This window comes from Mixophyes fleayi, chromosome 2, assembly GCF_038048845.1.
Source record: "Mixophyes fleayi isolate aMixFle1 chromosome 2, aMixFle1.hap1, whole genome shotgun sequence".
NCBI lineage: Eukaryota > Metazoa > Chordata > Amphibia > Anura > Limnodynastidae > Mixophyes > Mixophyes fleayi.
In genome coordinates, this window is record NC_134403.1 from 134,806,037 (window position 1) to 134,950,215 (window position 144,179).

Genomic DNA, 144,179 nt, shown 5'->3' on the forward strand with positions numbered 1-144,179 from the left:
AGCTACTTAAGGTGTTAAAAACTTCCCACTGTCACCCCCGGCAACCACCAACCACTCCCAACTGTCACTTCTCCTTCAAGAAATATATAGGTCAGTGTATAACTCTGCCCAGCAGGTGGCGCTGCAGCTTGTTTTTTTTCCCCACACACGCCACTAGGCATTTATATAGTAGATATAGAAGACACTGACATTATTTTAAATGAACATTCTGCATTAAAGGCAGACAAAATGTAGAGGCATACTGTACAGTTTACTAAATGTGTAATGACTTTTATTTAATGCAATTTCTGCTACAGTATCTGTTGTATGCGTCATATGAGACTATGGTGGGGGTGGCCATATGCAGAGGACTGCAGACATCAATCCTACTGAAGTTCCCGTTGCAGGAAATCATTTTTTGCAACTTTTGTGAATGTGACCTATGGCTGTTATGGTGGTTTTTACCAGTCAGTAAATTAAGTCTTCCACGTTCTATATCTAATTGTCAGCTTCAGATTTGCACCACTTATTGAGTATTGGTAATTATAGCATGACTGTAGTGTTGTTATAGCCTATCCCTAAACAAAGTTTTTAACAACCACACAAGCAGATGACAGCCATTAGAATCTTAATATATGTATGTAAATATTACTTTACCATTTACTACTTCACACACTGTTTGATTTTTTTATTATGTTGGTAGAAGCATTGTAGCCTGTCAAAACCCATGGAAAACGTTTATATAACGTGCAATATATACATGTAATTTGTATTTTTCCAGTGCCGATCTCATGTGACAGCAGTCTTGCAAAATGTACAACATGGTGACGGCTGGCTCTCTGTAACTAGTAGCTCAGACTGCTGTACACTCATTTGAGCACTGCATGTGTTACATGGCTATGTAAACAGTACTGCAGCATCAGTGGCTTGGTTGAGCTTAACCTTTTTACATACTGACTGCAACACAATTGTTTTTGTATTTGTCATTAGTGCCAATAGCTATCTAAGTAGTAATACACAGGGAATTTATTATATCAGCCAGTGCCTGTATTAAAATGCTAAACATAAAAATGGGAATCCTTGTCGCATCTGAAAGGGAATGCTGGCATATTGCCAGAAAACACGGGGTATATTTAATATATGGTGCTTTGATGACATTTTCTTCAATTCTGCAATTTTATTTTAATAAAAGTGCCGCATAGTAAATATACCCCACAGTCATTCATATAGCAAGTAGAGGAAATACGGTAGGGAACCCCCCCCCCCCCCTCCCAAAAAAAATTGTTAGTGTATTCACGACAAACTCATATAGATGGTAATGAACATAATAATGAAATTTAGCATCCTGTCAGCGGCAAATTATTATGAATCTGTTATCCCTAAAAATATGGAAATGAATATATAACCCCAATATTTACACTCTTTCCCCACAGGAGATTCACAAGATCAATAAGTGTGTGATTTATGTGCATTTGAATTTGCTGAATGCATCTAGGGTTTCTTCCATTTATAGCTCATGTGTATGTGTATGGATGGTGTAATCAGCCCCTAGAGATGTGAGATAATGATGTTTATATATTAGCTCTCAAATTCTAACTACCAGCTTTTGGGTAGGGGGGGGAGCACATTATGGTGCTAGTCTACAGTTTTTTGAACCAGTGTGTTCGCACCGGAGAGAGGTGGCATCTGGGCTGAACTGCTGCCTTGACCAGCATTAGGACCAAAGACAAATTGGACACGAGTGATGGGGATCAGCAGCCACAGAATATAGGTCACCGGTAACTTCTCTCCTCTTGCTATTTGTTCCCCCTTACTGTCTGCACTGCGTTCAGTATGATTGCTTCACTTTATCCTGAAAATCACCAAATAAGATATTTATGCAAAATGTATCTCTTTATCCATGCTACAGTGTGTGCCTCCATTGTGATCTCTTGTTAGTACAGTCGGAAGAAGTATCTCTTAATAGTCACTGGTGGCACCTTAGTTCAGAAGGATGGCCAAGAAGGTCTGTAAAATCACATCATAAACAAGTACATATTTTCTTTAATTGATTAATAACTAATTCAAAAACAACTGCTAAAAAGCAAATTGACTCTTGTATAACTTGAGTATATTTTGATTATATAACTAGTGCATTCCAGAGTAAACCATGAATACACAGTGTTTACTTCATTCTGTTGTCAGATGTGCTCTTTCTAAAATCCCTAGTCTAGCCAGAAGGGGTCATGTTCTCTTTCCATCACAGTGTTATTATTCCTGGCAGATGGCAGCAGTCCATGCCTTCACTTAGTCTGTGTAGCAGAGCACAAAGAAACTTATATTCATGTGTTTTTGCCCTACCAATATTCAGAGAACTCTTAGCAATATTTTCCATGCTGTTTTTAACACTGTAAAACCTGTATAACAAATATTAGAATTATTAATGTATATGGTAAGAGACACAACAATGACAATAAAGGCTTTAATGAAATATTCATATTGTCCAGCCAGGTTCCTTCTCTCCTCTGTCTCTCTTGTAGCAAAACACCCAAAATATGGAATGAGTCACAGGAGAAGACATACCCATACCATGCTTGATGCTGGCAGTGCAGACAGGAGGACATAATTGCTACTGCCAGGTTCTGGATCTGTTATCAAGTAGTGCTATTATTGGCTGATCGAGCTTTGTTCCTGTCAGATAAGACTTGGCTGTATATACTAGTTACCAGACATGTCTTCTATTTATGTGCTAGTCCAGTGTTTCATAAACCTGGTCCTCGGGACCCCTAACAGTCATCTTTTCATATCTCTTTGCTTTAGTACAGGTGTATTCATTGCTGACTGACACAGATCCACAGATGGTATACTTTCCCTTGTCACCTGGATAACCTGCACTGGTCCTGAGGACTGGGTTTCTGAAACACTGTGCTAGTCATCATATGGGTCAGCTTTGTATGCTAGATACTAGATAAGATGTTTTATACCACAGTACAATTCTGGTTCTCATTAGATCCTTGGTTTCTGTGGATTCATAAAGATTAGATACAGAGATCATGCACAATATTTAAACCACCTGCCTAATATTGTGTAGGTCCCCCTCGTGCCACCAAAACAGCTCTAAACCATTGAGGAACCGATTCCACAATACCTCTAAAGTTGTCCTGTGGTGTTTGGCACTAAGCTGTTAGCAGCAATTCCTTTAAGTGTTTTTCCAGCACATCCCATAGATGCTGTATCAGATTAAGATCTGGGGAATTTGGAGACCAAGTCAACGCCTTGAACTCTTTGCCATGTTCCTCAAACCATTCCTGAACAAATTTTGCAGTGTGGCAGGGCGCATCGTCCTGCTGAAAGAGGCCACTGCCATCAAGGAATACCGTGACCAAGAAGGGGCCTATTTGGTCTGCAACAATATTTAGGTAGGTGGTATGTGTTAAAGTAACATGAATGCCAGGAACCAAGGTTTTCCAGCAGAACATTGCCCAGAGCATCAGACTGCCTCTGCCAGCTTGTCTTCTTCCCATAGTGCATCCTGGTGTGCATCATTTACCTGGGGAAGAGATGGCATGTGCCCACTGTCTACGTGATGTAAAAGAAAATGTAAATAATCAGACCAGTCCACCGTTTTTCATTGCTCCATGGTCCAGTTCTGGTGCCCATTATAGGTGATTTTGACAGTGGACAGGGGTCAGTATTATTATTATCATTTATTTGTTGGGCGCCACAAGGTTTCCGCAGCGCTGTACATAGTACAAACAGTAGACCGTACAGGGTTAAACAGTACAGAACGATAAACACAAAGTACCAATGCTTCAGTAACTCCGGGACAGCCATAAGGAGTAAGGACAGAGCAGAAGAACAGGTGTGGAGACACGGGGGAAGAGGGGCCCTGCTCATAAGAGCTTACATCCTAAGGGAGGGTGGATAAATCAGACACGAGAGGGAGCTGGTGATGCCAGGGGAGTGAGGGAATAGCGAGCAGAGTAGATGAGGGGTTAAGTGGACGGTTGATAAGCTTTGAGGAACAGGTGAGTTTTAAGTGCTCGTTTGAAGGAGCACAGATTGAGAGCGAGACGGATGGAACGAGGGAGGTCGTTCCAGTGCAGTAGGGCAGCTCGGCAGAAGTCTTGGATTCTGGAGTGGGAAGTGGTAATTAGAGTGGAGGAGAGGCGACGGTCATTAGCAGAGCGCAGGGACAGTATGGACACACGGACTGGTCTGCAGCTATGCAGCCCCATTTCCAGCAAGCTGTGATGGAATGGGTGTGCCGACACCTTTCTATCATAGCCAGCATTAACTTTTTCAGCAATTTGTGCTACAGTAGTTCTTCTGTGGGATTGGACTAGAGGGACTAGCCCTTGCTTCCCTGGCACATCAATGGACATCCATGACCCTGTTGCCGGTTTACCGGTTTTCCTTCCTTGGACTCCTTTTGGTGGGTACTAATCACTGCATACTGGAAACACACCACAAGACCTGCTGTTTTGGAGATACTCTGACCCAGTCTTTTAGCCATCACAATTTGGCCCTGTCACAGTTGCTCAGATCCTTACCACATTTTTCCTGCTTCCAACACATCAATTTAAGAACTGACTGTTCACTTGCTGCCTGGTATCCCACCCCTTGACAGGTTGTTACAGGACAATCAATGTTATTTACTTCACTTGTCATTGGTTTTAATGTTGTGACTGATAGGTGTATATAATACAATATGTGGGATGGGCACTCACCGTTGCTGAAGGCAACAACCTGGGTGGCTTGTATAGAGGAGATACCATAGGTATGATCCAAAGAGCACAGGACTCTTTAATCAAGCATTGTACATTTTATCAAGTCAAAAACCTGACTAAAACATAATTGTATATACACCCGCTAAGCAGGAAAACACATGTGAGCATCGCTAATGGTAACCAGGATGCTCAAGAAACCAACCCTTCCCCCATTTACCCACCTCCTTTGCACAAATGTGGCAATATTTTTTTTTAAAAGATTAAAATAAACATGTAAATATAAGCCAATGGGATGGATGCTATTATCTGCCCTACCTCTTCTATATTATGACTACTTAAATGCTGCCTATTAGGAATGAGGATTTCAAACACTGGTCTGGCAATATCAGACTAAAAAGCCTATGGCACAATTAGTTTTTTTATTGATCTAACCTAATTTGGGGTAATTAAGTATGGAACAGGGGTGGTATATTTTACCAATGCTCGCCTACTTTATGGTCCTCTCCTCCAGGAGGTCCAACTGGTACAGTGGTTAGCATTGCTGCCTCACGGCTCTGGGGTCACGAGTTCGGTGTGAAGTTTGTATGTTCTCCCAGTGTATGCATGGGTTTTTCCCACAATCCAGAGACATGAAAGCTGATTGGTTAATTGGCTCCTGACAAATTAACTTTAGTCTTTTTGGTAGGCAATAGAGATTGTAAGCTCCACTGGAATGGGACTGATTTGAATGATTACGTATTTTTTGTAAAGCGCTACGTAATATGTAGGCATTACATAACTAAATAATAAATATCAATTCTAATCACAATTGTTGGAAGTAGTCAGCAACTGATACATGTAAATAATGTCAAACATTCAATTTGCAAGAGTAAAATAAAATGCATGTTAGTTCAGAGTGATTTGTTTCTTTAAAGTTCCTGTGTGTTAGAGACAGAGATATTGTCCACAGTTTGAATGAATGCTTGTACAATTAGTTCATTTGGGTATAGGGTTCAATTCTTCTTGGATCATGTACAGCATTAAAGGGTATAATGATAAAAGGAACTGTCCGCTTCACATGAGGTAAATGTAGCAACCTACTTAAATTGCTTTTCATTGGTGTTATGGTGCACTTCCTTTAGCCTGGGATTGGTCTCTGATGAGCTGGTATAGCCCCCCCCTCCTCCTCTCTCCTGGTGTGCTGCTGCCTCCTGTGTTGTTTCCCGGCAGTATTGTATTGCTTTGAGTGTAGTACGGAAGCTGAGAGCTTCAAAAGTAGTTTAGTGATTTGTAAAGTTAGATTGTATGGGTTTTATCTGTGTTCATTCAGAAGTTTTTATCCTTATACATCATCATAAATATTCAACCTGTATACATTAAACATAAACACAATGGGGCTGATGCAGAGTTGGCTGCAATTGGGCCCTGAATCGCAGATGTATATTGATTTCGGTGAAAAAGCTGCAATTGCAGGCATGTACAAAGCTGCAAGATAGGAGCAGGTCTACCCCAGCAGCAGATGCTCCCAGTTTATGCTAGACATATATCACATGCACTTCTGCTCATGTTTATAATCATTTGTTTTGTTAGCAAAATATATATTTGCTATCAGGCATCAATAAAACACCCAGTCTCATACTCATAATAATCCTCTGATAAAACTACTCTCATAATTAAGAGGAGGAATGCATATGGAGACTAACTAATGCTGTTATTTTATTATCTTGATCCTTTCCCACATTCAGAAACTGGGTACACTGTGTCCAGACTGCAAATCTAACAGCTTGATGATACTGCTGCTTGTAATACTAAGCGGCAGATTCAGTTTTGTGGGTAGTAAGAAATATAAATGACCAGTGTACTCCATGTCATTTCTGTGTCAGTACAATATGGTACTTCTCCACCCTCTAGCTGAAAATTATGAACCCATATTGTCATATTTATGCAGTTATCATAAGGTGGTGTTCTTCAGTATCAAGCAATATAGGCCACATTTTCAGCAGTTGGTAAACAACAGTTCACTGCAATGTCTCTGACCATGGTTTGTATCAATGCAACCCCTTCAACTTCAGCTTCTCTGTGACTTAATAGTTCTTGCACAAAGCATCTTAGTACAATTAGTGTTTCCACAATGAATTGCGTACCATTGGGTAAATGTATCATACTCCGTTTTTTTCAGGTCGCCGGAAATCGGCGAGTTGACAGCTAAAATTTAAAGCGGCGCTGCCTTGTAAAGGGAAAAGCGCCGCTTTAAATTTTAGCTGTCAACTCGCCGATTTCAGGCGACCTGAAAAAAACGTAGTATGATACATTTACCCCCATGTGTTATTAAACAGTTTAGTTGGTTGCACACCATTGACGGTATAGGTGTGTATATCAGCATGTCCCACTCATTCTTCCAGATCTGGACAGCAGTCTATATATAGACCTCTTGTCAGATGTACAATTTGCAATGCAGAAATTTACAGGGTGTTCAGTGACTTTGCAAACAACCTTGGGTTCAATCAATTGGCTAGTCCCTTCTCCTCCTGTCTGATAGTCTGCAAAGATGGCTGCATTTCTGTAGCAAAAGTCCACACAAGTTCTTTATTGTTGTGTTGTACCAGAAATTGCTCTCTGTCTTGAAATCTCTACCAACATAGTGATGTACACGTCAGAGGAGGGCTGGCAAAGTTTAGTCCGGGGGCAAGAGTCGACTCAACAGCCTATTAGAAACTTTTTCAAGGAAAAAAGATGCAGGTGACCCAGCCCAGGTTAGCCCCCTATGAGACTGGCCCAGAGGGCAGATGCCCCCCTGACACCCAGCCCAGCCTACCCCTGGTACTTGTAGAGAAATCCAAGATAACTAGTTCTGGTACATTTGCCACAGTTCGCTTAGATTTAATTAGTCATGCAAGTAGCGGCGGTACACCACGTACAACACTTCTCCATTCATACGTCTCCTCTCCTGTGAGTACCATCTTCCATGTATTGAAGTCTGTGTCTGTGCCATGTTGCTGTGCACAGTTAGCATTTCTGCTTTGATTTGGCAAAATAACGTTGGCATGTATCAACTCTGTCTTAGTTACAAAAGTATAACATGCTACGCACAGAAAAGTACAAGAAGAATAAAATGAAATTCAGCCACCATTTTAATAGGCCTGTCACATCCATTACATACACATCTGGGGGTAAATGTATTATAAAATAAATGCAAGCAGAAGTCGGCGCAGGGGGATGGATTAATGGGAAACAGTAGGAATCAGACAATAAACAATACCAAAAATTTTCCAAAGTGTGTAAGTCCTACCCCACTCCTTTTGGGGAATGTCACTGACGTTATCAGTTTGAAATCACACAGTTCTATCAGAGTGTCTGATGGTGCCCGTTTCGTCACAGATTGTGACTTCATCACCCCCTGATGAAGTCACAATCTGTGACGAAACGCGTTGGGCCAATTGGAAACATCCACGTAGTAACCACGCCCCCCGGACGTCACAGGGTTCTCACCGGCACTCTGGGACTGAGGACGGCTGGACTCATTGACAACACGAGGATCCGTTCAATTGTGCCTCCCCGCGAGAATTTGAGGGTCGATTTATAAAGATACCTTTATGGGAACAAACACCTCTGCTCAATGTGAGCGTTTTAAATGATATTTTAAATAAATGCCGTTAATGTTTTTACGCTATGAGCAGATTTTTTTCTTTTCTTTCCCCATGTACATGCTAACCTATATGAGGAGGAACTGAAACACTTTCAAGAGTGTCCACGGGTACCATCAGACACTCTGATAGAACTGTGTGATTTCAAACTGATAACGTCAGTGACATTCCCCAAAAGGAGAGGGGTAGGACTTACACACTTTGGAAAATTTTTGGTATTGTTTATTGTCTGATTCCTACTGTTTCCCATTAATCCATCCCCCTGCGCCGACTTCTGCTTGCATTTATTCTGAATTGTTTTGTGAAGTATAGGCTATCCTTCACCTGAAGTAGTGGCAGCATCCCATTTCCCCTCCCCCAATCCTTGGAGTGCGCAGACCTATAACCTCTGTATTTGGGTAAATGTATTATACCCCGGTTTTGTCAACTCCCGCGAGTTTGGCGTCTTCGCAGCTTAAATTTAAAGCGGCACTGCCTTGTAAAGGGAAACTTCCCTACATCTTCAGTCGTATCAAGGGCAATATACCATTCATACCAAGGAAGGGAGTGCCAAAAATTCCCTTTGGCTAAATCACAAGTAATAGTCATGTGGACATTTTAAACTCTCCTCCTAGATAAAACTTGCTTCTCAGTTATGGAGGTAAAGAAGTCCGTGCCAGCCTGCCGTGGGTTCTGTTGTTGTTAAACCTTAATACTGGCCAATGTAATGGTAGGACTCATAATCCACCACCCTGGTATCTCCCTTAGGGTTGTCAGCTATACGTTACTCCGCCCTACCTATGTGCCGATGGACACCTAATTTAGGTGTGCTATTATACAGCCAAAATTTGAGGGTATCATAAACTCCCCTATGTATAAAGACCGGGTAATCAGGCCCATTAGGCAAGGTTAGGCACTTGCCTAGGGCGCCGGGCTCTGGAGGGCGCCACAGATTAAAAATTTCTTTAAAACTGTGCGGCGAACGCTGACCATACCTTTCACGGCCGCCGCACAGCTTCAGATACATCCACAGGGAGAGTGGGAGAGACTATTGATCATCACCACCGCCGCCTCTCTGCTCCGTCTCCTCCCCTCACTGACTGTCGGGCCGTGACATCATCATCACGGCCCGACAGTGTCAGTGAGTGGAGGGGAGCAGAGAGGAGGCAAGTTAAGGTAAGAAAAGACGGGGGGGGGGGCGCCGATTTTGAAAATGGTGCGGGGGGCGCCGATTTTGAAAATGTGCCTAGGGCGCCAAGCACCCTAGCAACGGCCCTGCGGGTAATAGCATTTAAATATGACATAAAATGTGTAGTGTAGGATCATGTAGAAGCCGTGTCATACTCATGGAAGAGGCGCTGTAAGTCATGCATCCTGTCGCTCCTGTACGTCTTGCTGCCTGGCGTTGGTTATCAGCTCATCGTTCCACTCGGACACCTAGGAGGCTCCTGTTTGCCTTTGAAAAAACTTCTCCGGCCCGTAGCATCTGTGTTACTGAAGAGGGAAACATGTTAGAACCGACTAGGGCAAAGGTGGTAGGGAGCAGTGGTGACTGGCTGAAAGGGGTCAGAGAAGGTAGGGCACAGAGGAAAAATTGGGACTTGGGGTGTCTACTGCTGCACCACGGGCCGCCGTCAGTGGTTATTATGTTGTTAGAGTGTACTTAGGTTGAGGGGATAAGGAATTTGCTTTTATTTATTTTTATTGTTTTCTCAAATTTATTTTTTTATTTTTTAAGTTATTGGTTTATTTCAATTGATTGAATGTACGCTTCAAGGTTCTTGGAGCGGGGTTTTTAAATGTAAGCATTAGTTTAAAGTGGACAATGTTAAATGAGGAACTAAAAACTTTAAATGCAGTTTAGTGGAGCACCAAAAATGAATAAAATTCCCCATTTTTAATTCCTCTTGTACAGCCTGGCTATTATAGTACTACATTGGTTTAGCATCAGAAATGACTAGTGACACAGGCGGGAGGCGGGGGGCTGCCTGTGCTACCTATGCTGGCTCAGTGAGAGAAGCAAGGGAATGGGGAAAGCAGTTTTTTCTGCAGACATGATGAAGGAAGGGGGGGGGGGGGGGAGGTGGATTTACTATAAACCCCCATTCATAGGCTGATGAACAGGGGTACACATTGTCTAGGCCCCGGCTCGTTAGAACTCCTAAAGGTGGCTCAAAATAAAAACAAAACTAAGTTTCTCCCCCATAGCAGTCTGACAGGGAAACCAGCTGAAGGAGGGGTGGGGAGGAGCACTGAAGGAGACTTGGAACGAACCAAGTATCTGCAGGGGGGGGCAAGCATTTCAGGCAGGATATGGCATTGGCAGCAGGGGGAGAAGCAGTAAAAAAGGGGAACACTGAGGTAAAATTTATAAAGATGAAAAAGGGAAAAAAGGAAAGAATATAGGTAGGAGGGAGGAAGATGCAGAGTGACTGGATAAATTGAAAACTAAAGAAAAAGCAGGGGAGGGATAAAAGTAAGTGAAAAGCTAAAGAGCTAAGGAAAAGAAAAAGAATCAGAAAACAATATGTTTAAGACAGTGAAAAATATACAGCAGCTTATTAAAGATACAGCTGCTCAGCAGCTCGTCTGCTCACACTGGATTTCAGTGTCGACATTTCTGAGGTAAAATCACTGGCAAACCAGAGAAAAGCAGCAGAGAGAGATAAAGTGAAAATGCTTCAGAGGGGAGATCATGAGGGAGAGAGATGGGAATATGGGGGGGGAGACAGGGAAACAGGAATGTAAAGTGAGGAACAGTAAGGACAGATATGATGTAAATTATGTCAGCAAGAACAGTTTAAATACAGCTCAAAGACAGTAATGTTATAAAACTGCAGCCACTCAGCCTGATGTCTGTGATGGAAAGGAAATCCCTAGTCAGTAGTATATCAAAAACTCCTCCTACTCCTCCCCCTAACATCCGGGAACAGCAATCCTCCCACATTTAACCCTGTAATGTCCGTGCCTGCTTCGTGACAAGCAGCTGCGTTTATCTGCATTCAGCTTAAGGGCTTCATTTTTTTAAAAAAGGTGACAGCACAATGGGTGAGAGAGCTGCACTGATGACACAGTTATTGGGTTTAGTCACAATGCTGTCAAACTCAATCACCTTCACCTGGATGCCAGCTTGTGATTGGTTCACTAAACTGTCACCAACACGCTGCTTTGAATGTCAATACAGAGAGCCACTCTTTGATTGGTTAGCTGTGCTGTCACTCCCCTAGGCCCAGCACTGCTGCAGGACTCCCGGAAGTGTCCTGATGCTCCTAGCCCGGAGTACGGCTATAGGTAAGACGCGGGGCGCTCGTCATGTCACTCACTGCGCTGTCAGTGGCAGCCACTGCGGGGGTCCTGACTGCAGCGCTGCTGTACTGTCTACAGGAAGCAGGTACTGGCGAGGACGCTGCCGCTAGGCAATCCCCCCAGCCCACGTGTACTGCTGAGTAGCTAGACCATCTTACTAATAATAAAGTATTACTTCATAATAGCTTCCATGACATGAACTTATGTTAGCATTGCCTAGTGATAATGCAGGTAATTATTGTAACACATAAATCGAGTAGCTTACTCATACCAATCTATACATCAGACCACGACGATGAACTTTGATAAGGATATTTAGTCCATAATGTGCAGTGATTTTGATCTGTTGTGGATAAAGGGATTTGAAATGATACTGCTAACACCATCACTCTGCCTTTTCTTCATAAAGCCTGCTTAAAACGCAGGCTAAAGCCAGAGTAGGCTTTATAAATATAGTAGCATAATGGAATTAATACATTTTAATGGAATTTTGTGATAAGAATATACCTGTGGTAATTGAGAGTGGTTTTATAAAGGAGTTTGTGTAAAGAGGGAGCACTTAATTTATTATATGCTGTAGCAATCCTTATCCTTAACAAACTTGCAGACATTAACCTCAAGTTCACTGGGCATGCTTTAACCGACAAAGTGGTATATTAACCCTTGCTGCTTAGGCTCCGTATCATCGAACAAGTGGAGTATCCTTCTGTCTGTTTGATTTTCTTTGTGCGTTAAGTTTTTAAACAAAGATTGTGTGTACCTGCAACTAAGGGGCACATTTATCAATATTCACATAAAGTGAAAAGTATTTTTCAATCCTTATCGCAATGATAAGGATTGAACTATTTCTCACATTTATGTACAGCCCTGCACAGAAACAGCAGTCCCGAAAAACTGCTGTTTCAGTGATAAAAAAAATCATACTTACCCCCCTCTTCGGAAGCGCTGTCTCCGGGTCTTCTCTTCACTCTTCAATTGCGCATGTCCAGTTCCAAGAACTGGACATGCGCACACAGATCCCCTCTCTGTCTCTGCAACGATAGTTGCAGAGAGAGCGCGCTGAGTGACAGGGAGGGATCATGTGATCCCTCCACACATGCGCTGTACAGCTCTGCTCTTCGGAGCAGAGCTGACAGCATTAGATTTCTTCAATTCCGATGATGTACGCCAGCTTCAGCATGACAAGTTCCCGAAAAAAATGTTTTTTTCGGGACTTGTTAGATTGCGGCCAGGAGCAGTCACCATTCTGTTGAATGGTGACTGCTCCCAAAAACGAAGCAGCAGATATCCATGATATCTGCTGCGATGCACCCTTAATAATTTTGCGGAGGAAAGGAGGACACCTTAATGACCCGTTAAAAGCACTATCGTGCTTTATTAAATATGCCCCTAAGAATCTCTGCACTAAAAAGCAGGCTCTCATACCTGCCCTGAAGTATGTGTTTCAGATTTACATGTGTAGAGCTGGACAAAATATGGTCATCCTAACAAATGAAAAACACAATCTTTTTTTTTTTGTTTTGTTGTAAAATGACATGTAGACACAGACCCCAGTCCTATAGATTTGTAGCTCTTTCCAGTGATCAGCTCATATTACTATTACATGTCTCTGACTACAGAGTTGCTGGTTCTAACTGTTTTAATATGAAGCCAGTTATAATGACTCCCAGCAAATGACTGCAGGGAAGGGAGGTGCAAGATGTCATTTAAGTGTCACAGCCTGGTGCAGTTTGCTGTGGAGGGCCCACAAGCTGGTCACTTAAGCAGTATAATGCCTAATGTATTGGCTCCTAACGTCTGTATTGATTGGTCTAGATCTGCACTAGTGGTACTGTTGGATGCATCGTTCCTGTGCCAAGTTAACACAGGATCATGAGCACAATACATACGGTGTAAGTGAGGTTTGACAGTTATTGCTCCAGCAATTAAACCTATAGAAAACTGCTCTTGTTTGTAATGGTGCAGTTTCCACATTTTGAGGTGGGCCATGAGAAAGTAAAGCACTTCCAGTATTTGGACTCCAGTACGTTTAACATATATGCTAAAAACGTTACCATAGGTTACACCATCAACAATAAATGAGAAATCAGTTAGCAGTAGAAAATAATGAAGAATTATTGCTGTTATTCTCTTTAAATATATTTCTAAATTCAATTTGTAATGATTTTAAAGACAATAATCTGTCATCCATTACTATTCAGCCTTTTGCTTTATTGGCATGTTAGCTGTGTCACACATACTGCGTTATTGGCTCTAAAATTTGGAAAATTAACCTGATTACCATTTGTATTGTTACAAGTATATGTATATTATATTACCTGATCTGATGCTGAATTATCAATAAATTGTTGTTTGCATATAGCAGTTTTTTTTTTAAACTCTTTATTTAAAGAGGAAACAACAGGAAAAATACAATCAATATATTTGACATAAAAGTATTAATATTCAAAGTGTCTCCTCTGTAATTTTATACATTTATATCGGTGGGGAATGGGGGCTAGGGGAGGGGAAAAGAGGAAGGAAGGTAGAAAGGCACAGGTCCTGTTAACAACATCGCTAATAAGTAAATAAGTAAACAAGCCAGCCTGGAACATCGCTAGGAAGAGCTAGAAGAATAGCATACAAACGTTACTCACCAGCAGCACGCCGATACCAGCCTGGGGGATCCGGGGGCGGCCCAAGATCTATATTCCATCTGCGGGTGGGAGAGCCGTGCTAGACAGACAGCTGTGGCTTTCTAGTAGAAACCACGGGGCCCACACCCTATCGAAATGATGTGATTTATCATGAAGGTAACACGTTATTCTCTCCATACTTGTGACATGTCCTATGTAGGACCGTAATTCCTGCATAGAGGAGGCCCTAGGGTCATATAGCAGTTTTTGCTTTTTAAAATGTTATAACTTTACTTAGGTGTCAAGCTAATGTTTAAAATGAAGACTATATCCAGGGCCGGATTAACGGAATGGAGGCCCCTGGGCTAAAGGGGGCCCCCATTCCCCCGTGAGGCCCCCCCGTTAGCAGACTGGCCCCCCTGTTAGCTGACCGCCCCCCCCCCCCCCAAGCGCTTACCTTCTCCTGTCACTGCAGTCCTCCTTCCGCGGTACGCTGTAAGCTGCTTACTGAGGAGATCTCGTGACACTCTCGCGAGATTTCCTCAGTAAGGAGATTACTGAGCGCCGGAGAAGGAGGAATGCAGTGACAGAGCTCAGCATTGATCGGGCCGGGGGCGCCCCCGCCCCCATCCCGATCAGTAATTCTGCTGAGCTCTGTCAAGGGCCCCCTGGATGCCCGAGGCCCCTGGGCTGTAGCCCAGTTAGACCTCGGGTTAATCCGGCCCTGACTATATCTAGTGTTTAGAACTGGTAGGCAGAACTAAGCTTGTGCGGAGTTTGAAAACGGTAACTATGAATACATACAGAATCAATATTCGGGGCTAGATTTACTAAGCTGCAGGTTTGAAAAAGTGGGGATCTTGCCGATAGCAACCAATCAGATTCTAGCTTTCAGTTATTTAGTACCTTCTACAAAATGACAGCTAGAATCTGATTGGTTGCTATAGGCAACATCCCCACTTTTTCAAACCCGCAGCTTAGTAAATCTAGCGCTCGGACTCTTTAAGCTGAGTCACATTAAAGTAATGTGGGGGGGAAATATGTGTAATATTACTTGTATGTCCACCATACTGTTGTTTTGTTTGATCTGTCCTTGTCAGGTGTCACAGTGCCTCACACTGACCATTAACAACATGCTAGATTTTGTGAAATGTTTGCATCCTTTGAATCGTTTTACAAATTATACTATGGTGGACTATTTAAGAAGCGGTGTAGAGCAAAAAGGCTCTATCGCCACCTTTTGCTATTTAACAAAGCGTAAACTCTGGCAAACTTAGGGATGTATCTAGCTTTAGACCCATTAGCTTACTGCTGTCCCCTTAGACCTCTATGGGGACAGTAGCACTAGTCAATCTATTAAGCAATCTTAGGGGTGCATCCAGCTGTGTCTTTACTGGATTTCTCACCTGTGAAAGTACTATGTGCATAGCATTTCTTCTACCTGCCATCGGCATTAGGCTGCTGGTAAATGGCAAAAAGACTTAATGGAGGAGATTATTCTTCACCGGGACTCCCAGAGCAGCCCCGGCATGGTAAATCACAGCGATATGTCATTATGCATTGTTGCGATTTGCAGCAATGCATATTGATTGTTACCGCATTCTGTTAATAAATGGACACATATGTCCTTTTTTTTAATTGGGTGTTACAACCTCTTATAATTCAGTGAATTTGTTTCACTTAGACATGAACTTACAACGAGTTTACGTTATTTACAATGACAGCTTACCAAGCATTTTGAAGTCGCTGTTGTCACTTGGCTGTCTCTTCAGTTTTACTAATCATGCAGTGCAAATCTGTTGAATGGGGATATTTACATGGATAATTGCTTTCTGTGGTATGCAAGATAAAATACACATGTGTTTTTGCTACATGGTCTATTTCTATGTGTTGATGTATATCTAGACTACATGTGTATTTTGGGGTATTTTTGTATAAGGACCTCTTTTTATAATTGCTATTACAAATATTCAATGTGCACCAAAGATGCATATAGGTCACTTGCATAGTTGGGTACAAGTTCTAACAGAAACTCAAGGTAAACGCCCACATCTAATTCTAGATGAGAGGCAGTGGTGAAGCACCATTTGTTAAAAATTCTGGGATATTAAGGTCATTGAAGTAGGTGAATTATTATTCATTAAGGGATTTGTTTGCTAATTGAAATTATCTAAGAGATTGTGTATTGTAATTTATGCTTACATTTCAAACTGTACATGGGAAATTCCAGTCTGCAGCATTTCTCTTGGGTTATAAAATGTGCAGTCTGCACCAACCAATCACACACTTCTTGTGGGGTGAGATGTGTCTATCATGTGCTAACCTGTAACTTGGCTCTGTCTGCCTGGCATTGATGCTATTTTTTTTCTTCGGTGTGCTCCCTTAACATATTTCCATGTGTTCTTCTGACAAGTGAAAATCAGTGTCTTTTTTTTTTTTTTTTTTATAATCTACTTTGTGTTTTAATAAAACTAGCAAAATGCTACTAACCAAAAATATAGCAGTGTATTTCAGCAATTAATTCAAATACAGGGTTGCATCCGTTCAGCTAGGGAATTGAGAGAGTGGAGTATATTTGTAAATAAACACAGGAGAAGTAATTGAAAGATGATACATTTATTAACTACCTGAAATCATTATAATCATCATGATCTAGCACCATCAATTCCGCAGCACTGTACAGAGAATATATGTCCATTCACATCAGTCTAAATTCCCTAACACACACAGACTAGGGTTAATTTAGTCAGCAGCCAATTAAGCTTCTCTTTTGTTTTTGGAGTGTGGGAAGAAATTGGAGCCCCCGGAGTACATATAAACTCCACACAGTGCTAACCACTTAGCCACCATGCTGCCTATAGAGTATTCAGTCAGACCATGCGCATTCAGAGCCTTAAAGAACTTGCAGTGACTTCCAATACAATTAGCTGTTAAGTACATCACCCTTGAAAATGTGGTTTGAAACTTATTGAATATTTCGTGGTCAAACATACTTTACAGTTTGTACAGTGCTGTGGAATAAACTCGGATTCAGACTATATGTAACTCGGTGTTAACATGACTTGAATAATCACTGACATACTTGTAACTCGGTATGTACGGAACTGTATAATAATATGTCACTGATGTATTGTTACAATATATGTAAAGGGCTGTGGGATAATTTCTGATTGGGATGCTGTATGTAACAGTGCAGCAGAGCTGCTGTATGTAATACTGCACAGTGTTGTTGGATAATAAATGCTGACAGAGATATTGTGTGTAACAGTCTGCAGTGCCTGTGGGATAATTACTGACTGATCTACTGTGTATAGCAGTGTACATGGCTGTGGGATAATTACTGAATGACATGCTGTGTGTAACACTGCAGTGCCTATGGGATAAACACACAGCATTTCAGTATTTTCCATTATGTTGAAAAGAAAATAAACTTGTACATACATCTAGCGCTCACTCTTGTAGCACATCAAAATGAATAACACTTCACCGATTATAGGAATTTCAGACAAATCTTCTTTTCTGATGAAGTCAATCACATTTCAATTTCAATTTCACACTCAAAATATAAAACACATAATAGTGTAATGTGTTACACATACTTCTATATTAGTTCCCAAATAACCATAAAGTACTGAAGAGGGCTTCTATTATCACAGTGGAATTCTTAACAGAAAACACCAATCACTCTTGTGTTCTTCAAAAACATCTTGTCCCCACAGGACTTGTGCTTACAGTGTTTCTGATGTTAATGAGCCTTCAATATAGACATCCTTTTTCTCTTCCTTTTTCCGTTCCAAACTAACGACTCCATCCACAGTAAATACAAAATGGGGAAAGGAGATCTAGTGCATTATCCTTTAATCATACACAATGCATAAAAACTTGTAACAAATAAAAAACAAGTGTAAAACATCCAACGGTATAAATCTAAAATGGACTCGTACCAGACTCCTCTGAATCACAGGCATAATTTAGGTCCCATTTAGATTCTCCAGTTATTCGGCCGGGTCCCAGCTTCCAGCGCGTTTCGACTCCTAAGCCGCTAGTACTTCATGGTTATTTGGGAACTAATATAGAAGTATGTGTAACACATTACACTATTATGTGTTTTATATTTTGAGTGTGAAATTGAAAGACTTCATCAGAAAAGAAGATTTGTCTGAAATTCCTATAACCGGTGAAGTGTTATTCATTTTGATGTGCTACAAGAGTGAGCGCTAGATGTACGTACAAGTTTATTTTCTTTTCAACATATTGTATTAGAAGAGGGTGGACCTTTTTTTTTTTTGTATGTATGTACGAGGCAGCACATTCTAAAGAGCGCCATATCGATCAGTGGTTTCCTGATTGTTTTCTGTTCAGTATTTTCCATTAGGCACAGTACAATGTTACACACAGCATCTCAGTCAGTATAGCACTATATGGCATGGAATAAATATGAACTCAGATGGTGTATTTAGAACTGTGAAGTACCTGTGGGATAATTACTGACTGGGATCTCCGTAGTTTTCCAACAGGCAGTTACACACAGCATATACAGCACTGTGGGATAATTACTGACTGAGATACTGTGTGTAACACTGTATGGGAGTGAGAGATAATTACTGACTGATATGCTGTATGTAACACTGTACAGTGTGTGTGGGATAAATGCTGATTATAGATGCTGTATTTTACACTGTACACTGCCTGTAGGATAGTTATTGACTGAGATGCTATGTTTAACACTGTACAGTGCCTGTGAGAAACACACATCATCTCCGTCACTATAACTGTCCGACGCTGTGTGATAAATACGGACGGAGATGTTGTGTGTCAGTGGATACACTGTATGTTAATGAGTGAGATACTGTAACACTGTATATAGGGGGCTGTGTAATAAGATGTACATGGCTTTTATTCAAAATAAATAATCAAAACATACAAAAAAAACTTTATTCCAATACACAGCAGCGGAGACTGACGCATGACGTCACTCATGCCTCACACACTCGTGATATTGTTTTTGTTTACCATAATGTTACATTGTTTTGACTTCCCGAAGCTTTATTGACAAGTGACAGCACTGACAGCGTGGAATGCTGTCCCTGTGACGCGGGTGCATTGCTCGGCTCCCCGCGGGTTCCTGCCAGTGCAGCCATGCATAAGTTCGGGATGTGCTCCCCGCGGCTGCCGCGCTGCGCTGTGTGACGGGGTAAAGCGATGTGTGTGTGCGCCCTGCTGACGCGCTGGGCATGTCTGCTGGCCGGAGCCGGGGACTCGCTGGGGACGTTGGCAGTGAATGAGTGACAGCATCGCCCACAGTTACGTGCAGTGCCCGGGCCACACACACTGCAGCTAGCGCCGAGCTCTCCGTTCTCTCTTCCCGAGCCGCGCTCTGTCAGCGGCGGCATGTCTGTGTGCATGCGGAGGCTGATCACCAACACCCGGGGGTTCCTGTGGTCCGACATGGAGACCCGGGCCCTGCTGAACATCTGGGGGGAGGCAGACGTGCAGTCCGCACTGGATGGTAATTTCCGGAACAGCCATGTGTACCGGGACGTGGCGGGGCGGCTGAGCGAGCTGGGCTTCGAGCGCACACCGGAGCAATGCCGCATCCGCATCAAGGGCCTCAAGCGGCAGTATTACCAGGCCCGGGAGGGCTTCAAGAAGAACGGCCACGCTCGGAAGATCTGCCGCTACTATGACGAGATGGACCGGATCCTCAGCTCTCGCTCAGCTCCGGCCACCAGCGGGGAACATGCCTACGTGCCTCTACCGGAGCCCCCCGGGATCCTGCTCCTGCGCCCGGACCCCCCCTGCAGAGTGGAGCTGCCCGGGGACCCGAGGGAGGAGGAGGAGGAGATAGAGGACGAGGAAGAACCCACCGGCTCCGGGGAAGGGGGACCCGAGTCGTCCCAAGACAACTTTACCGAGGACTCGGGGGAAGGGTCGTCCTGCTACACAGAGCACCCCATAAAGGTGGAAGATGGGCCCAGCTTCGCCATCCCGCTGCCCCCTAACGATGGTGAGTGTCCCTACACGCAGATCTCAATATTGTATTTATAGCCTGTACAAGCAGATAACGCATCAGGCAGTTTTTAAATCAATGGACATTGTGTGCTGTAAACCTGGCCATATAGAGTGTGCCTCAACAGTTCTACCTCTCAGCAAGGAAAATGGGACAATTATTATAGCTAATATCGCACACTTTGTCAGAATAGTGGGCATTTGAAAGGTATAAGTCACAGTAGAGCATTTCTAGACTTTATAGTAATTAATTAATATCTTTCTTTTAATTGAATATAAATCGACCACAATGTGGAAATGATAAAATAGAATGCCCATTGCTGAATGCACATAAGCATAATTCTGGCACTTATTTTGGCCCCATAATTTTTAATGTTTAAAGATAACTTTTAATGTATTTTCAACATGTTTCTAAAGTTTTTCAGTCCCACTACTTTATCTGCAAATTAATTAATTCTCGATATGAACTTTATATTCTTGACTAATATTTTTAATTTTCTATTGGAAAATTTAATGGGAAAAAATCACTTTATCACTAAAACTGTAAACAAATGTACATCTTGCAGGCATCTGTGTGGATTATGTTTGTTTTATGAAATTAGTTTACACATAGATGAAATAGACACCTGATACATAAATTTGGATAGTATTGCAACCCCATAGAAATGGAGACAAGCATGTCACAGGAGTTTAAATAAATTCATATATACTGTGATTCTGAATTTATATTACCTGAGTTTCTGCAGATAAACCAATATACATACGATTAGTAGTACTATTCCTTCTATAAAGTGGATTTCATGGTTAGCATGTTGGCATTCCTACAAGAACTATTGTTCATATCTGTTTGGAATTCCTAGTTAAAATCTGAAATACATGAATTTAATTAAATCTTATATTACACGTTTGCCTCTTCTAAGCTATTCTATAACTTGTTGATGGAAGAGGTATAACATTTATTGCATGTAACATTGTAAATGTACAGTCGAGCAGGCTCTTTATAAAACAGAAATCTCACTGGAGTTTTGAGACTTCAGTGTGGCACAGTGGTAATTACAGATGTAGCTAGGGAAGGATAAATCAGGATATTGAATACTTTCTTGTCCTGAGATTACAAAAATGTGACCTATTCAGAGGCACACAAGAGGTTCTCCGCTTGGAACTGGCTGGTGATAAAAATGGTTACTTTAATAAACATGTATTTAATTAAAGTGCAATAAAACCATTTTCTGTTTGCCTCATGATACTGGTCTTTGGTCTATACCTTCATTTTATTTAGTTTGTTTTAAGATTCTGAGATTTTCTGGTGTTTGTTTTTACAGTCAAATTGTAAATATTGTTGCATAAATAAACAGCATCTAACTTGCTTCCCATCTCAGGTTATAAACCTATTCATGCAAAGACAAACTCACCTCAGGTATCTCAGCTTAAAAAGTCTAAGAAGCGGCACTCAAGTTTGACTTTGGATAAGATGATGGAGCGCTTTCTGCAGCAGAGCGTGGATGCTGAAGAGAAGTTTTACAAATATGAGGAACAGCGACTGCAGATTGAGGACAAACGGCGAGAAGCTGAGCACAATCGTGAGATCCAGATGTTGCAAATGCTGGGCCAAATGCTTAATACCATATCCTCCACTTCTCAAATGGCTGTGCCCGGCCGAGTGAGCAGCCCCATCAGAGGAAACGTCAGAACGTATGCAGATTCGTTGCACTTTAATACGGCAACATCTTTTTCTCCTCCAATAGGTATAACGTCAAAGTCCCACCAGTTAGACACTTGAAAAATAAAACCATTACCTGCATCTTGTTCTGGGTAGAAGTTAAGTTTTACTTTTCTACAGATAATATGCTATTTTCAGTAAATGTTCTGGTAATGTTTTTAGGAAAGTTTATCTCTGTGGGATTATAGACATCCTATTAATACTTGGTTGTAAGGTAGCATAATTCAGCTTTGTGCTATGTATTAATAATAAAATGTTTAAGCTGATTCAGACAACATTATGGTCTCTTGACGTTAAAGTTTCACAATGGCTAAGCACATATGAAGAGTGAATTTAAGGATACAGGTCTATTCGTTTATAACATTCATATGTTTTGTCACTACACAGGCAAAATAAAAAGATAAGAAAACAATGTTATTCTTTATCTTGACAAAAACATTTTTTATATCTCTTTATTTAGCACTTGGCTGCCAGTAGAACAAATGGGAATTTGTGGATCAGTATACATTATATTAGAAGTATAAAATATGATGGATACTTAGGGGTCTATTTAACAAACTGGAGAAAACTGCTTTGTCCGGAGAATGGCCATCACACGACTTCACTCAGTTTGTGAAGGAGATTTCTCCTGCGTTAACCTACTTTTTATTTGCTACCGCTGTCCTCCTAAAACTCTAGGTATTTATCAAGCAGTGAAAAGCATTGGCTATGCTTGGTGTTGGGCTATCGTTTGCTAAGGGGCCCGGTGAACCCGGAAAGGCCTTGCTTGATCCCTCACTGTGTCAAATCCTATGCACATGCGTGGACCTCAGTGCTGGGCTGCTTGCGAACAGTAAAAACTGTTCGCATAGGAGGGGCAGTCTAGGAGTGGGAGTAGGAATCTTCACCGGGGCTCCTTGAGGAGCCCTGTTATATTTGCAGTGGTACAGCATTATGTAATGAGTGGTACTGCTGCATAATTGTAAATAGAGCCCTTTGTTTGTAGTACATGGTCTGCAAAAAGAGGATAACGGTAATCCTGCTTAAAGTTTTCTTTTTGGTTCTGTCCTATAGAAATTCTGTTATTGGAAATAAGGACAGTTGTGTAGTGGGTACGTTTTTCTTTCCCTGTGGTTCCGGGCTGTTGACCAGTACACATAAATTCAACTGCTTTATAAAAGTTGTGTAGTTCTTCTTTGGATTAACATAGGGTTGAGTCAGGGAGCCGTCTGAAACTGTAAATGGCATGTAGGGCTCTTATTATGTAGTATACACAGTATTAAAGTGTAATTCCACCCAACTTCGTTTTGGGTGGAATAAAGTAAGATATGTAAAGCAAACGGTTACTTTGTTGCACTCCTCTGATCCAGTGGGTGTAAGCAGGATATCCTGTCTCCTGCTCTGGGCAGTTTTGTTAAGGTTCCTCCTGAGCTTTCCATTTATCTGAAACTGAATCTCATAAGGCATGGGTTTTGAGAACTTGGCAAGGAGTTCAGAAAAGTCCACTTTAAGCGTGAAAGAAAATTTCCTGGTCAGCCTGTCATAAGCAGGTTTTTAGTTTTGGGTGGAATTATCCTTTCAGAGACAGATAAGCCATGTACACATGAACATATACATTGAATAAAAACACAGGGGAACATTGTAGTAAATTGGACCATATGAAAAAAAAATATATTAATACTGTAAAATGATGTACATAGTGTTATCTAGTTGTACAATCTTTGTAGTTTAATACATTAGTCACACACCAATCGCTGTGGATTAATGGAATGATCTCTTTACCACTGGGGATGGTTCTTTATACATTCTATTCTCAAGATAAACAGAGGCCCGAATTGGCCATTCATGTGTGGTATGTAAACAAATCTTTTTAAAAGTTTGTTAACATTTACAATCTGCATATCTAGCATTGGGGTATATTGAAGTGTAGCATCTGTCCTAAGCGATTTTTTTTCCTAGTGGACTTGGAGCCTGACTCAGAAATGAGTAGTTCTGAGCAACCGTTCAAATCAGAATTCAGTGTAGACACGCTATCCGAGGCCAACCTATGCATTTCATCCACTGCTTCATTAGGTGTCCTCATTAAGTGGCCTCTCATAATGTCTCCACTGAATTCTGGCTTAAACTTGAGCAGAGGTTTTTTTGTACCTGTGACTTCACTTCTGGGTCAGGCTCCTATACGAAAACCGTTCAGGACCAACATTGTTTTTCACATTGTCAAATCATTTGGGGTATAGTAAAGTGGGTCTTTGTGTATGTTAGCTGCTCATAATGTTGTTTCGAGCAACATTGGTCATGAGGGTGACTTTATAACACTGCAGACACTGCTAGTCAGCAGGCTCTGGCTGCTGTAGTGTGTGGAGGAGTGGGGACACTGGCTGCTATATTTTGTAGGGACAGTGCCCCGCAAGCTTGGTATATACTGTACAGATCATTCGGGCTGTATAAATATTTTTCACAATGGCCCTAATATTTCCTGGTCTATATAATATAGTAAATACATGCTATTTTTTTTATGCGGAAGGATCTTCACATAAGTCACCATAGGTCAATCTATATAACGTAACTTCTAAAGTTCTGAATGCTTTTAAGATCAGAACAAAACCTTGTTTGGAAAATGTGCACCTTCAAGCATAACTAGCTCTTGACTTTGCACCATTATGATAACATTTATTATAGACCCTGAATGATACCATTATGCCATTTAGGAGCAACACAATAGTTAACATTTGGTACAGTCTGCATATAATTGTGAAAGCATATGCCTATGCAAACCGTTAACGTTTTAATATTCTTATTTAGTTTTGGAGAGATCCTTCTCTCTGCGTCCAACACGCCCATCAAAGGACATGGAGAATATCTTCCAGTTAGTGAGGAATGTCATCCCCCCGCTTACTTCTAAAAAGCACAAGGGACAGGATGGAAAGATTGGTATTGTTGGAGGCTGTCAAGAGTGAGTACATTGTATGTATTACATCCTTACAGTGACATTGGTAAAATTGTATATGAATCATTTTGTCTATTTTACGTCTAGAATAACTAAATGACAAGCAAGTAAACACACATTTTTACACTCTAATTTCCCAGTTCTGCAGGCTTTACCAAGAAGCCCTGCTGGCTAGGCACAGTTCTCCACCAAAAGACTTCTCCATCCTCAGCTGAACTCCTTTGATGGGTTCCTGCAGCCGGAGCTTACTTGAGAAATTATGAGATGGGACCCTTGTGGTTCTACTATTTGGGTAGGGGGGTGGGAAAACTACTTCATGAAATGCACTCTTCAAAAATTCTGGCTGTCATTTTATATGATCCATTGCCACATTTAAAAGCTAGGGTGAGGTCATTTTATGAACGTAAAATATTTCCCCAATCACGACTTTCTGCACAGACAAATGCATCTTTCCATACATGATTAATGCTCAAGGCCTACCATGTTGCACTTTGTGGCAAGCTGATATCCCTGGGAGAGATTTGATTCTGTCCATCTGGACCCATGTAATTACGGAATTGAAAAAATATTTTAATAAACAAGGCCTTGGGACAGACTTTCAGAGAATCATCCAACTTTTAGAACTATGTATCATTTGTTTCTATTCCCAGACACACCTGGAACCATCTAGTTGCCTAAATCTGCTATTCCTCTGTCAAAATATAAGAACAAATTAACCTTAACTTGTGGCCCCAGCATCTCTGCCAGCCAGTTGTTGTTGCATAGAAGCCCTCAAATGCCAGACACTTATTAAATATACCCCATTCAACTGCCAGTTGCAGACCAACATCCCCCCCCCCCCCACACTTACCTGGCAATTGCTTGTCTATCAGAACCCCCCGTCAACTACCAGTGAAATCTTATTTGACTTCTAACTTGCATAAGTTGTAGAACTTTCTGACATTTACAACTAATGTAGCATGCCAGTCATGATAACAGTACTACAGAATACTAAAATCATTTTTCAGGGTTGGCAGAAAATACATATTACTTTTGTGGGCAAAAGATGTGTGAAGACAATAGCATGCAGCAATAGTTTATCTGACACAAAAATATATTTTGTGTGCATTAGTCAATTTAGCAGCACTGGGATATTAACCCCCAACTGTCAACCAACTATTGTAAAGAGACCATCTTACCTCCACAACTTACCAGTCTGTTTCTGAATTTCCTGGCCTCCTCTTGTCACTTTCTCGACATTCAGTGGTTATTCAGAACTGAGCAACTGCTCTTTGGTCCTAAATGCTCCCCAGAAGTGAAGTAGATGACCCTGGAGGAAGTGTTATTTACAGGACTATGATTGCTTGGTGTACATAGGCATAGAAGATTGTAATGTAGTAGAGTGACAGCAAAGATGGCTGCACTTGCCATTACTCTGTGCGCACGAAATAGAAAGTGACTTGATCTTTTGGATCTATGCGTGGCCTGTGCACCTGGATTTAATGTTCTGTTGGAAGTTCATTCGGCCTCAGCCATAGAAGACCAAACTGAATCCAGGATTCAGTACATCCTTAGAATCAACACTAATTCTGACAATACAGTTTAAGGCAGATTGTGTGATGTGCTACACATTGTCTCCACACTGTGACCTTTGTCTGAGATAAACTTGCTCCATTTGTGGCCATGATTCATTCATAGATCCTAAAAACATTTAAAGCATATTGCTGCTGATAAAGGTAGCAACAGATTGACTTCCATTACTGAGATGAACTTGCTTGTAATATCACATTGTTTTACAGATATACTGGGGCTCCATACTTTGCAGCAATTTCCGCTCTCAAAGTGGTAAGTACACTTCGTAAAAATGTTGAATAATTAGATTTTTGCTTATTTTCATTCTTCATTTAGGTGGTGTAAAACACAGTTTAAAAAATGCAGTGCGACATAGACTTCTTCTCCTAACTCAGATCACTGAAGTCCATGAAATGTGTTCTTTGCTGGCTCACCAACTGTTTCCAGACTGTCAGCTACTATATAAACAGCATTGAGCAGCACACGTCTCAAGTCAAACAAGACAAGTTGGCTTACATAGCATGTGGGGAAATTTCTAAAGTGAATGACTCCAAAATACAGCTGAAGAGTTTTTTTCTAAATAATAATTCTGTAATGCATTATTATTTAAAATGTTGGCGTTCTCTTCTATAAAATGCAATGGCATGGTTATTTGATCATAGTTGATTACTATAGCTGTGTAAAAACTTTCTTAAAACTTATTGCTACATCAGATGTCAGAAATCATTGGTTAAAACCTCAAGGGATTTACTAAAGCAGTATTATTAGATCTACCAAGTTTCTAATTCCTGAATAGTGATATCTTGCCAGAACACGTTCTCTCTGATCTCCTGTACTTTATTCTCCATAGGGTGCAGATTTATCCCAAGTATTTTGTACCAAAGATGCAGCAAGTGTCATTAAGTCGTACAGTCCAGAGCTAATTGTACATCCAGTTCTGTGAGTTTTACCTTTTCTGCTCAATATTGACCAAATGGTGGCTAGCCAAAATAACAGGTTGCTTATTAATACTTAGTTTTTGTTTTAAATAATTAATATACTGTATGTCACTGTCCTTCACAGGCTTTGAAAAACATTTTTCAGCTTTTTTTTTTTTTTTATCCTTACTTTTTCAATGACATTTCTATAAACATTGTTCACGCAGGGACCATCCGAATGCTTTACATGAGATAGAGAAATGGCTCCCAAGACTACATACCCTTGTAATAGGACCAGGGCTGGGAAGAGACAATTCCATACTGGAAACAGCAAAGGTAATGGAACTTAAAACACTTTACTGACATGAGGGGTACTTTACTTGAACCAATGGCGCAAAATAAAAGTATTAGAAGGGACAGCTGCATAGTGAGCTGATTACAGGACAGAAGTGACCCATGGTGTAGCAGATGCACTGGGACAGTCATCCAGCACAACTGGGCTGAAACAGCTGCTTGTAATACATTGAATAAAGCAAGAATATATAAAATTGGAGAACCAGTTTGATAATGACTTTAATATATTGGTTTGTACATGCCCTTCTTTATATTTAGACAAAAATAATAATCTGCCTGGTTGATGTAAAGACTTTGAATGCCAAAAATAATTTAGTTAAAGGATATCCGTTGGCATTTTATTTAGCATGTTTGAAATACATTCTTTAACCATGATAAGCAGCATATTCTAACTCTACAATAACTACCAAAATAGATATTTTGGCTGGGCGTGCATCGGACCCTGTGACAAATAGAAAATGTACTTTTACACATACTGTTTTACAGTAGTTTTCAGTTACATCACTGCTGTTGTTCCTGACGAAAATGCAAATTGAATCTACAGCCACAGCCAGGAACTGGAATAAGGAAGTAAAGGATGTGAAAACAGCTATTTTTATTTTAATATTGATACTTAAATGCTCAACGAGAAGAATTAAACTTAAAATATAACTGTGGATGTAGTTCATTAAGGTATGACAAGATATAGTTCTGCATGTCCTTCCAAATAATGCTCCAGATGTCTAGTGCTGCACTCCTGTTTCTTAGTATCTCTTTCCTGAATCAAACTTGCAGCAGAGCTGTCAATGCCCCTCACCCGTGAACTTCCCGGTCGTGTAGATAACACTGTGGCATTGACATTGCTGTGTTTGACATAGGCCGGCCTTAGTAGGAGAGGTGTGCAGCCCTGGACAAGTGAGGTTTTGTGGGACAAATGGAATATGAGAAAACCAGACTAAAGTTAAGTAGAACTGTGTATTTTAATGTGTCTTTGTGACCCCAACCAGACAGAAATGAATCTCTTTGTGGCATTACAACATGTAATTTTTTTTTAATTTTATTGCTTCTTTCACGTGATCCTAGAATCGGAAGCTTTTTTTTTTTTGGCTTTTCATTTTATATTGTGTAACTATCATTTCTGCTTAATTTGCAGGGTATTATTGAAAAAGCCAAAGCGAAAGGCATTCCTCTTGTGATAGATGCAGTAAGTATCTTGTTTCTGTTACTGGGGGATGTTATTGTGTTTAGCACAATACTAAGCAGATGTTGCCTTCCATTTTAGGATGGACTTTGGCTTATTGCCCAACAACCTTCTATCATTCAAGGCTATCAGAGAGCTGTCCTCACCCCAAATTTTATGGAATTCAGTCGGCTGTATGAAGCTATGGTAAATACCTGTATTCACAGTGACTATGTTATGTAGCTCTTGCTTGAAGTATGTGTCAAAACAGGTGTAAAAAGAAAGTCTAGTACAGAAATGTGACTTTCTTTTCCCCTTCCAGCTCACTGAGCCAGTGGACAGCAGTGACCAGCATGGAAGTGTACTAAGGCTCAGCCAAGCAATGGGAAACATTACTATTGTTCAGAAAGGAGAGTGGGATCTAATTTCAGATGGTGATAAAGGTTTGTGTACATATTGGATAAAACATGCTGGACATTAAGTTTATCTGCACTATACAACAGGCGGTGTTATTTTATCATATGTCTACTTCATATGGATATTATGATTTAAAAAAAATTCCTATGGGTTAGTTTTGTTTGAAAGAGATGGATAATGGATATTTCTGAAAACACAGGTGCACAGGAAATACTTATTACTATGGACAGCAAAATCTGTTAGAATTTGTTGCTTTTTTTTTTTCTTCTATTGTAGTTTGCACAATGAGAGTTAATGTCTTGTTGCTATGTATAACATAACATTGTTCCTGTGCACCAGTTTTCATAAATACCCTTCATTGTGTTTGTGGCTACCAATGACTGATGTTATGTGCGTATTGTCGCTAACCAATAACGATTGTCGAACCTCGATTTGTGTTTCCAACGCACAAAGATTTATTCGCAAATAGTAGAATAATATGTTCAAGCGAATTGATAATAAGTACAGCCGTTACTTATCGCAGGCGCTCTGGATCCAGTGTGCAGTCATTCAATCCTGAAGCCTGGGGACAAGATGTCTGAACACTAGATGTGAAGCTGCTGCTTATATACACACAGAAATACAGTAATACAATGAAGATGGTATAGCTTGCATCTATTGGTCCAGGTCTCAGGAAGGTCCAAGGGGTTGTCAATCATTGGCTAGTTCATCCTAAGGAATCCAAAGGAGGGGGTCACCTCTCCAGGGGGTATGCTCTGCTCTTCCCGCCAAGATTCCTTAGTCTTAAGTAGTTCATAATTCCCTATCATTCATAACTTGTGTATGCACTCTGCGATTCCCTCGCAGAGTGAACCAAACAGTAGGAAATGTTAAGAGGTTTATTATGATACCACTCATGATATGATTCCTTCAACCTGTTCTGTATATTTCACTAATGTGCATGTAACTTTAATATAACACATAAACACTACTATATTTCGACATAACTGACTATGTGTTGCAACTACCATTAATGTGTACTATTTTATAAGTATGCGTGTTTGTGCGAATGTATGGTAAAAGACCAATTACTGTTGCTGCCACGTGCAGTGGATGCGTACGCCCTTTCACGCCGTAGCGTGCCCTTGTACGTCGTAGCGTACCGTACGCATCTTTTCAGACAAAGACAACCAAGTTTGCTCGACTTTAATTGAAATTACTTTATCCAATTTGCTGACTTCGACACTGACGATGACAACCATGAACCCTATGCATTCAGTGAGAACTCCGCACTAGTGGCTTGTATGAAGGAGTTAATTTTTTATGATTCCAAAGGTACTGGTCACCCTTTAATTCTAAACTAATAAATGTAATATAACAAGATTTTGTGGGGTTAACCCCAAACTAGGCCAATTTCTATGATATTCCTGTGAAGCCATAAAGCATTTGTTTCAGTCACCACTTATCTTTCAATGTTTCTATAAGTTTTGTCATTAAGGGCTATTTCAGATAAGTGCTGTTAGCATGTTTTCCAACACTTGTATATGTTACTTTCTAGAGGACATTGCTGGACACATTTGCTATTCACACAGCATTTTAAGCTGCCAGAGAATCGGGCATGTGAGAATTTCTCACATTTTTGACCATGCCATTTTTGGGTTGCTGCCCTGTTAACAGCACCTGCATTCAGGGATAAACGATTTTTAGTCTGAAGAGATTCAACCGCAATTTACACATGGCTGCATTCTCTCCAGAATACAATGTGTCTTAAGTGAACAAGCCCGAATGGGCATATTCAGTTGTTGGCGAAAACGGCAAAAATCTTGCGGCGCGCACTATTACCAGCATTACGGTAATAGTGCGCGTAAATACCGTTATTACGGTAGTTTTCAGGGCTGGATTTCAGCTCGCGGCTCAGGGAGCTGCGAGCTGAAATCTGAGTAGAATTACCGTAATAACCTGTTTACTTTTTCCGCGACAGAAAAAGTAAACAATTGAATATTCCCCTAAGGGGCATATTCAATTGTTAGTTTTCCGCGCCGCGGAAAAACTAGTACCATTAATACGGTAATATGTAGCTGGATTTCAGCTCGCGGCTCAGGGAGCTGCGAGCTGAAATCCAGCGAGAAAATTACCGTATTAACGGGTTTTCCGTAATCGTGCGCGGACCGCGAGATTTTTGGTGTTTCCGCCGAGAATTGAATATGCCCCTAAGTGTTGTAAAGTGCTTTGTTTAAACAGTGTCAACAGTTATTAATCTTTTTTATATATACAATTTGTACTTCAAAACCTGTATCAAACAGGTTTAAACATTGATTCTCACATTCCACTCTATATGCAATATGTTGAGAATTTTAAGAATATACAGTGACATTTTTTTGACTGGGCCAGTAATTCACTTACCTATTTATGAATTAAAAATCTGATTGTTTGTTTGTCAATCCACCCCTCAAGTACCCCCAATCAATTAATTTAAAGGAAAAAGACAATAACTAAGGATGAAAAGAATAAGGTAAATATTGATAGATTTTACTCAGCAGTAATATTTGGATTCTAAACTCCCTGCTGTGCAATAAAATTACTGGATGGCTTCTCTTGTAGGGACTAGGTGGAGGCATCGTAAGGAAAGCATGGGGAGCATGGATTTGTGGGGGGAAAGAGAAATCCTGCACACGGCACTGTGTATACTGGCCTTTCCCCAATGCATTTTTCTTAAACCGACATTGTACATTATTTCTATACAGATATTGCTTGCTTTTTCCCCCCCAAGTCTATCATGCCCAGCTCAGACCTATGAGAGGTTATATAGTGACTCCTAAAATAAGGTTTCATTTCTTGTACTATTGCGGTCTCCTTGATGCCATCTCAGTACCAACATATGTTTCTATTGTACTCTACTTCATACAGTTAAACATAGGTAGTTGTAAGAGAGTTGGATTTCCTAATTAAACCAGACCTTGTTAATTCAGCTTAATTTGGTAGTTAAATTAGGTAATTATTTCATTTTTAATTGTGTAACTGTATGATATCAACTTAACTTGTTGTTTTCTTTCTTTTATATTGAAGTGTTAGTGTGCACTCATGAAGGGAGTAGCCGGCGTTGTGGAGGACAGGGAGATCTCCTGGCTGGCTCTCTTGGAGTCTTGGTACACTGGGCATTTCTTGCAGGACCAGAAAAGATAAATGGGTATGTTGAAACAAATTAAAACTAAATTCTAGCACTGAATGGACTAAGATTTTATTAGAACAATTTTTACAATAATGCATGTATTTCAGGAAAATAACAGCTAGAGTATACACTGTATAGTCAAAAGTATTCAGACGGTTGACCATTACACCAACAGGGACTGTAATGACATTGTGTTCAAATACATATACTTTAATATGGAGTTGGTCCCCCTTTTGCAGCGATAACAGCTTCCACTCTTCCTGGAATGATTTCCGCATGATGGTGGAGTGTTTCTGTGGGAATTTGTGCTCATTCATTCTGTAGAGCATTTATGAGGTCAGATACTGATGTTGGACGAGAAGGCCTGGCTTGCAATATCTGTTCCAGTTCATCCCAAAGGTTTTCGATGAAGTTTAGGTCGGGGCTCTATTCCAGCCAGTCAAGTTCTTTTACACCAAACTCACAAACCATGTCTGTGTAGTCCATGCTTTGTGCACAGTCATGTTGGATTAGAAAAGGGCCTTCTCCAAACTGTTGCCACAAAGTTGGAAGCATAGCATTGTCCAAAATGACTTGGTATGCTGTCTAAAAGTACTGAGAACTGTACTTTTAAATAGTTACAGAACATCTTGGTGCATTCTACTCTCTTTACATACAGATGGTGGACAAAAATTGAAAATGCCAATATAAAGTAACTTAATAGGGAACAGGGCCACCTTGTACTGCCTGTTTGCACCTTGACATTGAATACCAATATATGGTACAGCAGGGGCTCTCAAGTGATGGCCATTTGATGATTGTTCCTATAAATGCATGGTTTGGTATCACAGTTGGTGACCATGTTGGCCATAGTACTTGGATAACATCTATGTTATGCACATGAAACAAAGGGGCAGCCACACATGCTTTGTGGATGGGGGCATTGTCATCCTGTCAGAAAAGAAGTGCTGCACCATTCAATATTGATTAGTACTAACCTTGCCTTCTAAGTTAATGAATCTTACCAAGAATATTTCTGAACCACTAGAACTCTTCAAAATTTGAAACAAGCACTCTGGCTCTGTCATAAGTGCACTTGTCCGTTTGGTGAGAATATGTTAACAGATGATTAATCTGACCATATCATCTACCGCCACTGCTCAGTAGACTATTGCCAAGTGTGGGGAGTAGTAGTTTATGCATTGCAAGTCAACTATATCATGATCTGTGTAGTTCTTGTTAAATTATTTGTGATGACCCTGGCTGCTTGTGGCAACAGTTGAAATTTACAGTCCATCGGTCTGTAGTTGCTTGCCTGCTTTTACTTTGCACTTCAATTTAATGCACAGATATCACAATCCTGTGGCATGCAGTTTGCCCACTGTTGCCAATGATGGTTTACCCTCGGAGTTCCAGTCTGGCAGCTTGGATGCCGTTGCTTGTAAAACATCAGGAAGTTGAGCTGCCTCGGCCGCCGAAACTTCTGCCAAATGTGCTCCAACATTCAATGCTCTTTCTAAGTCTCAGAGTTCTCCTATGGCAGCCATGCTAAACATTATGATAGGCAACCAGAGCAGTCTAGTAATTTTATATATAGCCCTGACCATGCTGTGGTGTTTGCTTAATTAACACAAACGGTAATCCTGTGTGAAAGCCCCTGCTTTCATGCTCTTTAGTTTCCTTTATTTAGCAGGCGTTTTCTTTTATTCATTTTTTTTACTTGTCTTATATATGTGTGTCTACATCTCTCTGCTTGTCCCTGAACATATTAGCAAATGTTTACTAATGTAGCTTAGGAAAATCATTGCATAAGTATTCTACCCCATATAATTGCATTAATCTGCATGCAAAATAGAACGTTATTTATTCATTGTGGTTGTCCCTTGTTTCAGTCAAAATCCTTTTGTGGTGGCAGCATTTGGAGCCTGTTCTCTCACAAGACAATGTAATCACCAAGCATTTCAGAAATACGGACGTTCAATGACTACAGGCGACATGATTTCAGAAGTTGGAACAGCTTTTAACAAGCTCTTTGAAACCTGATACTACTGATATGGTTTATTGTGAACAATTGACTGTTTTCTTTATAAGATTTACACTAGGATGCACAAAAGACACTTCCTGTGCTGTAGCAGCATGTAAAATATGCAAGACAGAAGTATTAATTTTTTGGCTAGACAAAAACCTATTAAAGATTGTAGATACATTTTTAAAACAAAATATGAAATACTGGACTTTGGATATTGCTCAAACACAATCACAATAAAAGTGTGACTGAATTTTTTTTCCCCCTATCATGGGTGAATGCAGTACTTATTAGTAGATAGGTTTAACACAGTGAGTTACAAGCAATGGTACAATGTGGTACTGGTGCTCTGTGAACTTTATGGTAAGGCATTCCACTACAAAGGAGAAAGCAGCTATGGAAGTAACCAGGACATAAATAGGAGAGCACTCCTTGTGGGATACCTAAGTAAGTGGTCAGGTCACAATATTATCTCAAGACGAACATGGGTTTACTACTGTTTTGCCTCCTATTTTATTTGTCGGGCACTGTATAATGTGTGGCCTTTGATATATTCTTAATATATCATTTTTAGTTTGTATGACACAAAAAAATTCTGAGATTTTACATAAAGCGAAAACCGCTAGCTTTTAAGTAACTGCTAAATAAGCTTTATATTTCTTTACAATTAATCCATTGTTAGAATTTTATGCAGGTTTGCGCTACAAGTAAAACCTTTAAATATACACTATTTTTTAAAACCATTTCAAATGAACTTTTAATACAAATATAATTGATTAGGCTAGTCACATTGGAAGACAATACCAGTTTTAGGTGTCAAGTAATTTAAATTCGTAAGAGCTCAGTCCTATAATCATCATTGCAGGCTATTCTCGATTTAACAAGATCAAAAAAATCAGTTTTTACATTTATCCTCCTAATGGTTTGGGTAGAAAGAAGAAATCAGTTTCCACTACATTTAACACTCGGATCTTGAACATATAAAAGCTTTTATTGTAGTTCTTCTACTTTATATATTTTTTTTCCTCAATATCAAAGTGAAAAGGAGAAGCAGAGAAAATGGCATAGGCTGTACTATATATTTAGTGCTCATTCAGATAAGCATAGCCAGGGACTTTGAACAGCAGATGTGTGCAACCACCATGCTCTATGATCAGCAGTGCCTACAGCATTATCAAAGCAGTGACTCGTTCTATTTGTGGGTGGGTTGGATAAAATTCTCTAAATCTGTGTTTCCCAAACCAAGTCCTCTGGAACCCCTGGCAGTGCAGGTTTTCATTATATCCTTGCTGGAGCACAGGTATAGTCACTATTGACTGACATATTTTGAAAAATCCACATGTACTAATTATTTCCTTTGTGACCTGGAAAATGATCCCTTCCATATTGCAGTTTTGTGCTGTACCCTATATTTAATAGATCTTGATACTGTAAAGAAAATAAGCTAAACAATTTTGATATCAAGCTCTCATGACCTTTATTTTATTTCACTGCATGTTATGAGACCACCCATTAACATTATTGGCTAAGTTTTGTTACTTTTCTTTTTATGCTGCTGTGTAAGCACTTTCATTGCACCTTGTAGAATATTTTATATCTTTAAATACACCATGAAATGCAGTACAGCCATTCATGGCAAGCTATTGCCATGGAAGCTATTTAACCTTAATTTCTAACTAAAGTTTGTATTCTTTTAGAACAGTGCTTCTTAAACCTGGTCCTCAGGACCCCTAACAGTGCATGTTTTTCATATTGCTTTAGTTGCACTGTGAGGGGTCCTGAGGACTGTGTTTGAGAAATACTGCTTTAGAACACATGGTAATATTTGGAGGCATTCTGGGTTTCGTTGTTGACACAATAGCTGGGTTGCAAAATTTGATTGTAATAATACACAGCCCTTTGTGCAAGAAAGGTTACTATATACAACCACTTCAATGATACCTCACTGACAACTTTCACCAGCAACTTGGTGATGCACTTAACTGGACATATTTCACAAGTGCAGATAATAAAACTGTTCCATTGCCCTTTAATGTTTCATCAAAAACCCCATTATTTAAAGCAAAAAAATCAAACAACATTGTTATTCTTGTTGAACAGAAAGGTACTCCTAAGCCGAAGTGATGCTATCTTCTAGTTTTTGTTTGGTAAAGACCAGTTATTCTCAGGGAAACATCTACTGTAACCATTGATACTGCCAACATCCAAGTTCTGGCAATAGGCTGCATGCTAAATGTAAAGATACAGGGCCTGATTAATGTTCAGACGCAACTTTTGCGTAGTTCCGACCACCTTCAAATCCAAGTAGATTTTAAAACAAGTTTCCATTTAAATCTGGGTGTAAGTATGCTCTCCCTAAATATCACTTGCCTTATGTGGCCATCTAGAACAGACTGCAGTATACGCACGTGTCTGTTCAATAAAAGGTCATATCAGGGGACATAATCATTTATTTTATAATGAAAAAAATAACAGTATAAACATTAAACAAAATATGGCTTTACATTTTTTTTTTTTATAACATACATCAATATGCATATAATATGTACTGTACATACAATGTGCTTATATTGTCAATTCTCAATACACATTTTCTTTGCTACCTAGTGGCACGCATACATACGCTTTCCCAACAACCAGAACAGTGAGAATTATATTGCCTGTTATCAAACAGCAAATCTACATTAAGTGAGCCACTGCCCAAGTATAAAAGTGGAGTTGTATCACGTATTCTTTTCCAATAACCGTGCTGGCTACCTGTTTGGCCCCATTCCCTACAGTAGAACAAATTCTGCTGGTGGCACACCAGACATTCACAGATACAGATAAGCAGTTCCCTAGTGGGTAATAACTGAAATAAGGTTGTCTGTCTTATGCGAATAAGCATTATTTGCAAAATAAGGTGGAAACTACTATTTTTTTTTTTTTTTTATTATTTTTTTTTTTTAATAAGCTCCATAATTCTGATGGCAATGTCTGTTGGAAAAAGAAGTCTCAGCAAAATGTGGAGAGTGCTAATTGCTGCTGAGGCATGCTTTAATCATACAGGCAGCATGCTGTTCAATCAGCAACACACTACTTGCAGAAGTAAGGACAGCCTTCCGCGGCAGACACACTGGATTGAGTGCATGACAGAAACACATGCAAGTAAAAACTGCACTTATATTTAAACTTCCACCCAGAATGTAATATTTAGATGGAAGTTGTAAAATATTTTTTTTTCATATGCTATTGGTTGACTTAAGTCACACCGAGAACATATCGTGATCTCATATGTCAGTTATTTGACCTTAATGAAGGCTCATTCTGCGAAGTCGGCTGAATCCTGCATGATCTTTGTACTGTGGCACTTTGGTGGATCAGCTCTGTATATTGCCTTAATGAATCCTCCTAAGCAGTTATGTATAGTAAGGTCAACCTCCTTTCCGATATTCTGTAAGATAACTCCTAAAGGCTACTGGAGACACTCCCCGACTAAAAAATATTTGATGAGATATTATAGTTATTGCTACAAGTCTATCACACTATGCAATCTAATTTGAGCTTGTTCAGAGATTGGATTGTCCAGTTCGATATTGAATGATGTGATATTTTAAGCATGTGTGGAAGGTAGATTTACTATAAAGTATGTTGTATTACACGAGTACAATAACATATTTGCACATGTGGTGTTAGTGGGGCCGCTGCGACTCCCTGGGTTTCCCTGCTGGCGTCCCAGCCGTCACTATGACGACCAAGACGTCGCTTCCGGTTTCTGCGTCACGGTTCCCTGGGCAACAACCAGGACGCTCCAGGCTCCCTGTCGGCACAACCAGCTGGCTGGGCGAACAGGTGGGCGTGCGCACAGGGCTCTTTAGGTTTAGCCAATCATGGCTATTCAGGTTTTCTAATTAGGAGGCAGTCTTATGTTTGGTCTGATTATTATGCAGCTGAGCACTGCATTACTATTGGCCACCAGCACTACTTCCATTAGGCTGAACCTGGGGTTACTGTGAAGGTTTCTCCTGATTGGCTCCTAGGACTATTTAAGGCAGTGAGGACTGAGCCTCACTGCCGGTTATAGCGTCCTGGCTCCAGTACTGCTGCCTGCTCGTGTTCTATTGTCTGGTGTTGAACCCGAGTTTGATTACCCGTGTATGACCTTTGCCTGTACCTGGATTCTGAACCTCTGCTAGTGACCCTAATCTATCGCCTGTCCCTGGATCCCGAACCTGTGCCTGTGACATTGACCTTTTGCCTGTACTCAACATCCTCTCTGGTGCTCTGTCCAGTCCGCTGATCTCTGGCCTGCCGCTACTCTGTGTGCTACCTCCTGTACCTGTGCGCTGCCATGTTAGCATAAACTTCTACTACTCTGAGCATAAGACCTGGGGGCATCCGAGTACCTGTGAGCATAACCAGTCTCTACGGGAAAGGCGGAGACCTCTTCTACCTGTTCTATGAGTTTATGCCGCACTGGTGGCCATAAAAGTGGACAGCTTTACTGCTAATATGTGCAAATAATTTTCTCTTCTGGGTGAACACAAGACTTCCTGCCCAGGAACACCCAATTCTTCTGTTTCAGCACTTGGTACGGCAAGCTTTGCCAGCGTTACTGGATATATGGAGAAGCTGTGCACTAGAGAAGGGCCGTAACTAGGGTTGTGAGAGAGGGGCGACCGCCCAGGGCGCAATGCATGAATATTTTTGGTTAAAATTGAAGTATGGGGGGCAGTAGTTTTCCTTCTCACCCCGGGAGAGAAAATTTTCTGTTACGGCTCTGCCCTAGGGTAACCATTTATAGTGAGCTTTCCTTTCTGAGGAGCTGGAACACAATACCATCGTGGCTGCCTACAAGAAGCTATAGAAAAAGTTAGATTTAATGGTAAAAAACAAACGGCCATTTATCATCCAAGCAAAATTCTTCTCCCCCCCCCAAAAGAAAATGCAAATGTTTTAATACCAGTTTTGGCAAATTAAAATTACTTTTTCTTAGACAAGGACTTCAAACAAATGTATTTCAAACATGTAAGTTTATAAATGGGCCCATTAAAAGTGGCCATTGCCATATTATCATAATTAGCAAATGTTTCTGCGAAGTTTGTGTTCTCCCCAGCAACTATCTTCTGGGGGCTCCACAGGCTGTTTTTACTTGCCGCCCGCCTCTTGGAGCCCAATAGTCTCCTATTATAACAGGAGAAACAATGGTTTATTCTACAATAACAGGCACTCCGTGAGCACTACAGTCAGCAGTGTGTGTGTTAGACCACTGACCACCAGACTGACCAGTCCTGGCAGGTGTGGGCAATAACCTCCAACATTTTTCATTATTATTCCAAAGTATTTACAACTACCCCCACCCGGGTACTTCTTAATGCCACCCGACCAGCAAAATGTTCCGGGGAGAACAGAGAGTTTATTAAAATATTCACTTACAAAATTAAATATGTTATAACATTATAGATGTGCTATTCTTATAAAGTTACATTGCTTTAAAATTTTCTTTAATCTAGCAATTCAATGAAATTACTTGATGAAAATAAAGTACATTTGTAAAACTTCAGTGGCAATGATGTTTAATTCACAAATAACGGTATATAAGTCAGTGAAACCATGTTAGTAAGAAAACATTTGAGAAGTTTCTCATTAATTCAAAACAGCAGACTATCCCATGTGTTGGATTCCAGTGGTCAATTGTTTTGATGCAGGTGATATCAGTGCAAGTTTTTAGGGTACTCTCATTCTCTAGGTTTTGTAGATCTTAGCAGGGTCTCTGGGTCAATATGGATGTTAACGCAACAAAACTCCTGCCCTAGTCTCCCTACTGACTATTACAAAGTGGTCTCCCCCAATCTTTGTTCTGTATATAACTATGCTATAACCAATGATTATTCTACCCATTTCTGTACCCAAGCCTGGCAGGGATCCCAATTTATTTTTATTTTTTTTATAAATTCCCACTTCATTGTTCAATGTTGATGAAAAAAATCCATTTTCTCCAGCTCTGACCACTCTGTCCTTTCAACTAGTAGTGATTGTACAGAGAGGAGACAAATTCCATTGTCTAGTAATTGGAGGCAGAGGCTATCATTTGTAGACTGAGGATATTATTATACCTGGAACATGCTGATCCCTTGCCCAGTGCAGCTCTCCGTTTAATAAACCAATGTGGATTACTTTCCAGTCTGGACATTACCTGGGAAAATCTATCTTATTTCACTTGGACTCACCTTCAGTCTCCAGTGCTCTTTGTCTGACTTACCTACAGAGGTAATCAATCCATCCTTTCTATTACCTGGGGGTGCAGGTTTACTAATCGGTCTAATTTAACTCCTATTAATACAGTCAGGCTAGGACACATGTTTAGCTCTATAGTCTAATGTAGAATGACAGGCAAATTAGAACATTTTTAGTAATAAACAATGCAATCTTTCTCATTTTCTATAAAAAAAATATGTTTTAATGAGAAATAAACATTTTTAAAATAAAATTCACATTATTTATCATTACTACTGGTCATCTTTATTATGTTGCAGTTCCCATGTAGACATATTTCCTCTGTCCTGGAAAAAAAATAATTAAAATGTTAAATAATATCCTTTTAATATACTTTAATCTCTTTCTGTATAAAATGTTCCATGAGGAACATTTTGTCTGAACTTAAACTATTTCAAATACCACATTGACCCAAACACAGCTATTTCTATTTTGGTCTGTCCCTTCATTATATAGGTACACGTACAGCCTTCCATACATACAATGATGTAGACAAAGTAATATGTAAGCATTAGTTCCCAAGTACTTAGACATCCTCATACAAACCAAGACTATTAGTAGCTAGTCATCCCAGAACAGTTTGGGTACAAAATCCTGGCAATGGAAATGTCGACATGAAAATGCCAACACCTCCATAATGCCTACATGCTGAAAATGTGACATTGTGATTGTCAACAGTAGAAATGTGGGCAATCACAAGGTCCACATTAAACAAGCAATGTCAGCACAAACCACAGTAATTAGAGTCGACATTTCCATTGCCGGGATTCTGACTACCACCGCCCAGAACATTGCAAGACTGTTATACATTAAACAGTGGCTATAAAATATTCACCCATTTGGCATTTTTTACATATAATCTTCTTACATCATGGAATTCAAATGGATTTATTAGGGAATTTTTATTCTATCTAAATATATATTTTTCACTACAAATAACAAAAAACGGACATTAATTAGATAAGTAACTTCTTTGTTTCCATACTTGGTCGAAGCACTTTTAGCTACAAGTGCAGCTGTGAGTGTATTTGGCCAAGTCTCTAACAGATTTACACATCTGGACCCCGTGGTTTTCACCCATTTGTCTTCGCAAACTACCAATGTTTGTAATATCCATCGAACTAAAGAACACTTAAAAGAATGCCACAGATTTTTGATGCGTTTTGGACTAGGCAACTCCAGGACAATTCATTTTTGTATTTAAGCCACTAAAATGTGGCTTTTGCTGTATGCTTTGTATAGATTTTTTTTTATTCCAAACAATACCAACCTTAATATTAATTCCATATCCAGCTAGATTCTGGCGCACTACGTCACATGCATGCATGAGAGGCTCTCTTTCTTTCATCATCCCTCTCCTCCTCTCCTTGTGCTGCTCCCTTTCTTCCTGAGAGAGAGCAGACTCTTGTCCCGGCTCTGCCATAGTATCTTCAGTTGTTAAGGCATAGTTACGCACTTTACGTCTGAAGTCTACAATTTCTTCAACCACATTGGAGAGAAGAGCAGACTGTTTGTCTTCTACTGCAACCTAGTCAAATCAGTAAGATAAACACCCAGTATTAATACTCATCGCTCAATGTTCAACACTGTAATCATCATCATCTATTTATTTATATAGTGCCACTAATTCCGCAGCGCTGTACAGAGAACTCATTCACATCAGTCCCTGCCCCATTGGAGCTTACAATATAAATCCCCTAACATACACACACACAGACCGAAAGAGACTAAGGGCGATTTAATAGCAGTCAATTAACCTACCAGTATGTTTTTGGAGTGTGGGAGGAAACCGGAGCACCTGGAGGAAACCCATGCAAACACGGCGAGAACATACAAACTCCTCACAGATAACACCATGGTTGGGAATAGAACTCATGACCCAGTGCTGTGAGGCAGAAGTGCTAACCACTAAGCCACTGTGCTGCCCAATGGATCAGGACTACAGTAGCAGTGTCCTCCAATTATACTGGCTACTAATTAAAAGCTGCTCCAATAGTGGATATGAACACCTTTACCTTCTGTTTTATGTAATTATATATCATTTTCTTATAGACCTTAATGTGTACAGTACATGTTAAGTTACACAAAGGGGATGGGGGGTGTAAGCACTGCTATGTTTCTTGTACACGAATGCCCAGTAGGAGTAGAGGCAGTGAGATTTTATCTTCTGAACACATACAGCACTTTAACTCTACTGCTTATAATAAATAATTGTACCTCTAGGGTCTAAGATAGTAAACATTCCTACTAATGTATCAGGCAGGCAGCCAGCAGAGAATGTTTTTGTAGGCAAGTCCTACTTACTATTTAAAAATGTCAAGGCAACAAAGTTTTGTCCCTTTTTAACAGTAAAAGCACCCCATCCTTAATGACATGAGCTGCAGTTGTCACAGGGAATAAACATTCACACGTAAACATGCAGCAATTTAGCGGAAAAAAATAATTCTCTAGCTCCATTATAAACACGTCTGACTAACTGTTGGGCTGAACTCGGACACAGATTTCAAAAAGGGCACACAAGAGTTAATGATCTGATCAGGTGTATGTCACAGAGTAGAAGTACGGCATAAATGTTCTAGAAATACAGACACAGAGTTCTGCACTGCTTAAGCTGAATCTGGGAAGGCAGCTAATGAGAGCCAAGTTCATCTAAGGCAAGGCACTCGCAGGGAGCCAGCTGTAAGCGAAACCTTCCATATGGCCTGTCATAGTAGTTTTGTTTTCAGTTGTAGATAAAATAAAGCCGACTTCTAGATTTTATTTTTGAGTATTGCTCGTTAGTATTTTGAGGTACTTACAAATAACTGTGTCACAGAACAGCCAATTATCCATGTACTGTAGCCACAAGAACAGCTTCTGTAGCACTGGGTATTATGAAGAGGAATCCTTGAAAATGTTTATATGGTGACTGCACTAAGACCTTTCTGTGAGAAATGAGCAGACTTGCAAGCATGCAAAAAACTCTCACTATTATCAAGTATAAGTTTTAATATCTAAAAGCCTGTCTAAAGATGCATTACCGTCTAGGAAAATATTATAGTGCGTGAGCAGCAAGACCAATCACAAGCCACCATTAAAGGATTGTGATATGCCCTCCAGCTCTGAGTGCCCCTCTGCCACCATTTAAAGATGATTATCTTTATTTATTTGGTGCTTCTGTATTAGAGAACCGTAAGGTTTGTGCTACCATGCACAGCATTGCTGGGGGTCATGCTGTGAGCTGGACTACCAGTGAGCCATCATACTTTGCACATGCTCGGAATGTTTCCATAAGGAATGCAGAGACTAAAAGGTACTTACAGACTAGGAACCTACATATATCTTGATGAATATTTGACATCCACACAGTATTTAAAAAAGGAAAATTGCTGACATCACAGAGATCCAAACTACCTTTGTTTTTTCTCTTACCACCGCTTTTGTTCAATTATTAACAAAAAAAGGCTCAATACATTAATGGTGAGAAGAATATGTACAACAAATTGAAAAAATATGCAATGTTTCTTAATTAGACAATTTAATTCTGAGCAATAGGCTGAATACATTGCAGCCATGTAACGTGGTTCTCATGTGTCTCAAGTTGTAAATGGCTAACCTGGCATCAATTTAAAATTTTTATTGTGCACACCGAAGAATATAAAAATGAAAGATTCAGGCAGATTACAGTTGCCTGGCTATGTGGCAAAGATACAAAATACCCTGGACTGACTGACTGATGATTATATCTGAAGTGCCTGGATGATGATGGTTTAGTGAGGAACAGTGTACTGAACACTATGGGTATTACCTGTTTCTGCAGCAATGAAATTCCCAATAGGTCCAGAAACTGCTCCACATAGGACACAATAGCACCGTAAACCAGAGGGCTACGAGCATGCTGTATACCCTGCATGGGATCACAAGGAAAAATATTAAAATCCTGCCATCCATCACCTAGATTTTAATATATAGTGTAAATTGTACACTGTGTTTGTAGAAAGCTAGTGTCCCACACCTAATCCTGTACCCAACTGATATTGTGAATATGACGTACACTGCAAGAAAGACTGGCTTGAGAGCAGCAGATGTGGTGCTACAGCCTTAAGGTAAAACCAGAAACGTTACAATGCTTTGTTTTCAAGCCACTGACCACCAGAATAATGTTGAAATTAGGGATGTGCACCGGCGACTTTTGAGGTCTCGTGTTTTGTGTTTTGGATCCGGATTTTCATTATTTTTGGGGTTCGGATTTCTCTCGCAAAACACTTGACGAAAGGTCTCGGTTCGGATTTAAGGTTTTGGATTCGGATTTTTTTTGGAAAAAACATAAAAAGTTTAAAAATCAAGTTTTTGGGCTTATTTTCACTCCTATGCTATTAGTAACCTCAATAACATTCAATAACAAGCATTTCCACTAATTTACAGTGTATTCTGAACACCTCACAATATAGTTATTAGTCCAAAACGTTGCAACGAGGTATCTTTCTGGACTGCGTAGAGGAGTGGGTCACCACAATATATATAATAAGAAAACCATCAACTTGTATGATTCGCACCAATAAATGTACCTGGACTGCGTAGAGGAGTGGGTCACCACAATATATATTAAAAACCCTGAACTTTTATGATTCGCACCAATAAATGTATCTGGACTGCGTAGAGGAGTGGGTCACCACAATATATATAATAAGAAAACCATCAACTTGTATGATTCGCACCAATAAATGTACCTGGACTGCGTAGAGGAGTGGGTCACCACAATATATATTAAAAACCCTGAACTTGTATGATTCGCACCAATAAATGTACCTGGACTGCGTAGAGGAGTGGGTCACCACAATATATATTAAAAACCCTGAACTTTTATGATTCGCACCAATAAATGTATCTGGACTGCGTAGAGGAGTGGGCACTGGGCACCACAATAAAATATATAAAAAACCTTCAACAGGTCTGCATTACACTGCACATACGGCTGCTCCTCCATCCTCTCTATCATATACATGTTGGAGTTTTAGCGTGTGACAACCTCTTGTTTTTGATAATGTCAGTGCATTTTGAATATTTTTCAATTTGCCCCACACCACTGAATGTACTTTATCTATGATACGCATCTATCTATCTTGACTGCATAGTGTGGTGGCCCCACCACCGTGGTACCGAGGCCACAATATAATTAAAAAACCCTCCACGGGTCAGAATTCCACCAAAAAAGGGTATGGACTGTGTAGTGTGGTGGCCCCGGTACACAATTTGGTACCGAGGCCACAATATAATTAAAAAATTGGGCATCAACTGTCACCGTTCTTTAATATCTGATACACCTAAATATGGACTGCACAGTGGAGTGGCCCCGGTAGTAAATTTGGTGCCGGGGCCACAATACCTCCTCCAACTTCCAAGTGTAGTGTTTATAAAGACAGACAGCGTCGAAGTGTTATTAGTTGACTTTCTTAACCCTAAAATTGTCCCTGTTGCAAATATTCGTGCAATGGACAGTTACTTTTTTATTGAAAGACTCAAGCTTTCAAGTGTAGTGTTTATAAAATATAAACAACAATACAGTAGTTTTAGAGCACGTCAATACCTCTTGTTTTAAATTATGACAGGGCATTTTACTTTTGGTTTAATTTCTTGAATTTGTTTAAATTTGGTTTTACTTTTTGAACATGGCAAACGACTGTTGATTGGTCATATAATGCAAAAAAAAAAGTTCCAAGATGGAATTGTCCTTGGGCCCTCACACCCACCCTTATGTTGTTGAAATAGGACATGCACACTTTAACAAACCAATCATTTCAGCGACAGGGCCTACCAAGCAACTTTGGCTGAAATGATTGGTTTGTTTGGGCCCCCACACCAAAAAAGCTATTCATCTCTCCCTGTACAGACTAAACAGGCTCTACTGAGGCAAGATGTCATCCTCATCCTCAACCTCTGATTCCTCTCCCCCTACAGTGTGTACTTCCTCCTCATCACACATTATCAATTCGTCCCCGCTGGACTCCACAACCACAGGTCCCTCTGTAGTATCTGGAGGGCAGTGCTGTACTTCATTGAGGAATTGATTATTCATTTTTATAAACATCATTTTTTCAACGTTGTGAGGAAGCAACCTCCTTCGCCGCTCACTGACCAGGTTCCCCGCTGCACTAAAAACTCTTTCCGAGTACACATTGGAGGGGGAACAACTCAGGTAAAATAGAGCCAGTTTGTACAGGGGCTTCCAAACTGCCTTTTTTTCCTGCCAGTAACAATATGGACTGTCTGACATGTCTACTTGGATGGTGTCAGCAAAGTAATCATCCACAATTTTTTCTATTGTGACAGCATCCAATGCAGCGAGAGTAGACATGTCTGCAATGGTTGGCAGGTCCTTCAGTCCGGACCAGATGTTATCAGCATCCCCGCCAGTGCCTCTTTTGGGAAAACTGAGCTTTTTCCTCGCAGCCATAGATGTGGAAGAAAATGAGGGTGGAGCTGTTGGCATGTCACGGTCCTCTTCAGAGGACAATCTCCTGACCAGCAGGTCTTTGCACCGCTGTAGACTTGTGTCCGCCGGAAACAGTGACACAACATACGCTTTAAACCGAGGATCGAGCACGGTGGCCAGAATGTATTCCTCTGACTTTAAAAGAGTGACCACCCTCGGATCCTGGCAAAGCGTACGAAGGGCTACATCCACAAGAGCTACATGCTTGGTGTAATCGCAATGGCTTACCAGCTCCTCCCTCACTTTCTCCAGCTGCTTCTGCAACAGCCTGATCAGGGGAATGACCTGACTCAAGCTGGCAGTGTCGGAACTGACTTCTCGTGTGGCAAGTTCAAATGGCTGCAGAACCTTGCACAACACGGAAATCAGTCTCCACTGCGCTTGACTGAGGCGCATCCCCACTCCTTTGCCTATGTCGTAGGTGGCTGTGTAGGCCTGAATGGCCTTTTGCTGCTCCTCCATCCTCTGCAGCATATAGAGGGTGGAGTTCCAGCGCGTCACAACCTCTTGTTTGAGGTGATGGCAGGGCAGGTTCATGCTTTTTTGATGTGCCTCTAGTCTGCGGTAGGCACTGGCTGAATGCCGAAAGTGTCCAGCAATTTTGCGCGCCACCGCAAGCATCTCCTGCACACCCCTGTCACTCTTGAGGTAATGCTGCACCACCAAATTAATGGTGTGGGCAAAACATGGGACGTGCTGGAAATTGCCCATATTTAATGCCCGCACAATGTTACTGGCATTGTCTGACACCACAAATCCCCATGAGAGTCTAAGTGGGGTAAGCCACTGGGAGATAATTTCCCTCATTTTCTCTAATATGTTGTCAGCGTTGTGCCTCTTATTAAAGCCTGTAATACACAATGTTGCCTGCCTTTGCACGAGCAGCCATTTTGTAGTTGCTGCTACTGATGCAGCTGTTGCTGTTGCTGCGGAAGGGGATGCATCTACCCAGTGGGCTGTCACAGTCATATAGTCCTTCGTTTGCCCAGAACCACTTGTCCACATGTCCGTGGTTAAGTGGACAGTGGGTACAACCGCATTTTTTAGAGCACTGAGGACACTTGATCGTACTTCTCTGTACATTTTTGGTATCGCCTGCCTAGTAAAGTGGAATCTCGACGGGATTTGGTACCGGGGACACAATACCTCCATCAACCCTCTAAATCCCACTCCACTGATGGCGGACACCGGGCGCACGTCTAACACCAACATTGCAGTTACAGCCGCAGTTATACGCTTTGCAATAGGGTGACTACTATCGTATTTTGTGGTCATGGCAAACGACTGTTGGACGGTCAATTGTTTTGTGAAAGACTTAGCGGTCTTACGACTTCCCCTCTGGGAAGATGACCGACTAACAGCAGCAACAGCAGCAGTGGCAGTAGTAGGCGTACCGCTGCAGGATTCCTCAGATGAATCCCGTATTGAGGAGGACTCAGTCTGGCTGCTGACTTGGGCTGCAGGACTGAATCTGATGGAGATTGTGGAGGAAGTTGACGAGGAGGGTGTTGCTGGTGTGTATCCAACTGGACCACGGGATTTAGGTGTCCCTGTACCGATGAGGGTCCTAGCCCCAGTTCCTGAACTAACCACTGAACTATGAAGGTTATTCAGGTGACGTATAAGGGAGGATGTTCCTAGGTGGGCAAGATCCTTACCCCTGCTTATTTGAGCTTTACATAAGCTACATATGGCCATACATTGGTTGTCTGGATTTGGATAAAAATAACTCCAGACCGAAGAGGTGCATTTTTTGGTCTTCTGACCAGGCATGACGATGGGCTTTTTCATCCCATGGACATCAGCTGTTTCCCCCCCTGGTGCCTCATTTACAATAACCACATCACCATCCTCATCATCAAGTTCCTCCACAGCGCCAGCTACATCATCAATAGGCTCCTCCCGAGCCACCTCTTCCCGTACAGTGATGGGAAGGTCAGGCTTGACAACCACCAACACTCTTGGAGTCACCTTGAGGATTTGTGATAATTTCTCTTTAGAAGGCAGAGTTGTTTGCTGTTTTGTTGCTGACAGCATAACTCTCTTCAATTTTTTGGAGGGGGGGGGAGGAGGAGGAGGGATAAGATCCGTGGGTGAAGCTGAACCACTAGTCATGAACACGGGCCAGGGCCTAAGCCGTTCCTTGCCACTCCGTGTCGTAAATGGCATATTGGCAACTTTACGTTTCTCCTCAGATGATTTTAAGTTTCTCTTTTTGCTACTTTTTCTTAACTTGGGCTTTTTGGATTTTACATGCCCGGTACTACGAGATTGGGCATCGGGCTTGGAAGACAACGTTGATGGCATTTCATCGTCTATGTCATGACTAGTGGCAGCAGCTTCAGCATTAGGAGGAAGTGGGTCTTGATCTTTCCCTACTTTATCCTCCAAATTTTTGGTCTCCATTATATGTAGCACAAGATACTGCAGAATGTGTGAACTTGGTAATATTGCAGTACCAATGGACTTATACTGCTGGATTGGTTTTGCAAATTTGGTTATAATTATATATATTTTTTTTAATTTTTAATTTTTTTTTACTTTTTTTTAATTTTTTAAAAACTTGGGAATAATGGGGAAATAACTATGCCCTTAGAAGCACAGAGCACAGGACACAGCACCACTGGACTGAACAGGACACGGCACAGGACCCAGCAGCACTACGGAACTCAGCAGGACAGAGCACAGGACACAGCACCACTGGACTGATACTGCAGAATGTGTGAACTTTGTAATATTGCAGTACCACTGGACTTTTACTGCTGAATGTGTGAACTTGGTAATATTGCAGTACCAATGGGCTTATACTGCAGGATTGGTTGTGCAAATTTTGTGGTAATTAAAAAAAATTAAATTCGTTTTTGGTATTTTTTTAAATAACTTTTTTTTATTTTTTTTAAACACAGGGGAATATTGGGGAAATAACTATGCCCTTAGAAGCACAGAGCACAGGACACAGCACCACTGGACTGAACAGGACACGGCACAGGACCCAGCAGCACCACTGACCTCAGAAGGACAGAGCACAGCACACAGCACCACTGGACTGATACTGCAGAACACAGCACAGCACAGCACAGAACTGCACAGCACAGCACAGAACTAAACAGCACAGCACGAGATCTACCAGGACAGAGGACCACCTAACACACCCTCCCTCTACCCTGATCAATGCCCGAGTGAAGATGGCGGCGACTAGCGGGGAATTTATAGGATCCGAGTATCGCGAGATCCGACAACGGGATTATGAGTCAGAGCCTCAGTTTCAGATTTGAATTTGGCGCCAATACCCGGATCTGTCTCGGATCGGCAACGTTCGGGTGGGCTCGGATTTCAGAAATCCGAGTGCGCTCATCTCTAGTTGAAATGCGATAAAGCTGCACAAGGGGTTGGAACGCCTAAAGTAACAACAACATATCATCCAAGTGTACCTTGTAAGTTATATCTATTGTGACTGGATTGTTAATGGAGAAGGATATAGGAAACTGTCCTGAATGGAAAATGGAACATGGACTTTATAAATGAGAACGGATGTAACACCATGGTTTGAACAAAGCTGCAACCAATATCCATGTGTATACACACTAAGGGATCAGTGATCTATAATTTAGCACATGTAAAGGAAGTTATGATCTTTTTAATTAAGCAATATATATCTTTCATAGAAATAGTTCATGTAGAAGCCAATTAGTTAAAAATGATTAACTACAGACCTTCATAGCTAAAGGTGTTCCAATTATAATAATGACCTATGTGTCAAAGGTGAGAGGGTTTACTTATGAAAACCCCTAAAAATAACTCCTGTATAGAGATAACATATATAGAGAGAGACAAGAACACAAGACATGTCTGGAGAGGAAGTTTTACAGATGTCTTTGTACAACTGATTGATGGTCTGCCATGTTTTCTGTATAAATATTAGTATACCAGTTTCAGTAAAACAGAACTGATTATTCCAGATAACTGTGTGTGTCTCAGATCAATTCTCCAGTGCGCACTTTATACCTGAATTAGAAGGGATTTTACAGGTGGCAAAAGGTCTATTGCCTTTAACACACATGATAGTGCTCCATTCATGACGGACCTCAGTGCATACATATATGCCTGTGTACACAAGCCACTCCCAGTGAAGATTTGTTCTAAAAAATATTTTTAAACTGGCTATAGGTCGAGTTCAGTTTTATTGATTTATTTTGAAGGGATTACCTTAATTTGGCTATTAACAAGCAATGCCTCTTACTTGGGCATATTACTCCATTGTACAACCCTGGGATTGGCAGCTAAATCTCCTGGCCACACAATAGAATAATTCCAGAAAAAGAAAGGGCAGCTAAGTTGGTGTTTTTATTGATCTAGACCAGGGGTGTCCAACCTTTTAGCTTCCCTGGGCCACATTGGAAGACGACGAGTTGGTTTGGGCCGCACATAAGATACACTAACAATAACGATAGCTGATCATCCAAAAAACCATAGAAAACATAGGTAACATATATATATATATATGTGAAAAAAAAAGTGAGATATATATATATAGATATATATATAGATATATATATATATATATATATATATATATATATATATATATATATATATATATATATATATATATATCACTTTTTTTTCAAATCCCCCTATACTTACCTTTCAATCGCCCTGTTCAAAAAATCCTCTCTAGTTATTATACTATAATCACTTTTTGTATTGTTTCGATGCAATATCAATAAAGTGCATTTAAGCCAGGCATTGTATATCAGGGTGCCCTGACCAGGCCTGCGGTACCTGACATATACATCACTGTGACCCCAAATTGTGACCTGTTTTGCTAATTACACCACTATGTTAGTTAAGGGATAACAACTTATAATGGGCCAAAGAGAATAATATATAATGCCCCATTAGTATTACAAGTAGAAGTATGTAGCAGGGAGATAAGGTCCATGATGCTCCAGGACCAGGCGATTTTTATTCACTGGTCAGCGTCCCTTGAAATAATAAAAAAAAAATCTCCCTTAACTTACCTTTTAATCGGCTTGTTTTCCTGTCCTCTTCTCTTCTTTTCTCCAATTCTGTGTTGCTGATTGTTCTTCTCGCGCGGGTGACTCCTCTGTGCTGCGCTCCGCAATGGATGTTGGGCGTGATGACATCACGCCTGACATTCGAGATGAACAAGAGGGTGGGTTGCGCTATCTTAATATGTATAAAGCAGCCAAAGATTAGAACCTGCAAATGGACAGGAGGGAATCCCTACCCTCCCAAAAAGGGTTGATACGTAGTATATCAGGTTCTGGGCGCTAGAGGTAAAGCACATGCTTTACCTCTAGCGCCCAGAACCTGATATACTACGTATCACGCCTGACATTCACTGCGAGCACCGCACGGAGGAGGAGACAAGGGAGGGAGGGAGCCGGAGTACTAGCTGACGTGACCGCAAGGTAAGTATTTTCTTTTCTTTTTTTTTGCAGGAATTTTTTTTCCATTAACAGTGCTGCCCCCTTGCCACAACCAAAACTCTTTCTGGGCCACATTTACAGGCGTGCTGGGCCACAGGTTGGACAACCCTGATCTAGACTGACTTGAAAGTGAAGGATTCTGCTCCTCATGACTATCCATCATCATCATTCTGTTTCTTAAAGGGGTTGTGCACTTTAGGAATATCCCTGATGAATTAATCCTCCCCCCTCTCTATAGCAAAGAGGGGGACAGGAAGTGAAGACCCAGGTAGTGATTGCCCTCTACTGTGAGCTAGGGACAGACTTAGCCCACCAGCAGTGAGAGCCTACTCTAAGCTTCAGGTAACAAGGTGGACTCCCAATACATATTGGGTATGTTTAATAAAGCATGGATTTCCAAAAGTGAACAACCCTTTTAAAGTCTGACCAATCCAGTTTTCAGCATCAGTTGGTCAAAGTTCAGACATATCCCTTCTTCTTTAGTCTTTTGTGGGTACTATTTTACCTCCTGAGATCAAGACAGTCGCAGATGCACAGTAACCCCCCCTCCCCCTAACAAGATACCAAAGTCATTTTTCTTTAATCTTAACTCTATTGGCTCTCAAAAGTGTATAATTGGTTCCTAAATTCATAACAATACCCCCCTTCTTTTACTATGTTTTAATGCTTGTAAATCACACAAAAATTGCATCCCTATTTGACATTGGCATCATCAAATGAATACAATGTTTTGTGCATTTTCCTGTACATGAAATGAGCAGAGCTAATATAGTGGCTGCGCTGAGATCTACGTGCCACCTTAGAGGAAAAAATACAGGTAATCATTTTAAGATCTTTGGGATATTTAGGAAATTGATTTTGTGAAGCTATTTAATTTGCATATTCCAAAAATTATTAATGGTGCTTTCCACTTTAAAAAAAAAAATAACAAAAATAAATAAATCTGATTTTACGAAATAAACTAAATAAAGAAGCAGGCCAATGTAGGCATCATAGAGAACTAGAGGATCATCAGATTTCCTGACATCTAGGAGGTAAATGGATCATACTCCGGTTTCTTCAACTCGCGGGAGTTCAGCGAGATGACAGCTAAAATTTAAAGCGGCGCTGCCTTGTAAAGGGAAACTTGCCTTCACAAGGCAGCGCCACTTTAAATTTTAGCTGTCATCTCGCCAAACTCCCGCGAGTTGAAATAACCGGAATATGATACATTTACCCCCTAGTGTCTTTGTGACAATTTTCAAGGCCCTAACAACATTTAATGAGTGAAGAGATCCCTCTTCCTCTGTAGACAAATTCTGGTCTATTGCTGGGATTAAATTGTCTTAATTTAATTGATAATTGGAAACCATCTTAGGTTAAAAAGATGGTCTCATATGAAGAACAGCGTCCTCTTCATGAAACACCAAGAACAATTTGCAAGCTAGAGCTTCCATCTCTGACACTCTCCAGCAACAAGGAGAGCAACCACCTATGAAGACCAAAGGGCAGAGCCTGTAACTGAAAGTCGCGGGACTGAACTGTAAACCTGAGAATGCATTGGTAACCTTCCCCGATTGGAACATGCAAGTAAGCATCCTTGATGTTCATGGATACCATGTACTTTAATGTTTTAAGGTTTAAAATTAGGTTTAAATAGAAACCTGTTTATTAATAATCACGTGTTGTGATCAATATGTGAATGGCTAGCCTCTTGGCCTGGTGCTTTTTCTGGTCCACAGCACTTCCAGAACAGCAGTGAAAAACATGAAGATTGAGCTGAGAAGATCCCAATCAGTAACTCCCCTCACCCAGGAATCTGAAGTGGAATTGAACCGGCAGAGTAGCAGATGGTTACCACTGCAGCTTCCCCTGGCTTGCAGGAATCTCTGTCATGAAGACAGTATGTCTGAGGGCTTTGCCATCTGTCTTTTCAAGCGTCAAGTCTGTTTATTTCTATACTGTTCTGCATGAGGAACTGAGAAGAAAACGTCAAGATCCTTCACCTCTGTCTTTACTGGCAACGCGAAAGGGCCGAAGCAGACCGCCAAGCTTTTGGTAGATTTACCGGAAGGAATCAACGCCTTCCTACAGGTTAATCTTATCCAATTCGGGGCTAAATAAGTCTTTTTTTTTTTTTTTTGACTCTGTGCCTGCCTCCCAAGTAGAGATGGGCGGGTCCGGTTCTCCGAGAACCGAACCCACCTGAACTTTGGGTATCCGAGTACCGAGCTGAGCAGCTCGGTACTCTCCCGCCCATTCCGAATCCAAATCGAGGCCGAACGTCATTGTGACGTCGTCGGATCTCGGGGCTCGGTTCTCGCGATACTTCAACTTTATAAATACACGCCTCCACAGCAATCCATCGCCATTTGACAGAGGGAGAGAGCAGGGTGTAGTCATAGGCTAATTAGAGCAGGGACAGAGAATACAATATTGTTCTTGCAATTGCTGTAACCAAAATCGCTAGTGCAGAGAGGAGGATAGAGGTTTATTATTTTTTCTTCATATTTGGCACTCCCCAGCGCTTTTGGGGTGTCCCCCATAATTGTGCATAAATATTTCTGGCTGTCAAAAGTCATATCTGTCAGCAGTATCTACTAAATAATTTTTAGCACTCCTCAGTGCTTTTGGGGTGTCCTCCCTAATTGTGCATTAATATTTCTGGCTGTCAAAAGTCATATCTGTCAGCAGTATCTACTAAATAATTTGTAGCACTCCTCAGTGCTTTTGGGGTGTCCTCCCTAATTGTGCATTAATATTTCTGGCTGTCAAAAGTCATAACTGTCAGCAGATTCTACTAAATAATTTTTAGCACTCCTCAGTGCTTTTGGGGTGTCCTCCCTAATTGTGCATTAATATTTCTGGCTGTCAAAAGTCATATCTGTCAGCAGTATCTACTAAATAATTTGTAGCACTCCTCAGTGCTTTTGGGGTGTCCTCCCTAATTGTGCATTAATATTTCTGGCTGTCAAAAGTCATATCTGTCAGCAGTATCTACTAAATAATTTTTAGCACTCCCCAGTGGTTTGTGCTCAGAATGGATTCAAAGCAGTCCACATATGATCTGAATGAGCAACCAGGTTCTGTCACCAGTCCTGATGTTAGTGTTCCCAGTACGTCATCTGGCCAAGGCGATGTCAAACAACAGAGTGTTTTCAAATTAGTGCAAAAAACAACAAAAAAAAATGTACTGTATTGAAGCGAAAAAGAAGTGTAACTGAGCAAAAGTTAAGTGACAATAAAAAAAAAATTGCAAGCATGCCATTCTACACACGCAGTGGCAAAGAGAGAATGAGGCCTTCACCTTTGGCTATTAGTGGCAGATCCCAAAAAGTTACCCAGCCTACAATTGGTGCACAACTACTGTTACACGTCAAAGCCGAGCTGCAAGATAACAGTGAGGCCTTACAGGAGAATATTTGCTCTGATTCACAAATGACAACAATCCCTGTGGAGAGTCCATCCAACAGTGGGATGTCTAATCGTGAGCATTCTGCTGATGTGTGCCTTAATAGCCCGAGTGTAGCCGGTGATACCCAAATTGAGGATCTCACTTTGGAATTAGAAGAGGATGAGGGGGAGATTTGTGTAGGCGACGAGGGCGCTAATGATGATGTTGATGATTATGATGCAGACAGATACCAAATTGCCTTTCTCAATTTCTATTTATATTCTAGATTATATAACGGCTGAATAGTTTTCTATTTTACTCCTAGTGGAGAGAGGATCTGATGCAGACAGATACCAAACTGCCGTTGTCCATTTCAATTTATATTGTACAGTATATAACGGCTGAATTTATTAGTATTTTATACAAGTGGAGGGGGGCCTAGAGAGACAGAAACCAAACTGGCTTTCTTCATGTCAATTAATATTGTACAGTCTATAATGGCTGAATTTTTTGTTTTTTTAAAAAAGTGGAGGGGGCCTATAGAGACAGAAAGCAAACTGTCTTTTTCCATTTCTTTACATATTTAACTATAAGTGTAGGGTGTAATATAGATTCAAAGACGATGGCTGCATTGCCAATATGCATAATGGAGAGGAAGACAATCTGTTTTGTGTGTAGAATAAATGAAGGCCTACCAACGAAGAATTAAACAGTTTTTTTGGATGATTTATTACCTCAACAATTAGATTACTTATCTCTAAAACAGTTGGAGCACTAAATTGGGTTATTTTAGGCACAAAAACATGTATTTTCCAACAAAATAGCAAAACAAAACCAACCAAAACCAAAACCAAAACACGCAATGGCGGTTTTGCAAAACCAAAACCAAAACACGACGGTAATCCAGATCCAAAACCGAATCCAAAACCAAAACACGGGGGTCAGTGACCATCTCTACTCCCAAGCCACAAGCGATAGGACTCAGTGAGCTGAGACCATCGTAGTTGAAATTCCGGAGATGATGATAAAGAAAGCAGCTCCATTTTATTTCTTTCAAAACTGCCAGGTTCCCTTGACTTCTCGCTGTCCTGGACGTGTAGTGCCTTCTGAACCACCCACACTAAATTATCCATCCCATGGCTTGCGGAATCCTTGTCAAAACACAAGGAATCCTCAATGTGTGAATATTTTGCTACCTTGCCTTGTTCTTGGGAGGAGCATTCGGAATCAGACTCTCCCAAGGACCGGACCAAGGCAGAACTCTTACATTTCCGAAATTTAGCCAGGTAAGAGTTCTCCAGAACCCTCTCAAAAAAGAGGAAATCTTAAGACTTTGCACTGTTTCAGGCAAGTATTGTGCCGAAACTGGTTCATCTTGTGGAGTCACTTAGGGATCAACTAGCCCCTGGTGAAACACACTGGAACGCATGTCCAATAAAAAAAGATGGAGACGAATCCCTTTGCCTAGAACAAGGGGATACATAGTGAGTTGAGCGAGCTCAAAAATAGACTGTGCTAGGGATTTATCCCTGCAGGCAGGTGCAACGTGACTGTCCACGTTGCAAGCTGTGCATGAGGGAATGAGGAGACAATTACCTTGCCGCTTCCCAGGTGCGTAGTCTGACACTGTAGCATCTGCCCATTGGTGTGGTGGCAGTGCTAGGACCTCAGTCAAAACCTGGTACTGAAGGGGACCACCAGGAACACATCACACTCATGGAGTGGGGAAGCGGTGGGAGGTGGGATAGGGATATGGAAGACTGAAGAGATCAAGACTAGTAATATTTGAAATACCAATACCTATTGTAGAATCTATATCCCCAGGGTCCAGTGTCCCCCACAAGATAGAGATGAGAGATTCTGAGAGTTTGTAATTGGAAGTAAAAAAAAATTGTTCTAACATATACACACATTATATACCACTCTCTACAGCCCCTTGTTTCCGTCTTGATTCTGATCTCTGTGTGGATAAACTATTGAAAACAGACAGTGCATGTTAGAAATTCCAGTGTGTTCAGCTAATTATATGCACAATGCAAAATAAAACTATAGTGTTGTATATGGATTTGATTTGCACAGGTATACCTTATAGTTTAACACAGTTTTTTTCGTGTAAGGTATTTTTTAGTTAAACTATAATGTTAAACTGCTAAGCACAAAGTAACTAATTTAAAGCATACGTAACTCACAAAAATAGGTACAGCCTTACAAGCCATCTCAAAAAGCCTGTGCTGCCTGCAGAGGAGTCAGCCTATTATAGAAACTATACCAAGTCTAAAGAACACATAAAAATACATCCAATACATGTTTGAGCTTAAAAGTCACAGCTTAAAGTGCTTTAGAACTAAAAGCAAACCATAGGGCACCCTTGAGCCTGCTGCTGTGGACAGCTGCCATCTTTAGATTATTTCCTGGTGGGTTACCTTGGAAACAGTCTTAAGCTGTCGGTTGCCATGGTGAATGAGGTCCATAACTGCATCGACAGCTCGCAGGGTGTCAAAGTCATCTGCAAGCGCTGCCTTAACATTCAGCTTTGTTTCATTCAGGCTTTTGACAGAAAAGAAAGACTTATTGTGAGAAAGCATGGTTTAGTTTAAAACTGCACCTTTAAAATACTGATTAGGTTACAGTCACAACACAATAATACAAAGAAATTGGTGAGACATTGATCCTGAAAGTGCAACATATTTGACCCAGTTTCAGCGTACATATTACATTACTACAGTTACTAGCTGAATCTGTCTGAGGATAATCATTGAGAGACATTCAGAGCATTTGCTTGCCTGCGATACAGTTGTAGAAGACCTGAGCACTCTATTATGCAACTATTTAATATGGATATTACAGAATGAAAGGTCTACAAACTGATGCAAGTGTATTTTGGCATCAGGATTGGAAAAGTCAGTGGAAACCTATTATATTTGGGGGTCAAAGGAAATATGTTTGCTCATATTATGTGAAAAAAATTACTAAACATCAGCTTTAGTTAAGAAAAAAAGGTAAAGTCCAATACTTGAAAGAAAAAATAACTACAACAAAAATAGATAATTTTTTTATAGGGGCTGAATAGTAATCCATATGGGGACATGGAAAGAACTCCAATGTTACAATAGACCAATAATATTTTAGACTCATTCCCACTTATTGCTTTGAAGCCAACTCCATTACCATAGTGCATTACATATATTAACCAAATGGAGAAAGCATAAAAGATTGCCACAATGAAAATGCACTTAAAACCGCAGAAGCTTAATAGATTTAGAACATAATAGGCTTGTATTTGTATATGCAACTTTGCTAACCTGTTGTGTCCATTGGGATAAATTCACAGTGCATGAAAATAAAAGTATATCATTTATATTAAAATGTGTTTAAAAATTTTCAAATAATAATATATATATTTTTTTTAATATTGGTCTGAAAAACCCCCCAAAAAAGGTAAGTTTTTTACATTTGTTTAAAGCCTCATTCCTTCTTTTTAGTGGCTTTATTTACAATAATGAAGAGCCAGCATTGAAAACATATTCTGAAGACACTTTATGCTATATTTTAAATATTACAGTGTGGCTAGGATGCTACAGGAAAAGGAGTAGAGTTAAGGTTGCTACGGGGTGAGAACACCGAATAGAAGTGAGGAAATGGGAAGGACATATCAGTAATAAATAAAGGGAGAGCGAAATTGTAAGAAGGTCAGCCGTGGACCCCAGACTTTGTTGAAAGATTTATAGGACTTCTTAATACCGGTCATGAATTCCATGCGTTGTACATGCCAAACCCAAAATCCTGCTAATAATGGTTTGAAGTAAAGAGGGGTATGTTGTTTCCTATCAGCCGCTAGTTGACAGGTAGCTGCCGAAATTATATGCCAAGCAAGTTTATTTTGAGAATGTCCAAGCAAAAACGGGCAAGTTTCGGGCAATCCCACCACATGTGAAGGAACGTGCCTCCATAGAACATCCACGCAAACATCTATTGGAGGAGTCAGGGAATATCATTTTGAGTCGAACCAGCACATACTACCAGCGAAACAAAATGATATACACATTTACTCTCATACTCTTTCATTTTAATACATATGGAGCTTGGGTCTGCATTCTCCCGAATATAGGCCCAGTCATGATCATCCAAAGGCTCACCTAAGGCCCATTCCCAGGCCACTTCGTGGGATCGGTAGAAAGAGTAAGTTCTGAGTATATAGTGGAAATCAGGCAGGCTGTGGACGTCTGGCGGAGACTCAGTGTTTCAATGGTGGCAAAAGGACGCGAGGAAAGACGGCACCTAACAGAGGCATGGAAGATCTGTAATTGCAAACATTGCTAAAAAAATTTAGTAATATAGGAATATCAAATTTAGACTGAATGACGGAAAATGAAGGGAAAACAATATTACGAGTGAGATCATTTAGGTATCTGAAACCCAGTGAGTGCCAAGGGTAAAACACAAAAGGTACTTGGCCATGGTGAAATCCCGGTGAATTAAAAAGAGGAATAACTGGGGAGGGCTGAGGAAATAAACCATATGTTCGGGAGGCAGAATCCCAAATAGACAAAGAGTGGGAAACAGCGAGATGAGACAGAACTTTCTTTGGGCAGCGAGTTCATGGGAGTCAGAGGAAGGAAGCAGTAACAGCAGGACAGTAATCCCAGACCTTCAGGCCTCAAGGAACACCCGAACTCTAGAGGTACTAGGGTTACACTAAAAGATACATTGAGCAAGACGGGTAGAGATAATAATGCTTAAAATTTGGGATGCCAAGACCACCACCCGGAGGGGACCTCTGCAGCACCCAAAGTCGTACCCATGTGTGTTTACCTGCCCATATGAATTTTGAGGTATAATATTGAAAAAATTTGAAGGTGTAGCGGGATACGGCTGAGAAGGCTCTGAAAAAGGTATAAAAGTCTGGGGAGGATATTCATCTTGGTAGCATTAACACGGCCTATCAGGAGAAAAAATGATGGGACCACGAAGTGAGATCGAACTTAATTTGTGATAGAATGTGCAGGAAGTTAGCTTGGAAAAGCTGATGGTAATGTTTAGTTATAAAGACTCCCAAGTACTTCATTTTTTGTAATTGCCAATTAAAGGGAAAAATTTGTTTGAGGGAGAAATTGTCCGTTCGAGGAATGTAAAAGTCTAAAAGGGATAAATTTATTAAGCTGCAGGTTTCAAAAAGTGTAGATGTTGCCTATAGCAACCAATCAGATTCTAGTTATTATTTATTTAGTAAATTCTACAAAATTACAGATAGAATCTGATTGGTTGCAATAGGCAACATCCCCACTTTTCCAACCCCGCACCATCTTGATAAATGTACCCCCAAACTTACGTTTAGTCTGGGTTAATTTTATAGCCAGAGAAATGATCATACAAGTTAGGTTCGGCCAAAAGGGGAGGTAAAGAATCTATTGGGTTTGCAATGGTCAGTAAGACGTTGTCTGCATATAGAGCCAATTTATGTTCTTAGGTGCCGACACCAATACCAGATATCTCTCTATTAGCATGTATCCTGGCAGCCACTGGTTCTATTATTAGGGCAAAAATTTAGCAGGTGTAAAGGGCACCCTTAATGTGGTCCATTGGCAATTCCGAAAGGCTCCAAGATAAAACCATTGTCAGAAAGGGTACCTGAATGGGAGAGATATAAGACAGAAATGCCCCTCAAAAATGTGCCAGAGAAGTCCATCGACCCAAGCAATACATGAGCGACCAGGTTGTACAATCACACACTTTTTTTCGCCACCCTCCTGATGGAGTATTAACAACTTTTTAGAAATGTATGTACAATATATATATATTATACCAAATGAGAGAAAGGGAGAAAACAAAAACAAGCACACCCTCAACCACCAAGTGATGTAACCATCACAGACGGGTCAGACTTAGTAAGGTATAGCACCAGACCTGGGGTGGATGTCTTTCGTGAACACATACCGCAGGTGAATCAGACTATGTGCCCCACCCTTTATAGTACTTCTGTGGGCACCTACATGGTTCATATTATATTTTTTCACATGCAAAAATTCTAGCATGCTGCAAGGTATGCTTATCCAGCATTCCCTATAGGTAAACCCTTTATCTACAGGGGTAAGAAGGACGCCAGACTGTAGTACGAGAGAGAAAATAGCCTGTAGTTGGTTACATCTAGGGCAGGCCTGTCCAACCTGCGGCCCTCCAGGTGTTGTGAAACTACAAGCCCCAGCATGCTTTTCCAGTAGACAACCTGTAGATAGCTGGAAGGGCATGCTGGGACTTGTAGTTTCACAACATCTGGAGGGCCGCAGGTTGGACAGGCCTGATCTAGGGCCTATTTTCTCATCCTGTTATATAAGTACCCCAAAGTAACCTCAAATAGATTCAAGGGAACTTCTGTCAAAACATCATCATATTTATTTTTTGCTGACTAAATACAGACATAGTGAGATCTGTTATGGGCTATTTGTCACATGAAATTGAATATTTATTACATTTTAGGACTTGGTGAGGACTAGATGATTGTTAATGGCCTCGTATGTAAAAACACAGATTTGAAAGTGGGTGTACTTTCTTTTTCACATAGCTGTAGATACAAATCTAACAGTCAAGCCCCCTAGATTCTTGGGTCTTTTCAGGGGTGGTCAATTTTAATTTATCTCTCCGATTGCTCCATCATGGAACATCAATGAATTTGCTTCAGTGAAGAACTTTAGCAGACCTATGTTGCACAATATGTAGGAATTCAGACAATAAAATTATTTCTGAAAGATTTACTTGACCTGTTCTAGAGAGGCAATTCTATTCATAAAATCAGAAGGCAAACAAAACTTTTTTTAAAAAAAATAGTCAGGGTCTTTCAAGATTATTCTTCACCAATATTTAATTTAGGGCCCCTCCAATAAGTGACAGCCTGAAGGGTTGGTTGTCTGAATCCTGGGACATTAATACAGACATTTGCCAAATTATACAAAGGCTGCAGTAATGACCATACAGATCAAAGGCTTCCATTACCGCCTAAAAAGGAGTATGCATAATCTTGTAGAAAAAAAGAATGATGTGATTTACATAGGACCCCAATTTTTCCATACTTGAGCCTAGTGGCAATCGTCATCGTATCCAGTCCAGCTATTCAACCTTGCTGCCAGTGCCTGGACAGCTAATGAGAGTAAGGCAGGTGACAAGTGCATGTCTGCCGTGTGCGCATGTGTAATAGAAAGAAGGATGATACGAGGCTATTGTCTCCAATATACTGCAGCTTCACAAATTTACCCATTTTGGGTCCAAAAGCAAGTTTATTCACCCAAGCATTGTGTAATAGGCTTATAAATAAATTGAGATGTAAGGTTAACTTATCACACGGCTCTGACAAGTACACTAAAAATAGCCAAAAAAAGACTGGGCTATTAATTACCTTTGCCAAAGTACATCCTCCTGTATAGGTTCGCACACGAGCTGACCTTTTAGATAGGCGTGGGCATCATTAATAAAAGAAGAGATTATGTTAAGGGTACTTGTCGCTTCATTCAAGGAATCCTTACTGTACGCCACAGCTAAGACATAAGATAAAATCATAAAGTCAAAACAAAACACTAACAATAATACAGAATGCCAGCTTGTTTGGTCATTTATGGCCATTTATTTCTCATATGTGAGGTTATACGCCAATGTGCCTGCTTTTGCCGGTGCCCACAGGAATCATGGGTGTATCTAGGTGTTGCTCATGCATAATGATCTTAGCAAACATGTGCACCTGAAACAGAGCAAAAATAGGTGTGCTCTGTATGCCAAATATATTTAAAGGAATTTTTCACATACACTTATGGTCTTATGTTTATATTTCAGCTGGGACCCCCATCACTTGTTGTATTGAGCAGAATTCTGGTACTTACATATATCAGACACCTCTGCTTTTACCTTCAGCATCATTCAGACACTGTGGAGACGCTGACAGCGGCAGAAAATTAATAAACCTCTGCACACTGGAGGAGCTGTCTTCTCACAGGAGGATAGGTGCAATCTTACTTACAACTACCTGATTAATGTATGTGTGTGCTCTGTGCAAAAGCAGACACAATGGGGCAAAGAGAGACATAAAAGTTTGTAATCCGCAAATCTAACAAAGTGCCCCATTGAGGAAGTCTGGGAACGCACTACAGGTTTATCATCAGATTATCATGCCAATCACACGATAAATGACTGTTAGGTCTGATATTGCATTACTGTGTACACTCCCACGATCATGTTTTACTGTATCAAAGAACATCAGATTGCTTAATTTGATTTTATAAACGGACTAAAAACCTCTATAAAAAGATGGAACGAAGTTGGGCAGATTCTGCAGTGTGTATACACTCGTGATCAGCAGTGTAGGCAGATCTCCATAGAGTTCACAGATTCACGGCAGATGTTTATGACAGATGAAGAGCACAGATCTGAAGGTATATCTTGTAAAACGTGTGTGACCACATAAATCGGCAAGTCAAACGGGACTGTAGGTCGTTGGTAAAATTGTTAACAATACTGCATCAGGAGAAATTTTCTGTAGTGTGTATCCAGCCTTATTTGCAGAAATGTACATGGCTTTTAGGTTCTTTATAATGATTACTAGATTACTACAAATGTGCCATATTTCAAGTCAATATTTTAAGTTAAATTTACATACAGTGATTTACAGAGAATTTACAAAAGCAAGTTCGAATACAATGCAAAATGACACCAGTACCTGATCTATATTTAGAACGCAAACAAAACATCCGGAACTCCTCTGGGGAAAAGGATTTCAAATATTCCTAAAAACAAATATATACATATTACAGTGGTTTTATGCACATCTTGTATTAGATGCCGGTTGACATGTTGTTAAGGACATGCATACAACAGGACAGAAACAGGAACAAGAAAATGTCCAGTATTACAATAATAAACATACAGAACATCATGATGTATCTTTTTGATAGATGCAGCAAATGAATATGAAGATGTATAGGTTGCTCTACAATAGGGTGTACAGCAAATGCATTATGGGAGAATGGAAGCCTCCACCAAGAACAGAAATCATAGGAACAATGCTTAGTGAAAAACCCCATGCAATTTTCAAAAAGCCTAGTGTGTTTACAACATTTCTTTGGCAATGTGCATATACGTTTGGCTACCATGGATAAGACAGTGGAATTAAGATATGGGATAACTAGTGACATCAGTTATCAGACATGTGAAAATGTATTTTAAATTAATTATCAAATTCATAAACTATCATTGATCTATTTGGACAAAAAAAAAAAAGAATGATTTAAATATGATATACTTGAGATTTTGACCTTGTGCAGTTTATTTATGATCGCTCATACAGCCCACACACAGCTATACATCTATTTTTACGTAATGGGCTATAGAAATGATTAAATTTGACTGATAAGTCTTGAATATACTCTTGTATTAAACTGCAATGTTGTGGACCAATCCTGTGATGTATATATAGCGAGCATTGTATAATCTAATGTAATAGTGTTACATCACAAGTAATAATTGTGTTGGCAATTTCAGGGCGAATGGAGAAAGTGTGGACATAATGATTATCCTGAGAGCGGTTTGGGAACATTGAGACTAATCAGGCGAGTGCTCTCTGGGGATAAACAATGGGATTAAGCTTGGTGTATAGGCTGTGCCAAGTCAGTTACTAATAACATTTTCATAATCAGCAATAAGCAAATAAACTTGGCACATACAGGCCCTAAAATGTAAACATAGGTATGACACCTCAATATTCTCATTCCCTATCAGTTGTATTAATATGATTTCAAACTTCAGACATAAATAGCATGAACTTGAAAAAACAAAAATAAATGCTTTATTCATTAATTACAGCCTATATTGAAGGCATGATTGATCAATAAAACAGTATTATCAAGCAACAGCAAAGAGCAGTGTACACATGGAGATGCATTCACTACAAAAGTGAGACAGACAACTGTTTGATACAATTGGCAGTATCTGTGTTTACAGATGCAACCACCACTTTGGAAGCTAAATCAATGATATCTATTGTTTGTGGGTGTATACTTGCAATGATTAATTTCTGGCAAAAAACATGCAGTACAGGTAACATTGGCAAATGTACTAATTTTGGATATGCTCGCACAGACACATGGTAGGGCAGAACAAACAGTGTTTACGGATTAGTTTTGAATATGGATTAGACTTTTGGCTACACACTCGCTAACAAGTGACCAACTAGATGAAAACCTATTGTGCAGACTGATAATATCTATGTTTGTGCAATACTTAATCCAGGCACAGGAAAAATTAACATCTGCATTTGCCTTTATCAACACTTTGGCAAGTCCTTTTATTACCATGTGGAATATAGCTATAGGCAAAAGCCTCATTACTAGATGATCTGCAAATATTTCCCAAGATAAAACGCAACTCACCAGCCCACACAAATTACCTTCACTGTAATGTAGTTTTTCAAAGACTTTGACATTTTTTCTTCTTGTTCTTTCAGATGTAAATGTCCTAGGATGAAAAATATCATTATTTGAGTGCCTTGTTTTTTTTTATTTTGAATGAATGTTTATAAAGTGGCTTTAATTAAATGATACAGTTAAAAAATGTTCTGGCATACAGACTGGGGGATGACAGATGACAGAAATCAGGAAGTAGATGAACAAAGCCATTCTGGCTGAAAAGCTGATCAAAGTGAAGAAAAAAAAGGAGGCGATCTGGGAAAGATACATGGCAAGAGACAAAGGGGTACATTTATCAAGCTGTGGGTTTGAAAAAGAGGCCTTTAGCAACCAATCAGATTCTAGCTGTCATTTTGTAGAATGAACTAAATAAATGATAACTAGAATCTGATTGGTTGCTATAGGCCACTTTTTCAAACCCACAGCTTGATAAATTTACCCCAAAGACTGATAGCTGTATCTGTTCCATGTGACTGATTAATACCTATATACTTACACATCAGTAGTCCTAATGGACAAATGGTATAAGTGATATATGTAGTCACAAGATACAATTCCACTAGCACTGGTCAAATCTGAATAGTTATTGTAGCAAATATAATGTAATTTAAAAGGACAAGTCCCCCTTTGTGTATATGTGTAATATATATACATATCTGTCTCTCTCTATTATGTATATGATAGATTATATATATATATATATATATATATATATATATATATATATATATATATATATATATATTTTATTTTTTTTTCTCTCAGCTTAGCCAGAGCGTTAAAACCACATCCCACAGATGTTCGATTGGATTGAGATCTGCAGGAATTTGGAGGCGCCTTGAACTCTTTGTCATGTTCCTCAAACCATTCCTGAACAATTCTTGCAGTGTGGGAGGTTGCATTATCCAGCTGACAGAGGCCACTGCCAACAGGGAATACAGTTTCCATGAAGGTGTGTACTTGGTCTGCAACAATGTTTGGGAAGGGGGTACCTGTCAAAGTAACATCCACATGAATGCCAGGACCCTAGGTTTCCCAGCAGAATATTGCCCAGAGCATCACACTACCTTCGCTGGCTTGCCTTCTTTACATAGAACACCTATACTATGGACTCCATACAGATAAGCCTTGATATCTTATATTGAATGTACGCTTGATGTACAAATGTATTTTATTTTACATCTATATTAAATCCGCAATTGGTATTGATTGAATATACTTAGCCATATTATATGTCCATTCTAGTACGCATATATACTCACAGTAAATGAATATTTTCACTATTTACAATATACTACACTAGGGGTTGGCAACCTTTATCTATCAGTGTGCCGGCTAAAATCTAGTCAAGCCCAGGTGTGCCAGTTGTGTGTGTAAGTCTCAGTCTCTCTCTCTCTGTATATATATATTTCTCTCTAATTATGCCACAGTAGTGCACCCAATTCATATTATGCCTCACAGTAGTGCCCCCAGTTCATATTATGCCCACATAAGTGCCACTATTCCTATTATGTCACAAATATGCCCCCAATTCATTTTATGTGTGGCATAAGTGCCCCAATTCACATTATACCACACATAAGTGCCCCGAATTAATATAATGCCTCATTAGGCAGCTGTGTGTGATATGCAACTCGAGTCATACGTTCAGCAATAGAGCCTCATTCGCAGCAGTTCAGTTTCGGCAATGTCCTGCAGTGACAGCTAGCCCGGCATGCCAGACTACAGGGTGCTGCGTGCCATGTCTGGCACATGTGCCAGGGGTTGCCAACCTGTATTACACAATGATGATACTTATTTTTTTTACGAGATAAACAGCAATTTTGATAGTTCTGAAGAAAAAATTCTGATCAGACACAAAGAGGACAATTATTTTTAGATAAGCTTTATGATTAATTTGCTGTGGTACACAGATATTGATTAGATGTACTTGTTATTTTAAACTTTATTGTAATTAATACACTATGTTTGGCACTTCTTGTATGTTTTATTTTATAGATATATACCTGGAACAGGTGTTTAAGAAAGGAGCAGCCTATTGTATGGTGGGTTTATTATTATTCTTACTATTTAATCACTAAACATTTGTTAATCCATCTAGCGCCACAAATTTAATACGTTAAATAATTCTAAATCAGCATTTAGTCCTTCTATAGCTAATGTTGGAAATTGAAGATCCATTCTAAGAGGGAGATTCTATTGTCTGGGAACATTGTCTGCTATTACGCTAATTTTTCTCAAGTAGAGACTCCATCCTTGACATTGGCTTGATGTGTCTCCATGTCTTCTGGAGACACATCATGCTGAATTGAATCTTCCCTAATTGTGTCCTTGACATTTTTGCTATGTTACTTCCGTCTTCCCCCTTTCTAACAAGGCTATCCCACACTATGCAAGTAAATTAATACCACACTTATTTACCTTTTTAATCCCTTTACACAAAATGACATTTAGAAACCTCTTATTTGGTGCTGCCATACCACAGATTGCTGGATCAGGAACTAAATGAAACAGTGTTCTTCCATGTTGTCAAAGCATTGGATATCTCAGTTATCATATGCAAGGTATTACTACTAGACATATCTAATAATGACTGTTGTAGTTACTAACAGAGCCAATTTACACTGCATTAGTAACAAAAGTACAGGAGACCTATTTGAGTCTGATGACTCCTAAAAGGCCTTTCTTGACATATAAACAACAACAATAAAACATGAATAGTAAAAGGAAAAAAAATGAGGGGGAACAAGCAAGCCTAACAAATAACAGCATTTTGAACAGTGGGAAAAATTATAGTAAAAGTATATTTTTCTGTGATTTTTGTTTGTTTTTCCACCACTAATGGATATAAAATAAAAGCTATTTATTTCCATAGGTTACCATAAGAAACCTCTATATGTCTAGAAGAAGAAACTAAAATTGTTAAGCCATGAAAATGGGTCTGGTCATAGAGGTGTAAACTCAAAACATATAGATAGATATAAGACACTTTAATACAACCTGTCCCCTAAGACTTCTTTTCATACACTTAAAATGTTGTTTTCCTGGATGAAAAACATAACATAATTCCATTTTATTTTTTTTCAAAACATTTTTTTATTGAAGATATTCAGACATCAATCAAGCAATACTGTTCGTTTCATAAAGAAAGAGAAACATTCAATTGTAAATACAATTAATATACATGTACATAAATATTGTTACATCTTTTATGGGTTTCACTTGTGGAGGTTTAACGACACCATGTCACAAACGTTCTAAGATATAAGTGCCGATATGAATATATTATAGGCTTGTAACATGGAACAAGGCAAAACTACAATAGTGATAACATTAGTGATGAAAATAAATATGTCACCATCCCCCAACGAGAAGAGCAGTCACGACATTACAGCTTCCCCTCCCCCAACCTATCATCAGAGTGCGGAGAGACTAGAGGAAGAGGACAGGCCCGCCCTATCATCTCATACAAAAATTTGAGGGTCTCGAAGGAATACCCTTGTTTCATACCACAACGCCTGGTGAAAGCATTCATTAACTTGATTTCGTAGTTGGGAGGGTAGGATATTAATATAGCTTTCCCAAGTCTCAAAAAAATTGCGAGTTAGGGTACCCTTTTGGAGAAAAGCCTCCAGCCAGTCCATTCTCAGGAGAAAGAACATCTTTTCTTTAAATTCATCGAGTGTTGGAGGGGAGTTCTGGATCCACATATGGAGGATCGATTTCCTAGCCACTGCAGATATTGCCATAAGCAACCTTCTTCCTCCTACAGAGGTTCGCGTCTCAGAAGGCAAAATACCCAGTATTTCCCAATCAGGAGTGAGTGGCAAATAACTAACTAAATCTGCAGTTGCAAACCTCCATATACGGGTCCAGAAGGCCCTGATCATAGGACATGCCCATAAACAATGGTATAGATCTGCTTGGGTTTCGCCACATTTAGGGCACCTACAGTCAGCTGAAAGACCAATAATATTCCGCCGATGCAGTGAGAGGTAGCCTCTGTGGAATATGTTGAGGAACATCTCTGCATATATAGAAGCTGGGAAAAGCTTTATCGAAGTGGCCAGTCCTTTCAACAACACCTGCTCTGTTAATTGGTGGAAATGGCGCAACCATCCACTCAAGCCCGATTTAATTTTAGTGTGATTTATTATGGTTCTCAGAAAAGCATAGTTGGATGAGATTGCTCCTCTTTTGGAGGAAACAGCTACTAATAAAGTATCAAGAGGGTTATCCCAATCCACTGCTGTGAAGAGCGAGATCACCTCTCGGACATAGTGCTGGACCTGAATGAAAGAAAGAAAGACCACATGGACCCAAAAATGGAAACAGCTCCAGTGCCTCCACGTGGCGGAGTGGCTTTTTCCCAGTCCTGCTCAACAGCTGCCCAGCTGTCCAAAGTCTCTCCCTCTCCCACACAGTGAAGGGGCGAGCCGCCATGCCATTCTGAAATGCGGGATTTTTGATAAACGGTAAATGTATTGATTTATAGGTATTAAGGTGGAGTTTATGTCTTCGTATATGCCAGATCTTTCTAACCAAAAGGACAAGAGGGTTTTCAAGAATATTAGAGGGCAATTCCTGATCGTGTAGGTGAAGAAAAGCCTTTAAATGGATATCCGAAAGAAATAGTTTTTCTACTGCTATATTAGTATAAGTGCTCTGGTCCATTGACCAATCCTTCAGATATCGCAGATGAGCTGCATGACTATACTGAACTATGTCCGGGAAATTTATGCCTCCATTGGTCTTGGGTTGTTGAAGTTTGATAAGGCTAATCCTGGGGCGCTTCTTTTTCCAAATAAATTTACGGAAAAGATAATTAATTTGTTGTGCGTCTTTTTGTGTAAGGAGTGGTAAAGTTTGTAATTGGTATAGTAATCGCGGAAACTATATCATCTTCAGGAGGTTTGCCCTGCCCAGGTAGGATACATTGAGTCGTTCCCAACCCTCTAGCTCCCTTTGCATGTCCGTTATGACTTTACTAATATTACGGTTATAGAGAGTGGCCATGTTCTTCGGGAGTCGGACCCCCAAATATGGTATTGACCCATTTGCCCACTGCAGCCCAAGGGGCCGAGCCCTCTGAGGCTCTGCCGGGCCTCTCCCCAAATAGATAGCCATTGATTTTTCAAGATTTACTTCGAACCCTGAAACTGACCCTATTTCCATAATTTTCTCCATCAGCGGGCCCAGATAAGACTCTGGGTTTGAGATATGAAGCAGAATATCGTCGGCAAATGCTGTAATTTTTGTGCACTCTGTGCCAACCGAGATGCCCTTCATCTGGGGCCACTGCTGGATCATTCTCAGCATTGGGTCTAGCGAGAAGGTAAACAACAGTGGGGGCATCGGGCACCCCTGTCGAGTGCCTCTTGTCATCACTAGAGGGTCTCCCATTAATCAATTAATGATTAGAGACGTTGATGGGGTTTCATAGAAATAATCTATCATTGCTATAAAATCTTGACCAAATTCCCTCTCATTCAATATTGCTGATAAGAAAGACCAGGACACTGTATCAAATGCCTTATGAGCATTCAAGCTGAGAAGCATGTTGGATGAGCGGGGATCTTGGGAAGAGGCAATTATTGAAGCTATTGCAGTACGAATACCATGCACCGAGTGGCGTCTGTGTACAAAACCTAATTGGTGCGAGGTCAACAGGGAGGGCAGTATAGTTTGGAGGCGTTTGGCCATTATACGGGAAATAATTTTAAAATCCAGGTTTAGCAGAGTTATAGGACGATATGAGGACATTAACATAGGATCCTTATTTGGCTTTGGGATTAGAGTAGTGTATGCCTGGTTGAAGGATGGGTAATGAGGACGGTGCCGGTGGATTGTCCGATATAGTTCCAGTAGGGTCGGAATTATCTCTACTTTTAGGAGTTTAAAATATTCACCTGTAAATCCATCAGGGCCAGGGGATTTATGAAGCTTCAGATCTGAGATAGTATCCGAGATCTCTTGAGATGAAATCTCTGTATTTAATAATTCCTGTTCAGGAGACAATTTCGGCAGATTGGCTTCTTACAATATTTCATTCAGGAGTGCATCATTAGATGGATTAGCTGTATATAGTGTCTGGTAGTATTTTCAGAAGGCTCCCGCTATTTCTTTAGATTTAGTGAGGGGCAGTGAGGATTTTGGTGTTTTGATCGCCACTATATGACTTCTACATCTAAAAGGCTTTGAGAGGTTTGCCAAGAGTCTCCCAGTTCTATTGCCCTACCTATAGTATCTATTTTTTGTGTAGTCTATTCTAGACTGAGCTTGGGCAAGTAAGAAGTTTTCTAATGTTTGTTTTGCCTGTTTATAGCTAGCGTATGTTATTTCTTTAGTATCAGAAAGGTAAGCATTGTACTGAGTTTGCATTGTTTGTGAAAGGGATTGGTAAATTTTATTTGATTCTTTTTTCCCGATTGGCCATGTATGCTATTATGTTCCCTCGCAGGACTGCTTTAGATGCCTCCCAGAATAATATAGGATTGTCAAAATAGTCTATGTTATTGTCTTGGTAATCCAACCAATGGTATTTAAGGTGCTGTTTAAAATTCCCTGAGGTATATAAATAGGATGGGAATCGCCAAGTAGAATTCCGTTGTCCTTCCAAGGGCAAACGGAGTGTTACTGTTACAGGGGCATTGTCAGATATCATCATCACCATTTATTTATATAGCGCCACTAATTCTGCAGCGCTGTACAGAGAACTCACTCACATCAGTCCCTGCCCCATTGGAGCATACAGTCTAAATTCCCTAACATACACACACACACAGACAGAGACAGACTAGGGTCAATTTAATAGCAGCCAATTAACCTACCAGTATGTTTTTGGAGTGTGGGAGGAAACCGGAGCACCCGGTGGAAACGCACGCAAACACGGGGAGAACATACAAACTCAACACAGATAACACCATGGTTGGGATTTGAACTCATGACCCCAGTGCTGAGAGGCAGAAGTGCTAACCACTACGCCACTGTGCTGCTCTATATAAGCATAGAGCCGATATTGATCTTGATGACGTCAGTTACTAAAGAATAAGCTAGTAGTATATAATCAAGCCTAGAAAAAGAATTATGCACTCCTGAATGAAATGTAAAAGATCGGAAGGATTTAGCAGTCTCCATGGATCTGTGAGATTATGTGCCATTTTTAGGGTAGAAATTTGAGTCCATAGTTCCGATCTGAGATTTTGGGGAACAGGATTTTTATCTACAGTTGGGTCGTCTACCACATTAAAATCACCTATTATTAAATTTGGCGTTTCTCTTGAGGCAACCAGTTGAGAAATAAAGTGGAAAAATTATTTTTGATTTACGTTAGGGGCATATATGTTTAGGAGCGTATATTTGTAGTCATGGATTTGGACATCAAGTAATATATATCTGCCATTTGGATCAATTGCCCTGTCTGAAATGGTATAGGGCACATTCCTCCCGAACAACACGGCCACCCCCCTGGACTTATTTTTGTATGGCGCTGAAATGCACTCAGCAATCCAAGTATCTTTAAGGCTAGAGTCATCCCCCATTTTCCAATGCGTTTCCTGCAAGAAGATGATATCGGGCTTATGGTGCATAAGGTGTGTTATAACTCTTTTTCGTTTTATAGGGGTATTTAGACCGTCCACATTCCATGAAATTACCTTCAAGGGTGGAGGACGAGGAGAGGAGGCTATGTCAGAATGTGTAGACGGCATGGTCAGCTCGCCCCCCCACCCGGGGATTGGTTACTTACGGATTGCAGCCCTTCTTGATGTAGTTTTAAGATGACAGGTAGCAGGCATGTCTCCAACCCTTCAAATAGATTCTGGTCTCCTCCACACCCACCCATACATTTTCAAATTTAGAATCTCTGTACATGTTAAAAAAAATAAAAGCATTATTGTCTGAACAATCTTCATCCACCATTTTCTATTTTTCCTATTTGCCAATAACAAGCTAGGGTGAATGCCAGACATGTGGTCGGGATTCATCCTCAAAGATGTGAACATTTCAATAACTTTGTTATTCATAACCAAAATGAGAAGAAATGTAACTATTATATTAGTATAAAACACAACATAACTTTTTAACATAGAAGAGGCACAATATTCATTAAAGTGGCCAAAAATCTAGAACACTATCAGTGTATGTAATGTCTCAGCGGTGAGGGGACACTCTGTCTCCAGTTGGTGTCCCTTGTGATGGCGCTGAAAACTCTTTACGTTTTTGCGACACTATGACTGAGAAATCTTGGAATATTAGAATTTTTGTTCCTTCAATAATCAGTGACCCCTGTTTTCTGTACGCCCCAAGTATCGATTCTTTTGCTCTATAGTCCAGAAACCTGGCTATGACTGGGCGGGGTCTGGGCCGGTCTCCCTCTCCTTCTTGGCCAATTCTATGTGCCCTTTCAATTTGGGGTTTCTCCATTGTTTCCTCGAGTTCTAGCGCCAGGGGAATCAGGACACTTAAGTAATGAGTAAGTTGTTGACCCTTAATTGTCTCTGGAATACCTATGAACCAGAGATTATTTCTCCGGTTCCTGTTCTCCTGGTCATCAATCTTATCCATTAGCTGTTGTAAAGTTTGGGAGTGACTATCCACCTTGACCTCTATCGATTGTTTTTTATCTTCCACGTCACTAGTGCGTTGTTCCAATTCGGCAATGCGGGTTGTATTAGCTGCAATAGTAGACAGGACATTCTCGACCGTATCACGCAGAGCCTGAAATTGTTTATCAATCTGAGGCATGAATATGGCCGAGAATTCCATTGCCGAAATGGAAGGAGAGGTACTCTGCGATAAAGCCACTGTGGGGTCAGGATTATTTGATTGGGCAGTATCTGACAATAGGGGGGGGGGGGGGGATGAGGGAGAGGGAACAGGTTTGTTAGTTTGTGATTTTGGCTTTCCCATTGTGGAGAGGGAAAATTTGGGTGCACTTGTACCTGCTTTTGTGGAACAACAAGATAACTAGAAATTGGAAACCCCCGTTAAGGTGGTGTGCCTAGGTTGTCAGTTTTTAGGTAAAAGTTTACATTTACTTCTCTCCTTGAGAGATTACATTTACATTTATTTGAGTGAGTAAGTCACTTAATATGGTTGAATTACCTTTTAGATATAGAAATTTACGTTGTCTTCTCTTATCAAGAAATTACATGAAAAGTTACATTTATATTGTTTAGCTAAGCAATAGGTACACAAGAGTTGTGTTAAAATTTTTGGCTTTCAGGTTGAACAGTTGCTAATGCAATTAAAACACCATATACAGCAGTCACAGCTTGTATAGATTGTAGCCTGTTCAAGACTGCCTTGAAAGAATTTATCACGTTCTCAATATCAGTTTAGGTCTTGGCAATTATGTAAAATATTACAACTTTTTAAGCAAATATTTTCAAGATTTAACCAGATGGCTACAGATTTTCACCTGTGATATTTAAGGACACTATCCGTCTGTCACCACTAGATGCCAGCAAAACAGTGCCGACTCAATATGGCAACTTAGTCAGAATTAACCAATGAAGTTCCATCACACTTAAAGACTAATACAAAAATAGGTGTTTTCAACCAACATACATAAGATTAATTCTCTCAAATCAAGCAATTAGTGTTACATGGGCTACATCAAGAGAAAGGCACATCTGCAATAAGATCTTATATTTCTCTAAAGAGTATACACGACTGGTTATAATGATTTTTTCCTGACCAAACCAACCATGGTATAAGTATACAATACAAAGATGTGTAGTGCCTCCAACTTTTATCATAAGATTATATCCCTGGGTATACTCAGCGGGAATATTGGGCGCTAAAACCCTCCACCACAAGATAGTTCTGCAACCGCTGACACGGACACTTCTTTCTTCTCCTCTCGGGGAGAAAATTGCGCCTACAGCACAGTCCCGCCTCGTTAGCACCAGTGGACCAAACACCGCCTCACGATCTCCCTGAGACTGTACTCCTGCACCTCCGTTCTCCAGGCACAGCTACCTCTCGAGATCCTTCACCCGCACCAGACTCTCCAGCTCGGTTTCCCGGCTCTCTCCAGCTCCTCCCGCCACGCACCTTCTCTCAAGCTGGTCTCCGCTTTCCTCCGCTGGAGTACTTCTGTGCGTTCCTCACGCTACCCGTCTCCACTGCTGCCGCGGGACTCATCCGATCTCAGTCCCAGTTTATCAGCCTCCACAGGGAGTCGGATCTCCGACACTCTTATCGGGGATAGAAAAAAGGGGGGAAGTTGTCAGCACTCCCCACTTCGCTGGTCACCACCCGAATCGCGCCAGACTCCTCTCTCACGACCTCCGCCTGCAGCCCTCCAGGGACCAGGCCACGTGGTAAGTTTGGTTGTTTTAGTATCTTATAGCCTTTTTCTCTGCCGAATTTCCTTGTTATCCATGCGCCCGTGGTGTTAGGTTTTGCTTCAGCCTGTGAAGTTTTGTTTTCGAATGGCGGGAAACTGGCTACCTCTGTTCTTCCTTTGGTGATCTCCAACTTGGTAGAGACAGCAGCTGCCACAACTTCGAACAAGCAGAGAACAAGTGGTCTGACTCTGTGTCTGGTAGTGAGAATTATGACAAAATACAATACCAGGCACACAGCTACTTTAAACTGGCAGATGACCACAGAAGAGCCCATGCAGTACAAGAGCATGTAGAGCAAAGTATTTTCCACAACCAAAAGAGGAAGAAGATTCAGCAGAAAAATGAAAAGGACAGTCATGGTTACCAGCAGTTGAAGTTTTCAGATTTCTACAGTGGCTGGTTTACATTTTATGTTTCCATCTTCCACTGCATCTCCTCAAAACAACCGTATCACACCAACTATAGCTGCACAGAAATGCCAGTTGCCAATGACTGTTCTAATACTGGAGGCTGATGATGCTCCTACCTTACAGTACCCACATGCACATTCCCCAACACCAGCTTCAGTTATTAATCCACTACCTTATGTATCAATAGTTCCCCACAGCTCTTAGATTGAAAGCTCATTTGGGAGGGGTCATCTTCACCTTGTGTTTCATGTCTTGCTATGTTATTTATGTGTATCATGATGCCAAAAAGTATGGTGCTATGTAATATAGCTTTATAAATAAATAATAATATACTTATTTATGTTACTATAATGGAAGCAATATACAAAGAAAAATCACTCACCCTCAGGTAATGACGGATCACAGAATAATATATTGCACTCAACTGCATAACAAATGTAAATACAATGCAAGTTGGGTCAAGAGAAAACATTTTATTTCCTATCAAATGACCAGCGCTGGTCTATTCCGTGTGGGAGCTGTTGGCGAGTTTGTTCTATATACACATTTCATGGACCTCTGCACGGTACATATGAATAATGTGTGCATCCTCTCTTGGAACTGTGGATTGTTATATACATATATTCTTTTTTTTATTTTTTACTGCAGACCAGGCCATGTTACTAGAAGTGATATGGCTAAGCTCTTTACAAGAATAACTCCAGAAAAATGTGTCCATAAGTGAAACCTACCAGTATGAAGAAAATAGTTCCCCCATTGCTCACATTGGTGATAGGCCTCGCATTGAGCAATTTCATTTTCATGATGAGGGAATGCCAGATCAATCCCACCTGTATGAATGTCAAGCTGTTTGCCAAACACAGCGCTACAGAAGAAAACAAATAGTCCTATTTAATTGTATATCACTCAAATCAGGTCTCAATATCTCAAATTTGAACAAGAGGATTCTTATACTTACGATAAATCCCTTTCTCTAATTCCATCTGGGGGCCACTGCTACCATGTGGTTGTAATTGGAGAGTGTGGAGTTGGCACTTAACTAGTTCATTTTGTGGATGCTAACAGATTCTTCCCTCCTGCAACCCCCATGTAGTTAGTCGGTGTATTCTGAAGCCCTCAAGGAAAGGGAGTCGAACAACCAAGAAGCAAACAGCAGAAGAACAGAAGGGAGAGAACGCAGTGTCCCCCAGATGGAATCAGAGAAAGGGATTTATCGTTAGTATAAAAATCCTTTTTTCTCCTTCATCCTATTTGGGGGGACACTGCTATCATGGGGATGTACCAAAGCAGCCCCAAGGGAGGGACCGCCCTGGAAGCCTAGCTCGTAGCACGCTACGGCTGAAGCTAGCATCTGAGGACTCGAACCCACTGAACTGATAAAATTAGGTGAATGTGTGGACCGAGGACCATGTGGCCGCTTGGCATAGCTGATCGTCCGAGGCCCCATTACGCGCAGCCCAGGAAGCCCCCACAGACCTGGTGGAATGTGCCGTAATGTGGGTAGGCACAGTCTGGTCCGCCTTAAGACACACCTGTTTTATTGTAAAGGTAAGCCATCTAGCAATGGTTTGCTTGGTAGCTGGCCAGCCTCTTCTTTGGGAATCAATTAGGACAAAAAGAGAGTCCGTACGTCGGATATCCGAAGTCCTTTGGACATAAATACGTAACGCCCTGACCACATCTAAATATTATAAGGAAGAACCTGCAGAAGCATCCTGGAACCACTATTTCCTGATTAACGTGAAATCCGGAAACTACTTTTGGTTGAAAGGAAGGGACAGTCCGAAGCACCGCCCTTTCATCCTGGAAGACCAGGAAAGGCTCCCTGCAGGAAAGAGCCCCAAGCTCCGACACTCATCTAGCCGACGCTACGGCCAGCAGGAACACCATCTTCCATTGCAGACATCTAATGTCTGCTGACTGTAAGGGTTCAAAAGGAGGTTCCTGAAACATAGATAATACAAAGTTCAGATCCCAGGGTGCTGTGGGAGGAACAAAGAGCTGGAATGTTCAGGATCCCCTGCAAAAAAGTACGGACTTCCGTAAGGTCTGCCAGACGATCCTAAAAGAAGATGGAAAGGGCCGAGACCTGAACCTTTAAGGATCCAAGGCGGATCCCTACATCAAGACCGTTTTGAAGAAACCCTAGCAGTCAGGGCAAATGAAATCTACTTGTATTGTGTGCCCGGTCTTCACACCATTTAATGTAAATGCGCCAGATTCTACGGTAAATGTGGACTGACACTGGCTTTCTAGCCCGTAACAGGGTATTCACGACCCTGGAGGAAAATTATTTTGACCACAAGAACCTGTCTTCAACAGCCATGCCGTCAAAGCCAGCTGGTCCTGATGCTGAAAAGTACCTTGCAGAATGAGGTCATTGCGAAGAGGCAGATGAAGTCCTTGTCCTACTGGCATGCAAAGGATATCTGCATACCATACCCTGTGGGGCCAATGGGGAGCTACCAGTATAACTGGGGGTCCTCCCTGCTAGACTCTCCGGAATACTCAGGGAAACATTGGAATGGGAGGTAAAAGATACCCTAACAAAAATTCCAGTGCATTCTCATTATGTCCACCGTCACTGCCAGTGGGTCCCTTGCTCTTGCACAGAACCTGGGTACCTGCCGATTGTGTCTGGACACCATAAGATCCAGATCCAGAAGGACCCACTTCCGAACTAACATCTGAAATACCTCTGGGTGTAGGGACCATTCCCCTGGCATTGCTGTGTGATGACTTCGGAAGTCGGCTTTCCAATTTAGAATGCCTGGAATGAATACGGCTGACAGAGATGGGACAAACTGTTCTGCCCAAGCAAATATCTGGGCTGATATGCCCATTCCTTGCCCCCCTCTGTTTGCTGACATATGCCACCGTGTGGCATTGTCCAATTGTACTCGCACTGGGAATCCCTGAATTAGGGACTGAGCCCCCTATGAGAGCCATTAACATGGCCTTCAACTCCAGGATATTTATTGGAAGTGAACTTTCTTGTTCCGACCAAAGACCCTGAAGGTGCAAATGTAGCGTCACTGCACCCCAGCCCTTTAGACTGGCATCCGTTGTTAAGATGATCCAGGAGCACGGGGCAAAGGATCTGCTCATGCTTAGGTGTTCTTGACTCTTCCACCACCTAAGAGATAGACGAGCCTCTGGGGACAACAGTATTCTCTGGTGCTCCAAGTGGAGAGATGAACCTGACCACTTCTTTAGGAGATCCCCCTGAAAGCATCTTGAGTGAAACCTTCCATAGGGGATTCTCTCGAAGGTCGAGACCATCTTGCCCAGTAACCTCATGTAAAGAAGCATGGAAGGTATGTGACTGTCTAGGACCCTGGTCAGTAGGTACCGAGCAAACCTAGTCCTGTGGAAGGAAAATGTTCTGCCTTTTGGTGCCCATTATGAGACCTAAGAAAATCATCCTCTGAACTGGTATTAACTGAGGCTTCTGGACATTTATCAACCAACCGTGAAGCTGCAGGGTCTCTATAGTGAGGTGTAAATGCTGACGAAGAAGCTGATCTGAGGGGGCGTTGATCATCAAGTCTTCGAGACAGGGCACTATGCTCACCTTCATAGAACGGAGACGGGCAGCCATTACTGCCATGATTTTTGTAAATACTCTGGGAGCTGTGGCTAGGCCAAAAGGAAGCGCCCTGAATTGGTAATGGGCCGCTCTTACCGTGATAGGAGCATGAAGATATGCATCCCAAATATCTATGGAGGCTAGGAATTCTCCCCCTCCAATCCATTTATCACTGAACGAAGAGACTCCTATCAAAACATGTCTATTCTCAGGTGTAGATTTACTTTAAGTTCAAAATGAGACGGAAGGAACCGTCCAGCTTGGAGACCAGAAAAAGATTTGAATAGAATCCCTGGCATCTCCGATTCCCTGGGACCGTGAAGATTACTCCCGCTAAAAGATGAGAATCTACACAGTGCAACATTGCTTGCCTTCTGTTCTGGACGAGGAAGTTGCAAAAAAACGATGAGGGGCTTGACTTAAAAGATCTGTGATATATCCTGTTGCCCTGATCTGGAGAGGATTTCATCCACTGATCTGTGAACAGTCGCAGATGCCCCCCGATTCCCACTGCCGCGAGGAGAGGAGGATGCGAGTCAGACTGCCGGTTTTGCCGGGAGTCTAACCTGGCACCTGCTGCCAGATGAGGACCTTCCTCTATGGAAAGGACCTCTGAATCCAGAAGACCTACCTCTGTTTGCCTGACCTCTAAAGGCAGGGCCTCCACAAAATGGCTGTTGAAAGGAGCTAAACCTTGGACTATGTGGGGGGTATTCAATTGTTAGCGTTAATGAAAAAAAACGAGCGCTCAAATTTTTTTAGCGTTAATACGGTAATTACTCGCGAAATTTCAGCTCGCCGCTCCGTGAGCGGCGAGCTGAAATTCCGCGAGTAAACTACCGTATTAACGCTTTTCACGCGCAATATTACCGTATAAACGGTAATATTTTTTGAGCGCTCGTTTTTTCCCGCTAACAATTGAATACCCCCCTAAGGCTTTAGCACATTAACAGGAAGGAAAGTACTCTTCCCCCGTCGCCTGGTAGATATGTTATCCAAGTCTGGTCCAAAAAGTACCAAGTTCGAATAAGGAAGGGCCTCCAAGGCTCTTTTGGATTCCGCATCAGCTTCCCAGGACCCAAGACAGAGGGTTCTTCTAGCCGCCACCGCAGCGGACATAAAAGATGGCAAGGATGCTGCGTTCTGCGCTGCCTCATTCAGATACCCTAAAGCCTCTTTCAGGTGTGAAGCCAGGGGAAGAAGATATGAATCCCGTAATCCCTTTGCCAGTCGGTCAGCCCAAGTTTCCATTGGCCTAGCAACCCATACAGAGGACAGCATGAGTCTAAAGGAGACTCTCGCTGGACCATAAATGGACATTAAAAATCCTTCCACCTTCCGATCCGTAACATCCTGAAGATTGGCGGAGCCCGGAACTGGAAGAGTAGAGTGGCGCACTAGTCGTGCCACCGGAGTAACCACTCTAGAAACTTGTCCCCAGCATGCAATGTCATCTGGCTGTAAGGGGTACAGGGACAAAAACTTACGTGGAACAAATATTTTGCGATCGGGCTGTGACCAGGCTGATTCTGCAATCTCCCTTAATTCTGAACAAGGGGGAAAATAAACCATGGGTTTTTTAACCTTCTTGAACAACCCCTGGTTAACTGATCTAGGCTCGTCAATGTCCACAAGGTCTAAAGCCTGCCGTACTGCCAGAACTAGATCCTCCATGCCTTGGTTTCTGTTTGAGTCATCCAGGTCTAAGAACTGTGTCTAGAAGTCTGACTCATCCAGAAGTTCTCCCTCCTGCTCTGATGACGCCTCAGAGACCGAGAAGAGAGGATGGTTCACTCTGTGTCTCTTGTTTCTAGCCCCCGATAGTCCTGGGTAGTCTAAAAACCGGTTTAATTTATATATACCACTAACCAAGGCACTGGATCAGGCCGGTTCCCCCTGGGAAAAGCCTGAAGAAGTTAAGGAGGATGGAAGGCCACTTGGACCTACCCCTGCATTGGGACAATGTTGGCGTCTGGACTACCCCTACTAACGAGGAAGATGGGTGTTCAGCCACTGAGGTTTCTCTCCGGTGGTTCAAAAGTTGCACCAGAGAATCCACTGACTGTTTTAAAGACATTGCCAACCTTGGTTCCTCCATGGCTATAGGAGTCAAAACTTGCAACTGCGCGGCCTGGGACCCCGCCTCACAGCTCACGCAGCGGGCCCCCGGATCCTGTTGTCCCACAGGCAATTTTATTTTACATTTTGAGCAATTATAAAACTTAGCCTTGGTAGTTTTCCCCTTATCAGACATAATTACTGAATAGGAACAATACCGGAAAAGAAAGTATAGCATACAATCACACAAGGTACAGAGTGACACTTTAAGAATACCACAATATACCTCCTCTTTATAGCAAGTACAGTGTAATATAAAAAAAATAATACTTAGCCTTCCAGGCTAATGTATAGCAACCAGGAGAGAGTCCAACAGCAGCCAAGTCTGTTTGAGCCTTGACTGCAAAGGTTTCCTCTTTCACCTCGATGATTTAGGCCTCAGAAAGACACCAACCTGCCGATTAAGACAGGGGGAGTTCCATAATAACTCCTCCCTGTCTGCAGTGTCCAGCGGTCCTCCTTACTGCCTGTAAGAGTTTGTCAACTGCGCTTCACAGACTGTCTCTGTCTTAATGCACTAAGTGCGCAGTGTAGCTCCGCCCCCCTTCTCTAATAAAAGGGACCTGGAAGCTTCCAAGATGACGGCCGCAAATGCTTCTAGATTCCGGCGCTCTATGCTCTACAGAGCAGCGCCGGTCCCCAGGAAATGACGTGTCCACGGCCTCAAAAAGGAAAGAAGACAAGTGCTGCTTCTGAGCGTCGCCGCTCTACTCCGTGACAGCGCTGCAGTAACTTGCCAGGTATGCAGCCTGACTGTCCCAGCAACTCCCCTATCATCTTTCCCTTTACTAATAGAAAACAAAACAGCTTCTAAAAATAAAGAGCAGTAAAAGAAAAAACAGCCCAACTCCTTGGACACTTAGACTACACTGACTAGCTACATGGAGGTTGCAGGAGGGAGGAGTCTGTCAGCAGCCACAAAATTAACTAATTAAGTGTCAACTCCACACTCTCCAATTACAACCCCATGGTAACAGTGTCTCCCAGATAGGTTGAAAGAGAAATATAGGTTCTGGACGACCACACATGCTCTGTGGATGGAGGCATTGTCATCCTGGAAGACCCCTTCCCCTTCTTCAGGAAAGAAATGCTGCAAAATGGGACTAAGGAACATAGCGGCCAATTGAATCTGCTCCATAATTTAATCAATTAAAAAGATTGCAGATACATGCATTTGCTGATCCGAATTTGCACAGAGGAACTGTGTAGATAGCTGTAAGCTACCATTTCACATGGAATAAAATTAGAATAATTCTCTGCAAAGCGTAGATGAGAATGTGGTTTCAGAAAATGAAATGGATTAATAAAAAAACAAGTACATAGAAGAGAATGCATAGAAAATAGATGCTTGCTAATCTAACTTTGCAAGTGCATTGGTCTGTTCCTGTTCATCTTCCTAAAGTATTTATGAAACCAATGGTGTTTAAATTTTATCGTGCACAGCAATTTACTATATACATCTTTCAACCACATCAATTTTCATTATAAAGCTTAAATGCCGTTTGCTGCTTAATAGCTTTGGCTGATCTGATAAAGTTGTGTAGCAGCATGTGTGAAAAGTTGATGCTATGTGAAATCAGATATGATGCTGAGAGCATTTAATCCTGTTTCTGTCTGTTAACACCTATAGTGAGTGCATTATATTGATCCCTTTGTATGTTAGGACATACTTAACTGTACAGTATATGCTTATCTAGCTTTCTTTGGGCCATATTTTGGACCCCTCAGTGTTGACCATTGAAATTCTTGAGAAACAGATTTATATCTTAGGAAGCCAATGAAAAGGTGCATCCATTGAAAACCAAATAAAATATCTCAAAATAATGATGTGCTGTGGCTACAAGTCTCCATGATCAACTCTCCAATATTAATATACTGTACGCACCTTGCTATTGTGGAGCACTCAATGTGCCAGCCAGGCCTTCCTTTACCCCATGGAGAAACCCAGTGTGGCTCATCCGGTTTAGCAGACTTCCACAAGGCAAAATCTCTGGGGGACCTCTTATCACTTTCAGCTGGAAAACATAAAGTGCGTTCAGATCTCAGATTTGGAAGATGGCAGTAAATAACTACGATGAGCAAACTTCATTAAATGATTATTTTAGCTTAGAAATATATAGCACAAACAAATCGGTAAATTCTGCAGAAAATGCAGACACACAGCGAATAAAGAGCAAAACATTCCGAGACCATTTGTAGGAACTAGGGGTCAGAGGGAACTGCGCACTGTGCTAAATAACGTCACGCCAAAGTCCTGCCTACAATCACGTCAGGACCATCTCCTAAATTAAACTCCTCTTTTAAATGAAATCACAAGTTTACCAATTTGATAAATAAATCATATATAAACAAATATTATGGTGATAAGTAGATAAGAATGAAATCCATGTGTTTTTTTTATTTTGTTGTTTATCTTATTAAATAGAGATATTTTTGGAAAATCTTTTGCTCAAATGTTTTGTTTAAACAGAAACTAATAAAAGGTTTGAGCCAGGAACTTTGACCCTGTTTGACAAAAAAAGGAGCTGCAAAAAAATTGATTGGATTGGAAACTTGTCAAAATATTTCAAAGATGATGTATGATGGATATGAATGATGTTTATAGTATAGGTACAGGGTAACACAACCACTTTGCATTATTTCATTAATGTAGACTATATTCACATTTCTACCACTAATACCTGGTTCAGTGTCCATATCTGAAAAAGAACCAGTAAACTTCCCATATCTTTCTCCAACAGACTGGACATCAAAATATACATTTCCTGAAAATTAAAAAAAGAAAGAAGCACACAATTAAAATTCAAAAGTGAATCGCTAAGATAATTCATTATTATGATGTGAGCAATGTGCTGTATGTGCTGTAAGGAGTCTATGTTTGGACAATCCCTGCTATTTAGAAACGGTCAGAACTGTCCTTCGTTCCTGCTCAACGAGGTGTGACATTCAGCATCACACTGGTGCGGGGTTTAAATCTCTTGCTCAGTTTTTGACCACCAGTATAGTCTGTCTTCTGGCCGTCTGCACTGATGGGTGCAAATACAGAGGATGTGTAGGGAATAACGTACATAAGAGGAACAGATGTCCATAAATAGTAGGGTTTGTCCAAAGGTGAACAATCTTTATGAGGAATGTGCCAAAACCATTTGAAAGCCAATCAAGCCAAATTTTAAATAAATCAATGTAAGGTTTCAGTCTGCAACAGATCTTTACAAAGCTATTTGTTTCAATTTGCCTGGGGACAGTACTTTTAATTAGCACACGTCACTTTTTGAGTGTCTAAAAACAATATAATGCATTATTATTAGATATTATTGTACCCCCATCTAATTATTTCTTCTGTGAGTGTTTTATGTCAGTCATCATTGCTGCTGTAAAGTTAAATATAATTCAACAAAAAGAAAAATTCAACAAAATAAAAAAGAGTCAATGAATAAAGTTATGGATCAGTCTCCAGAAGGCAACTTAACAAATTATATATTTTCCAAACGTTAACAGAAACCGGTACAATCTACAACTAGAATCCACCAGATTTACTAAAGACAAAACCACAGCAAAACGGACGGAAAAGCGTCATTTGACAAAGGGCCACATTCAAAATTACAGTCCCGATTTTTCAACTTTTAGGCTAAGCTGCATGTGATTTAGGGGGTCAACTCAACGGCCACATAGTGCGGGTGACTTGACTTTTCAGCCTCCAGATCGCTGGATAGCAAGTTTGACTTTGCTTCAGTTGTATTAGTATTTGGTGTTCTGTCTACAGTACTTTCAATAAATATTGTCTCTAATAAGCATCTCTCAGAATGAAGATAATCTTACAAAAGGAAAATGAGCATATCTGAAAGTTTCCAGCTAGAAGTTTCAACGTCAGAAACATTGTTGAGGAATTGAAGTTACAGAGAACTGTTGAAGTCACGGCAAGATCTGTGAGAACAGAAACATCTTGAATAGACTGCTGAAAACTGGTGATATCTGCAGTGTTATCCACAGAGCACTGCAATGACCTGCTGAAACATTTACCTGCCTCTGGAGGTTCATAGGACCTCTTGCTTACACAACAATGATCTCTAGAACTGTCAAAAAATGTATTTCTTTGCTCTAATCATACATTCTTCACGTAAGGTATTCCTGTTCAGCTGGTCCAAGACTCTTCTGCAGCCTGCAGCTTAACGTAAGCAACAAGCAGTGGTTTCAGAACAGATACCATTGTTGTAGTCAGTCTCTATTTGTCTTTTTCTTTAATGTGTCCTATCAATTTTACTTTGTATGCTATATCATTTTTGTTGAAGAGCAATATTTAAAAATAGAATAACATGAATTGTATGTGCCTGTGTATAGGGTCAATGTAAAGTATAGGGCAGACCAGATGGTGTAGCTCTCATGGAGATATCTTTCTGTTGTGCCATCACGCAACTTTTTACGCTAGTGCATACAGCCTTTCACAGCAAGATGCTTTGTTTGGCAAAGAGGCAAATGTGGTCTTGGGTAGATGGCGAGACAGTCCTATGTGGTCTCCAAAAGAAAGAATCCAGAAGACCTGATATCCATAAATGACCACAGAGAAGTATGTAAAGTAAAGCCAATCCCATTATATAATGTTGCAAATTTATTCCAACAAAATAACTTTTGCTAATAGTTGCCAGCACTGGATGCCCAATGTCATCATAGAACATGGCCAGCACAGTATAAGGCGCTCCCCCATTATGGTATGGAGGGTGGGTAATCCATTTTTACACTGCATTTTATGAAGTAGAAATATATACAACAGGTGAAGATAAAGCACAATTGATGGTGTGACATAGTTTGCACCACACAAATGCCAATGCAAGTAATATTTAATCAATTTGATGTTTGCACATTCCACATGTACAAAATAAAAAGTGAATATTTTGGCACAAATAAATTTATGTACAATTATAATATGACACTTGTCACGGTTCTCAAACAGAAGTACAGCTAGGAGTCATGAATTCGGTGAAAAACACTGTGTTTATTTGCAGAGAGGTGATAACAGGTAATAAGGAGCAGTGATAAATACCAGGTTCCAGCTGATGCAGCAAGTAGCATGAAATGTCCAGAAACAATCAGGTAAGGACAACAGGAAATGACATCAGGATTAGGACAACAATAACTGCTGGGAGGATCAGGTATATATAAGGGGAATGAGACACACCCAGGTGCATGAGATAATTAGTGAACATACAGGTTAACTCCTTAAGCACAAGAATAATGCACGATAGCAGCACCTCTGGTGAAAAGAGGTACTGCTGGAACACAAAATAGAAATACAAATAATAGAATGACAAAAAGGCAGGAGCTGCCATGCAAGGCAGCATGTAATGCATACGCTGTAGGCAGATCATGACAGTACCCCCTCCCTTAAGGGCGGATTCCAGACGCCCAATTACCAAAAATGTCTGAAATCATCGGAATCATAGTCCAGAATTGGGGGGCCAGCAGAAAAGTCCTCGTCCATGGGTGGATGAGCAAAGGAGACTATGCCAGCTGCCAGTTCAAGCTCTGTAGACCTTGCTCTCTTCTTTCGCTTTTTCTTTTTGCGAGAATTCCCTGGAACAGCAGTTTGAACCAATTGGGTGGAGCACAAAGAAATCTCTAGGCCAGGTGAGATGGGTGGACCTGCTGACAATACAGAGGCCCCGTAACAAGGCATAGCGGGAGGTGTTGGTGAAAACTTGTTGATCACTGCCTCGACAAATAGTTGTAAGTCAGAAAGAATGGGGTGATCAGACTCAACAAAAGGGTTTGCCCATTCCATAGCCTCTCCTCTAAAATGTGTTAACAAAAACAAAACTTGCCTCTTTGGGTCACTGGCAAGGCTAGGTACTGAGGGGAAATAAGAAGCACAAAACCTCAGTAGAGCACTAAATTGAGAAAGGTGCCCCTCAAAGGTAGATGACAGCTCACACTTGGCACCCTTGGCAACGGATGGTTCGGACTTGGCAGCAGGCTTGACAACAGGCCCGGACCGGGCGGCAGGCTTGGGAGCAGGCCCGGACCGGGCGGCAGGCTTGCCAGCACTTTGAGAAGCCTGAGGGCAGACAGCACTTTGAGAAGCCTGAGGGCAGACAGCACCAAGTGGTAACTCGGGCTGGACCGCATGGACTGGCAACTCGGGCTGGACCGCATGGACTGGCAACTCGGGCTGGACCGCATGGACTGGCAACTCGGGCTGGACCGCATGGACTGGCAACTCGGGCTGGACCGCATGGACTGGCAACTCGGGCTGGACCGCATGGACTGGCAACTCGGGCTGGACCGCATGGACTGGCAACTCGGGCTGGACCGCATGGACTGGCAACTCGGGCTGGACCGCATGGACTGGCAACTCGGGCTGGACCGCATGGACTGGCAACTCGGGCTGGACCGCATGGACTGGCAACTCGGGCTGGACCGCATGGACTGGCAACTCGGGCTGGAGGGACAGAACCCCCTCTGGAGCAGACTGTAAGAGCAGCGCCCCCTCTGGAGCAGACTGGAAGGGCAGCGCCCCCTCTGGAGCAGACTGGAGCTCAGGAACAGAGACAGCGGCTGAAGACTCGGAACCGGACACAGTGGCAGGAGACTCGGAACCGGACACAGTGGCAGGAGACTCGGAACCGGACACAGTGGCAGGAGACTCGGAACCGGACACAGTGGCAGGAGACTCGGAACCGGACACAGTGGCAGGAGACTCGGAACCGGACACAGTGGCAGGAGACTCGGAACCGGACACAGTGGCAGGAGACTCGGAACCGGACACAGTGGCAGGAGACTCGGAACCGGACACAGTGGCAGGAGACTCGGAACCGGACACAGTGGCAGGAGACTCGGAACCGGACACAGTGGCAGGAGACTCGGAACCGGACACAGTGGCAGGAGACTCGGAACCGGACACAGTGGCAGGAGACTCGGAACCGGACACAGTGGCAGGAGACTCGGAACCGGACACAGTGGCAGGAGACTCGGAACCGGACACAGTGGCAGGAGACTCGGAACCGGACACAGTGGCAGGAGACTCGGAACCGGACACAGTGGCAGGAGACTCGGAACCGGACACAGTGGCAGGAGACTCGGAACCGGACACAGTGGCAGGAGACTCGGAACCGGACACAGTGGCAGGAGACTCGGAACCGGACACAGTGGCAGGAGACTCGGAACCGGACACAGTGGCAGGAGACTCGGAACCGGACACAGTGGCAGGAGACTCGGAACCGGACACAGTGGCAGGAGACTCGGAACCGGACACAGTGGCAGGAGACTCGGAACCGGACACAGTGGCAGGAGACTCGGAACCGGACACAGTGGCAGGAGACTCGGAACCGGACACAGTGGCAGGAGACTCGGAACCGGACACAGTGGCAGGAGACTCGGAACCGGACACAGTGGCAGGAGACTCGGAACCGGACACAGTGGCAGGAGACTCGGAACCGGACACAGTGGCAGGAGACTCGGAACCGGACACAGTGGCAGGAGACTCGGAACCGGACACAGTGGCAGGAGACTCGGAACCGGACACAGTGGCAGGAGACTCGGAACCGGACACAGTGGCAGGAGACTCGGAACCGGACACAGTGGCAGGAGACTCGGAACCGGACACAGTGGCAGGAGACTCGGAACCGGACACAGTGGCAGGAGACTCGGAACCGGACACAGTGGCAGGAGACTCGGAACCGGACACAGTGGCAGGAGACTCGGAACCGGACACAGTGGCAGGAGACTCGGAACCGGACACAGTGGCAGGAGACTCGGAACCGGACACAGTGGCAGGAGACTCGGAACCGGACACAGTGGCAGGAGACTCGGAACCGGACACAGTGGCAGGAGACTCGGAACCGGACACAGTGGCAGGAGACTCGGAACCGGACACAGTGGCAGGAGACTCGGAACCGGACACAGTGGCAGGAGACTCGGAACCGGACACAGTGGCAGGAGACTCGGAACCGGACACAGTGGCAGGAGACTCGGAACCGGACACAGTGGCAGGAGACTCGGAACCGGACACAGTGGCAGGAGACTCGGAACCGGACACAGTGGCAGGAGACTCGGAACCGGACACAGTGGCAGGAGACTCGGAACCGGACACAGTGGCAGGAGACTCGGAACCGGACACAGTGGCAGGAGACTCGGAACCGGACACAGTGGCAGGAGACTCGGAACCGGACACAGTGGCAGGAGACTCGGAACCGGACACAGTGGCAGGAGACTCGGAACCGGACACAGTGGCAGGAGACTCGGAACCGGACACAGTGGCAGGAGACTCGGAACCGGACACAGTGGCAGGAGACTCGGAACCGGACACAGTGGCAGGAGACTCGGAACCGGACACAGTGGCAGGAGACTCGGAACCGGACACAGTGGCAGGAGACTCGGAACCGGACACAGTGGCAGGAGACTCGGAACCGGACACAGTGGCAGGAGACTCGGAACCGGACACAGTGGCAGGAGACTCGGAACCGGACACAGTGGCAGGAGACTCGGAACCGGACACAGTGGCAGGAGACTCGGAACCGGACACAGTGGCAGGAGACTCGGAACCGGACACAGTGGCAGGAGACTCGGAACCGGACACAGTGGCAGGAGACTCGGAACCGGACACAGTGGCAGGAGACTCGGAACCGGACACAGTGGCAGGAGACTCGGAACCGGACACAGTGGCAGGAGACTCGGAACCGGACACAGTGGCAGGAGACTCGGAACCGGACACAGTGGCAGGAGACTCGGAACCGGACACAGTGGCAGGAGACTCGGAACCGGACACAGTGGCAGGAGACTCGGAACCGGACACAGTGGCAGGAGACTCGGAACCGGACACAGTGGCAGGAGACTCGGAACCGGACACAGTGGCAGGAGACTCGGAACCGGACACAGTGGCAGGAGACTCGGAACCGGACACAGTGGCAGGAGACTCGGAACCGGACACAGTGGCAGGAGACTCGGAACCGGACACAGTGGCAGGAGACTCGGAACCGGACACAGTGGCAGGAGACTCGGAACCGGACACAGTGGCAGGAGACTCGGAACCGGACACAGTGGCAGGAGACTCGGAACCGGACACAGTGGCAGGAGACTCGGAACCGGACACAGTGGCAGGAGACTCGGAACCGGACACAGTGGCAGGAGACTCGGAACCGGACACAGTGGCAGGAGACTCGGAACCGGACACAGTGGCAGGAGACTCGGAACCGGACACAGTGGCAGGAGACTCGGAACCGGACACAGTGGCAGGAGACTCGGAACCGGACACAGTGGCAGGAGACTCGGAACCGGACACAGTGGCAGGAGACTCGGAACCGGACACAGTGGCAGGAGACTCGGAACCGGACACAGTGGCAGGAGACTCGGAACCGGACACAGTGGCAGGAGACTCGGAACCGGACACAGTGGCAGGAGACTCGGAACCGGACACAGTGGCAGGAGACTCGGAACCGGACACAGTGGCAGGAGACTCGGAACCGGACACAGTGGCAGGAGACTCGGAACCGGACACAGTGGCAGGAGACTCGGAACCGGACACAGTGGCAGGAGACTCGGAACCGGACACAGTGGCAGGAGACTCGGAACCGGACACAGTGGCAGGAGACTCGGAACCGGACACAGTGGCAGGAGACTCGGAACCGGACACAGTGGCAGGAGACTCGGAACCGGACACAGTGGCAGGAGACTCGGAACCGGACACAGTGGCAGGAGACTCGGAACCGGACACAGTGGCAGGAGACTCGGAACCGGACACAGTGGCAGCAGGCTCCAAGCTGGAGGCAGATGATGTGACCTCGGCACAGGAGACAGAGGCTGGCACCTCGGCACAGGAGACAGAGGCTGGCACCTCGGCACAGGAGACAGAGGCTGGCACCTCGGCACAGGAGACAGAGGCTGGCACCTCGGCACAGGAGACAGAGGCTGGCACCTCGGCACAGGAGACAGAGGCTGGCACCTCGGCACAGGAGACAGAGGCTGGCACCTCGGCACAGGAGACAGAGGCTGGCACCTCGGCACAGGAGACAGGGGGAATGGGTGCCTCAGGACAGGCGGCTGGAGTTGGCAGATTGGGTCTCTTCGCAGAGAACAGGAATGCTGGAGCATAAACAGATTTGGAGTGCCGAGAGGAAACAACAGGAGATGGTTCAGTAAGCTGACGTGGTCTACGGACAGGACAGTCCTGCAAGAAATGTGCATTGCTGGCACAGTAGAGACACAGTTTGTTGGTTACTCTGCGCTGTCGCTCCACTTCGGTCAGATGGGGGCGTGGCCCACTTGTGAACCGGGCATTAGTTAAACTGCAGTTGTTAGTTAAATGCAAATTTGACATGGTATTATTGCAAGGTGTTGGCGGCACGGATTCAGTAGCAGACAGAGTTGGCTGGGTCAAATCAACAGCATTAGATTTCAGTGAAACCGTCTCTGATAGTCTCCTGAGTGGGTCCAAAAGCAAAGCGGAAAATCCGGCCAGCTGGGAGCGCAACAATATAATGTCCATTTGTAAGGTTTGTAGCAGGGGTGATTCCATGATAGGTAAAACAGACATGTTGCAAAAGACAAATGAAAAACTTGATTGCAGCAAAAAGGTCCCAGAATAAAACAAAACTTTCACCTGACTCCAAAGCTGTTTTTTGGGCTGGATATACTGTCACGGTTCTCAAACAGAAGTACAGCTAGGAGTCATGAATTCGGTGAAAAACACTGTGTTTATTTGCAGAGAGGTGATAACAGGTAATAAGGAGCAGTGATAAATACCAGGTTCCAGCTGATGCAGCAAGTAGCATGAAATGTCCAGAAACAATCAGGTAAGGACAACAGGAAATGACATCAGGATTAGGACAACAATAACCAGCAATGACTGCTGGGAGGATCAGGTATATATAAGGGGAATGAGACACACCCAGGTGCATGAGATAATTAGTGAACATACAGGTTAACTCCTTAAGCACAAGAATAATGCACGATAGCAGCACCTCTGGTGAAAAGAGGTACTGCTGGAACACAAAATAGAAATACAAATAATAGAATGACAAAAAGGCAGGAGCTGCCATGCAAGGCAGCATGTAATGCATACGCTGTAGGCAGATCATGACAACACTTGTAATAAAAATAGTGCAGTTGTAAGTACATGGGACTATCACAGATGTTAGTTTCACTGCACCGGTTGAAAACAGTTGGGATTGTCAAAGTCAGCAAATTGGATAAAGTAATTTCAATTAAAATCGAGCAAACTTGGTTGTCTTTGTCTGAAAAGATGCGTACGGTACGCTACCACGTACAAGGGCACGCTACGGCGTAAAAGGGTGTACGCAGCTGCAACACGTGGCAACAACAGTATTTAGTCTTTTACATACATTCGCACAAACACGCATACTTGTAAAATAGTACACATTAATGGTAGTTGCAACACATAGTCATTTATGTCGAAATATAGTAGTATTTAAGTGTAATATCATAAGTTATATGCATATCAGTAAAACATATGGTACAGGTTTAAGGAAGCATATCATGTGTGGTATCATAACAATCCCCTTAACATTTGCTACTGTTCTGTTCACTCTGCGAAGGAATCGCAGAGTGCATACACAAGTTATGAATGATAAGTAATTATGGACTATTAAGACTAAGGAATCTTGGCGGGAAGATCGGAGCCAACCCCCTGGAGAGATGACCCCCTCCTTTGGATTCTAGCCAATGATGGACAACTCCGTGGACCCTCCTGATGCCTGGACCTATAGAAGCAAGCCACACCTTTGCATTGTTTTACTGTATCTCTGTTTGCATATAAGCAGCAGCTCCTCATCTAGTGTTCAGACATCTTGTCCCCAGACTTCAGGATTGAATGACTGTACACTGGATCCAGAGCGCCTGCGATAAGTAACGGCTGTACTTATTATCACTTCGTTTGAATATATTATACTACCTTTTGCGAATAAATCTTTGTGCGTTGGAAACACAAATCGAGGTTCGACAATCGTTATTGGTTAGCAACAATACGCACATAACAGGATGTTTTGGAGAAGGGTGTGACCAATGGGTGCAATGAGAAGCAGCAAGAATGGACATGGTGGTTTCACAAAAATGTTCACCACTTTAGGTGGTAGCGCAGCTTAGATGAGGCTCAAGTGAGCACTATGTTGGAAGAAAAAAAGAAAGAGGAGGGAAGTCCAAATGCCAAAGTAGGCTATGCTTTGATTTACATCTCATACCCTGGGGAATCGCAGACAATAAAGAGCAATGCACACACAGAAACATCAGAGGAAGCTAACTGTTAGATTGCACATATGCACTGAGCACAGAAAAGACCGACATGGCACCAAATGAGGAGAACTAAGATGCACTGTTCAGATTGTTAATTATCCCCACTTGTCTGGAAGTGGTAATTGTTCTCATGCACTTGCAGAGAATTCTGTCCCTCCATAACTAGAAAATCAGAAAGCAATCGTCTGAAGCTGGTGCGTGCAACTTATGTGTCAGCACTCAAGAGGGGTCACAGAATCCATTTTTGGAGTACTTTATAAAATATATATAATGGCACAAATATATATAATTGTCATATCCAAGAACAAGGGCACACTAATACTTGGGGATCCTGATTAAAAAAATAAAACAAACAAATGGAGGAGCACTGGTCTACAGTACACCAAACACAAGTACTTGTAATTGATGAAAGAAAAATGTAACTTAGTCACTACCACACTAGATAACATTTGGTGAAAAAAAAAAGGGTGGAATATTTGAAAAAACACAATATCTTGCTGGGTATTATAAATGAGGTGGAATTATTATGTTCTGAGGTTACATGGAAGTCAGTTACACATGAGATATTGGATAAGTGGGAGGAAAAATATATTCATCTAAATATCTATAGATAGAAGTTAAAATCCCTTTGTCCTTTGGTAGGAGGTCCATACATATTGGATATCAAATCCATGAAGACCATTCTGTATTGGGAAGATTGGGAGCGATTTAGTATTTAACCTTGCAGTCTTTAAGAGGAGATCATTCAGACAGAGACTCCATATATCCATTTGTTGAGTATTGCCTGTTCCAAAAGCAAGTCAGCTAGTTACCTCGTCCAATTGGCTGGACCATGTGTCCTAGACTAGTATATCACCGTGTTCCTGCTATAGTATTCCAAAATGCAACACAGATCGAGGAAAATATGTCAGGAGACACCGAACTGTAAAAGGATGGACAGTTGGAATTTTCCTATATGAAACTGGGTATAAGGGCCTATGTGTTTTGCCGAGACCCCAATAATGCAGAAGCCAAAATTTATCTTTGATAGGAGAACCAAAGCACATTTGATATTAAATCTAAGGCAGGAGAAGACCATTCTGTGATGGGAACAAGGGCAACTGGGGTAAATTTATTATCTAACCTTGGAACCTTAATGAGGAGACTGTATAAGTTCTCACACCCCAGCCTCCTAAAAAAAACAAAGTAAAAACATGCTAGCCCAGAGGTATAGCAACTGGAGGTGTATTATCTTGTTAATGTGCTATTGTCCAGCTGCTGTACACTGTAGTAATCTTTGTTGCCGAATATTACTAAAGATCAAATTCTATTTCAAGATAGGGCTGTTATCTACGAAAGTAGTAAAACAATTACCTTGTAAAGTAGCGTAGGCATGACCATTGGCAAGGACTTGCGCTATAAAAGATATAATCTGTGGAATGTGTTCAGTAACTCTCATGTATGTTGTGGGAGGGAGAACCTATAGAAAGAAAAGAACATTATTAAAAAGTAGAACACATTTCTTAACACAAGCCATGAAATGTGAAAGCGTAATCATGCGCGGTTATACAATATTAGCACAGAATGGTGCCATAAGATAAATACTCAATCAGATATTTTCTTCCAGAACAGGATATAGTCATCTGGCAACAGTGAATATGTCGACACTTATACTGCCGACATCAAAATGGTGACGGCGTAAATTTTAACATTTATTCTATTTACATTTTTAAAATGGTGACAATGTGACTGTCGACAGTAACACTGTCAGTAATGACAGTCACAATGTCGACATTATTAAGGCAATGTCACCGGCCGACCAACCAGACTGGCAAGCAATACAGCCGGTGGGTCCAGCACAAAATAGTTAATGGCACTAGCAAAATCATGGGGACAAAAAGCGTGGACCCCATCTTCCTAGGGGTACACAGCTCCGTGCTGAAAGCACTAGGGCTCTTCCCGCACTCAATCTCAGTGTGCGTCACAACATTCCTATATTTGAGAGAAGGTCATGGCTTTGAATATTTCTAAAGATGATACCTGATGCTCTATAAAAATCTGATTGAAATCGGACTGTGTGCAGTGATGATCAACAGGCCCCAGTCTCTCAACATGAGTATTTAATGGTCAGATCTCATTTAACTTGGCCACTCACATGTGTGCAAATTTGTCCGTGACCTTGTCGCTCAGCACTCGCGCTAGTCATAGTTGGTACGAGACACATATCTCATGGTAACGTGAAAGCTTAATGTGGTAGAACATCTTAGAATACAACCAGCTGCTCATTCCACTCTCTGCACACTTTTTAACAACCAGCAATTCATAATAAATATGACCACTTGTTTCCTGTAATAAGGAATGTCTAACTACATCCTTACCCTCAATGCCATCATATCTTGTTTAAACTCTTGTTCATATCCACGAGCCAAGGACACTGGAGACAAGTTAAGCTGTATCGAAAACAAATGCAGAAATACAATCAGAACACAAAAAATATCAGTACATTTGGGGTTTATTGTAGAGGCAGAAAAATAAACAAATTTTAGAGCAATAATCCTTTCCGTTTATTTTTAGTGTGCAGAATATGATCAATACAATCACAAATCAGGCATAGCTACCATGTTAAGATGTTGTATATTGGAAAATCTGATTTCCAATGCATATATTTTGCCTACAACAGGGATGTATAACTCCAGATAACTCAGGTAAGAGTAAAATATCAAACCATTTATATCTCCTTTGTTAGCCTCAAACCTGCCAGTCCAAATACATATGACTAATAAGGAATAACCAAAATTAATTTGGACTGTTACCAGCTCTGGGCGTCTGATGTTATGTAACCTTGTTCAAGAACCTTACGTGGTCTGTATAGTGAAAGGATAAGTATTTGTAAAGCGGAGGAGTTTTTTTTTTATATCTTGGGGACAGAGATATTATTGCTCTGAAACGTGATTGGATGACTGGATGAGCATTTGTGTACTTTACATGCAGACATGGTTTTTAGCTGCAAGCTGTGAATAAATGTGCCATAATGTCTTCACAGTTATTCAAATGCACTCCCGGCATCTTATTTTGTATGTAATGAATGAATTTTAGCAGTGATCTGGACTCTAACTAGGCCAAGAGGTATAAATTTAAAACGGATTTTCTTTATAAGACACTCCTAAATAATAACATGCCCACAAGTAAAGCAGTACATTTCAGTCACAAGCCTGTCACAACTGAGAGGAAAATCAAATTATTGCCTTTGTAATCATCCCATATATGAAGTATATATCAGAAATGCTTCCATAAAATAAATCAACTAATTACAAATCAATCACAATTATATAATGGTAACATTTTGGCAGTGGAAGATGTTTCAAATTAGGTTTCATAATGGTTACAACCTGTTAGTAAGACCACAGTGTTCTCCTCAGAAAATCTTGCCAGCCGGGTGGCATTAAGAAATAGCCGGGTGCCCCCTTTACTTAAAGTGGGTACAACGTCATTCCTGTGGTATCTCTTTCCCTATTCTCTCTTTTTGCGGTTCTAGTCACACAACGCCTCGCTCGCCCTCTTTCTCTCTCCCAACTCTGCCCCTCCTTTTTTTCTATTTTTTTCTCTATTCCCTATTTAAAAAATGTGGTTATTTAAAGAAGGTTGCTCTGCCTGACAATAATACATCTGCTAATTCTGTTGTGTCCTCAGATGTCTTTTATGTAATGTTGTGCTGAGATTTTCTCATCATTTGTATATAAGTATTTCAATTTAAAAATAAACGTAGCCAGGTGGGTGCAGTGTAATATTTTCCAATAATAAAAATAAAGCAAAACAAAGTTAGAGGCTATTGACAGCACTTATATTATTTATAACGACTCATTCCCTACTTGCTGGCTGGACTGTACACACTTTTCTTTTTTATTTATTCATTTTTTCATGCCTGCCAGCTGAACCTCTCTGTCTGCCTGGACTGGTCAGACTGGTGGTCAATGGTCTAATGCACTCTGCTGAAAGTAAGGCAAAAAAAAAAGAAAAAAAAAGAAGGAGTAAATGTTCTCCGGGACAGATCATATTACAATGCAAGGGGTGCAAATTAGTTTATCATTTTGCACATAAGTTAAATACTGGCTGTTTTTCATTTAGCACACAAATACTTGATAGCTTTATTTTTACAATGAAATTTAAAGTTGATCTAATATATGTCCTACACTAACAAAAAAAAATGTCCTCGCATTTTAAATTTACCTCCCCCTCAAATGCAAAATAGTTTTGCCCAGGTTCAAAGTTACTTCTTTTTATGCTTTGCTTTCCTTAATGATTTAGGCCCATAGTGTTTATTTTAATAGGATAAACAATGGTCTGTCCTCTAAATGTCACAAGCGTTTCATGCTGGATCAGTTCTTAGTTAGTAGCTTTTAACCCACCCGTCAACGAGAGAAATTTCACCAAGAACATAATGTTCTGCACTTATTTTCCCCACCAATTGTTATATAGCTTAATTCAATAATTGGTGTTAGATAACGAATACGGATTGCTGAATTCAGCCCATGCAACTGGAAAGAATGGGTGTTCACATTGTTGCTATTTTCCCATATAGCATTTGTGCTATCATTCAATCACCAAAGAAGGAAAGATTGTTAATGGCTATGAATGATGAATGGTCCATTTATAAGTCGGTGTAGAAAAGCACGTATTGCCAATGTGAATGGAGCACCTTCTCCTCACAGGTCCATGACCCTTAACTACTCCTCCTTGTAACCTCAATGTCTGGTCCCTGCACATGAAGGAAATGTAAATGTCACAAGGAAATAACAGCTATTTGAACAAGCCGAAAATAACCGCACAGTGTCAGATGGAGCAGTGCACTCAGGAGACTATTACTAAATGCTGCTCGTTGAAACCTGGCAGCAACTTAACAAGATCACTGTAATAAGAGATTTTTATAACTTCAACGGAAGCCTCCCGCAGAAAACCTGCAACATCAATTTAGCACTGCAAGTTTGACTTGTCAGTAAAGTCAATTAAAGTGAATAATGAAGTAGGGAAGAAAACTTTTAAACAGACTTTTTTGCTACTTTTTATTGTAATTCAATTTGATCACACTGGGTATCAATTTGTATCAATGAATAGGCTCCCTGCAATAATTACTTAAAGCTGTGAAAAATATACTGAGCATATGGCAATGCTATTTTGAGATATTACCCAATTATACAGCTAACTCTCTAGGGCAGTGGTTCCCAAACTTTTGCAGTTCGCGGCACCCTTAGAGTCTCAAAGTTTTTTCAAGGCACCCCTCCAAAATAATTACTGAACAGTCCTGTTTTAGAGATAGTTGGGTCAAAGTTGTAATAAGTATTTAGGTCACGACAGAAATACTTATTTAGTTGTATGCAAAAATGCCCCCTCTGCATCCAGACACTCTGCCCCCTCTGCATCCAGGCACACTGCCCCCTCTGCATCCAGGCACACTGCCCCCTCTGCATCCAGGCACACTGCCCCCTCTGCATCCAGGCACACTGCCCCCTCTGCATCCAGGCACACTGCCCCCTCTGCAACCAGGCACACTGCCATCTCTCATGTTGCCCCCTCTGTCACGCTGGCCCCTCCTCTGCCCTCTGTCACGCTGGCCCCCTCCTCTGTCCTCCTCCTCTGCCATATGTCCCCCTCCTCTGCCCTCTGTCCCCCTCCTCCTCTGCCCTCCTGGTATGCCCTCCGTCCCCCTCCTCAGCCCTCCGTCCCCCTCCTCAGCCCTCCGTCCCCCTCCTCAGCCCTCCGTCCCCCTCCTCAGCCCTCTGTCCCCCTCCTCTGCCCCCCTCCTCTGCCCTCTGTCCCCCTCCTCTGCCCCCCTCCTCTGCCCTCTGTCCCCCTCCTCTGCCCTCTGTCCCCCTCCTCTGCCCTTTGTCCCCCTCCTCTGCCCTTTGTCCCCCTCCTCTGCCCTCCTGGTCTGCCCTCTGTCCCCCTCCTCTGCCATATGTCCCCCTGGTCTGCCCTCTGTCCTCCTCCTTTGCCATCTGTCCCCCTCCTCTGCCCTCCTGGTCTGCCCTCTGTCCCCCTCCTCTGCCCTCTGTCCCCCTCCTCTGCCCTCCTGGTCTGCCCTCTGTCCCCCTCCTCTGCCCTCTGTCCCCCTCCTCTGTCCTCCTGGTCTGCCCTCCTGGTCTGCCCTCTGTCCCCCTCCTCTGCCCTCTGCCCCCCTCCTCTGCCCCCCTCCTCTGTCCTCCTGGCCTGCCCTCTGTCCCCCTCCTCTGCCCTCTGTCCCCCTCCTCCTCTGCCCCGCGCCAGGCAAAAAAAAAAAAGAAAGAAAACAGAAACTTACCAATCCGCACAGCGCTGGGACCCAGCAGCCTCTTCTCCCGCAGCTGTCACTGAATGACGTCAGTGACAGCTGCGGGAGAGAGGAGGCTGCTGGGTCCCGGCGCCGCGCGGATTGGTAAGTTTCTGTCTTCTCTTTTTTTTATGTCTGGCCCACGGCACCCCAGTGACAGCGCCGCGGCACCCCTGGGAGCCGCGGCGCACACTTTGGGAACCGCCGCTCTAGGGTGTCAGAAAGAGACTAGGTAATGACCAGTTAAACCTGCAGAGAGTCCAAGTCAAAAACATTGGGAACTGTTACCCTCCCAGATACAGAATTACCACAGTTCTGCTAAGCGGAGAAACAAATTGGAAATAATATTTTAGACACTTAGATTTACAGTTGATTTATATTTCATATGATTTAACAATTAATGTTATACTGTTAATATAATCACTGTGATTTAGAAGCAGTGGAATTACTCTATAACAAAGCAGTATTCCAAATGGACACCTCAGTATGTGTTCTCTATTAACCTTTTCGTTATTTTGCCAGTAAAAGGGGCTGTAATCAGAAGTACAGTAGTTCACAATGCCATAAACATAGCTAATGTCAATTAGCATTATATTTTTACCTCATTGGCTCTCTTGATTATCTTATTATCAATGTCTGTTATAACCATCACCATGACCACATTGATGCCGAAGAATTGGGTCATAATTCTACGAATGATGTCCAATCGAACATAAGAACTGAAAGAGAAGTAAAAAATATTAACACATAAGGTTTTTTTACAAATGTATATTTATATCTATATAAACAATACTTTTCAAATAAAGTTTAACGAAAATATTATATATATATATATATATATATATATATATATATATATATATTTATTTATTTTTTGCTCTGACTTCAGGCACATCCTGTCAGTCTGCTGTAGGAAAACATACTTCCAAACCATTGCTTATTGTGAAAGGCATAAAGATACACAACAAGCGGGTGTTGCAAACATTGAATCGGATGATGGCCCTCACCTTAGAGTTCTCCCCAGCACATCGGAAGTTTCACATGGAAAAATAAGAGATAACCACACCTCCTGATGAAGTCCTCAAGGATGAAACGCGTAGAGGTGATTGTGGATACTCTGTGAGAGCCGCATTGGAGATTTGACGCTCACTGTTTTATGCCTGAAACCTTTTAAACTTCTGGTACGTGCAATTCTATTGTTTGGAAATAAACATTTTACTTGGATATTACACCATGGAAGCGCCCCTGTCTGTTTGATGTTGTAGAAAATATAAAAATGTTAACTAAAGTCCATGCTAAAAAAAAAAAAAAAATATGAATACATAAGTAGAGAAATAACATTTCCCAGACTTTTCTGAATTCTGACATTCCTGCAATGTTGGCAGGAGAAAAAAAAAGTTAAGAATAAGGGCCGATTGTAGTTTTCATTTGTCAATGGCTGGTGGTGCCATTATCGAGCAGAAGCAACGCCAATATCTCTTCGATGTAAAATTTTGTAACACAAGTAACGAAATCAGAGGGCTTGCTGTCGACCAATTGCAACTCACATGCGGTATTTGGTGGAGTCCCAGCATATAGAAATTGTTTATTTACTGTTAATGCACATTTTTAAGAAATGTCATGACTGCTTAATACATGCCACATGTTCTATATAGCAATTATTAAAAGACTGGCAAAGTAATTATACCTAGAACAGAAGATGACTAACTTGGGATTTTCAGGTACATCTCAGGACCTCAAGTATAACTTTTTATTCTCAGTCTTTCGGCTGGCAGCATTGCATATTTAATTGTATACAAGTACGAATAGTAGAATAGTAGTGGTTTTACTCTTTTAAGATCCATATCATATGGCTGCTGAAAGTTTACTGTAAAGTGCCTCAGGACCAGTTAATTTACATAACTTCCCAGATTTGAAAAGCAATGCAGCAACTTCAAGTATGCAACAAGAAAACCATACAGCCTCATATTAGATGTAGTAGTGACATGAAACAAATAAGTCAGTTCAAAACTGCTCACAGCTTTTTCTCCGTTCCATATCAGAAAGCTGCGTATAATGCTTTGACTGCTGTGTGGTCATTGAGATTTCCCGGGCAGACAACTACACAACTAGAAGGCACACTTATTTCATATCACTAATAATGCCAATGTCAACATGTTTCGCAATTGTCATCCCAAGCAGTTACTGAGGTCTCACACGGCTACAATTAGTGATCTTAACGTGCTCCAAGTGTGGACTGCTATGTTACCAAACATATTGTTTCTTTTTCAGACCTCTTCCCAGATTGTCAGCAGCATATAAATAAGCAACTACTTAGCACAAAGTATGATTTGTCCCCTGCAGAGAACCGGACTCCCTGCTAGACCACTACAACACTGTTATTATTGATAGTTATTATTCTTATTCTGTATATGTAAGGATATATTCAAAAGCAGAATATATCTTGTTCTGAATAACAAGTACAATTTGTCAGTACTATCTTTATAAAAACAAAAACAAAACATTGTGGGCAAAAGACAAGTAGGTTCTCTGTAGTTGCGGACAACTTGTGTCCAGGGATTTGCCTGGATTTGGGTACTTTTGAGCTGTGTAACAAGCTGTAGCTGAGAATTTTGGCAAATTGGGCTCAGATGGAAGGATTTTCTGAGGAATAAAATCATTCAAACAGCACAACAAAACTCTCATAAATTAAGTTATGGGTTAAACAGGCCTTAAGCACTTACTATAAAACAAAGCAGTCCCACCAGTAATTACAAAGATGTATTTTGTGGTCATTTTCTCTGCAGCCTAGCAATGTGATTTAGTAATATGTTTAACAAAAATAAAATCAATAAACTCATACATATTAAATTTCTATACACTGCAATACTTGTTTTACAAAAAATGTTTTATAAATAAGTGGTTGAATAAATTAGTGATGTCACTAGTTATAACTTAAACCAACATACAGAAGTAGCAGTTTTATTGCTGGATTTAGATCCGGATCATAGATTCCACACTGTCTCTAATACCAGTTGAAATTCTATGCAAAGAAGTTGAATTAAACAGGAAGAACAGGACAGAATTTTAAAAAGACAAAAATAAATCTGCCACTAAATTTCAATACAAGAACCCCTTATCTTGATGTTCTAAAGTGTATCAGTCACTTGCACAGAATGGAGTCAGCCATTTTGGAGTTTTAGAGATAATTTGCCACTTTTTAGTAAAATAGGTTTTTTATGTAGAAAGGTTTATAATGTGAATGTGGGAGGTTTTTCGTCCGTAACTTTACCACCTAAAATTCAGTTGTATTTAATTTTTTTTTTACAAAATAGGTGTTATTATGGGAGATTGGTCATGTGGTGGAAAGCAGAGGAAATAATATACCATTCTATAATAAGAGCTATACTTTCCTTTGTATATTTGTTAAAGGTGTCATGTATGAATAGGGAAAGAAGGCGGAAAGAAGAAAAAGAAAAGAAAAGGGATCCACTAGAGCATACATTGATAACAGACATTTACTTTGTACAATTAAGCCAGTGGCTTTAGATCTGGGACAAATGTTTACAGGAATGTCAGCTTGTAGTGAGCAACTTCTTAATTATTTTCTGCATTAGCAGCTGTTCTGACAAGGAGAGGCAAGAAAGTAAGATAGCTCTACATTAAATTAACTAGTCTAATGTTGCAATTGTGCACAGACAGATCAAATGGAACAGAATCAGGGCAAAGAAGTACAATGTTCCCCGCATACATTTTCTTTTTTTTTTTTTAAAAGCATGCTTAAGACAAAGAAAAGCAGTTTAGACTTGACATAGAGACAGAGGACACAGTGTGGCTACATACAGAAGATGTTGGGCAGCACAGTGGCTCAGTGGTTAGCATTTCTGCCTCACAGCGCTGGGGTCATGAGTTCAAATCCCAACCAAGGCCATAGACTATAAGCTCCAATGGGGAAGGGTCTGATGTAAATGCCAAATATTCTTTGTAAAGCTCTGCAGAACCAGTGGTCGCTATATAAATAAATTATGAGGTCATGCAGGGATCACCTTGTTGATGGTGGGGTAGCTTCCAACCTTTGCCAAGCTAGCACTATCGATCTCTGTATTAATTTGAGTTTTAGTACAGAGGCAGGTTAGAAGCACAGGAAATCTTTCCTCTTTATGTATCCTATTTTGTTTTCCATATCTCCTTGCTTCAGGTGTATGCATTACTGATTGACACATTGTAACAGATCGACAGGTGGTATAATTATTTCCCTTGTCACCTGGAAAACCTGCACTGTTAGGGGTCCTGAGGACTGGCTTTGAGAAACACTGATCTAGATGGGGAGAATTTCCTCTAGGAACCATTTAGTATATTTTTCTCCTGACATCTATACCAAATTAATTCCTTCTTTTATATATACTCAAACTGTTAAGCAGGGAGTTCTTCATTACACACCAGCATGTTTATGTGATAAAATAAAATAAAAAAAAAAATAGGAATGCCTAGAACTTTCAATCCTTACCAACCCATTTATTTTATCTCAATAATATAAGCAAGTTCTTCGATTGAATTATTGTACATAACATCATCAAAAGCATAAGCTTGAGAATTCTTTAATGTAGTATGTCTAGTTTAGTAACCTTTTAACAAGCATATAAAAAACTGGGCACTTTTCTTGTTTAAGATTTAAGGGTGAAATCTGCTAATATTATTAGGCAAAGCCTTATTATGACAGCAAGTAGTGCTACAACTGGAAGGCTGTTTACTTGTCAGGATTCTGTCAGTCTGTACCATTTGGTTAACTCCACTAGGAGACCCTCTAGCACAGGCCTGTCCAACCTGCGGCCCTCCAGATGTTGTGAAACTACAAGCCCCAGCATGCTTTGCCAGTAGACAACCTGTTGATAGCTGGAAGGGCATGCTGGGACTTGTAGTTTCACAACATCTGGAGGGCTGCAGGTTGGACAGGCCTGCTCTAGCACATCAGTCTCATTGTCAATCAATGGAAGGAAGTCCAAAAGGAGCGTGTGCCCAGTTATGTAGGTTATGCCCGCTTCACAGAAAAGTACCACTTCCAGCCACCCAAAATAGAAAAAGCTTACATCCACGTTAAATAATGGTGGGTCACATGACAAGTCCGGGTCACATAGCTACCAGTGCCAATAACAAAGAATATTACTACTGTATGACTATTCTGAATGCTAAATCTCTGGTCACATGATTGTTATACATGATCAGATAATAGCATTACAACAACTGATTCATTATTACATACACACTCTTACTCATATATGATTGAAAACAACAATCCCAGTACTGACACTGAGTGGACTACAAATACAAAGAAATTGAAGTAAAAAGTAGTTAAGAGTCTGTAACATTAATAACAACTGGTATCCTATTTAATTGTTCTATTAATATTGAGTAAGTACTTTGTTCCCAGGGATGGAGTCAAGTAATGACCTGAATTTGAAAGTTATTTCTAAGAGTACTGCAATCCCTACTAAAATTATAAGAGTAATTATTTGCCATGTTAAATACATATTATTCCCCAGGTGCAGTGCATTATGGTAAGGAATGCAGACGGCTCTTTGACTTTAAAAAGGATTTAAAGCATGTGGCTTCAAAACTAGTGCAATGCACATTTATTGTCCTAAGTCCAATGTTACTGTTACCACAAATGGTGAAAAGATGACTGCTCTTGCCCTGCACGTGTGGCCATCATCCAAGTGCTCCAACAGTGAAGCCAGAGGACACACTGAATGGATGGCTTGTGTCTAAGCTGCACCAACATACATCTCCTCTCTTGTCTCAAAATATCTCCCAACTCGGCAACTCCGTTCTGCAAAAGATCTGCGTCTCTCATCCACCCTCATTACATCCTCCCATTCCCGGTTACAGGACTTTTTTCGGGCTGCACCCACTCTATGGAACTCTCTCCCTCGCACAATAAGACTCTTCTCTGTTCTACAAACTTTCAAGCGTTCTCTGAAAACCTACCTATTCAGACAAGCGTATAATATTCCTCAACCACCATCTTAACCTCACTACCTTTAGCCTGTTACACAATTTCACACAAGACAACTACCCCCGGACCAACATTATTGTGTGACAGGATCATTTAGCTTATGAGTCACCCTACCTTTGCAGTCTGGCTGGGCCAAGATGCAAAATGTATACTTAACCTCATGTGTCAATCTCCCATTGTCCCATAGATTGTAAGCTTGCGAGCAGGGCCTTCTCACCTCTTTGTCTGTTTTACCCAGTTTGTTTATTAGTTTATTACGTTTGTCCCCAATTGTAAAGCGCTACGGAATATGTTGGCGCTATATAAATAAATGATGATGATGATGATGATGATGATGTCTAATCCGGCCACCCATGTGTGTTGCTGGAGAATGATCTGTTGAATGCAGAGATCGGGTCAAGTGGCAGGATCAGATATTTGGCCCAAATAAGCCTAACTAATATATCTGTGTTGCCTGAGAAAATATGAGTTGAAGGGGATATGATCTATTGAACTATTAATGTTACCACTCAGCAAGGGTTCTAATAAGATCAACCATTAACATTCATTAGATCCAACCTCAAGACATATATAAAGAAAAAGTTGGAGAGAGGTTAACTTCACCTGAAAGACAACTATAGGTGGACATGCTACCATTGTTTCACCCATTACTAAATGTGTCATGGTTTAAACCTTTTAGCAGTAATTAGAAAGCACAGCGTCATCAGATTGTGAACTGCCAGAAACCATATACAGTATATCAATTGAGTTGTATAGGGCCTATACTATATAGGAGCAGCATCCAATATATTTTAAGGAGTATTATCAAAAGATGATTAAGGACAGTGCCCGAAGACATGTTTGCCAAGCTTACTGGCTTTGGAACAAAGTTAAGTACACTCAGAGGATAGATGTTGACAGGCATGCAGAAGAGAATCCTTGCGGATCTATGCACTTGGAATCTTGGTTTTAGATGCCTTAATTAAAGAATAGACGTGAACACTTATATTTTATCTGGAAGGAAATATATTCATTCTAATCATTAATCTTGTTACTATATTATGTAATAGACCTAAAGAACGTACAATAGACAGGCACTGACTTCTTTGTCAAGTTCTATTTGGTCTGGTTGAGGACGTGGTCCCAAATAAAGCAGAGTTGCGTGTACTCTTGTGAGCACATATGTTTAAAAAGCCAGTACAAACGCATCCTCTTAAACTTTACCAACTCCACTTATTAAGACACTAATGGTCAACTAACCCGATGGAATCACATAACCTGTCTGCTTCAGTTCAGCTTCCAATATCTTATTATAAATTCTCCATGGCAGAAATGGTTTCACCTATTTGCTGACAACGAAACAAAAAAAAAGGTACTTACCAAGCATGTCCAAGATGGGCATTGTCATAAACTGTTGGCCCACAGCTATACCTAAGAGCAAAAATAAAAAAGTGGGAAGATAGTTAGATCCTCAATTTTTTTTTACATATGTGCTATCATTTTACTTCTACAATCATACACATTTTATTGTTGTTGCATATAATTTAGTAGAAAATACAAGTGTTCAAAGTTGTTTACATGTAAACCTAAAGAGAGCACAAATCATACAATATAACAATGAAAGTTAAAACAATGTAACATTTCTGAGAAACATCCACTCGGAGATGGTGGGTTATTATAGAACACTATGGGGGGTATTCAACTGACCGCAAGATTTTATTTTTCCGCCGCATTAACACAAAAAAAAATAATTACCTGCAGGTTTTTAACTGCTATAGCGACTGTTTTTAGTTAACGAGTTAACAAAACGTGAAAACTCGTGCAATTCAACTGAAGAGGGAACGCTGCCCCGCGCCTTAATCATTGTGTTTGTGAGTTTTTAGGGGAGTGAAGGGAAGTTTTAACGCGACCATGTAGCACACAAAAAAAAAAGGTTTTGCATACAATTTCATACATTTTACTACATTACACAATCATTCTAGTTGATAATATCTACATTACAGTACTTTCTTTAACATATTCTTTTATTTAACTATTTTGTACTATAGAATCATCTATACCATGTCAAAACACATTAGTACAAACATATTTGTACCAAAAACATACATAAATATATTTAAATTGGTGATTATTTTTTTTTTTATTTCATTATTTTTAACAAGAAAATCAACTTTTACATGTTAGGCATTAGTGATAAACATAGTTTATCTTTTTTCTCTCATTATTACAGGATTTCAAATAGTTTTCAGAGGTTTTTTATTTTTATCACACCCCAAAGAGGTGCGAGATAAAACAGCATTTTGACCTGTTTAACGCGCCACATTAAAAAACAATTGAATTGCTTTTAACGTGGCTGCCTCTCGCACGCCCTATATTTTCAATAGACCTTCTACTGGAGCGAGAGGACTTTTTGTTAAAAAAAAAAAGGGAGCATTAAAAATGGAATTGAATCACGGGTAAAGCTAACCCGCTCGAAAATTATATATTAAAAAAAAAAAAACAGCGTTAAAATGACTTAACGCGGTCTTAAAAAAAATCTTGCGGTCAATTCAATACCCCCCTATAGGGCCAATTCGATTTGGCTGCTTTGTTCTAGGAATAACGCGGCCTGCACACTATTATCGCTAGTATGGTACAAGTGCGCAGTATTACCGTTAGTATGGTCATTTTAACGCCGATTTTTGCTCGTACCACTCGGCCGCATGTACAAATCTGGGTTAAAATTACCATATTAGAGGTAATAGTACTAGCGCTGCGTTACTCCTAGACTAAAGTGGGAAAATTGAATTGGCCCCTATGAGCACAGGAGGAAGGTATAACCCTATTTAAATCTACAAGAAAAAACTGTTGCAAATCCCATAGTTTTATATCAGTCTAGTAGTAAAATCATAAACAGTACTACATCACTCCACACATTGGTCACTGTACAGGGATGTGTGCGCAGTAACTTACAGAGTAATCAGAGCAGCTCACTTAGTCTACCCTACTTTGTTTCAGACAGGATTCCCAATAGGCATAGGACATGTTATTTCAACTTACAATTTCAGGCTCAAAACAAATTTGTGTGTTAAATCCTAACTTGCATGGGATGTCACACTGGCGAGATTTCGCTCCATGTTTTAAATCGCTGCAGTTTTCCCACTAAATACTGTGCTGATTAAAGGAATGTTTTACTATTCTGTCATACAGGCCTTTGTGTTGCTCAAGTTTCTCAAACAATGCTGTGCATAGCATTTTGGTGACAGAGTAATTATACCGCTGAGAAAAAAAAAAAACAATGCTTAGTTGAAATTTAAGTACCACTGACAGCATATCACACCGACTGCTTAAACTTCTGAAACCACTCTTCAGACAGCTTCTTTTTTTTTTTTTAAGTGAATTAGTTTAGTTTAATCAGTAAGATTGATCTAAAGGGGCATATTCAATTAGGTTTCCTGTTCGCAGGAACGGGCCGCGAAGTTCATCCAAGTTACCGCAATAACGTGGATTTTCGTGTGCACCCCATAGGATTGTGTAGGAAAATCTGCGTTATTGCGGTACCGTATTACCGGCAAAATTGTGCGGGTTCCGTGGTAACGCGCGTTACCGCGGACCGGAAACCTAATTGTATATGCCCCAACGTGTCATATTTGTAAGCTTAAAGTATCATTAAACCCAAACACTGATATATATTATATTCATATATTGGTCGAAGTTGTGGTGTATATGGTAGTATTTCATACGACTATTTCTCCTACTGCCCTCATAGTAAAACTATCAAATTACATTCATTTACATTCCCATTACATTTTTCGAACCGCCACTTCTAAATTTTCACTTTATCATCAGTTATTTATATAGCGCCACTAATTCCGAAGCGCCGTACACAGAACTCATTCACATTGGAGCTTATAGTCTAAATTCCCTAACATACACCCAGACAGACAAAGAGACTGAGGTCAATTTGATAGCAGTCAATTAACCTACTAGTATGTTTTTGGAGTGTGGGAGAAAACCGGAGCACCCGGAGGAAACTCACACAAACACAGGGAAAACATACAAACTCCACACAGATAAGGCCATGGTCCCCTATATGACAGCTATTTGTGATCCACTGAATACAATAATATGTTCAGTGTTACCCTGCTGCACTGTTAAGTAAAGAAATATGCCCCCACTCCACTAGTGGTGAAGCTCATTGGGTCAGTTCTGTAGGGAAAATTCAGTCATCTGAACTGCTGTGACATCACTGTCCCTGTGCATGAATCCACCAATCCACATTGCCAAGTAGTGCAAAGCTGTCACTGAAACGTTCCCTGCGTAGTTAGAAAAGCAATTCCCTAACATGACATCCTGATGTAGAGGTGTGAAGGAGAGCATAATGGACATATATAGATAGGTAGAAACACAGCTTTTTAGCTCATGCTCATTACTCAATCATGTAGTACACAGCCTTTCAAATTATAGATTTAGTTAAAATAATGGCTTTACTTCCCTGTAAAAACCACACTGTGAAAAAAATCACATCATAGGCAGCTATAATAACATATGGGAATTTCTTTTATCAGACGGATTAACACTATGTAAAGCACAATTTCTATATTTTTATTTTCAAAGGAGACGTTTCTCACCGCTCGACAGTGTAGCTCTAGCTTAAAAGGAGTAATATATTCTCTTTGTATTAAATTATAGTGACTCCTTTTAACATCAATTTGGGCTGATGCATTTGAAAGAGAGGGTTAACAACCAATCAACTGTCGGTACAGTCCAACCAATCCTCTCCTGACCAATCGCTATGATCCCCATTTAAGTCCAATAAGAAACATTCCAGGTTATTCAGCTTACAACAGATGTCCATTATGAAACCATTCTAGAGTCCATCTAAAGAGGATGTTAAACAGCTGGTGCGGGGCTCTTTCATGAAAAACTGAACAAAGTATTGATTAAATGATAAAAAGATAATGGCTTATAAAAAGTAAGATTTATTTTGACTTAGATTTTAGTATTTTGAGAAATTCACCGACTCAAATATAATATGTAAAGCTAGGAACAAGACTCAATACTTTATTTAGGTATATTTTATAATTCCTTTAGATCACATGAAAATGGATCATCACTACCATAATTTATTCTTGCTGTGTTATGTATATTTAACAAGGACCGCAAAATATGAAGAATAGTTTTCAACCTTTATCACATTGATAACGATTGAACTATCTCTCATATTTATGAAAAAACCTACACAGGAACAGCAGTTTATCATGTTCCTGTGGAAAAAAAAACCTAAACTTACCACTCCATCTTTGTAATTCAGATCCTGGGTGGCTTCTTCTTTCATTCCTGTCAAATCTTGTGCGCATCCAAACAGCACTGACCCAAAGGACCTGGGTCATGTGACAGGGCTGCACATTTGCTTTAAATCTCTGCTCTTTGGAGCAGAGCTTAACAGTACTGAAAACGATCAGAAACGGTAATGTACGCCACATTACCACATGTGTAAACGTTTTTCAAAATTTGCTAAATTGCGGTACATAGCAGTCCCCATAGACATCTATGGGGACTGCTATGTATTTCAAAACAAAATGCAAAACAGCAGATATCTATGATATTTGCCTGCGATGTACCAATAATAAATCTGCAGGGTAGTAAGATTTGCGGCTATTTCCTGAAAATGGCCGTTTTCGGGGGATTTACCGCAAAAAAGTGATTGATAAATAGGCCCCTAAGTACCAAGCAAGGATAACTAATTGTGTAACATAAAACCATGTCCTATGCTTTCAAAGATCGGAAGATACTGTAAATTAACAATTGATGTAGACCTTAAAATGAAAATTCTCAAAACATCTCTTCTCTCCATATCAGCCATCACCAAGGTCTACTGTCTTACTTTCCTCTATGATGTCACACTGTTTAAAAGTAAGACTGACTTTCATTTATATTTAATAGCAGATCAATTTCACTCCCCATCTTTAAATGGTTGCGGAAGGGGTATGCAAGTGGGAGGACCAATCACAAATAATTCAGTCCCATCTTTCAATCGCACATTAAAGCACTCACAAAAAATATTTAATGTATTACATGTATTCAACCCTTCCCCACACAAGTACAATTCAAAAGTATGGTCTTAACTAAGCCATCAACAAACCTACTGCATTACTTTACACTCACCTACTAACTACCATCCCATATGTATCTCTCTAGCTTACACATACAGTTGTTCCTTCCTCTCTGATTATCACTTCTCATTCATGCCTATGGGATTTCTCTTGTGCTGCACCTGTTCTGGAACTCACTGATGTCATCACAATCACTGAGTTTCCAAGGGGCACATTTATCAATGTTCAGCAAAAATGAAAAATAGTTATCAATCCTCGCATTGATAAGGATTGAACTATTTCTCAAATTTATTAAAAACGGATCACAGAAATAGCAGTTCCGATAAACTGCTGTTTCTGTGATAAAAAAAAAACAAAAAAAAAACAAAACAAAACACACTTACCCCGCCTCTTCGCGATGTCCACGGATCTCCTCCAGGTCCTCTTCATTTTTTCTTTACACTGGAATTGCACATGTGCAGTTCTAAAAACTGCACATGTGCAAAAAAACATCACCGCTCTGTCTCTGCAACTATAGTTGCAGAGAGAGCGGTGAGTGACAGGGAAGGATCATGTGATCCCTCCACACATGCGCTGTCCAGCTCTGCTCTCCTGAGCAGAGCTGACAGCACTGAAATCTGACAATTATGATAACGTACGCCAGCTTCAGCTGGCATACATTATCATGACAAGTTACCGGAAAAAACTTTTTTCAGAACTTGTTAGATTGCGGTTGGGAGCAGTCACCATACTGTAGAATGGTGACTGCTCCTAGAAACGAAAAGGAATGCAAAGCAGCAGATATACACGATATCTGCTGCGATACACCCTTCTTAAATATGCGGGACACACTCTGGGACCTGGCTTTCACGGTAAGTGCACGATAGTGCACTATCACTATTTCTTAAATATGCCCCCAAGCCTTTAAAAAGGTCCATGAAACTACATTCAGGGCTTGTTCACACACGTACACTGGGAAAATGGGTAAAAAAACACTTCAGTGATGAGTTTTTAACCTGTTTTCCCCATGTGATTTTCATGCATTTACAAATACAGTCTATTATACCAATAGCACACATTAACGAATGAGAAATAGGTCATGCTGCGTTATAAAATCCTGAATAGAGCATTAAAATTATAGAACTTAATGGGGGAAATTCTTAAAAAAAAAATAAAAAAAAAAATCAGCTCAAGGTGTCTCCGCAACGGCCATGAAACACCTGGCATGGATTTTTTTTTTTTTCCACAGAAATATCCCTAATTTTTGCTTGTGCCCCGTAGAGGTGCGAGCACCAACGTTGGAACGATGTCGGGCACATGTGGAAGGGAGTACGCACTCATGACCGGCAGTGTAGGCAAATATCTGTAGTGTACAGTGTCACAATCTTTTCAGCTGAACGTTATGAGAGATGAAATTCACAGATCTGAAGGTAGAAAGATGTGTACACATGAATCTGCATAATCATTGGGACTTGCAGTCATTGGTGAAATCTGTACAGAAATCGCACTTGAAGAAAAACGCAGTTGTATGTACCCAGCTTTATTCAAAAAAAAAAAAAAAAGTACGTTCAACATCAAATGAGCCCCATAAACGTCCAGTACAGCACTGTAAGAAACATTAGCATTATACAAATCATAAGATCTGATCAGAATTACTTTAGCTTGACATCCTTCACTAGGTTAGTAAATGGTGTTTTTGTAACTGTTTAATGATTTTATCTATTTTACAATGTGTTTACATACCATAACTTAATAGTTTGGATGACATTAGGAAATAATCTGGTTTCATGAGCGGTCACAATGCAACTCTGGAACAGCGTTGAACTATTTGCATTTATTGGCCTTTGTTTATTAAATTAGTCTTTACCAAATACACTATTTACTGTAATCAGTAAGTCAGTTGTTCCCAAACTTTTGCAGTTCACGGCACCCTTAGAGTCTCCAAATTTTTTTAAGGCACCCCTCCAAAATAATTACTGAGCAGCCCTTTTTTAGAAGTAGTTGGGTCAAAAAATTGTAATAAGTATTTAGGTCACGACAAAAATACTTATTTAGTTATATGCAAAAATGCCCCCTCTGCAACCAGAGACACTGCCCCCTCTGCATCCAGGGACACTGCCCCCTCTGCATCCAGGGACACTGCCCCCTCTTTCACGCTGTCCCCTCCTCTGCCCTCTGTCACGCTATTCCCCCTCCTCTGCCCTCTCTCACGCTGCCCCCTCTGCCCTCTATCACGCTGTCCCCCTCCTCTGCCCTCTGCCACGCTGTCCCCCTCCTCTACCCCCAGGCACGCTGCCCCCTCTGCAGCCCTCTGTCACGCTGCCCCATCTGCAGCCCTCTGTCACGCTGCCCCCCTCTGCTGCCCGCTGTCCTTCTCCGCTGTCACACTGTCCCCCTCTGCTGCCACACTGTCCCCCTCCGCTGCCACACTGTCCCCCACCGCTGCCACACTGTCCCCCTCCGCTGCCACCTGTCCCCCACCGCTGCCACACTGTCCCCCTCCGCTGCCACACTGTCCTTCTCCGCTGTCGCTGTCCCCCTCTGCTGCCTGCTGTCCCCCTCCGCTGTCACACTGTCCCCCTCTGCTGCCACCTGTCCCCCTCCGCTGTCACACTGTCCCCTTCCACTGCCACACTGTCCCCCTCCGCTGCCCGCTGTCCCCCTCCGCTGCCCGCTGTCCCCCTCCGCTGCCACACTGTCCCCCTCCGCTGCCACACTGTCCTTCTCCGCTGTCACACTGTCCCCCTCCGCTGCCTGCTGTCCCCCTCCGCTGTCACACTGTCCCCCTCCGCTGTCACACTGTCCCCCTCCGCTGTCACACTGTCCCCCTCCGCTGCCACCTGTCCCCCTCCGCTGCCACCTGTCCCCCTCCGCTGTCACACTGTCCCCCTCCACTGCCACCTGTCCCCCTCCGCTGCCACACTGTCCCCCTCCGCTGTCACACTGTCCCCCTCTGCTGCCACACTGTCCCCCTCCGCTGCCACCATCCTTTTCACTCTGCCCCACGCCAGACATACAATAAAGAGAAGACAGAAACTTACCAATCAGTGCGGCGCCGGGACCCAGCAGCCTCCTCTCTCCCGCAGCTGTCACTGAATATAGACGTCAGTAACAAGCTGCTGCGGGAGAGAGGAGGCTGCTGGGTCCCGGCGCCGCGCTGATTGGCAAATTTCTGTCTACTCTTTTTTTATGTCTGGCCCGCGGCACCCCAGTGACAGCGCTGCGGCACCCCAGTGACAGCGCCGCGGCACCCCAGTGACAGCGCCGCGGCACCCCTGGGAGCCGGCACACTTTGGGAACCGCCGCAGTAAGTTCTGTCAAATAATTTATTTCAGTATAAATCATTTGAAGCAGGAAATAGGTGCTTGTTTCCTCATAACTAGTAGGTTTGTTATCACAAATAAAAATATATATTAACTTCTCCCAGTCCCTACATAAACATAGGGATTAAACATGACCCCACCATTATGAAGATTTTCTATCGCTATCATACAATTTAACAAGAAATTGTAACCGGGGTATCTGAGCAATGCTAACCTCCAAAGTGATACCGGCCAGCGGTGAGGAGTGTTCCAGTCTCCATAAAAATATATGGTTTAAAACAATATACACAATCTAAATAATAAAAATGCACATGAAAAACGCTTTATTTTACTAATAATGCGTTTTCCTTGCAGTGACACAAGACTGACGTCAGGGGTCTTCTCCTATTGATAAACAGACCCATAGTTTAAAAGCCTTTACCCTAAATCCTTAGTGCATTAAAACAAACCGTGTGCACATAGACAAGTAATGGCACATTACATCACAAAGGGTCTGCATAACGCAGTTACATATATAAAGCCGGTGTACACAAGAAACAATACAGCAGCAGCATCTGACCATGTTGCTAACGCCGGTCTGCTCAGTATAAGCGCTTCCTTCCTTCTTGTCAAGCTGTTGTACACGCGAATTCCAGTGTCATGGCCACTAGGGGTCGCCCAATATCCAGCAGCAGAGGTGCAGAAGGTACGTGCACGAATATTTACAATTGCTCCCTCTAAGACAACGGACAGCAGTCTACAGCCAGACGGGGTCAGACGCTGCATCTTCCCGCAGACAGCCGGCGATGCAGAGACTTCAGCTTACTCTATATAGAGTATATTATGCGGAGATAGTGGCCATACTGTAGTGACTCCACATGCGGTGTCAATGTTAAATCCAACCTCTCCAAAACCAAACCTCTTCCTCTGCTCCTCCCATAATTAACCTTATATCTTCCACAGTGACAGTGTAATGTCACATATGGTAACTGTACACAGCATTAAGAAGACTTATTCTGTATGGCTCACATATCCAGATTTGTCTCCCACTATAACACAGCTGTGTATTTATTATATTTATAGCGTTCACCGGGTCCATACTATCTTTCCTCGCTGATTTACTTGTTTACTAGACATTCATCTGCACAAGACATAGGGCTGAACAGGAACAAGCTCCGCCTGACACACAGCCGGTAATAGGAGGAAACGTACAACAACACCCTGCTCCCGCTGTAACTACAGCCTCCAACGGGTGACTCTTTCTGTTCAGACATAATGGTAGATGGTTGCAGTTTGTATTCACTTATTATTAAACAAAAATTATTGGACACATTTTTATTTTAAGTTATCAAAATGTGAACATCTAAATATTTTCTTAGTATTATTCACTTAAACTTCTATGGCGAGCTGCACAATTAATGAATCAAAGTCCTGCAGAGTGCCACTGAAATCTTAAGTAAGCACACCATCATTCAATTAGAAAATGTGCAGCAAAGACATAAATATTTAATGTGCAAGGCACTTTAGCCCCAATTGTCGCCATAACAGCTTAAATATATAACCTCATAAGCCTCCCTATAACCTCATGTTCAGGCCCGGCGCTCCCATTAGGTAAGGTTAGGCACTTGCCTAGGGCGCCGGGCTCTGGAGGGCGCCCTCCAGAATGAAAATTACTTTAAAACTGTGCGGCGACCGCTGACCATACCTGTCACGGCCGCCGCACAGCATTCAGATGCACGGGGGAGGGGGGAAGAGGCTATTGCTCACCACCGCCGCCTCTCTGCTCCGTCTCCTCCCCTCCACTCACTAGTGTCAGTGAGTGGAGGGGAGGAGACGGAGCAGAGAGGCGGCGGTGGTGAGGTAAGGAAAGACGGGGTGAGGAGGGAGGAGGGCGTTTTTCAAAATGCCTAGGGCACCATGGACCCTAGCACCGGCCCTGCTTATGTTACATATTTCTCCCCCACAGCCTTCTCCCCCTATAAATATAATCCTCTCCTCTCTACTGTATAATTCATTCACCCTCTCACACTTTCTTGTCATTAATTTTCCTCTTTCTCTCCCTCAGTGTCAGAGACAAGGAGCATGGCACTATGCTGTTACATTACAATGCAGAGGCATGCTCCCAACCTATCATTGACACGGAGGATCAACAATAAGCAGTATATTGTGTGTGATCACATCATCAGACACTGACATCCCTCTCCTCTGCCTCCCTGCTCCAGAAGGTTAGACAGGGGAGGGCTGGAAAAAAGCTTTTAAATAAAAAAAAACACAACATTCTCTTTCCTATTAAATACAATGTAAAAATTTTCAGCAAATGAGGAAGGGTGTGAGTGGCTGGATCACTTATAAATTATTTATTTGTGGCTGGATCACGTAGAAATAATTTATTGTAGAAATGTATTTCAATTAGTGGTGCAGCAAGCACCAATGTATATAATTGCAAATGCACTTATCGTGTTACATTGGGACATGTTTTGTATGGAACTTTCTTGTTTGGAGTTGGAACTTTTCTTTGGGAATTCTCAAGTTAGCAATAGAATGGAGGGGATGTGGTTTTGAAACTGCCTAGAGACAGGTAAACTCATGCTAATTAGCCATGTTCATTACTCAGTGACCAACACGTTTGTTTAGCCTGTATATGCAACAGGGGGCGGCTGCAACTTCCTGTTTCTGGTTTGGCTGCATCTCAAATAATGCAACCAGCAAGTTTTAGCATGTAATAGAGTAGTGTAAATATTGTTAACTTTGCACTGCATGTAAATCCATGTTTGGGAAAACATATTGCATCCTGGTACTAAAAATAGCTCAGACGTTTTGAGGCCAGGTAGGGTCCAGGGGTGGCGAAACCCCTTGCTGCAATATGAGTCAGAATGTATATAAAAAGCAAGCTGTTTGAGCATGTAATGTATCATACCATCTGTACCTTTCTGGATGTCACTAGTACCTTCAACTAGTGGCTGTGACTATCCTTATTAGGACACTGGAGCTAATAAAACATCATTTTGCTTCAAGAACCTGTTTTGACGACTACTTACCCTGCTGTAAATTTCTGTGACCTACAGATTAGACCCAAATCTAATCCATTTCCGACTGTTCTGTGGTTTGGACCCAGCATTCCAGTACCAACGTTTTGCTCGCTACCTGTAGCTCTGGTCAGTGTGATAGGCCAAGGGGGAACCATCCACAGCAACCCTGATCTGAAGGCAAAAGCCTTCAGTTCAGGGTGTACCAGCCAGTGGGGTTACCCTAGCAACGAGAGTTACCCAAAAGGAAGCTGTTCTAGGTGCCGGTTCAGGAGCGATTTGAGAGAGCAATTTGGAATAAAGAAAGGGAACAGTGGAAAAGTAAGACCAGCCGGTTCCCAGCAACAACAGACAGGGTGGCATAGGCCGTCCATCCTGTCACAGTGTGTGCTTAATTTAAATCTATGGGTGGAAAACAAAAGCACTGAATGAAGATTGGATAAGGAATCAGTTTCTGGGTCATGCATAGGTGGGTAGCTTTCAACATGATGACTCAATGATGGGCACCTCCGTACCCTAGAAGTTCTCATGGACCAAGTCCAGGGGTCTTCATATCCTCCAGGATATGAATGGAAACTGGTAGACTCCAGCTTCTCAATAGGCAAACAACAGCTGCTGCAGGGTCTACTACCAGCCCCCCCCCGCTTTGAGTGTATGTATGCCTGCAGCATTTGATTGTGGGTACCATTGAACCTCTCGCGTAGCACTTTGGCATTGTGTAGTGCGCAAGTGGGGTGGTGACACCAAATTACTCCCAAAGGGTCTGCATCAGCTCACCATTTTGGGACCCTTGGTCACTAATCACCTCTTGTGGTAATCTCTTTGCAGAAAATGTCTATCAGAGTCTGTGTTACATGTTTGGCATCCACAAATACCAGAGCTACAGCATTGGGTTATCTGGGTGCATGGTCAGCTAAAGTCAGAAAATATCTCTTCCCATTGTCACTGAACTTGGGTAAAGGGTCTACGATATCCACGACCACTATCAGTAATAGCTCACCACTAATCGGTATTGGCTGAAGGGGTACGAGGCAAGGTGATCCCCCAAAACATTGGTGTTGAGGTACTGCAACAGATTCAGACTTAATGTTGCATGAGTGAATACACCTGAGGGACTGCAGGTGGCGCTGTTCCTACTTGTATTATTGTGTTGTCACTCTGTATTATTGTAATGTACTCTGTTGTACTTGGAATATTCTACTTCCTACTCATATTTTTGTTACATGCAAGATGTGTTGATATAACTGCACAGTTTAATATAAAGTTATTATTCCACAAAGAACTTCCCAATGTGCGCCTATGGACAGTGTATGAAAGAAGCGCAATCTGCAACAAGCTATGAGCCCAGATACAAGCATAAGGAACCCAGACCTAGACACCAGAAGCCCAGATATAAAAACAACAGCTATCCACTCACACGGACCTAGGCAAAATACATATCTCAGAGAAAATCTGCACAGCAATGTGAGTAGACCAGTATTATATCTCAGAGAGAATAAAGAGATAAAAAAGGAAACATAATGGCAAGCAGCACAGATTTTAGACTAGCAGTAGTCAAGCTGTCTAATGATAACTATCAACTGTGGAAATTCAAATTTGAAATGCTGTTGTCTAAAGATGACTTGTGGGAAGCTATAATCACAGACAGACCAGAGATTAATAATCAGAATGGGACAAGAAAAACAGACAGGCATGTGCAACCATAAGCTTACTAGTTAAGGATGATCAGCGAATTAATTTAAGACATGATAATACTGCTAAGGGCACATGAGATGCACTACAGAAACTACATGAAATATCCAGTTTAAACAGCAAATTAACCCAGCTAAAAAAAAACTACCAAATGAGAATTAGCAAAGGAAAGACTATGCAAGAGTTTATAATGGACTGCTGGAAATTGTAGCACAGCTCAGATCTATAGAAGATATAAAATGCAAAAACATAGTAGCCATACCACTGTGTAGTTTACCTGGCACATACAGTGCTCTGATAAATGCTCTGGAAACAAATTCTGAAGCTGAACTCAAACTAGATTTTCTGAAAATCAAACTCATAGCTGAATATCAGCGCAGAAAAGAAATGACACAGGATAACATGGAGAGTGACACAGAAAAAACACTTACAGTTACAGATACCCAATTGCATAATAAAAAAACAAGAGCATGTTTTAGATGTACCTTTAAAGAAAAACTGCTCAATATGGTAAGTGGAACAGCAGAAACTAGTTTTGAAAGGGTCCAAACAAAGAGTTAAAACTCAAAGACATATGCACAAACAAGTGGACAGTAACTCATCTGACCCATAATTAGTATATAGATTCAGGAGCAACAAGTTACATGACAAGTGACATAGATTTCTACACTGAACTTGATATGAATCATAAAGAAACAATCCATCTTGCAGATGGAACCAATATCATTATGGAAAGTATAGGGCACAGTCTCATATGCTCCAATCCATGTTCCCAGATTGGAAGGCGGGCTATTATCTGTAAGGTGCATGGCGGCTAATTGACTTACTATCAAATTCCAAGATAATGTGCATTATCCAGAATGGAAGAAAAGTATTAGCCACAGCCAAACAGAAGGTCACTGTATTGTCTTGACACTGCAACACAACAGGTGAGATTAAGCACACACAGACACAGTGACTGTATTTATGTGTGGCACAGACAACTAGGATACATACATCCAGACAGCATTAATGAACTGCAAAGGAGAGACCTAATAAAGGATCTCACAGTATCAGACTGTTCAAAAACCATGAGGTGTGAATGCTGTATAAAAGCAATTAAAATAGGGTAGCCTAAAAGAAGAAAGAACCATGACTGAAATAAACAGATTCATGTTAACAGATTCAGGACTAGCTGAAAAATATTAGGGCTAAGCAAGAATCACAGCCACTTATTTACAAAAAAGACTATTCTCCAGAATAGTGGAAAAAATTCCATATGAACTGTGGCATGACAAGAAACCTAGTATACAACATATTAGAGTTTTCAGATGTAAAGCATTTTCTACAAAGCATTTTCTACAATCCTGCTGAATGACACAGTAAACTGCAGAACCGGGCAGTGTAAGTGATTCTTTTTGGGTAAAGCAAATATTCCAAAGAATACAGAATTTTAAATTCAAAAACAGATAAAGTAACTGTAAGCACAGTGTGAAATTTGTTGAAGAACTTATAAATGAAATAATGATCACCGGCAGATCCAGCTAAAGAAGAGAGCAAAGACACAAGCAATCCAGCTATTGAACAAGAGATTGAAATCAGCTGGAAACCAGAAACCAAAGTTGAAGAAACCCAAGAGAACATGGCAGATAAAGTAAGGAGACCAACCAGAGAAAAAAAAAAGGTAAAGCACTTGTACTCCTCTCATATAGAGCTAAAGCAATCAATATATGTGGACTTCCATTCTGGGAAGAAATAGTTGACCTACCAAAAATGTAAGCTGACAAGTGGATGCGGAAGCGATTGCTGAGAGAAGGGATACAGTCTACGCCCAGACAGATTGGATGGTCCTCAAGAAGAGCGGTGGAATGTGGGGAGCAAAAGGGCAGAGGGACTAGTGGATTGAGCTGGACAAAGACATCATAGATTATCTAGAAAGATGGGTCTAGTGCAGTGGTTCCCAAACTTTTACAGTTCGCGGCACCCTTAGAGTTTCCAAATTTTTTCAAGGCACCCCTCCAAAATAATTATTGAGCAGTCCTGTTTTAGAAGTAGTTGGGTCAAAAAATTGTAATAAGTATTTAGGTCAGGACAGAAATACTTATTTAGTTGTATGCAAAAATGCCCCTCTACATCCAGACACTCTGCCCTCAGGCACTCTGCCCCCTCTGCATCCAGACACACTGCCCCCTCTGCATCCAGACACACTGCCCCCTCCTCTGCTCTCTGTCACGCTGTCCCCTCCTCTGCCCTCTCTCACTCTGCCCCCCATCCTCTGCCCTCTCTCACGCTGTCCCCTCCTCTGCCCTCTGTCACGCTGTCCCCCTCCACTGCCCTCTCTCACTCTGTGTCCCCCTCCACTGCCCCTCTCACGCTGTGTCCCCCTCCACTGCCCCTCTCACGCTGTGTCCCCCTCCACTGCCCCTCTCACGCTGTGTCCCCCTCCACTGCCCCTCTCATGCTGTGTCCCCCTCTACTGCCCCTCTCACGCTGTGCCCCTCTGTCCCCCTCCTCTGCCCCGCTGTCACCCTCCTCTGCCCTCTGTCACGCTGTCCCCTCCTCTGCTCTCTGTCCCCTTCCTCTGCTCCGCTGTCCCCATCCTCTGCTCTCTGTCCCCTTCCTCTGCTCTCTGTCCCCCCTTCTCTGCCCCGCTGTCCCCATCCTCTGCTCTCTGTCCCCCCTTCTCTGCCCGCTGTCCCCATCCTCTGCTCTCTGTCCCCCCTTCTCTGCCCTGCTGTCCCCCCTTCTCTGCCCTGCTGTCCCCATCCTCTGCTCTCTGTCCCCCCTTCTCTGCCCGCTGTCCCCATCCTCTGCTCTCTGTCCCCTCTTCTCTGCCCCGCTGTCCCCATCCTCTGCTCTCTGTCCCCCCTTCTCTGCCCTGCTGTCCCCATCCTCTGCTCTCTGTCCCCCCTTCTCTGCCCGCTGTCCCCATCCTCTGCTCTCTGTCCCCCCTTCTCTGCACCGCTGTCCCCATCCTCTGCTCTCTGTCCCCCCTTCTCTGCACCGCTGTCCCCCCTTCTCTGCACCGCTGTCACCATCCTCTGCTCTCTGTCCCCCCTTCTCTGCCCCGCTGTCCCCATCCTCTGCTCTTTGTCCCCCCTTCTCTGCACCGCTGTCGCCCCTTCTCTGCCCGCTGTCACCATCCTCTGCTCTCTGTCCCCCCTTCTCTGCCCGCTGTCACCATCCTCTGCTCTCTGTCCCCCCTTCTCTGCCCCGCTGTCCCCATCCTCTGCTCTCTGTCCCCCCTTCTCTGCCCGCTGTCACCATCCTCTGCTCTTTGTCCCCCCTTCTCTGCCCCGCTGTCCCCATCCTCTGCTCTTTGTCCCCCCTTCTCTGCCCGCTGTCACCATCCTCTGCTCTCTGTCCCCCCTTCTCTGCCCCGCTGTCACCATCCTCTGCTCTCTGTCCCCCCTTCTCTGCCCCGCTGTCCCCATCCTCTGCTCTCTGTCCCCCCTTCTCTGCCCCGCTGTCCCCATCCTCTGCTCTCTGTACCCCCTTCTCTGCCCGCTGTCACCATCCTCTGCTCTCTGTCCCCCCTTCTCTGCCCGCTGTCACCATCCTCTGCTCTCTGTCCCCCCTTTTCTGCCCGCTGTCACCATCCTCTGTTCTCTGTCCCCCCTTCTCTGCCCCGCACCAGGCGCCAGCCATAAAAAACAGAAAGAACACAGAAACATACCTATCCGCCGGGCGCCAGGACCCAGCAGACCCCCGCAACAGCTTGTTACTGACGTCGATATTCAGTGACAGCTGCGGGAGAGAGGAGGCTGCTGGGTCCTGGCGCCCGGCGGATTGGTAAGTTTCTGTGTTCTTTCTGTTTTTTATGTCTGGCCCGCGGCACCCCAGTGACAGCGCCGCGGCACCCCTGGGAGCCGCGGCGCACTTTGGGAACCGCCGGTCTAGTGGATTAAGCATCATCTGTTGAGATACTGCAACAAATTCATACTTAATGTTGCATGAGTAAATACACTGGAGGAACTGCGGGTGGAGCTATTCGTAAATGTGTTACTTTGTTGATATCTGTATTATAGCAATGTACTCTGTTAAACATGGAATATACTAGTTTCTTCCCATGTTGATGTTACATGCAAGATGTGTTCTGCCTGTATGCTGATATAACTGCACAGTTTACTATAAAGTTATTATTCCACAAAGAATATCCCAGTGTGTGCCTATGGACAGTGTATAACAGCGGATTCGGAAATATGGTTGATATCCTGGACGTGGAATCACTATATACCAGTATTGGACATGAGGTAAGTATTGAGACCATAACATTTTCCTCCAGGCAGAAGGTAATTTGACATTTGATACCTGTATGAATTAACTTTTGAAATTTATATTGAAAAAGAACTTGTGTTTTAAAATAGATTTTATTTCCAAATTCTGGGCATGGCAATGGGAGCGGCGTGTACCCTGACTTTTGCAAATTTGTACCTTCATAGATGGGAAATGAAGTTGGTCTTTAGTGATGAATTGAAAAAAAAATTACTGACCAAATAATTATTTGGACAAAGATACATAGATGATATCCTTATATTTTGGGACAGTGACCAAAAACTATTAAGGAATTTATCGGTATCTTGAATACAAACAATAATAACTTGAGATGACATATGAAATGTCATCTCAGATAGACTATTTTGACATAACCAAGGGACAAGGTGGAAAAGTTGAAACAGACTTATAGAGAAAGAAAACAGCAGCAAACAGTGTACTATGTAAGAGCAGTTTTCACTTTACACTGATTATTAGGAATATACCAATAAGAGAATCAAACGAAATTGTTCAAGCCCACAGAATTTTTTTTTAATAAGAACTGAAGAACTAAGCATCAGATTATCTGAGAGAGGCTATAGTAAAAGATCAATAAATAAAGTGTTTAATTAGGTTAAAATAAAAGATCGAAATTATCTTTTATATCCATCAATAAACAGGAGTAACTCTGGTAAGATTAGGTTTATAGGTGACTTTTGTTGTGAATGGAGAGTTATTCATGGCATCTTACAAAATATTGGTCAATTTTGTTATCAGATAAGGATCTGAGAGAAATCCTGGAGGAGAAGGTTAATTTTAGCTAGAGAAGGGCTACTAATTTAAAAGATCGATTGGTGAAAACTCACTTTGCTCCGGAGAAAAGATTTTCAGAATAGATGAAAAGATCATACAGTTGTGGAAACTGTAAACCATGTTGCCTGATGGCTTTTTTTGTGGAATTTAAGAACAGATACGGAGAGATACATAAGATTGATCATCTCATAAACTGAAATACAAAAGGGACAATTTATGCCCTTAAATGTCCTTGTAATAAAATATATGTAGGTATGACAACAAGAGTTTTGAAACAACAGATTTTAGAATGTGTAGGAGCGATTGGATATGCAAAATCGGACAAAGACAAACTTAAACAACTCACTTCTGTGGTGAGTCATTTCCTTCGTGAACGTAGAGGGAATCCTCGAGGTTTGGGATAGAGAGTCAAATTATGAATACCACATGGCCTTAATGAAAATACCAGCTAAGCCAACTTTTTGAAATAAATTATCTGTAATGAAAAGTCTGCAATACAAATGTATTATATTAACATTCCTTTCAATCAATATCTTGATAGAACCAATAAATCCAAATAGCTATAAGGAACTTACCTTGGGGTGGCCTAAAGGCGTATGTTTCTTCTTTGGTGGGTGGTCTCTGGTTCTCTCGGGTGTTTTAGTCATGTGGTCTCCCCTGTGGTGAGTTTGACTAATACTGTAACGGTCCAGAGACTGAATAGGAGCCCAGTGGTGGTAGGGAAGATAAGCCGCAGGAAGGTTGAATAATAAAGAATGGTCCAACGTGGTACACAGTAAGTTTATAAGTAAACGGTTCTGGAAGAAGAATGGTTTAGGATGATCCCAGGTCGGTTTTCATCCTGAAATTCTCGAAGGAATTTTAACTCTGGTTCAGATAAAGAATAAAGTCGCCAAAGAGGTATTGATGATCCTGGTAACAGCACAATGGGACACTCATAAGGGCGATGGGGTCGCAATATATCTACATTCTTTTTATTACAGACATCTTAAAATTCACTGTATTGCGGAGGCAATTTCAGATCTTTAGAAGAAAGTTCAGTGACCTGCTGGTCTACAGATACCACAGTTCTAGATAGGCAGTTTATTTTGCAATGCTCAAAAGGGAAGGTTAAAGTGTGAGTATCCCAGTTGACAGAAAGATTATGAGTAGACAGCCAGGGGATTCCCAGTATTATGGGAATACAGTGTCCCTATAAATATTTAATTAATAAAAAAGTGGAAAATAACACCAGCATTTACTTCGGGGACAGGTGCGCATGCGCTATAAAAATATTTTTATAGAATTTGATACTTTTAACATACAATTGTAGATAGCAGTGAAAACATATGTGGTAATTATGTGTCACGATCTGCCTCCGGCTGCTCTGCAGCATCTCCCTTGTGGATGCTGCTTGCCTCCTGCAGCTCCTGTCTGCTAAGAACAATGTTGGACTTTTGCCTTGATATGTATCCAGCTTGCAGTACCACTGGTCCACCAAAGAGGCCCCTGTGGTACTTGGAATGCTCTCCTACCTAACAGAGCTAAGCTTGTTCTTCCAGGATGCTTAGCACCTGTCCCTGGCCTATAAAAGCCTGCCTGTTCCATCAGCCTTTGCCAATTCATCTGTTGCCTTTACTGGGGCTGGTGTTCCTGTTTATGAATTCTGTTTGATTTCCTGGTTTTGCATCTCATCTTAAGACCCAGATCTGGCTTGGATGTGACTTCTTTTCTGCCTTTTCCCTGGTATCATGGTGGACTGTGTGGTTTTGACCCATGGCTTGTTTGACTCTCCTGCTTTACAGTGTCTGCATTCCATTGCACCACTAATAATCCTGCACCTACACTCAGTGGCATAACCAGCTCCTGTGTCTGCATTCCATTGCACCCTGTGTGTCATCTCCACTGTCTTGTGGTAGCACTCCGCAGACCATTGCATCCTGTCTCCAATATCTACTATTTAGTGATAACGTCTCCGCAGACCACTAAACTTTCTCAGCTTGCTGATCGTCCTGCTACCTGTGAGGCATCTGCTGCCTCGTGCCTCTAGAGTCCAAGTAACCTGCAGTCCTGACACCCATGACTCACCCAGTGCCTCCTGCCTCCAGAGTAACCTGCAGTTCTGACACCTGTGACTCATCCGGTGCCTCCTGTCTCCAAAGTAACCTGCAGTTCTGACACCTGTGACTCATCCGGTGCCTCCAGAGTAAACCAGGTATCCTGACACCCGTGGTTTCTCCGGCTTCCAGGCACTGCCTCTTCATCTCTGGCTTCCTGAGTAATCTTTGCTATAACTGCCATACTCTGCTGACTTATATTTGATGCCTTACCATTATTGCATCCCTTACCTGTGCCTTACCTGTGCTAAATACCAGGGGCTCTACTGAGAAGCGCTCAGATGCAGACCCAGGAGGTCATGAGAGACTGGGTTCTTAGATACATATTCGAGCCAAGTGTGGGGGGGGGGGGAAGGCTGAGGAAGTGTATGGGATCCCTAGCATTTCCATTTCAAAACTCAGCTGGACCTTGGTGATAACTTTACAGGCAGGGGGCAACGAGGGAGTTCTCCACACTTGGGCGATCACAGCCTGGGTTGCAATAAAGTTGTGACCTATCACATAACAAGGAGTGCCACATCCGGAGTGTTACGAAGGGCGATCTGGGTGACTGTCATTATCAATGTAAACACTGCGGTCCACAGAGGGCCGACACCAGGGCAGCCCCAAACTATGTGTAAGATGTCACCTGTTGCCCTGCAATTACGCCAGCTGTTCTTGGATTGTGTAGGCCAAATATTGTGGAGTTTTAGAAAGTTCTTTTGAATAATAAATACATTAGTCACTCTGTATGCATATGAGAGGAGATAGATATCATGCCTCACATAATATTAAGCCACACATAGTACCCTCAGATCATATTATCATAAACATAGTACCCCCAGATCATATCATGCCCCACATAGTACCCCCAGATTATATTAAGCCACACATAATACCCCCAGATCATATTATCATACACATAGTACCCCCAGATCATATTATCATAAACATAGTACCCCAGATCATATTATCATACACATAGTACCCCCAGATCATATTATTATACACATAGTACCCCCAGATCATATTAAGCCACACATAGTACCCCCAGATCATATCAAGCCACACATAGTACCCACAGATCATATCATGCCCCACATAGTACCCCCAGATCATATTTAGCCACACATAGTACCCCCAGATCATATTATCATAAACATAGTACCCCCAGATCATATCATACACATAGTACCCCCAGATCATATCAAGCCACACATAGTACCCCCAGATCATATTATCATAAACATAGTACCCCCAGATCATATTATCATACACATAGTACCCCCAGATCATATCATGTCCCACATAGTACCCCCAGATCATATTAAGCCACACATAGTACCCCCAGATCATATTAAGCCACACATAGTACCCCCAGATCATATCATGTCCAACATAGTACCCCCAGATCATATTAAGACACACATAGTACCCCCAGATCATATTAAGCCACACATAGTACCCCCAGATCATATCATGTCCCACATAGTACCCCCAGATCATATTAAGCCACACATAGTACCCCCAAATCATATCATGTCCCACATAGTACCCCCAGATCATATTAAGCCACACATAGTACCCCCAGATCATATCATGCCTCACATAGTACCTCCAGTTGATATCACGCCACACATAATACCCTCAATACATATTATATTATTTTTGTTATGTTATGTGCGTATTGTCGCTAACCAATAACGATTATCGAACCTCGATTTGTGTTTCCAACGCACAAAGATTTATTCGCAAATAGTAGAATAATATGCTCAAGCGAAGTGATAATAAATACAGCCGTTACTTATCGCAGGCGCTCTGGATCCAGTGCAGTCATTCAATCCTGAAGTCTGGGGACAAGATGTCTGAACACTGGATGTGAGGCTGCTGCTTATATAAACAATCAAATACAGTAATACAATAAGATGGTATAGCTTGCATCTATTGGTCCAGGTCTCAGGAAGGTCCAAGGGGTTGTCAATCATTGGCTAGTTCATCCTAAGGAATCCAAAGGAGGGGGTCATCTCTCCAGGGGGTATGCTCGGCTCTTCACACCAAGATTCCTTAGTCTTAAGTAGTTCATAATTCCCTATCATTCATAACTTGTGTATGCACTCTGCGATTCCCTCGCAGAGTGAACCAAGCAGTAGGATATGTAACGAGGTTCATTATGATACCACTCATGATGTGATTCCTTCAACCAGTTCCGTGTATTTCACTAATATGCATGTAACTCTGATATAACATATAAATACTACTATATTTCGGCATAACTGACTGTGTTGCAACTACCATTAATGTGTACTATTTTATAAGTATGCGTGTTTGTGCGAATGTATGGTAAAAGACGAATTACTGTTGCTGCCACGTGTAGTGGATGCGTACGCCCTTTCACGCCGTAGCGTGCCCTTGTACGTCGATGCGTACCGTATGCATCTTTTCAGACAAAGACAACCAAGTTTGCTAGACTTTAATTGAAATGACTTTATCCAATTTGCTGACTTCGACAGCTCCACCCTTTGATAGTGTAATAAACTATCACCCAATCACCGTTTCAAGTTCAGGATTATACAATACTTCTTCACAGACCATGATCTCGGTATCTGGTACCACCCTTTCAGTCTCTTTCTCAGTGTTACTCCTATGAGACCGTTTTCCACACTTCAACACAGTAGGAACACATTTGGCAACTAAACCAATTGCTAAATGACACCCAGTATAAGGAGAAGGAGCCTACCTACACTAGCAACCATTTCCTGTACCCACTCCCCCAGACCGGAGAACCATTTCACAGGGTTCAACCACGAGAACCAACCCGCCACCTTTTCCCCGACCTCATATAACGAAGAATTATGGCTCTTTCGAAATTCCCATTTCGGCTGCAAAATTTCATCCATCTTCCGGTCTATAACCTCTTTAGGGTCATCCGTATTATTAGTAATGTACGTGCAACATTTGACACCGAACTGGGTGGCCAGTGTCACACAGTACCCACCAGTAATAGAGGTGAGATAATTTAGTACCAGTCTATGTTGCACCAACTCCTTTTTGTACGCTTGTAGCTCCCTTCCAGTATACCTGAAAGTGTCATCATACATCTCGGTGATATTATCTAATAATTTAGCTAGGTCTTGGATATATTTAAAGTTTAATGTTCCCCGAGCGGTCCTGGTGAGATCTAGAGCAACCATAACTTGGAAACCAGCAGTTTCACTAATCAATTTTGTAGCTATGGGTTCCTCACCAGGAATCATATTTCTCTTGCCACGGTGTTCATACTGTGTGTGTATGTATGGTGGTGATGTAGTCTTGTGAATACCAACCATTTCTTCATGAGTAATAGTCATTATTTCAGGAACCAGTTTAGCTAAGAAACACAAGCCCTTGGAACTCGGAGTCACCCAGGAATAAGCTTTCCTTCCACAAACAAAATACACATCATCAGGGAGAACATAAGGAACAGTATGCCCATGAATTATATTACACAGAGTTTTGATAAAACTACCCATGCCTAGTGTCTCCATTTGCTCTAGACACGTGTCGGCATTAATGACATTTTTACATTTATCTGTAGAGACTTTTCCAATAGATACCTTCTTATGTTTGGTTATACGCCCTAATTTGTGACTTCCATCAAAATTCCTGCCTATTAGTGACCTTGTGAGTCTCCCTCTAAAATGAGTGTGGCGAGCCATTGTCTGATCTTATAGGTCAGCTTCCCAATTCTCCAGGCGCTTTGCATGAGATATGTTTAGGCACAGCAAAGATCTGTCTATGGAGTATTGTCGAAGCATCAGACTAGGGGACCTAGTGTTATTGTACCTCCCGTCTATGGGCCTCCCTCCCCTCAATTCGAGTACTTCAGATATGTTAAGAGGGAATGGCACTAGTCCTATATTATGCTGCCCTTGCGGCACGTGAGAGCACACCCAACACTCGGTTTGGTTTAGCACCTTACCCACCAGGGAGTGATAATCCTCCAAAGGATGCCCGCCTATATTCAGAGTACTGGGGGACTGGCATCGTTGGATGCATCTCTCTTCAACTAGGGAGTCGCAGAACTTGCAGATACAATACTCATCAGACAATAGCCCCTCACACTGCCTCCGAGTTCCTGAGCTAGCAGACCTTTTCATAACCCCTGGACCAAGTTTGATAATGGGCTGCTCTGAGTATCCTATTAACTTTTCTTCTGCCTCCATTTCATCCGTATCACTCCCAGAACCTCCGTCCTCCATCCTCCTTCACAAAAATAGAATGTCCTAGAAAGAGTAAAAACAAGGAAAATCCTGGAACAAAAGAAAAACAAAATCTGCCACTCCATCGCTGGAAAGATAGTTCTGAGGCAACGTCTCTGGTTCAGGTGTCTCGACTGCAGGCTTTAGGTCTCCCGGAACAGGCTCACAAGTGACAGCTCTATGTCGTCGGTCTTAGTTTTATCTTGCACTTTCTCCGGATTATGGACTCTCCTGCAGTGGGTGGAATGGACCCAAGTGTCTCTCTCTGCAACCTTCAGTGATGTAGTACTGGTCAGCAGCACTTGGTACGGGCCTTCCCAACGGTCTGTTAAACAACCTGAACGTAAGAAATTGCGGATCATAACATAGTCTCCAGGTTCAACATCATGACAGTTCGTTTCTGGCATACCAGGTGACAGCATTTTTAGTTTTTGTTGTTGTTTTAGCTGTCTACTCATTCTTATAAGATATTGTACAGTCACTTCATTATTACACTTCAAGTCGTCTTGTGGACTCACGATCAAATGAGGTTGTCGTCCGAACAGTATCTCAAAGGGGGACAGATTAAGAGGAGGTCTAGGAGTGGTTCGAATGCTATGGAGGACCAATGGCAAAGCCTCAGGCCATGCCAACCCAATTTCAGCCATTATCTTACCAAGCTTGTTCTTTATAGTACCGTTTACTCTCTCCACCTTACCACTGGCTTGTGGTCGGTAAGGGGTGTGAAGTCTGCTACCGATTCCCATGAGTTTACACATATTTTGGAAGATATCACCAGTAAAATGGGTACCCCTATCACTTTCAATGATTGTAGGGATACCGAACCTACACACAAAGTCTTGTACAATTTTCTTTGCAGTGAACACAGCAGTGTTAGTGGCTGCCGGATATGCTTCTACCCAACCAGAAAACACATTAATACACACTAACACATACTTTTTAATTCCTGCACGGTGGTAATTGGATATAGTCAATTTGTATTACCTGAAAAGGTCCATCTGTAGGAGGGATGTGGGATGGCTCAGTTGGAATAGTTTTCCCAACATTTTTCCTCAAACAAGTAAGACATGAGATTGCTTTCTTACCAGCCTAAGAGGAAAATCCGGGAGCACACCAGTATGCTCTCACCAGTTTGCACATACCTTCTTTACCCAGGTGAGTCAGACCGTGTGCTGCTTCAGCCAGGCTTGGATAGTATGTTCGGGGAGCTACAGGCTTACCTTGTCCATCCCTCCAGAGTCCTGAGGACTCTTGACCACATCCCTTCGCCTTCCAGACCGCCTTTTCCTGCAGGGAACACAAATCTTGCATTCCAATTAATTTCTGCATGTCTAATGTCTGAAAAACCATCATAGTCTCGGTCGATACAGTCATAGGTTGCCCTGCTGCCCATTTAGCAGCTTCGTCTGCCCTGTTGTTGCCCAATGACACTGGGTCTTCTTCAAAGGTATGGGCTTTGCACTTTATGACGGCTACTGTTCTGGGTAACTGTATCGCTGTCAGAAGTCCTTTTATGTGTTGTGAGTGTGTCACTGGCGTACCTGCTGCTGTCGTAAAGTTTCTAAGACGCCAAAGGGCCCCAAAATCGTGCACTACCCCGAAGGCGTACCTAGAGTCAGTATATATATTGGCTGATTTACCCTCTGCCAATTCACACGCTCTCCTTAGTGCTACTAGTTCCGCCACCTGGGCTGAGTGAGGTGGGCCAAGGGGTTCAGCTTCTATCACATCCTGATCGTCTACCACAGCGTAACCAGTACATAGCTCTCCTGTCTCTGTCTGTCTATGGCAACTTCCGTCTGTATAAAACGTAAAATCTACATTTTCTAAGGGGGTGTCATGTATGTCGGGCCTTGCAGTAAAGGTCTGATTCAGGTGTTCCATACAGTCATGCGTGTCAGTATTCTTGCCTAACTCATCATCAACCAGGGTCTCCTCACCTCCCACCCTTTGTGTCTCTAGAGACACATACGGAAGGTATGTAGCTGGATTTAAGGTGCTACATCGTTTGATGGTGATGTTTGAGGGTGCCATCAGGGCTAGTTCCCACTTTGTGAATCTAGCTGAAGAGACATGTCTGGTTTGGGCTGAATTTAACAGAGCTGATACAGCATGGGGTGTATAGATAGTTGAATTATGTCCTAATACTACGTCCTCGCTCTTACTTACCAGAAGAGCCATTGCTGCTACACTTCTGAGACATGTTGGGAGTGATCTTGCCACATTGTCTAATTGTGCACTGTAGTATGCTACCGGTCTGCTAGCGTCACCATGTTTCTGTGCGAGGACGCCTGCTGCACAACCATCAGCTTCTGTACAGAATAGCTCAAAAGGCTTTTCATAATCAGGTATTCCCAATGCAGGTGCTCTAGTCAGACTATCTTTAAGATTAAAGAACGCTTGCTCTGACTCTTCTGTGTGTACAACACGTTCTGGTTTTAAGGAAGAGACTAGCTCCTGCAATGGTAATGCCAGAATAGAAAAACCTGGGATCCAGGATTACAGTATCCACACATCCCCAAGAAAGTACGAATCTGCTTCTGGCTCTGCGGCAGAGTCATGTGTTGTATGGCCTCAATCCTGTCGGTTGTCAGGTGTCTTAGCCTCTTAGTGAGGCAGTGTCCTAAGTATTTGACCTTAGTCTGACATGGGTGTAATTTATCCTTTGCCACCTTGTGCCCTGTTTGTGAAAGATGAAGCAACAATAATTTAGTATCATTTAAACATGACATAAAAGAATCAGAGCACAACAACAAATCATCCACATATTGAATTAGAACAGACCCATTGTGGGGTTGAAAGGATTGCAAACAGTCATGCATGGCTTGGGAGAAAATACTGGGACTGTCAATGAACCCCTGGGGTAGTCTGGTCCATGTGTATTGCACTCCCCTGTAGGAGAATGCAAAAAGGTATTGGCAGTCAGGGTGAAGAGGGACTGAGAAGAAAGCAGAAAATAGATCAATGACAGTAAAATGACTAGCAGACGGTGGAATCTGCATGAGGATGACAGCTGGATTTGGCACTACGGGGAATTGGCTCTCAACAACTTTATTAATTCCCCTTAAATCCTGGACTAATCTATAGCCCCTCCCCCCATTCTTCTTCACAGGGAAAATGGGACTATTTGCTGTACTGGCTGTACGAATTAAAATCCCTTGTTGTAACAGCCTCTCAATAACAGGATATACCCCTAGTTCCACCTCCGGTTTTAATGGATACTGTGGGATTTTTGGAGCTATCCTACCACTTTTTAGATTGACCATGACAGGGGCTACGTTTGCCATCAGTCCAGTGTCCTGTCCATCTCTGGTCCATAGGGAACCTGGTATTTCCAGCAACATCCCCTTTACTTGAGATGGACTTTGTTGTATAACAGTAGAGTATAACATTAACCTTTGAGGGGTGTCCAATATATCCTGTACCTCATGTGCGACCTTCTCCGGTATATCTAAGAACACACCATCAGAAGTACAGTATATGACACATCCCATTTTACATAACAAGTCTCTCCCTAGCAAGTTAGTAGGAGCCGCTGCAGCTAAGAGAAACGAATGCTTAGTATGCAGAGGCCCGACAGTAACTTCAGCGGGTTTAGTTAGAGGATAATGTAACACTTTTCCCGTTACCCCCATAGCTGGAATAGTTTTACTGGTCACCTGTAGATTGAAAGGAGAGGTTATCACAGATCGGGCCGCCCCTGTATCTACAAGAAAAGTTTGTTTCCTACCAGCTATGTCAACTATCATTTTTGGTTCTTCACTCTGACTCTCAGTTAACCTCACTGGCTGTAGACTACAGGTATGACCTGACCCCTAGCGCTGACTATTGATTTTCCGCGCAGCATTTGCTGCTGTAATAAGCGCGGGTAAATGTGAGTCTTCTAGTCTATGTGAATCCCTCCTTGGAGGATATCTATATGACCCTTCATTAGGATTATACCTTCCCTTTGTACAATCTTTTCTCATATGTCCTTCTTCTTTGCAATTGTAACATCTGAACATTCTGCGTTTCCCGTTATGTGGGTTATATGCTGGTGGTCGTGTATGCATTCCCCCTAATGCCTGTATACTCACCGTCATCAACTTGTCACTCTTTTCTTCCCTTTTCCTAAAGATATTTTTGTCATGTTCCACAGCAACTTCTCTTAAGAGAATCCACCGTGCTGCCTCTTAAACCAGGGGTTGAGGTTTGTACTCTTGTTTTTAGATTTTCCTTTAAACCATCCATCAGTACTGTTATCGCTACTTCCCTATGATGTGGGTTCTCCCTTATATCTGATACCCCCGTAAACTGTGTCATTGATGCAAGAGCTCTACCAAAATAATCCGCTGCAGTTTCACTGTCTTTTTGTTTTATGGTGAAAATCTTACTCCAATTTACCACTACTGGAAAATATATGGCTAAGTGTTTGACAATTCTTTCTATATTCTTTTGGTTAATCTCATCAGTCAAGGTGTCATCTTCCTCCAACAAACAATCTTCATGAAATTTTTGTATGTTAGTATTGGGAGGAAGACACGCCCTCAACACTGCACGCCAATCCTTATCGGTTGGTTCGTGGGCATTTCCTAAGTCTTTAACAAATTTCTGACATTTAGCTAACTCCTTTCTAGGATCTGGGAATTCAGTCATAATGGAACGTAATTCTGATCTAGTCCAGGGACAATGCATTGTAACATTTCTTAAAGGAATTACACCATCCTTATCCGGTTTCCCATTGGGAACTGATATTGAGCGGACTGGGTACGCACCCTCTGGTACACTGACTTCAGGGGACACTACAGGATTTGCTGGTTCTAGATTTAGAACGCTTTCACGCCTAGTGATCACGCTACTCTCACCTATCTCAGCCATTTTCTCATACTTGCGCTGAGCCTCTAGTACACTAACAGCATGGGCAATGGCCGAAATCACAGTGGGTTCATCTTCATCTTCAGATACACTTGATTTAAACTGGCTTAAAACAGGATACAACTTAGCAATTTTCCTTTTCTCAGTTTTAATACCGGCTGTACTTACCGCTCCCGCCACATAAGGTGGCGGGGTCGCGCTTCCGCTGAGTTCGCCACGCTTCTCAACGGTTACTTCCGTTGTGCGCTCGCTCTTAGCCACGCCTACTTCCGCTTTGCATTCGCTGCTCTGCCACGTGTTACCTTCCATTTGCCACAATTTTAAACAATCATTATGTTTATTCCTCACTTTCGTTGAGGTAATCAACCATACTTTATCTTTTACAGTATTTAGTACCTCTGCATTAAAACTCCCTATTGTTGAGAAAGGCCTATCACAACCTTTGGTCATCTTGACGCACGTGTCGCAATACGCAGTTGCGTATGCACCATATTTCTTACACATGAGAAATCTCACTGAACCAATAGGACCTTCCTTAGGCCGTACCTTGGCCTTCTCTAGCGTTTGCTTAGCACCCATATTGAACAATAGGGTCCCAGAAATAACACAATATTCAGCCACTAATTTTCAACACTACCGCTAGAGATATTTTACCGGCCTGTGGACGTATTTGCTACAAGCCGCGTCCACTCGCTTCCTCTTGTATTAAACAAGGAATCCTAATACAGAAATATCAATGCGGACTAAAGGGTTATCAGCTTCCTGATCACCCCTGACTCTCCAACAAAATCTGATGAGTTTATTACAACTGGTAGCATCCGGTAAAGTCAATTACCAGCCTTACCAACGTAATTCCTCCCCGTTACTCCCAAGTCACAATCACGGCTTTCCTTGCCGTGTGGTGCAATCGCAACGCTTAAAGCTAATCCGTAAGCGATGCGATTACCCTTGGGTGCACGTCGCGAAAACTTATTCAGTTTCCGCCCCCCGGTATACCTGCCTTGTATACCGTACACTAGTTGGGCACCTGCCTCGTCAAACAGCAATTGACACTCTATTTTGCAATAGATAAAACCTTAGTGTATTTAAAGTCAAATCAACAAATCACACGACATACACCTTTTCTGAGCAGAAAATAAAAGAATTCCCAACAATAGTAATAATGTCCCAGAGGTTTTCACAAGTAATTATATTATGCACATATAATAACTATCAAGACGATTGTTTAACCACGTGGCAAATCTACCGGAAGTTCGCGTACGCACCGCAGGAAATACACTTACACTAAGCAATGCAATACAGTTAAAACGCACAATGACAGTAAAAAGAAACAGTTTTCTCTTTTGTCCCTAGGTTCTAGTTAGCGTGCCCTAGATAATGCAAAACGGACATTCGGTTTCACAACACAGAGTAAAAATTTTTTTTTGAACACAATGCGTTCTTACCCGTATATGACGCGTCTCCACCCTTTGTTGCGGAACCGAAATCCGTTGGTCTTGTGTATCATCGGCAACGAAACCTCCAAAGCTCACGAGCCCCCAAATTGTTATGTGTGTATTGTCGCTAACCAATAACGATTGTCGAACCTCAATTTGTGTTTCCAAAGCACAAAGATTTATTCGCAATAAGTAGAATAATATGCTCAAGCGAAGTAATAGTAAATACAGCCGTTACTTATTGCAGGCGCTCTGGATCCAGTGCAGTCATTCAATCCTGAAGTCTAGGGACAAGATGTCTGCACTCTGGATCACAAGCTGCTGCTTATATACACAATCAAATACAGTAATACAATAAGATGGTATAGCTTGCATCTATTGGTCCAGGTCTCAGGAATGTCCAAGGGGTTGTCAATCATTGGCTGGTTCATTCTAAGGAATCCAAAGGAGGGGGTCATCTCTGCGGGGGGTATGCTCTGCTCTTCCCGCCAGGATTCCTTAGTCTTAAGTAGTTCATAATTCCCTATCATTCATAACTTGTGTATGCACACTGCGATTCCCTCGCAGTGTGAACCAAACAGTAGGATATGTAACAAGGTTCATTATGATACCACTCATGATGTGATTCCTTCAACCTGTTCCGTGTATTTCACTAATATGCATGTAACTCTGATATAACATATAAATACTACTATATTTCGACATAACTGACTATGTGTTGCAACTACCATTAATGTGTACTATTTTATAAGTATGCGTGTTTGTGCGAATGTATGGTAAAAGACCAATTACTGTTGCTGCCACGTGTAGTGGATGCGTACGCCCTTTCACGCCGTAGCGTGCCCTTGTACGTTGATGCGTACCGTACGCATCTTTTCAGACAAAGACAACCAAGTTTGCTAGATTTTAGTTGAAATGACTATCCAATTTGCTGACTTCGACATCATAAATTACAGTGTAACGGAACCAATATGAATATGAATTATATAAATAACTAAATGTTGTAATGCGAGTGTGTGCGTGCGTATTTTACCGTGCGATCGCACCATGCCACGTGTTACATGGCGTACGGATCTGTGTTACCTGGTGTACGGATCGCAATCGCATGGCAAAACAATATTAACCAATATACTTTCGTTCATCCAATTATACGACTTTGACAGTCCACCCTTTGATAGTATAATAAACTATCACCTTAAAGATGTTATATGCAGGATCTCAGTACCACGTTTCATTGTTATGTAATACAAGTCCCCCTTGGTAAAAAAAAGAGGATAGAGAGAAAAAGTGTAGTCGAAGGCACTCCGCAAAATCAATAATAAATTAAAATATCTATTTCTTTATTGGTATGCTTTAAGAAAATGCCTCTTAATTGGATAGCGAAATATTAAAACCAAAGTGATTAAAATAGCAAAGTAAATTGCTATGCCCCGCTACTGTATATTTCTCTATATAAGTTTTCAGTGTATAATATAGTAATCACTCCTATATTAAACCAGTCTCACAGTTGGATACTACTCCAAAAAAATAATTTAAGTATGTGTGGTATAAATAAGACTAATTGTCATGATACCCTTGATTGCAACAATATGAAAGTAATGAACTTAAATAAAGTCTCTGACAGTTATTACATCAATCCAATATCCCAATAATCCCTTATAGTAACTGTATTATCGATAATGGGGTATCATGATGCAATAGAAACTCCATATGAATCAAAAACACACTCAATGTAATCACCCTAATCCACATAATTGCTTACATATAGAGCCCAATGAGGGCTTAAGCTTTTGTTGTATTTGTAATGGGATTGCTAGGGCTTAAATAGGGTCTCTGCCTAGCGATTGTTTGGCTTGGATGTATATCCTGGCACTATATTGCTCTAGTAATTACACTTGTGTGTTTAGTTGGTCAGTCATTCTGTTATCAAACAGGCATCTGATGTGTCTATTGGAGCTCCTTCTAAATTGGAAGCCTGCCGTTTTTAGTCATACACACACTCATGCTGTTATCTAACCCATACAAGGTTTTGTTATAATCTGAGAATGCTAAATTGAGACAAATAATGAGGAGTGATTGAGCACAGTAGCGGGGTAAACGCCAACGCGCGTTTCGCTACATGCTTTTTCAAGGCAATCCGAAATGAGGAGGAATGACAATATTTATGCAGCTCACCACGCCCACTTGTCTGACGTGTCATAATCTGATAGGCGGCAAATCCGTGTGTCATGATTCCAATGATTGATGGCTAAACTAACATATCCTTTTGTTAGGATTAGTATTCGCCGCCCCCAGGAGTAAGTGATTGGTAAATTGATGTTTCAGGCTGTCAGCATGTAAACAAACAGTATATAAGATACTGAATTGTCACTTCTCATGTCTGATTCCTCTTCAATTATACCTCTATCTAAACAAAGATTCATTCCCCATATAATGCAGTAGGTATATAGTGACAGTCAGTTCATGTGATAAATAAAAAATAATAAAAAATCAAGTGAAAATTAACCGTGTGTGTACACTTTGAATAAATAACATGGGTTAGATAGAGTCTATCGCTGGCAATCAAGTACATTGTACCAGTAATTCAAAGTTGCTGATTTAGTTAATCAATTATTATGTTATAAATTGAGGTTCCTCTTATATTAATTAGATCTCCTCATAAAATTTTGTTATATTAAGCCTTATCTGGTCTATATAGGATCCTTCTTGGATCCTACCTAAATCAACATCTAGATATATTCCCCATGTAATAAGGTAAGTATATAGTAATAGTGTAATAATACATGAAACCCAATAAGGGTTAAAATATAAAATGTGAAAAAATAATCAGTTAATGTGCTATGATGCCCATATATCAAAAAATAAAGGGAAGAGGGCATTAGGGTATAACATTATAACTACATGTAATATTAATTGCTCATACCTAATTAGGTGAACAATAATCACGGTGAATAATTATATAATTATATAGGTGATGAAAATAGATAATGCAAGATGTGTCAAATGGGGATGAATCTTAATAGAAAGATTTATGAATACGAGAGTCAAACAATTTTCGTTCATAAATACACCATAAGGTTATTGGTATCATTGAGACCATTTGGAATCAAACTATTCATCATGAAGATTTGTCTTGCTTCTCGTTTTAGGAGTTCTTGTTGGAAATTTCCCCCACGAATCCCCAATGAGACCTTTTCCATGGCAAACGCTCGTAATTGTTTAGGATTACCTTCATGGTATAATAAAAAATGCTTTGCCACAGTTGTCAGGGGTTTAAATTTATCTCTATCCCGAGAAGCGTTTTTAATATTGTTTACATGTTCTAAGAGGCGTTTCTTAAACGGCCTACTTGTCATGCCAATATATTTTAACTTACACGGGCACGTTAAACAGTATATTACACCAATAGAGTTGCAATTCAGAAATTCCGTTATTCGCCAGATTTTTGAATACCGATCAGTGTATTCTTTGGTTTTTATGCAATATTCACACGCTTTGCACGTGCCACATTTAAAGGAGACTCTCTTATCCAAAATCTGCTTGAGATCCTCATCTAATAGCAGTACATTCCAATGTTTCTGAAAGATCTCTGAAATTTCTTTCAATTCATTGCAGAATGACCCAATCATTCTGACTCCAGAGTCCTGAACTCTCTCTTTTGTAGATGGATAAATTAAAGATTCTCTATTTGTTTCTTGGACCGAGTATACTGCTTTCCGTATGATTTTATTACTGTACCCCCGCCGTTTTAATCTCATCTGCAATTCCTGAGACCTGATCTGAAAAGTATTCTCGTCTGAACAATCGCGTTTTGTCCTGAGAAGTTCACCCTTAGGGAGACCTCGAAGGACCGGGGGAAAATGTGAGCTGGTATGGTGTAATAAACTGTTGGTGGCTGTAGATTTTCTATAAACATCAGTACACAGTCTACCTTCTCTGTTGATTTGTATTTTTAGGTCAAGGAAATTGATGGTATTTTGATGTATATCCGAAGTCAATTTTAGATTGAGGTTATTATTATTCAGAATTCCCGTGAATTCATGAAATAAATTCTCCTGACCATCCCATAATATTAAAATGTCGTCTATATAACGAAGCCATAATAATATATGTCTAGTGTACTTCTCATTTACATCATTAAATACATATTGTTGCTCCCACCAGCCAAGAAAAATATTAGCATACGTCGGTGCACAAGATGTGCCCATAGCGGTTCCTTTGGTCTGCAGATAAAATTTGTCATCAAATAGAAAGTAGTTCTTTGTCAAAACATAATCAAGAAGTTCAATCAGGAATGTATTAAAGTCACTCTGGGTCTTCATGTTCAAAAAATATTGGACTGCCATGATACCAAATTGATGTAATATATTCGTATACAGGGATTCCACATCAAGGGATGCCAGCATGGTTTCACTATTTACTGATAAATCATTGATCTTGGATAGTACATCCAAAGTATCTCTTGTATATGAGGGTAAACTCGTTACAAATTCACAGAGATGTTGATCTATGAATTGACTGGCTTTTTCAGTTAAGCTACCAACCCCTGAGACTATAGGTCTCCCTGGTGGAACTTTGTCATTCTTATGAATTTTCGGTAGAGCATAAAGAGTTGGAATTCTTGGGTTTCCTACCTCAAGAAAATCAAAGTCTGTTTTTTATATTATTCCTATATGGATGGCTCATTTTATTAAATTCATATACATTGACAAAAAGTTTGCAGTGGGGTTGAAGATCAGTCTTTTATAGCACAAGGGATCATCCAATTGGCGATATATCTCAGCCTTATACATTGATACTGGCCATAGGACAACGTTCCCCCCTTTATCCGAGGGTTTGATCACTATGTCCTTCCAAGATTCTAAATCCCTTAGAGCATTCCTTTCTTGTATAGTGAGATTACATTTAGATTGTGGATATCTAAATTTACCCATTAATTTATCAAGATCCCTTGACACTAGATCCCTGTACATTTTGACTTGTGGGCATATTGACAGGTCAGGAGAGAATTTAGATTTTTTCTTAAGTTGCACAGTGACAGTATTGCTGTCCGTTGGTAAG

At 41.7% G+C, this 144,179-nt stretch overlaps 2 protein-coding genes across 4 annotated transcripts; one reads left to right on the forward strand and one right to left on the reverse strand.

Moving 5' to 3' along the window:
* The first annotated feature begins 11,497 nt into the window (after positions 1 to 11,497).
* NAXD (NAD(P)HX dehydratase) lies at positions 11,498 to 34,685 on the forward strand. 3 transcript variants are annotated; one of them, XM_075200012.1, is made up of 11 exons: positions 19,267 to 20,218; positions 21,600 to 21,965; positions 24,722 to 24,872; positions 26,645 to 26,690; positions 27,268 to 27,356; positions 27,562 to 27,670; positions 28,821 to 28,871; positions 28,950 to 29,054; positions 29,170 to 29,290; positions 32,310 to 32,430; positions 34,284 to 34,685. In XM_075200012.1, the coding sequence occupies exons 1-11, from the start codon at positions 19,603 to 19,605 to the stop codon at positions 34,432 to 34,434; spliced, it is 1,926 nt and encodes a 641-aa protein (XP_075056113.1). In that variant the 5' UTR covers positions 19,267 to 19,602; the 3' UTR covers positions 34,435 to 34,685. The 3 variants fall into 3 exon arrangements, with proteins under 3 accessions (XP_075056115.1, XP_075056114.1, XP_075056113.1); XM_075200014.1 differs by lacking the exons at positions 19,267 to 20,218; positions 21,600 to 21,965 and adding an exon at positions 11,498 to 11,581; XM_075200013.1 differs by lacking the exons at positions 19,267 to 20,218; positions 21,600 to 21,965 and adding an exon at positions 11,582 to 11,681.
* Positions 34,686 to 40,833: 6,148 nt separating this feature from the next.
* Positions 40,834 to 117,766, reverse strand: CARS2 (cysteinyl-tRNA synthetase 2, mitochondrial). The gene is made up of 15 exons (XM_075200015.1): positions 117,332 to 117,766; positions 108,756 to 108,806; positions 102,006 to 102,123; positions 97,479 to 97,550; positions 96,475 to 96,580; positions 85,566 to 85,649; positions 84,770 to 84,899; positions 77,909 to 78,042; positions 66,394 to 66,461; positions 64,669 to 64,735; positions 63,358 to 63,496; positions 58,394 to 58,517; positions 44,460 to 44,558; positions 41,943 to 42,200; positions 40,834 to 40,959 (listed from the first exon to the last, which is right to left on the reverse strand). The coding sequence occupies exons 1-15, from the start codon at positions 117,535 to 117,537 to the stop codon at positions 40,906 to 40,908; spliced, it is 1,710 nt and encodes a 569-aa protein (XP_075056116.1). The 5' UTR covers positions 117,538 to 117,766; the 3' UTR covers positions 40,834 to 40,905.
* Between the last annotated feature and the right edge of the window lie 26,413 nt (positions 117,767 to 144,179).

What these genes read in the sequence shown, in the direction of transcription:
- NAXD (XM_075200012.1), top strand. Translation starts at nt 19,603, where the DNA reads ATGTCTGTGTGCATGCGGAGGCTGATCACCAACACCCGGGGGTTCCTG. An exon ending in ATCTTTTTCTCCTCCAATAG is followed by an intron (nt 21,966 to 24,721) that starts GTATAACGTCAA and finishes ATTCTTATTTAG; the next exon opens with TTTTGGAGAGATCCTTCTCT. An exon ending in AATTTCAGATGGTGATAAAG is followed by an intron (nt 29,291 to 32,309) that starts GTTTGTGTACAT and finishes TTTATATTGAAG; the next exon opens with TGTTAGTGTGCACTCATGAA.
- CARS2 (XM_075200015.1), bottom strand. Translation starts at nt 117,537, where the DNA reads ATGCAGCGTCTGACCCCGTCTGGCTGTAGACTGCTGTCCGTTGTCTTA. An exon ending in GCCCATCTTGGACATGCTTG is followed by an intron (nt 102,124 to 108,755) that starts GTAAGTACCTTT and finishes CTTCTCTTTCAG; the next exon opens with TTCTTATGTTCGATTGGACA. An exon ending in TAATCAAGAGAGCCAATGAG is followed by an intron (nt 97,551 to 102,005) that starts GTAAAAATATAA and finishes TTTTCGATACAG; the next exon opens with CTTAACTTGTCTCCAGTGTC.